Source organism: Haemaphysalis longicornis, unplaced genomic scaffold, assembly GCF_048455015.1.
Source record: "Haemaphysalis longicornis isolate Haplotype H1 unplaced genomic scaffold, Haemaphysalis longicornis Haplotype H1 scaffold_6, whole genome shotgun sequence".
Taxonomy (NCBI): domain Eukaryota; kingdom Metazoa; phylum Arthropoda; class Arachnida; order Ixodida; family Ixodidae; genus Haemaphysalis; species Haemaphysalis longicornis.
Genome location: NW_027526407.1, coordinates 34,416,137 through 34,538,032, shown reverse-complemented (window position 1 = coordinate 34,538,032; position 121,896 = coordinate 34,416,137). Strand labels below are relative to the sequence as shown.

At 44.9% G+C, this 121,896-nt stretch overlaps 1 protein-coding gene across 2 annotated transcripts; it reads right to left on the bottom strand.

Moving 5' to 3' along the window:
* Window positions 1-222: 222 nt before the first annotated feature.
* On the bottom strand, window positions 223-94,870 carry LOC144141484 (uncharacterized). 2 transcript variants are annotated; one of them, XM_077673039.1, is made up of 12 exons: window positions 94,756-94,870; window positions 88,637-88,954; window positions 77,561-77,677; window positions 70,689-70,889; window positions 66,534-66,605; window positions 52,916-53,092; window positions 48,222-48,401; window positions 45,982-46,089; window positions 42,879-42,920; window positions 38,221-38,337; window positions 10,465-10,608; window positions 223-379 (listed from the first exon to the last, which is right to left on the bottom strand). In XM_077673039.1, the coding sequence occupies exons 1-12, from the start codon at window positions 94,811-94,813 to the stop codon at window positions 357-359; spliced, it is 1,557 nt and encodes a 518-aa protein (XP_077529165.1). In that variant the 5' UTR covers window positions 94,814-94,870; the 3' UTR covers window positions 223-356. The 2 variants fall into 2 exon arrangements, with proteins under 2 accessions (XP_077529165.1, XP_077529166.1); XM_077673040.1 differs by lacking the exon at window positions 52,916-53,092.
* Between the last annotated feature and the right edge of the window lie 27,026 nt (window positions 94,871-121,896).

Genomic DNA, 121,896 nt, shown 5'->3' with positions numbered 1-121,896 from the left:
ATCTTAGCCAAACTTATAAACGCGGACTGTCATTTTTCTTAGACAGTAAGCTTGTTTCAGGAAACACAGCTTGTTCATGCATTAGTTCAGACCAAATGTTTCAGTTGGGTTAAAAGGCCAAAAAATTCAAAGTACTTGATTTGAATTTTTATTTTGTCGTAGTGAAAATAAATTTGGTGTTGCACTGCAGGGCCTCTGTGACATTTAGTCAAATTACAGACGTTCGTGTTCTACAGGTTTATTAGAAACAGCGCTTCGCATTTGTAAAAGCAGTAAAATGCACTTTACTTTGCTCTAGCATTCGATACTTCCTGGAATGTGTGTAGCACCGGCTCCCAGCAGCTTCCAAGTACTCCTTAGTCGAGGTGTTCGAAGTTCACTGCGCAAAAGAATGACAAGGAAATGATTAGGCATTAGGAAACATTGAGTTTCCAACAATGAAACAGCGTGAATACTTGAACACACTCGTTGAGACCTGATCATCGTCATCATCATCTTCTTCTTTTTTACCAGCCTATCTACGACCAGTGCAGGGCAAAGGCCTCTCCCATTATTTTCCAATTACCCCAGTCGTGTGCTACCTGCGACCAATTTATCGCTGCAAACTTCTAGTTCCCATTTGACCATCTAACTTTCTGCCGCCCCCAGCAACGCTTGCCTTCTCTAGGGATCCACTCTTAGCGGGGATGCACTCGAGGGATCCACTCTTACCCTTAGTGACGAACGGTTATCTTGTCGCCGCATTACGTCCCTTGCCAACGTCCACTTCCTCCTCTTAATTTCTACTAATATGTCCTTAACACGCGTTTGTAACCTGACCCACTACGCTCTCTTTTTGTCCCTCAATGTTGCACATATCGTCTTCCATTCCAATTTAGGTTGAACCCTCTTAGTGAGCTCCAGGAGGGCAGCATGAAAGGTAGACTACGGGCTCAAAACGAATTTCCACCACTTGAGAGAGAACGGTTCGGACGACCGTTTATTCAGGCGCTCGGGCGAAGGAAAAGCCCCACGCGGTGATGTTATGTTCAGGCGATGATGATGACAGGAGCCAAGAGCTAGTACTGATGATAATGTACAGGTGATGAGGACGTTCTTCTATAAGGTTCACAACACTGGCAGCGTGGTCAGAAAGGCTTACAATATGGCGAGCTCGATTAATCGAATCGTCAAATATTTTATGGGACATTTTTGATTAATTAGAGAGGTCTAGGGCTCCTCAGCATTTTGTCCGCACTCGTGCCGCTCAGAGCATATCTTCCGGTACCGGTGTGCTTGGGAGTATGGTATACGTGTTTTACAATGGCACGGATGCCTGCTGTAGAAGTGAAGATATTCTCGACGGTGAGTGGGCCTTTTGTAGAATCTTGTTGAGACGTTATCTTGGTCAAACGAGCATGAAATCCAAGAAAATGATGGCTTTCGTTTAAATCTGGTAGGTCAGTTTAATTGACGGATGCAGAGCGTTGATTTCTGAGATAATTTCCCGGAGGCTTGCCTAATCATTATTCAAAATGAAGAAGATATCACCGAGATCCGTTTATAAATGATCGGTTTTGAGCAGCATTTTTCAATTAACTGCGTTTTAATGACCCCATAAAGATATTGGCTTATGTAGATGGCAAGTTAATCCCCATGGCTGTGCCGTTGATCGGTAAATGGTGGGTATCGTCGAAATCAAAGTGATCGTACTCAAGGGCGAGGTGGAGGAGGGTTTCCAATGTGCCAGGGGTTACGTACAAGCAGTAAACCGTCACCGTAGCATGAGAGTGCGGTAAGACTGGCAACAGAATTAGGATGGTTAGTATAAAGGAATGTGACGTCCCTGGTGACAAGAGAACTACCGGTTAGGACCTCGAGAAGTGAAACCTGGCGGATAAACTGTCCGGTATCCTTAATCTAAGAGGGATAAGTCTGGGGGATGTTTTTATTTAGGTGGTCAAAAAAATAGATATTTTTTTCTGTGGTTGTTTCATTGGTGCATATTTGAGGGTGACTGCGATTGTTTTCTTTGTGAATTTAGGTAGGAAATAAATATGTTCTCTCAGATTTTCGGGATAGCATCGCTTCATACATTGAAATGTTAAGTTTCCCCTTTCGCAGAAAGGACTTTTGTGTATCCACAGTTTCAGTGCGATATGACAATGTTGGGTCGTTTGTGAGCTTGCGGTAGAATGTCTCGATAGCAAGCGGTCGCTGTCCCTCACTTACCCAATCCTGTTAATATTCACTGCAGCCCCGCCTTTTTTGCAGGTTTTATTACTATGGCAGTAGCCGCACTCAACTCTTCAGTGCTTCGAGCTTGTCCGTCAGGAAGCTGCAGAGGATGGGCAACCGTTCCTCGTAATCAATGATTATGTTTTTTTGCGCGGCCGCAATGTATATTTCCAAGTGCTTATAACGTTGCTCATTCGGTGTCCACATTTTTCCTGAAGGTGCAAGAAGTAATTTTTTGCTTTCAGTGGGACGCCCGTGAAAATATTCCCCTAGGCTCACGTTTCTGTCAAGTTGTTGAGGTCCTGATATAGTTGGAATTCACTGATGTTTCCCGAGAACAGACAGAAGTATAGGCCATTTGACAGTTGCTTGACTTCTAGGGAAGAGAGCCCTGTACTTGAGAAGTTCACAATGCTAGAACCACAGTGTTTCCGCTCAGGCGGAGAGGGCTGTTTATTAGGGGCATTCACTACTGAAGGCTGTTTTTTGAAACATATACAGTCTCCAGTGCACCCCGACCTTCCACCTCGGCAACCGCTGTAGCAGCTTCGGCGTTCCTGCGAATTGAAATTTGCTTCGTACGCCTTTGATTGCATTTTGCATTTCCATAATTTCCCGTCTTTTATTTTGGAATCTTGCTACTTCAGATCATTCCAGATTACAAAGAACTGCCTGTAGCTCAGCTGATCTGAGCTCCTACAGCTTAAGACTACAGCGCTCCGCGAAGTGAACCTGCCACATATTCGACGTAATTGTTCGGTGAACTGTGATGATTTAGTAAAGTCCTCCCAATGATTCAAATACCACGTCTGAGCAGCTTGAGTTAGACAGAAATTGACATTGAGGAGCTCGAGCTAATAGTCCCAGCGATTGAATAAGCACATCCGGTTATAATCTTCAAGCCAACCCTCGATGTCATCTCCACGAAGTCCTGCCAACATCCGGGGGTCTCGCTGCTGGCTGGTGATCATTCACGCTGGGGTGACCGGGCTGGCAGGTACTGACCGGTCTGGCACATACCCGCCGTTTCTTATTCGAGAATGGTTTTGGAACAATATTATATCCGGCTGCAGCGCGGATTGCCCGACACGCTGCTGCGACATGCAGTAAGACATAAACATATTCATGAATCAATGATTGCTGCCAGTGGGAGCACAGGGCTGCACGACAAGACAAAAATATGTGCCTGTACTACTTTGAAACATGTGTGCGTGTGCTTGAACCTACAATTTTACACGCTGTACGTGTCACAGTGACACTGAAAAACTGGCACACTGACAGTAACATATTGCCTCTTCGTTACACACTGCGTAGTAAATACCCTGTGTCGGTATTTCACTTTATAAGCGATATAGTACGCTGCTTGCGCATGAAACGCCATGATTGGGGCAGCCAGAGAGTCTAATCAAAACATTATAACGCCTTTTATCAGTCTGCTCATTTCGTTTGCACTTAAAGAGTTCACTTTGAACAGTACTACCCAATTTTTAAAGGTACTTCTATACGTTTTATTTCAGTTATAGGAGGTGACAGCAGATATACACTTCAACCTTTGGCCTCGCTCTTAATACGCCGGGGTTGTAGTTATATATAAACCGAGGGTTGCAAATAAAATTCATTGCTTGAACAGGTACTACCGTTTCCCTCGCTAGATACGTTTGCGGCTGTTCTACCTCGCCACTGAAGGAGAACTTTCCCACGCAAAGCTCGGGTGCGGCGAACGCCCCGCTTGAATAGAGTAACCGTGACTGTATTTTGCATTAGGCTCATGCTGTTTGCATCCACTTTGATACGCGGCAAACGTGCGTTCTTTGTTTGTATGCAACTGAACCCCATTTTTATCAAATATAAAGAGCACGCATTCTCACAAAGAATTAAAGCCGCTCCACACAATGTGAAGGCTGTCGGAAGTGGAGAGCAGTGATTCAGCATAATGGGATGTACCGCCGTTATCCGCTTACTGCTGCCACCCCATGCAATTCAAATTTCCAGCCTTCGCAGTGCTCACGTGCCCCCTGCCTGAAACTGCGGCAACGGGAGTTCTGTTCTCTTTGTGCTTTTCTTCGCGCACGTTCCGGCGTTGCACTGCCACATTTTGCGTTTACTATCGTTCAAACCAACCCAACTTGCGTCCTTAACTAAAGGAACGCGGCCGCTACCGGTTAATTACGTATATTTTTCCTCAAATGTACCTATTGTTTTCTATGCGCTAGACAACGGAAGATGTACGACAAGCGCCAGCGTTTCAAGAGTTTCGAACGCTTAATACTATATAAGCCTCTTGGCTGTCTAAGCCTCTGGGGTACGCCGCGAACAGCGTTACTTGGATTAGATTTAATGGAATTGGCTACACTGGCCCAGGTTGACCAGCTTCGCGTAGCTCTTGGAGAGCCGTGCTGCGCAAGCGCGAGGATAGAATTGGATTGGATTGGATTGGCTTTGCTTCGATTCGATTGGTGTTTAATTGGATTGTATTGAACACGATTGGATTGGATTTGGATTGGACGATAAGCAGCAGTAGTCATGATTATCAGCTAATCCTAGACAACAAGGAAAGCTAAGAATATCCAGCTGTACCTTAGCTTACGCTACGTATATCCTGGCATAACCAGTTGATTTTCGAAGCCTCTGGGTTACGCCGCGGAGAAGGGACCGTGACAGGCTACACCGTAACGCTGCAGCGATATGCTTGGTCCTAGCGAGCGAGCTATACTCAGGGACAACTTAAGAACGGCACCGGAAGTTGCCGCTGTGCCTTATCACCGTAGCCGGATGTTTCTCCGCGCAACGCAAGTAGGGCGTTACTGGGATTATTTTGAACATGACGTGAGCCATTCCAGTGCTTTTTGGACTTAATATGCTTATAAACGACTCCAGTGACGTCAAACAAACTGCGTGAGACAAGGCAGACGATATCAGGGATTCATAGCAAACCCCTTTCAAAACGCGCGCGCACTGACGTCACGGGTCCGGCGCTTTGGCGTTGTGATACACTACATGAGGTGGTGCCGTTCTTGAGTTGTAACCGACTATAGGACGATAACGCGAGCGCCTAATGTGCTCTGCACTTAAAAAACAAACTTAAAGCCGTTCCATTCAATGTGAAAGCTGTCGGAAGTGCAGGGCAATGACTTGCCATAATGGGCCCTACCACTGTTTTGCGCTTACTGCTGCCACCCCATGCAATTCAAATTTCCCGCCCTCGCAGTGCTCGCGCGCCCCCTGCTTCTAATTGCGCAAGCGGGTGTTCTGTTCCCTTTGTGTTTTTGTCCCCGCACGCCCTGGCGTTGCACTGCCACATTTTTCGCTTCCTATCGTAACAACCAACCTAATGGATGTCCTTAACTAAAAAAACGCGGGCGCTGCCGGTTAATTACGTATATTTATTCCCAAATGTACCTATAGTTTTTTTTGCTCTAAACAACGGGAAGATATATGACAACCGGCAGCGTTTCACGAGTTCCTGACGCCTATGACTATATAAACAGCTTGGATTTCGAAGCCCATGGGACACGCCGCGAACCGCAGCGTTTCCCCGGGGCACCGCCTGGGTGCCCTATGTAATTGGTTCGAGCGAGCAAGCTAGGACGACAAGGCGAGCGCCTAAACTGCTGTGCACTTAATACACGCGGGTGGTTCTACTGCAACTCTAATTGTATATAGACAGAGTTCGTGAAGAGTTTTCCTTTCTCGAAATAAATATATTGCGGAGATCTATACTGTGCAAATAAAGTATAAGGATTCATTTATTTTTTTGCACTATTATGGAGGCCACGGAGAGCCCAATTAGGGGTGGTTCATTAATATAACATTGTGGTGAAGCCTTTGTAAAAAAAAGAATAAAGGAAAAGTGGACCGGAGTGATAATACGGCCATGAACAACCGAACAAAAAATAAAAGAAGGCAGGCATATCGATCCATATCTGAAAATTTATACTAATAAGTGATCGATTCGTCACAAAATATGAAATGTAAGTTTGAATCCTTTCGCACTACCCTTCCGTAACGTTCTGGATAACTGAATAACAGTTATATTTGTTTTCTATTTTTCAGTGCGGGGATGGACGCGTGCGTTGTGTCCCGCGCAAGTAAAAGAAACCTAGCTTACCTCCGCGATAGGGTGACCCCTTTCAGGCCATATATCGCTTTATCGCTTTGCTGTTTCGATAGTTTGACAAGATAAATCAGCTCGCGAGGCGCCTTTTTTGTAAAGTTAGAGCCAAAAGCCTATGTGTAAACAAACAGTCCTCGTAAATTTGAGAACCTTCACGTCATAGCGGACCCTTTAGGCGGAGATGGTCGACCTTCTACATATTCGTCAGAAAATCTGGCATGTAAGTTGTAATCCTTTCACCGTCCTCTTTCCTCAGCTTCCACAGAACCTTTCTACCAAATTTTAACAGTCTAGCACCAATTGTTTTCTTTAACGTTTTTATGCGTGGAGTCACACTCAAGTAAAACAAGCCAATCTAACGTCTGTGACAGGGTGACCCCTTAAAGGCCATACTCGCGTTATCGCGTTATGTTCCGTTAGCTTGGCAAGTTCAATCAGCTGGCTGGGCGAATTTTGGTAAAGTTAGAGGCAAAAGCCAAAATGTAAACAAACAGCCACCGTATCTTCGAAAACCTTCCCGTCATGGTGGGCGCGTTTAGACGGAGCTGAGCGAGTTTTTACATTTTCACGCGAGGAAGGACTTATTACAACTTCGATGGCTTTTTAGCCAGCTGAGCCTGAAGCTCGCTTTTTTTCGGAGCTATACATCTGGGCACTCCAGTGGTTTATCTTTCAAGCGACCAGACGTCAGTGAATCCCATCAGTAAGCCAGTGTGGTAGCTCATTTCTTCAGAACCACGCGTAACAAATTCAAAACCGACAAACACTGCCTAAATACTACTACGGGCACGGGCGGCAATGTCGTCCGCGAAAGACTTCTCTCGCTTCCTCGTTTCTTTTCGTCAGGCTCGGTGTGCCAAACACATGGAGATATAAAGTGCTCCCTGCTACGTAAGTAACCATCATCCCGGATACCTTAGGGGCCATACTAGTTAGGTTCGAACATGCTAGGCAGGTTCATTAGGCCTTCAACAACACTCCGTCACCAGACAAGGATCTGGCGACCCTGGTGTAGTCATTGGCCGCCCCTTCCCTTGACTAACCAACTCAGCTCTCGGGAACAGTCCTCAGCAGCACTATAGCTCTCCACTATAACTCTCCACTACTGCACTAAAGCTGTCCACGGCGGCAGTCCGAACAGCAGAGGGCGCTAAGAATCTCTGGGTTCGGGCAGGCAATCTTTGGAAACCGACCCTAGCAACGTTCAACACACGCACTTTGGCTAGTGAGGGAAGATTAACTTTACTACTAGAGGAGCCCTCGGACATTAAGTGAGATATTGAAGGATTAAGAGAAATTCTAAGGACAGAGAAGGCTTTATTGAGCCCACTAGCGGGCATATTCTACGCCACAGTGAACCCAAACAGAAAAACGAACTTGGGGTGGGACGTTCAATACACAGAGAAGTAGCAAGAAATACGGTGCAGTTTCTCAGCATTAGCGAGAGAGTCGCGGCAGTTGTGAACAAGCTAAATAGGCGATAAAAGAATAAGTAAAGGCCTGTGCACCCAACAGCCAGCTATGCTGATTAAGCTGCAAATAGCTTGTACGACCACGTTGAATCAGCAATGAAGAAGACCGCGATGCATTTTACGATGGTGATGAGAGACTATCGCACAGGTCGGTAAAAAGCAAATGGAGAAAGGTCAGTGGGAAACTTTGGACAACACAACCACAACAGTCAAGGAGATACACTGGTGGGACTTCCAGAGGGAAGTAACCTGAGGTTCATGAACACATCTTTTACGAAGGAAAGCATAGGAAATTGACGTGTAAATGTCCCGATGGTACAAGAACAAATGCAATTGACTTCTTTTTAACGGACACCCCAGGTATTGCGCAAAACGAAGACGCACTAAGTAAGAATCTGACCAGCAATCATAGGTTGGTTAATTCAAGCCAAGTATGAATTTCAAAAGAGAAGGGAGGAAACTCGTTAAAACACAGAAAATCAGTGTGGAGTCAGTCAGAGGCAGACAGCAGAAGTTTAAAATAACTTCAACAAAAATGCTCGCTTCTGAACGGGAAGAACGGTGTAAGTGTAGACAGGGTAAATTAGAGCCTAACATTGGCACTCAATGGATGAGCAGCAGCTGTGGGAGAAGCAACAACTGGGGAACCAACTTGAAAACTAAGTGATTGATATATTTATTGTAGGGTTTAACGCGCCGACGCAACGCAGGTGATGAGGGGCGCTGTAGTGAGGGCTCCGGATTAATTTTGACCACCTGGGGATCTTTAACGTGCTCCGAAATCTCGTACACACTGGCGTTTTCGCTTTTCGCCGCCATCAGAAGAGCGGCCACCGCGGCCGGGAATCGAACCCGCGAACTAGTGCTCAGTAGCACAACGCCTTAGCCACTGAGCCACCGCGGCGGGTGGAAAACGAAGAAAACAGAGGAACTAATTGCCAAGCGTAAGAACATGAAAGTGTAAAGTACGGGCGATCAGATTGAATTAGCCGGGATTTCGAAACTGATTAACACAAGTGGAACAAACTATATTCATGCATATATCATGGCAGTAATGCGGAAAATCTGCTAATACGGGGAAGCTTGCAAGCTAGCCTTCGGCAACGACATGATGTAGGCACGCTGAGGCGAGGAGAGTAACATTACGCTCAAATTGGACGAGACCGTCAAGTTAGCAGAACCATTCTACATCAGGCTGTATGTCAGCTACGATAGTCCAGGGGAAACTACTGAATGTTATAACTGAAATTCTATGCTCCACTAGTAACTAAAGAAGAACTTTGCAAGCTCTCAAAGGCCTGTAAATAAAAAAAAACTGCAGGTTACGGCGGCACAACAGTGGATGTTTTGAAGGAGGGAGCAAATATTGTACTCAAAAACCTTGCTCTAGTAGTTTCAGAATAATTGAAGTGAAAAAACTACCCATATAGTGGAAAAACGCGAACAATATACTGATCCTTAAGACGGGGGATCCCAAGCACCTCAAAAGTTAGAGAACCATCAGCCTACTCTCATTTGCTTACAAGCTGATTACCAAAGTTATAGTTAGCTGCATAGATGACAGCCTGGGTTCCCAACAACCCAGAGGGCAGGCTGTGTTTAGGAAAGCTCACTCAACCATGGATCACTTCCATGTCGTCACTCAAGTGATAAAAAATCCGCCGAATACACTAAACCCTTTTATTTGTCAATTGAGACTATGAGAAAGCGTTTGATTCCGCGCTAACCGCAGCCGTGGTAGAAGCACTAAAAGACCAGGGAATAGAGGAAACCTACACAATACATAAATAATATACAGGAATGCACCGGGCAGGATAACCCTCCACAAGCATAGCGATAACTTCCCGATGCAAAATTGAGTTAGGGAGATATCATTTATCCAAACCTATTCACGGCATGTGTGGAAAAGGTATTTCAAAAGTTTGACTGGGATGACCTAGTATTAACGATTTAACGGATAGCACTTCAGCCACTTGAGGTTTGCGGACGACATGGAACGGACAACATTACTAATAACACTCAGGAGCAGGCAACGAGCTACGTAGATCAGAGAAAAAACTCGATTATGTGATATCCTAGTTCAAATAAAGAAAAAGAAATAGACCTTGGCTGGCCTTGTAGTGAGACAAACCGTCAACCAGCGGACAATTGCATTAACAAAGTGGATACAAAAAGAGAAGTCTAGAAGAAGGCCAACAACACCTCAGAAGGATGAAATACGGAACTTCGGGGGTAAACTGTGGACTCTAGCGGGGCAGCGCAGGAGGTGTTCGTGGTCAATGGGACACTGGTTTGTCGGGCACTTGAACTGAGTAGGCTCCTGCTGCTGCTGCTGCTGATAATGATGATGATGATGATGATGATGAAAATGAAGGTTTCTAAGGAAGCTCGTGAAGTTTCTTTGAAACCTTTTGGTTTTGTGCTACCATATGACAGCCTCGTGCAATCTTTTTTTAACTAAAAATACTATATATATCTATCATCACTTTTAAATGTAACTTCTCGAACGCAGTATTTTCCCCATTTCGTCGAGAGTAGCACGCTTCATGTCTAGGCCCCGAAACTAGCACCTTTCGTCTAATGACATGGAAAGTTTGGAAAAACATTCTTTGTCTTGTTTCCAGAACGATGTGCTTTAAAAAACATGGAAGAGATACAAACTTGGAATGCTGTCCAAAACTTCCGCAGGGACCTTCGATTCCGCGATTGATCGCCGCCTTCGACCGGTATTACTGGCGCATGGTGGTTTACCGGCTGGTCCAGCTGCTCCTGCTGCTCCTGTGGCTCCGGAGGGTCTGGCTGTTGCTGCATTCACGTACATAAACTCGTAAATATATGAATACCTGTGAAACAGGTAATGTAAAAAATGTAGCATTTATGTGGCCTTTTTATGCCTTTTACAACCGCTAATTATAAGGACGCTTACTTCAACGTGCCATAAAATTGTGTCTTCTCTTGTGCTTTTAAAAACTTTAATACCTGTACCTGTCGGTAACTTCACGGCTTTTGGATCTTGGGACAGCAAGCATACAAGCTTTCCTTTGCCCCAGCCTACTGCCTAATAATTTCCGTGCCATACACCAACAACCAATTTCTAGATTACAAATAGTCGTAACAATAGCTTCTTTGCCACATTTTTCCAGTAATTTACGTAGAATATTAACAATGGTAAACTAGAACCAGAAATACCGCAGATATAATGAAAATTCAGTAGTTTAATTATTCTATCTGAGGAGAAATAGTATTCTGACAATTAGGAAATGACTGTTCCACTTGAAAGTGAAAGCGGAATAGATAAATAACGACTTACAGTGTTCTATTTTGTTCAAAATAAAACATGTATTGCTCAGCTTGCCTATAACTAATACATAGGGAAGGATCATATATTTGGTGGGGCACGCAAATGCTACAGCGCTGTTATTCGGAGCCTTAGATTGAGGGTAGAAAAAGATTGGGTTTTTTTTATTTACCACGGGCATTACGAGAGTGAAGTAACACATCAGTTAGGCATTTTCTTGCGTAAATATTTCAGAAGCAACTCCATTATTATTTTTTCATGTCAGGTCACATACATTCAAGGTTTTGTTAGGTGCGAATTGCAAGGGCTTTGAAATACTCCGTAACAGGAACAGACTCTATACAAGTTTCTGACATAAGTATTCGATATATATATATATATATATATATATATATATATATATATATATATATATATATATATAAATATATATATATATATATATATATATATATATATATATATATATATATATATATATATATATATATATATATATATATATATATATATATATATATATATATATATATATATATATATATATATATATATATATATATATATATATATATATATATAGTAAAAAATGGGTATAGCTTCTAACAAAACTGTTTATTGGTCGACGTTTCGATCGGATGCCGATCTTTCTCAAGACAACATAAACAAAATCTTGAAAAAGCACTTCAACATGCTACAACAGAGTGAACGGCTTTCGAAAATCTTCCCCACCCCTCCTCGAGTCGTATACAGGCGCCCCAAAAATATTTCAGATTACCTTGTACACGCCAAACCTGAGAGGGCACCCAAGGGTGGGTGTCGACCATGCGGAAAGGCACGGTGCCGCGTATGTAAACACATGCAGACAACCACGGTGGCAGAAAGCACCAACTCCCATTTCAAGCATCTAATTCACGCGACACTCGACTGCGACTCTTCTAATGTGGTGTACCTTCTTGAGTACGGTGTTTGTGGCATCCAATACATTGGCCAGACGAACACGGCATTCCGCATGCGCTTCAACAACCATCACGCACATGTTCGTTCACTCCCTGATCTACCATTATCACGACATATTAACTTCGAAAACCACCCGTTCGACTCCATCAAAGTCACGCTTTTACAGAGTGGATTTTCTACTACAAGAGAACGCGAACAACGTGAATCTTACATTATTTACAAATTCAATACAGTAAAGGCAGGAATGAATGTTAGCCCGGGCATTATGTCGTCTAAACATGCTGTTGATAATCTCGCTGCAGAATAATCCCCTATTTAAATTGTACGTCTTGGTGTTGTTTAAACAAGTAATCAAGCTATTCTTCCCTTCCTGGGGTTTCCGCACAGGCGGCATATGCCACAAACAACATCGAGGCGCCCGCCGCCGTTTACTCCAGCAAAGGACCCGCGCGACTCCCGCGTGCGGGTAGAGGATTTGTTAAGCGCCCTTCCCCGGGTTCAATGTCAGGGACGACCCCTTCGACTGCCCGGACAGAGTGGAAGAATAGACCTAAGTGTGATGAATGCCGCTCGCCCGTCCTGCCGGTCGGCGGAACCTTGCATGTTTTGAGCCACAGTGCGGAGATCGTACCTACACTCTTAACGAGCCGTCCTATCTGTTTGTAGCGTTGGTGTCACTGAAACATGTGTGCGGCTGCGACCGCTTCCTGTCAACTCTTCCCCTAATGTCAGTGACCATTGGAATTATGTGCCCCCCAGTGATGGTGTGGGAACGCCCCTGTTACTGCTTTGCGCTTTCGCTTCTTGAGCAGAGCGGCCCCCCTCTGAAGCGGGCGCTTCCTGTCACTCTTTCTACAAGCTGACGAACGATGGAGGACAGCGTTTTGAAAAAGTTGTGTACTCCTCTCTCTTTTCTGCATGTTGAGGTTTGTTTTGGTTTTGTGTTTTCTTTCGTTTGTTTTTTTTTCTTCCTCTCTCTCTTTTTTGCAAACCTTCACCTCACCTCGCCGGGAGTGTGTGTTTGTTGCTGCTTTTCTCCCCAAATCCCCCTTCTCTCTTTTGTCGGCGTCGTTGGACGACGAGCGTATAAATACGTGCACAGAAATACGAAATGTTGTCTTGAGAAAGATCGGCATCCTATCGAAACGTCGACCAAGAAACAGTATTCTTAGACGCTATACCCATTTTTTACTATTCTACGGCAACCAAAGACAGCCCTTCTCCTCTATATATATATATATATATATATATATATATATATATATATATATATATATATATATATATATATATATATATATATATATATATATAAAAAATAAGGGTTGGCAGTCAAGAAAACCTCGGAAAGCAAAGGGGAGGTTGTGGTGGGTGATAGAAACAGATGAAGAAATATTTGAGTAAGAAAGAAATTGGTGAAAAAATGCCCGGCGGGTGGAATCCGAACCCACGACCTCCAGAATACCGGTCTGGTGCGATATATATATATATATATATATATATATATATATATATATATATATATATATATATATATATATATATATATATCATCATCACCAGCCTATCTACGCCCACTGCAGGGCAAAGGCCTCTCCCATTATTCTCCAATTGCCTCGGTCCTGTGCCAGCTGTGACCAATTTATCCCCGCAAACGTCTTGATCTCATCTGCCCATCTAACGTTCTGCCGCCCCCTGCAACGCTTGCCTTCTCTAGGGATCCACTCTGTTACCCTTAAAGGAGCCATGAAGAGAAAACAAAAGTTTGTGTTATTCGAAAGATTAGGTGTTTCATAGTACCCCAAGCGCTTTCCCGGAAGCAAATGATGCTTTATTCACTGAGAAATAAGGCAATTTAAGCCAAAATTTTAAATCTCCCGCTAAAATTGCACATTTCGTCACGTGAACAATGGCGTCACATGAGCCGGTCCATGAAACAGATACTTAGTATGTCGACTCCATATAGCACCCACACGCGGGAGTCGACCGAGACGGCGGCCATTTTAAAAATACTAGTAAAACCTAGTGCACCCGCAGCCCTAGTCATGGAATCGCCTGATCCGAAGAACAAAACTCTCGCCGAGGAGCTCGGGCTTGCATTTAACAACCTCACACCACTTGAACGCTCAATGCTTCCAAGTGCACGAGCGGCAAGAGTTGTGGGATACGCGGTGGGCGGGAAAGCGACCATTCCGCGATAGCCACAACAGACGAACGCCCAGCCGTCGGCACCGCTGCCTCGTCAGCCCCGTCGCGACGGACGAATACAGACTGGTACGTATGTGCCGTATTTTCAATTTCTAGCAGTATCGCTTATGCCAGTTGGCCGGTGTCGTGTATGGAAAGCCGTTCGCTCGAGCTCTCTGCTCCGACCAGAAAGATTCGAGCGTCAATGCGCGGTGTGTACGGCAATTTTTTTCCCCAAGGTCAGAGCGCTTTGACGAAGTCGGCGACGAGCGCCAGCATGTCCGGGTCCCTGCCGTAATCACTTCCTCGGAGATAAAGCGAGAACACTCGTACTTCCTTTAGCTCTCTTTCTCCTCCGTTTGCAAAGTTCACAAAACGAAGCCACTTGCTTCGCCGAGGTTCGTCGTTAGGCAGCACATGAAAGGAGATCTCACCGGCGGGGATGTCGCACTCCCTCGACGATTGGCCCGTACTACATGGGCATTTGAAAACAAAGCAACGAAATTTCATTGTAAAGTACTCGAACAAACTGAAGTTTTCAGTGGTTGTAAACTGTAAACGAGCTCGTAACGATAGCAGCAAGCCAACACAACCTCCATACCGAAACCTGTGCGACGAGTGGCACTATCTCGTTGCTGCTCTGTGTTCCTTACTCCCCTTGTTTCTATTTTTACCTTTGCTGGTTGGCGATATGACGGCCAATCTCCTGTGAACTGTGAAGAGATTACGATACCAAGCAACATCGCGGCTGTGCGTGCTGGGATGGTTCGTTGGCCCCGAAGAGCCTTGAACCCGAAAATTCGTCTGCGCGACGGTGGCAACGGCGGGATGTCGAGCTCGGCCAACGGTAGTTTCGTACGCATTGGCATACACGCTTGCGTGTTCGTTCGGAACTTCAACCGTTACTCCACCGTTCTTTGTCATAAAAAGAATGTGCAGTATGTTTCACGGGCATTTAGCTCGCTATGCAAACTGTAAGCCCTGCCTAACATGAGTTTGCTTTTGCCGGCCTCCGCCAATCGCAGAGCATTCTCAAGTGATATCATAGGTTCTGTTGCGGAAAATGAGCTGGTGGGTCGCATGGTCATTTCCTTTTTTCCTAATTATGTAGCTTATTTGAGCGAAGTTTGCGTTATGAGTGGTGTCGTTATGGTTCAAACGAGCCAATCTTTCGGATGAACCAAACTTGTGTTTTCTCTTCATGGCTTCTTTAATGACCAGCGGTTATTTTGCCTTCGCATTACATGCCCTGCCCACGTCCATTTCTTCTTCTTAATTTCTACTAATATATCTTTAACACCCGTTTGCTCCCTAACCCACTCCGCTCTCTCCTTGTCCCTTAATGTTACACCTATCATTTTCCGCTCCATTGCCCGCTGAGTAGTTCTCAATTTAAGTTGAACCCTATTAGTGAGCCTCCAAGTTTCTGCCCCGTAGGTGAGTACCAGTAAGATGCAGCTGTCATACACTTTCTTCTTCAGCGACAATGGTAGGCTGCTATTCATTATCTGAGAATGTCTGCCATATGCACCCCACCCCATTCTGATCCTTCTAATTATCTCTGCCTCATGGTTGGGATTTGGGGTCACAACTTGGCCTAAGTAGATATATTCGCTTACCACTTCCACTGCCTCGCCACCTATCTCAAACCGCTGTGCTGTCCCGAGGTTATTGATCATTACTTTAGTTTTCTGCATATTAATTTTCAGGCCCACGGTTCTACTCTGTTCGCCCAGTGCGGAAAGCATGCTTTGCAATTCGTCCCCCGAGTTACTTAGCAAGGCAACGTCATCAGCAAATCTGAGGTTACTGAGGTATTCTCCATTAACCCTTACTCCCACCTGTTCCCAATCCAACGTTCTGAATACTTCTTGTAAATATGCTGTGAATAGCATTGGAGAGATTGTGTCTCCTTGTCTGACACCCTTCCTTATAGGTATTTTACTGCTCTCCCTATGGAGGATGATCGTAGCTGTAGACCCATTGTAGATATCCTCTAGTATTCTTACATAATGCTCATATACCCCCTGGTTCCGTAGTGCCTGAATGACTGCTAGGGTTTCGACCGAGTCAAATGCTTTCTCATAATCCATGAAGGCTATATATAGGGGTTCAGTATACTCAGCGCACTTCTCTATCACCTGATTGATCGTGTGAATATGGTTCATTGTTGAATAACCTTTACGAAACCCTGCTTGTTCTTTAGGTTGACTGAAATCTAAGGTTGCAGAAATTCGGTTAGCGATTACCTTGGTAAATACCTTGTATACGACTGACAGTAAGCTGATCGGCCTGTAATTTTTCAAGTCCTTCATGTCACCTTTCTTATGGATTAGGATGATGTTCGCGTTCTTCCAAGATTCCGGTACCATTGCGTTCATTAGGCATTGCGTATACAGGTTTGCCAGTTTTTCAAGGACAATTTCTCCGCCATCCTTCAAGAGGTCTGCTGTTATCTGATCCTCACCAGGTGCTTTGCCCCTTTCATTTCTTTCAAAGCCTTCCTTATATATATATATATATATATATAGAGAGAGAGAGAGAGAGAGAGAGAGAGATCATGAGGTTCGATGGGCCAGTATAAAAATAGTGAAAGAAGTCGACTGACACGTTTCCCGTTTTTGTTGCCAACAGTTTCGGAGTTAGAAACTCCTTCTTCAGGGCTGTATTTTAATTTCTCACATTGCGCCTTTTTAAAAAAACTTCTGTAAGGGAGGGTTACTTCCCTCATCCCTGCAGGAGAGGTCGCGGGTGAGGGGTGTTTCAAACAGTTTGAGCAAGTGAGGCATTCCGATTGGCTAGAAAGGTGGAAGGTGAGGGAAGGGGAAAGAACACGGACGAAAAGGCAGCACGAAAACACGTAACAAGAGGCACACAAGCAAACACAAGATCAAAAACAAGAGTGAGTCCTGCGAGCTCCGCAAATGGTGTAACAGTAGTCAGCAGGAAGAGAAAAGGAGCAAATTAAAAAAAAAGAAAAGAAAAAAAGGTGGGCGATGAAGGGAGACGGACAAAAGATGGCGGCACAGGCATAGATCTTCGATTCGGTCAAACTGCGAGGTCGCATGCATGCACGGCCCGCCAAGTCAACACATGGTCCCCGCGCCATACTCGGAATTTCCTGTCCCATTTTCGGTTTTGTTTTGGCAACTCCCTCGGTTTTGGCAACTCCCTCACGACCACCGTCTACAAAAAACCCACGAATCGCGAACAGTACCTGCATTTTGACAGCAACCACCCACGACATTGTAAAGTTGGAATACCATACTCGCAGGCATACAGATACCGCCGAATCTGTTCTGATGTCCAAGAATTTGACAGAAACTCGCAAAATCTAAAGAACATCCTTCGGAATCAGAATTACCCAGAAAATATAATTGATGACGCAATCAACCGGGCCCGCCAAACAGACCGCCAGTCAGCATTGTCAAAAGCCAATTCACAAAAAAAGGAAACACCCCAGACCAACCTGATATTAACATACGGTGCGAACATGCCACGAGTAAACAACATACTGAGCAAGCATTTCAACATGATCAGACAGAGTGAGCACCTGTCAGCTATCTTCCCCGAACCACCCCGTGTAGTGTATCGTAAAGACAAGAACTTAAGAGATGTGCTTGTTAAAGGGACACTGAAGTGATTTGTAAACATTGCGGGATTACTAGCGCAAATTGTAGTTCTGAGTCTGTAGGCATTGTTTCGACAACTCTGGCCGCGTTTACGCGAATTTATTTAGTAGAAAAATCAATTCGAAAATGCTGTACTCCTCTCTTTACGCTCGCCCATTTTCTGTGGCGTTTTCGTGTGACGTCAGCAGGAGATGAGCTGGAAAATGGCTGCGCTACTGCACGGTTCACCGACCAGCCGACCTACCGATCGAGTCAGTCGGCCCAGCGTTTCGTCCGCCGGCCGCCGACGGGTCGTCGCTATTCGCTCGCTCAATTGAAACTAAATTACAACACCTTTGTTAATGAAAGAATGTGCCTTTCCTTACTTTGTTAGTTTGTACACTGTGTCAAACTCGGAGTCCGGGTCGCTCCACACAAGCGCTGCACAAGTGCACATGCGACGCTTCGCTGACTTTACGCTAGTAGGAAAATCTAAGGCCAATTGAAGGCGGGAGAAGAGTCAGCGAAGTCAATATAGGTACTAAGAAAATAATATCACCTGAAACTTTTACCGTACAGCGCAAAACTAGGGAGCAGGACGCACTTTTTGCGCCTGGTAAACAAGCACAACGGTCAGCAGCACGACCGCACATCTGCGAACGCTTTTCCGCCAAAGAAATGCAATTGCTAGACGTGAGATATTGTGGAAGTATGGGGGACACTTACTGCAGGAGTGATATACAACAAATAGTCACATAAAGTACTTAAAATGCTTAAAATAAATAAAAGTGTAAACTGGTCATACATTATAAACCTTATATATCCAAACCAGCCAGCGCCGGCTCGTGGCCTAGCGGTCTGAGGCGCTGGAATTAGTTTTGAAAGTCGGAAGTTCGAATCCCCGAGGGCACATGTATTTTTTTTTGTAAGTTGATTTTTTCGTATGCGGCCGATCTTTTCTGAACTGAGTTACAATTTTTGGGCCGTAACGTTCACTGCTCCACGAGCGAGATCGCAGAACGCGCGCATACTGACAATGACGCGCTAGCGAGTTCTCGTTGGCGTGCTGTTGCCACAAGCACCGACTGCTTGCGGGCAGTGGGCCCAGGCCTGAATCAGCACACCCTTGGCCTGGTGCGAACTAGCTTTTTACGAACAGACATGAGTGAGGCAAGCTACGATTATGCGGGAAAAGCGCATGGCATTTGAGAGTCTGCGGTGACGCGGAGGGCGTTCATCCACTGCGTAGGCCTCGCCTAGTGATTTATACGACTCCAAGCCGCCCTGGGAGGTTTATCTTAGACATTTGACAGCCGACAACATGGCAAAAGCGCGGTACGGCGATAATTGAGAAATCGAGAATACCCATCCAACCACGCCATCAGATGTCAAGCATGTTGTTTTACAGAACCGAAACCGAAACCGAAACTTTTGATTGCTAACCTTGGGCATCGTCCAATCAGGGTGCCCCCCTCCTGACGTCACAGCCTTTAGTTGGTGCGGCAGCCGCAAACCGCGCATAGCAGTTTTTCTTCTTTTGCGCTTTGTAAATTAATTACCGATTTGTCAACCAGATAAACGATGAGTAGTGTGTTAATTTGAGCCAGTCTACACAGTGCAAGCAAAAACGGGAGCTTGACAAATTCACTTCAGTGTCCCTTTAAGGCTAAAATTGGGATCCCGAAACAACACTCAGGCTGCCGCCCATGCGGGAAAACGCGCAGCAATATCTGTCCCCTCATCACCCCAACCGACACGGCAAAATCTAACTTTTCCAAATTTTCCTTCCGAATAAAAGAAAGCCTCAACTGTGATTCAAGTAACGTCGTATACAGCCTGCACTGCGAAATGTGTGGCAAGGACTATATTGGCCAGACCGAGAATGCATTCCGACTCAGATTCAACAACCACAAATCCCACGTCACCTCACAGCCGGATCTTCCATTTTCCAAACATATGCGCCTGCCGGACCATTCCATTGAGCATATCAGAATCACTCTCCTGCAGTCCGGCTTCCGCTCTTCCCTCGAACGCGAGCAGAGGGAGTCCTACTTTATACATAAATTCCAGGCATTCACCCATGGCATCAATGACGACCCGGGCCGCCTCTCATTCTTAAGACAAAAAGCTGCGCCTTAGACGGAAATATCGGGACCTTGCGGGCATTGGAGGGGGTGAGCGCGGAACCGGGACCATACATACAACTTAAAAAGAAAGCAAGAAGGAAAAAAGGAAACCCCGAATTGGGACCAAGTCAAGCAAAACAAACCCTCTCGCCCCCCCCCCCCCTTCCCCGCCCGTTCGGCAACCACCACCGTCTCATCAGTGACCTTGAACAGCTGTGAGCGCGCCTCGCGGGCCCGCCGACGCACGGCGGCCTGAATTATGACCGCCGCACCACTGATAGACAAACAGCCGAAGAATGCGCCGCAAACAAAACCAAATCCCAGTGTTACTTGTTCCGCGGCTCGCTGGCCGCGTAGCAAGGCTTTGCCGCACCACTCGGTTTCGTCGAAGTGGCGCCAAGACCAGAGCTGCTGTAGGTTTAACCAGTAATAAAACAAAACCGAAAATGGGACAGGAAATTCCGAGTATGGCGCGGGGACCATGTGTTGACTCGGCGGGCCGTGCATGCATGCGACCTCGCAGTTTGACCGAATCGAAGATCTATGCCTGTGCCGCCATCTTATGTCCATCTCCCTTCATCCCCCCCCCCTTTTTTTCTTTTCTTTTTTTTTAATTTGCTCCTTTTCTCTTCCTGCTGACTACTGTTACACCATTTGCGGAGCTCGCAGGACTCACTCTTGTTTTTGATCTTGTGTTTGCTTGTGTGCCTCTTGTTACGTGTTTTCGTGCTGCCTTTCCGTCCGTGTTCTTTCCCCTTCCCTCACCTTCCACCTTTCTAGCCAATCGGAATGCCTCACTTGCTCAAACTGTTTGAAACACCCCTCACCCGCGACCTCTCCTGCAGGGATGAGGGAAGTAACCCTCCCTCACAGAAGTTTTTGTATAAAGGCGCAATGTGAGAAATTAAAATACAGCCCTGAAGAAGGAGTTTTTAACTCCGAAACTGTTGGCAACAAAAACGGGAAAAGTGTCAGTCGACGTCTTTCACTATATATATATATATATATATATATATATATATATATATATATATATATATACATATATATATATATATATATATATATATATATATGATTCGGAAATGGGGGCTCGTTAACAAATACAGAAAGAAATGCCGGCAGTCTACAATGCCAAAGGAGGCATAGGGGAATGTTTAGACTATGTTTTAAACCGTTAGTGATATTATATAGTTTTTTTATTAATTTACTTAGAAAGAAAGAAAAACACGCGCCTAGAGTGGGGACCGAACCCCACTTTCTTTCTTTCTACGTAAAAAATAAAAATATATATATAATATCACTAACGGTCAAAAAAATAGTCTAACCATTCCCCTATGCCTCCTTTCGCGTTGTAGACGGCCGGCATTTCTTTCTGTATATAAATATATATATATATATATATATATATATATTTATATATATATATATATATATAGAATAAATTAAGAGTCGGATACACAGCAAGAACAATAACAAAGAACGTTTACTTACGTGGCGGCAACGGGACGTGCCTTCATCAGTGTACAGTTACATGATTTTGCTACATGATTACAGGACACCAAAATCATGTAACTGTACCCTGGTGAGGGCAAGTCCCTTTGCCGCTGCGTAAGTAAACGTTCTTTGTTATTGTACTTACTGGGTATCCGACTCTTTACTTACTCTATTTTTGTGCCCTTTGTGAGATTTATCTTTCTCTAGACTTTATATATATATATATATATATATATATATATATATATATATATATATATATATATATATCACATCCTATATATATATATATATATATATATACATATATATATATATGTATATATATAGATATATATATATATATATATATATATATATTAATATTAGGGCGGAATTTTGGAAATAAAGTCTCCGAAGAGCGTATTTCTACTTTGTGCGTATTCCCGCAGCAACTAAGTACTCTACTTCTCGACTATATATATATATATATATATATATATATATATATATATATATATATATATATATATATATATATATATATATATATATATATATATATTGTAAAGGGGAATAGCAGTCACAATGGTAGTTGATCGTGGGGGTTTATTTGAGGCGTAGCGTAAGGCAACGGGCCGAGCGTAGGTCCAGCCGGTATCAGCTCGTGAGCGTGAACGTCCGAGTCGGGCCTTCGTCGTCTTCATGATAATCCTCAGGGCATACCCGATCGGGCAAATGGCGCTTCGGCATCTAATATTGTTGTGCAGCGTTAACTCTTCTCGTTACAATTGCCCCCGGTGCAAAAGGAGCCATCCTGGCTACTCAAGGGCCCGACAAAACTAGAGGGTCGTAGTATGGCTTTAACCGATCCACGTGAACAATTTCGCGCCCTCGGCAGCGATTATCTGTAGTTTGTGCAACTGGTTCCACAAGGTAATTGACGGGCGAAGTCCGCTCAATGACTCTGTACGGGCCATGGTACTTTGTGGTCTGTTTTGGGGAGAGACCGGGTGTTGAGCAGGGCACCCAAAGCCACACAAGGGAGCCGGGATCAAAACTGCGATCTTTGACGCATTCGTCGTGACGATGCTTTTGGCGCTGCTGATCGGTCGATGTAAACGAACGGGCCAGTCGACGGCATTCCTCGGCGCGACGAGCAAGGTCTGAAATCGGCGTAAATTCTGTTGCGTCGGGCTTGTAGGGGAGTATCGTGTCGATTGTGCAGGACGGCTCTCGCCCATACAACAAGAAAAACGGCGAGAATCCCGTGGTCGTCTGCGTTGCCGTATTGTAAGCAAATGTTACAAACGGGAGTGCGAGGTCCCACTTCGATTGGTTGGCAGACACGTACATTGAGAGCATGTCACCAAGGGTGCGATTGAAGCGTTCCGTGATCCCGTTCGTTTGTGGATGGTATGATGTGGTAGTCCGATGAACGACGTGGCACTCAGAGAGCAGTGCTTCAATAACCTCAGACAAGAAAACCCGCCCTCGGTCACTGAGAAGCTCCTGAGGTGCCCCGTGTCGAAGAACAAAGCGGCGAAGCAGGAAAGACGCTACGTCGCGAGCCGTGGCGGCCGGAAGAGCATCTGTTTCGGCGTACCGAGTAAGGTGATCCACGGCGACAATGATCCATCGGTTTCCGGCTGCAGTAGACGGAAGTGGGCCATACAGGTCGATGCCCACACGTTCGAATGGCTTTGCTGGGCATGGTAGTGGCTGCAAAGGACCGGCGAGGCGGGGCGGCGGCGATTTTCGGCGTTGACATTCAGGGCAAGAGCGCACGTACTTGCGCACGAAGGTATACATGCCACGCCAGTAGTATCGCAAGCGAAGACGCTCATAGGTCTTTAGTACGCCAGCATGACCGCAACTTGGATCAGCGTGAAATGAGGTGCATATGTCGCTGCGCAAATGACGGGGTATCACCAGCAGCCACTTTCGGCCGTCGGAGCAGTAGTTGCGGCGGTAGAGTAGCTCGTCACGGAGGGCAAAGTGAGAAACCTGCCGGCGTAGGGCCCGAGATCCCCCGGCAGGCGATGTACCGGAGAGCATCTCAATAAGAGAAGCAATCCACGGGTCCTTGCGTTGCTCGGTTGACATGTTGCTGACTGCAAGAGGCGACAGACGTAAGTCACTGCCACTTGAGGCCAGGCAGGAAACTTCAGCAGGCACTGGTGAGCGTGAAAGAGCATCAGCGTCAGAGTGCTTGCGACCTGAACGGTAAATGACCCGGATGTCGTATTCTTGCAGTCGAAGAGCCCACCGACCAAGACGACCCGATGGATCCTTGAGGGATGAGAGCCAACAGAGTGCATGATGATCGGTGACGACATCGAATGGGCGACCATATAAGTACGGGCGGAACTTGCCCAGTGCCCAAATTATCGCCAAGCACTCCTTCTCTGTTACAATATATATATATATATATATATATAGATTGCGAGAAGGGCTGTCTTTGGTTGCCGTAGCAAATAGTAAAAAATGAGTATAGCTTCTAACAAAACTGTTTATTGGTCGACGTTTCGATCGGATGCCGTCTTGAGAAAGATCGGCATCCGATCGAAACGTCGACCAATAAACAGTTTTGGTAGAAGCTATACTCATTTTTTACTATATATATATATATATATATATATATTGAAGAGGTGTTCATTGGCAGGGAATGATAGCGTTCCAGGTGACGGTATTCATGTAGGCACTGAGAGGACTAGCCGGAGCGATGATTACGATGCAGCGAGCTATCAGAGATCGTGGCGCGTTCTCCACGGGGCCGGTGCTATCTCCTCGTCGTCTTCACAGTCCCCATTCACTACATACCCATTATTGCCCATGGACACCGTATCAGAGCATACTGTTGGGTATGAGGATCCCACCGCTGCCACCACTGTTGGGTATGAGGATCCCACCGCTGCCACCACTGTTGGGAATGACGATCCCACCGCTGCCGTCAGGTTGGGAATGACCATCCCAGGGCGGTCGCCAAGGTTGTGACTCCCATCCAGCTCGTCACCGATGTTGGGACTGGGCCCTCTCACCGCAGCCTCCAACTGTTGCGACTGGCCATCCGAGCGCAGTCAGAGGTGCAGCGACGTTGCCTTGCTCCGTCCGCTATCGACGCGGCGCAGAGCAGAGCGAAGAAGTTCTCGAGCCGACGAAAACTTAAAGTAACATTTATATACAGTATGTACAGGGTAAGCAAACGTTACATGACTCGCACAAAGGCGACAGCACCCTTTTCACTCGGTGCTTCCGAAGAGACTGGTGCCGGAGAGAAGCCGCCGAGGAATGCCGACGATGAGAGCCTCCGGGCTTCTTTTATAGCCCGGGAAGTTCGTTGTGGCCCCAAGAAGTTCCAAAAGCTCCAATCAGGGCTCTCGCTGCCTGAAGTTTGAATTCCGACGAATGGTAGCGAAGCGGTGAGTCAGCTGCGCAGCCACTGGGGAAAGGGAGGGCGATGCGCCCGCCGTCTCCGTGACCTCGCCTCCGGGCGTAGCGACATGCCCTTGTTTGGTCGTTCTCCGATGCGGGATTCGGCCGTGCCGCAGCGTTCTGGGATGCGGGATTCGGCCGCGCCGCAGCGTTCCGAGATGCAGGATTCGGCCGCGCCGCAGCGTCGAAAGGGAGATGCGTGACTCAGCCTCGCTGTCGGCGCGTCGCCTCGTGCAACGCCTTTGTGCCAGGCGCTCTGGCACAACAGCACCCCCGCCGCCAGACAATGCGCCGTGAAGACGAGCTGCCTCCACGTGGCTCGGATGCTGGGCGCGCTCGTTCGCCAGGCTCATCCAGGGACACCTCCAGTGCCCCAGGAAAAGGCCGGCTCCACCAAGTTCCTCTCCTTGAACAGGTACCGCCTGCCAGGTCCGGATCACAGGTACCTCGCCGTGCTGCCCAGGTGTCTCGACCAGCTTCGTCCGACTCTTCCGGTCTGTCCTCAGCACCGGTTGCTCGTCGTTCTGGAGCTTGCAAAGAACCGACCGACAACAGGCAACACCCAGCGCAAGCAAGCACCCTCTGTTCTCTGTCAGAACACCAGACTCTAAAACGTGACAAACTCTCCTAGCTAAGTGTCTATCCCAAATTTGGACCGTCTACACCAAGAGGCCCATGCGGGACGTAAAACTCTTAAAAGAAGAACTCACACTAAGTGTCAAACGTAACACACGAACTTAAAGGATAACTAAGGTTGATTACTTGAAATCACGCGGTGCGGAAATAATCAACTGAGGCAGCAAATGAGGGCAATAATTTTGCTCCCATCTACCTGCTACGCTAAAATCTGCTCACGAAGAGGCGAAATTAAACGAAAGACACGGGGAGGACGAAGGCGGCCCTACTTAGAACGGCCGGCCTAGTGCGTCTGCGTTACCGGCTACAGAGCACGCAAACTTCTGCACTGCCCACACGACGCAGCCACATTCCTTTCCAGAAATAATGTAAGCCTCTTCCTTGCAAGTTAGCTTGCGGCTGAAGTACAAACTGGTCGTTCCCAGCCGTTCGCATACTCTTGGCATAGACAAACTGGTCGTTCCCAGCCGTTCGCATCCTCTTGGCATAGTACAGCTTCCATGCCACGATTGCTCGATCGCACTGAATAACGAACCTTTCGAAAAGTCGGGGACCGTTAGAATTGGCTCCTCGCTCAAGGCTCGTCTCAGCGCTTATAACGCGTCCTCCTACTTTGTGCCCCATTTCACCTTTACTGGCTCCGTCGTTCTGAGAGCGTCAGTAACGGACTAGCCTGTGTGGAGTAATCTCTCACATACGCTTAGCCATATCCAGTAAAACCCGAAAAAGTCCTTATCTCAGACTTAATCGTTGGTCGGGGATAGCTTACGACTGCGGCTACTTCGACGACTGACGGTCCTCATCGGCCGCGCTACCACAACCTGCCTTTGTTACGTCACGTCGGCGCAACTTATGCGACACTCGACTGTTTGTCTGATAGGCCTGCTTCTTTGCGTCTGCTCAGCACAACTCGAAAGTTCTCTACTTGCTCCTAGCCGTGAGCTAGAAAAGCTGGCGACATCGTCGAGATAAGTAGGCGTACTCTGACAGGCCACGAAACACCGATCCATTAGTTTCGACTCAAAAGGCCACACGGCGCGCGTTTGATACCGAAGCTCAACTTGATGGGACGGACTGGACGAACGGGGATACAAAGAACGCAGCGTTACAACTAGCTCTTCCCCACAGGCTAGTTTCGTTATTCGAAACGCGTTCTCTTTCCCCGGTCATATACAAGCCTCGCAAAGCTGACGCCCGTAATCTCGCGCGGAGCTGACTTTAAGGCCAACACAGCGGCAGGCACGCATGCCTCCCAATCGCGTTTCCGCTCAAAGCAGAAAGCTCTGAACGTTCGCTTTCGCTCTGGGGACCTTTGCTCCACTAGGTTGGAATGCGGGTGAAAGTGCCGCCCCTTGCTTTCAAGCAAGTCATCATCACGAACTGGGGACAACGGCGAGTTCGCCTCGCAACGCGCGGCCACCTGGGTTAACCCGCCGATGGGGGTGGCGCAACCCGCTTCGGCCGACGGCGGCTCCACTAAGCTACTGCCAGAGCTTTCGGTCCGCTCGCCGCTCGGCCTTCGTTGCTCGCTCGTCTCTCGTGTCCCGTTCGCAGGCTTTGCCACAACATCGCCCGAGTCAGAGCTCGCACCCGAAGGAACACCTGGTTCCGGGGGCTCTAGCGGCTTCGTCTGGCTAGCCTCACCGTCAAAACTCTCACGCGAAACCTCGCTATCTCGCGCACTGTGCGCGATCCTGTTGGAAGCCGTCTCTGAGGCCTCCTCTGATTCTGAGCGTTCTGCCGAGATCGTTGAATCCGAGACCGACACATGAACGCGATCAGCGGACCCGCACGGCCCTCTATCGGACGTCTCAGCAAGTGCGTTATCTACTTCAGGTACGCCATTGCTCTCCGAGACGGCGGTATCATCATCATCATCATCACCAGCCTACCTACGCCCACTGCAGGGCAAAGGCCTCTCCCATTATTCTCCAATTACCTCGGTCCTGGGCCAACTGTGACCAATTCATCCCCGCAAACTTCTTGATCTCATCTGCCCATCTAACTTTCTGCCGCCCCCTGCAACGCTTGCCTTCTCTAGGGATCCACTCTGTTACCCTTAATGACCAGCGGTTATCTTGCCTTCGCATTACATGCCCTGCCCACGTCCATTTCTTCTTCTTAATTTCTACTAATATGTCTTTAACACCAGTTTGCTCCCTGATCCACTCCGCTCTCTTCTTGTCCCTTAATGTTACAACTATCATTTTCCGCTCCATTGCCCGCTGAGTCGTTCTCAATTTAAGTTGAACCCTCTTAGTGAGCCTCCAAGTTTCTGCCCCGTAGGTGAGTACCGGTAAGATGCAGCTGTCATACACTTTCTTCTTAAGCGACAATGGAAGGCTGCTATTCATTATCTGAGAATGTCTGCCATATGCACCACACCCCATTCTGATCCTTCTAATTATCCCTGCCTTATGGTTGGGATCTGGGGTCACAACTTGGCCTAAGTATATATATTCGCTTACCACTTCCACTGCCTCGCCATCTATCTCAAACTGCTGTGCTGTCCCGAGGTTATTGATCATTACTTTAATTTTCCGCATATTAATTTTCAGGCCCACGGTACTACTCTGTTCGCCCAGTGCGGAAAGCATGCTTTGCAATTCGTCCCCCAAGTTACTTAGCAAGGCAACGTCATCAGCAAATCTGAGGTTACTGAGGTATTCTCCATTAACCCTTACTCCCACCTGTTCCCAATCCAACGTTCTGAATACTTCTTGTAAGCATGCTGTGAATAATATTGGAGAGATTGTGTCTCCTTGTCTGACACCCTTCCTCATAGGTATTTTACTGCTCTCCCTATGGAGGATGATGGTAGCTGTAGACCCATTATAGATATTCTCTAGTATTCTTACATAATGCTCATCTACCCCCTGGTTCCGTAATGCCCGAATGACTGCTAGGGTTTCGACCGAGTCAAATGCTTTCTCATAATCTATGAAGGCTATATATAGGGGTTCAGTATACTCAGCGCACTTCTCTATCACCTGATTGATCGTGTGATAATGGTCCATTGTTGAATAACCTTTACGGAACCCTGCTTGTTCTTTAGGTTGACTGAAATCTAAGGTTGCAGAGATTCGGTTAGCGATTATCTTGGTAAATACCTTGTAGACGACTGACAGTAAGCTGATCGGCCTGTAATTTTTCAAGTCCTTCATGTCGCCTTTCTTATGGATTAGGATGATGTTAGCGTTCTTCCAAGATTCCAGTACCATTGCGGTCATTAGGCATTGCGTATACAGTTTTGCCAGTTTTTCAAGTACAATTTTTCCGCCATCCTTCAAGAGGTCTGCTGTTATCTGATCCTCATCAGGTGCTTTGCCACCTTTTATTTCTTTCAAAGCCTTCCTTACTTCTTCGGTCGTTACAGGTGGGATGTCTATCTCCTCTGAACTACTGTCTCGTTCGGCATTATCCTGTATGTCCCGGCTACTGTACAGATCCCTATAGAACTCCTCGGCCACTGTGACTATTTTATCCCTATTTATGATGACATTGCCTTGCTTGTCCTTAAGTGCATACATCTGATTTTTCCCCGCGCCAAGACGTCTCTTCACTGCTTTCAGGCTACCTCCGTTCTTTACAGCGTATTCGATCCTCTCCATATTATACTTCCGTATGTCAGCTGTCTTACGGTTATTGATTAATTTCGAGAGCTCTGCTAGTTCTATTCTGTCAGCTGCGGTAGAGATTCTCATGGTTTGCCGTTTCCTGTTTAGATCTTTCGTCTCCTGAGAAAGTTTACCAGTATCCTGTCTAGCCTTATTGCCCCCGACTTCTACTGCACACTCCGTGAGAATGCGTGTAAGGTTGTCGCTGGCTTCCTGTGTCGTAAGCTCGGCTTCCTCGTTAAGGGCGGAATATCGGTTCTGCAGCGCGATCCTGAATTCTTCTACTTTACGTCTTACTGTTAGCTCATTTATCGGCTTCTTACGTACTAGCTTGTTGCGGTCCCTCCTCAAATCTAGCCTAATTCGAGATCTTACTATACGGTGGTCACTACACCTTACCCTTCCGAGCACTTCCACATCCTGCACGACGCCAGGGTTATCGCATAATATGAAGTCTATTTCATTTTTGTGCTCCCCATTCGGGCTCCTCCAGGTCCACTTCCGACTCTCCCGTTTACAGAAGAAGGTATTCATTATGCGTAGGTTATTCCGTTCTGCAAACTCAACTAGTAGGTCCCCCCTGCTATTTCTACAGCCCAGACCATAGTTCCCAACTGCCTTGTCTCCAGCCTGATTCTTGCCTACTTTAGCATTGAAGTCCCCCATAACTACGGTATACTGCGTTTTTACTTTATCCATTGCCGATTCCACATCTTCATAGAAGCGTTCCACTACTTGGTCGTCGTGGCTGGCTGTGGGCGCGTAGCCCTGCACCACCTTGAGCTTGTACCTCTTATTGAGCCTAATTACAAGACCTGCTGCCCTTGTACCGCTGACTGTACAGAGACTTTACCGCTGACGGCGGTACAGTCTCTGTCAACTTCATTCACTACGAGCTCACCGGATTTCTCTGTCGGCCCTGTCGGCAGCGCTTCGACCTTGAGCTCGTTTTCGCGTAACAGCGGATAGGAAACCGGGGACAACGTACTCTTCGTGTCGCCCGGCTCCGTTTCTCCATCGAAGGGTTTCACGGAACGCGCCTCAGCCGCTTGCGGTTCGACTAACCTACCGCGAGAGTTTTCGTTCGGCTCGCAGTTCGAGCTACGTTGCTCGGCGTCCTTTCGCGTCTAGCTCGCTGGGGAAGAGTCAGGTTTGTGCGAGACCTTCCCCGCTTGCGAACTGGTAAGTGCCTTGCACTGGCCACTGCTCGCGGACTCTGCGCGCTCTTTATTTCGAAGCGGCCTCTCTGCCTCCTCGCCGTTCCCGCTCTCTTGGCTCGCTTCTCTGGCCAAGAACACGAGTGCGGTTGCTTCGCGTTTGGCCTTGGACGCTCCGTCTTCCTGCCCTGACCTGTCCACAACGAACGGCGGCCGTTGGTCCTGACTTCTCGGACCGCTCGCTTGAACCGTTGGACAAGTCACGCTAGGCGCCGGCGAACCCTGCCGGAGCTGCGACTCTAGCCTCATCAACTCGAGCCACTCGAGCTGCCTTTCGGCTTCCCGTTTCTGCCTTTCGGCTTCCCATTTCTGCCATTCGGCTTCTTCGCGTTCCGGCGCTCTTTCTCTTCGGCCTCCTCGCGCTCGCGGCGCTCTTTCTCTTCGGGTTCCTCGCGCTCCCGGCGCTGTTTGGCTTCCTCGCGCTCCCGGCGCTCTTTAGCCTCCTCGCGCTCACGGCGCTCTTTCTTTTCGGCTTCCTCGCGCTCACGGCGCTTTTTGATACCATCCCTGGCCTCATTAACTTCCTCAGCCGTTACGTTCTCCTTCCGCATGATCTCAAGGATCGCATGCTTCCGTTTCGCACGGCCTAAGTCAAGGCCCAGCTCCTCGCAAATTTCAATGAGTTCCTTCACTTTAAGGTCCTCCATCGTTTGCACTGGCCTCTTGCTGCTTACCCCTGCTAGAATTCCCTTGCCGTACCTATACTACCGAACTACTAGCAAGGCACGCGCAAGTAATTCTCTACGCTCCTTTGTTTACCTCTCGGCACTAGCTCTGGTTTCAACACACTTTCTATATGCTTGAAACACTCAAAGCTATACACAGTGCTTCACACAGCCCTTCTCTACACTACCATAACCTGTGCTAGAGAAGTCTGGTGAACTGAGAGAAAACGTTGAGCGCTTACCGCACTAGGTAGTAGCCGTTGCCAGTCGATCCCGCAGCTGCCATCCACTGTTGGGTATGAGGATCCCACCGCTGCCACCACTGTTGGGAATGACGATCCCACCGCTGCCGCCAGGTTGGGAATGACCATCCCAGGGCGGTCGCCAAGGTTGTGACTCCCATCCAGCTCGTCACCGATGTTGGGAATCAGCCATCCCGACGCTGTCACCGCTGTTGGGACTGGGCCCTCTCACCGCAGCCTCCAACTGTTGCGACTGGCCATCCGAGCGCAGTCAGAGGTGCAGCGACGTTGCCTTGCTCCGTCCGCTATCGACGCGGCGCAGAGCAGAGCGAAGAAGTTCTCGAGCCGACGAAAACTTAAAGTAACATTTATATACAGTATGTACAGGGTAAGCAAACGTTACATGACTCGCACAAAGGCGACAGCACCCTTTTCACTCGGTGCTTCCGAAGAGACTTATGCCGGAGAGAAGCCGCCGAGGAATGCCGACGATGAGAGCCTCCGGGCTTCTTTTATAGCCAGGGAAGTTCGTTGTGGCCCCAAGAAGTTCGAAAAGCTCCAATCAGGGCTCTCGCTGCCTGAAGTTTGAATTCCGACGAATGGTAGCGAAGCGGTGAGTCAGCTGCGCAGCCAATGGGGAAAGGGAGGGCGATGCGCCCGCCGTCTCCGTGACCTCGCCTCCGGGCGTAGCGACATGCCCTTGTTTGGTCGTTCTCCGATGCGGGATTCGGCCGCGCCGCAGCGTTCTGGGATGCGGGATTCGGCCGCGCCGCAGCGTCGAAAGGGAGAGGCGTGACTCAGCCTCGCTGTCGGCGCGTCGCCTCGTGCAACGCCTTTGGGCCAGGCGCTCTGGCACAACAATACCCACACGGGGCATAGTGCGTCCTCCGCAGTGTCTGATAGCATACTCTAAATGGGCAAATCTTTTGCCGTACATTTACCCCCCGCGGACAAAAGGAGCCATCCTGGTGACCTAAGGGCAAGATAAAACCATCGGTTCGTGGTAAGCCTTGAGATGGTCAACGTGCACAGTTTCGGGAACGCGACAATGAAGGTCCGGAGACAACGTGAGCGGCTCAACTACGTCGTTCACTGGGGATGCGCGCTAGATTAAACGGTAAGGGCCATGACATATTGACAGTAGCTTCTGAGCAAGACCAGGAACAGCCGAGGGTATCCACAGCCACACAAGTGAACAGGCAGCGAGCTCAGGGGGCGGTGTTCTACCGTCGTGACACTGCTTCTGGCGAGATTGCTCCTCGGAAGTAAAGGCCCTGGCGAGCTAGCGACACTCTTCGGCGTGCCGAGATGCCTGGGACACGGGGGTACATTCAGATGCATCTGGTCGGTACGGCAGGATGGTGTCGAACGGACATGACGGCTCGCGGCCGTAGAGGAGAAAGAAAGGCGAAAACCCCATATTTGCTTGAGTGGCGGTGTTGTACGCACAAGTTACGTACGGAAGAACTTGGTCCCAGTCGGTGTGGTCTGCCGAAACATAAGTTGTTAACATATCGCCCAGTGTCCGATTAACTCTTTCCGTGAGCCCATTGGTCTGTGGATGGTAAGAAGTGGTGGTGCGGTGGATAACGTTGCACTTTGCGAGGAGGGCTTCAATTACTTCAGATAGAAACACACGGCCTCTGTTGCTGAGCAACTCTCTAGGGGCACCGTGACGAAGAATGAACCGGCGTAGGAGAAATGAGGCGACCTCACGGGCGTTAGCGGCTGGTAGTGCTGTGGTTTCAACGTACCTCGTTACGTGGTCTACTGCGACGACGGCCCAGTGGTTTCGAAAACCGTGTAGGGGAGCGGCCCATGCAAAGCGATTCCTACGCGGTTGAAAGGTCGTACTGGACACGGCAGGGGCTGCAACGGAGCCGGCGGTTTGTTTGGTGGGGACTTATGGCATTGACATTTTTCGCAGGAACGGACGAACTTGGTGACAAAAGTGTACATTCCACGCCAGTAATACCGCATGCGGAGACGTTGGTATGTCTTCAGTACACCAGCATGACCACACTGCGCATCGGCGTGAAAACATGCTCAAATGTCTGAACGGAGATGGCAGGGAATAACGAGGAGCCACTTCCAGGCGTCTGCGTTATAATTTGCTATCTTCTTTGAAGGATCCGTCTGGTAGCCTTGGAAGGTGGGCCCTTCGCTTACAAGAGTACGATATTCGAGTGCTCTATCGTACTGGCCGCAAACACACCGACGCCGAGGCGCTCTCACGCTCTCCTGTGACCGCCGACAGTGCGTTTTTGTCGTCCATAGACGGAATTCTGTCCTCTCTGTCACTTGACGACATGCCTCGCGAGCAGCGCAAGGATCCCTGGATAACTTCTCTTTTGGACTTTCTGACAAAGCCTGCTTCGTCAAACCCCCCTCGAGCTGTGCGGCGACAGGCCACTCACTCGCTATTCGTGACGAGCTTCTGTACCATCGAAATTCAAGGCTACCAAACAACTGGAAGGAACAGCCTTGCTCTGTTTTCAACCAATACCACGAAAAACCACAAATAATTTGACGTTTTGATGTTTGTGGGTTCAGAAGGGCTGCTGGGGCTATTTATTTACATTCAGTGGTGGTGAGGTGAAATTATAGCTCCCTTTTTTATGAAGTGATCCCATTTTTGTTTACGTCCGCAGTGTGTTTGCGAAGGCATTGACATTGTATTTCCTATTCCTACGTGAGCCAACAATACCTATTGCCATTAGTATCTCGTAACAACTTCTAAGAAGGAAAGGTAAAAGTGAGGAGTGTATATGTTAATCTAAAATTTATGCTGATGCAATGACGGAAGCCATACAGTCAAAATACGTGCCTACAAAAGGGTGAAGTTAGGCATGTCACCACATTTCTGAGGCGCATCCCTCTCGCATTGATGACGTTGTCATAAGATAAGAGAGAAAAAAGTAAGGGATGACCTAAAAACTCTGTTATAGTAGCAGTAGAGCAGAAATTAAAGCTGCTGGAAAAATGTCTAAAAATAATAAGGGCCATATTTACGACAGCACTTGGATTACGAATGAGGACAAGCAGCCCTCCCGGGCAGCTCACTCTGCTCTCTAGGTGGTGAGGGAATATAGCCGCGCTTAAAATACTTTTAGCCTAACGCTAAAAACGATTCGGGTGTTGTAAAGAAATTGCAACGAGAGTTGAGTTCACGAATCTATGTAGCGGTGACACATTAGTAGACTTTATTACATCACGATCCGTGATACAGCCGCTACTCATCGTGTTGCTCAAAAACACGAATATATGCAATCGCTCCTAGTCAGTCGCGTAATTAACACTCTAGAAACCTACCACCAGGGGAATGCAATAACGGCTACAAAAATAATAATTACAAAATGTGATATTTTTGCAACAATTTGAAACAAGAGTTCAGACAAAAAATTGCAGATGACATATAAATGCTCCGACTGTGACAGGATAAATACACCCACCAAAAGTCTCATGCAAACAAGTCGTAGTTTCAGTGTGAAAATACTATCTTGTTTCACCGCCGAGGGTATTGAGGAAACATAAGAAGCTTGCTACTACCTAAATGATGTCAACTATTGTGACAGTGTGTCACTAATTACCAACATACACGCAGACGAACCCAGAAGGGTGTATATTTAATTGAATATAAATTTACTTCGCCAGACGCGACAAACATACCTTCGAAGCTTTGGCCGGATGCCGGCCTTTATTTAGAATTAAGGTGGGCAAGCCATATAAGACAAATGCTGCACAATATATAAATATATATATATATATATAAGGTTAGTAGAGACAGAGACAAACCAGAAAGACGTAGAAAATAAAAATAAGTTTACTGACGTTTCAGGGAGAGGACTCCCTTTCTTCAGAGTACAAAATAAGTTCGTTTCAGAGCTATATATATACAGAAAATGTAGCAAGCGCGAGGGCATGGTAAGAGGAGGGAGAGTTTGTACAAATGGATCATGGTTGGTGGGTAGCAAAAGAATGAAGAGAGAGCGGGAAAATTAATTACAAAAAGTATAATAAGAACACACAGACACGCGGTACGAGCTTGGAAAAAAAGAGAGAGAGAGAAGAACCAAACACAGAGAAAAAATAATAAATAATTAAAAAATAAACAATAATAAATAACAAGGTAATTTTCCTCCCCCATGGCAACGGGGGTGAAGAGGGGTCAAAACAAGATATGCCCATGCCCGTGTTTGACATGGGCAAAACGATTAGTGACGCGGAACGAAGACGTTCCAAAGAAGCTATTGCACACATAGGGCCAACATCTGCACACATAGGGCCAACATCTGGGCAGGTGTTGGCCCTATGTGTGCAATAGCTTCTTTGGAACGTCTTCGTTCCGCGCGACTAATCGTTTTGCCCATGTCAAACACGGGCATGGGCATATCTTGTTTTGACCCCTCTTCACCCCCGTTGCCATGGGGGAGGAAAATTACCGTGTTATTTATTATTGTTTATTTTTTAATTATTTATTATTTTTTCTCTGTGTTTGGTTCTTCTCTCTCTCTTTTTTTCCAAGTTCGTACCGCGTGTCTGTGTGTTCTTATTATCCTTTTTGTAATTAATTTTCCCGCTCTCTCTTCATTCTTTTGCTACCCACCAACCATGATCCATTTGTACAAACTCTCCCTCCTCTTACCATGCCCTCGCGCTTGCTACATTTTCTGTATATATATAGCTCTGAAACGAACTTATTTTGTACTCTGAAGAAAGGGAGTCCTCTCCCTGAAACGTCAGTAAACTTATTTTTATTTTCTACGTCTTTCTGGTTTGTCTCTGTCTCTACTAACCTTATTTTTTCGCGCTCTGTGTGAGTTTTTATCTTTTCAGTCTATATATATATATATATATATATATATATATATATACAGAAAGATAGGTCAGCAGTCTACAACGCCAAAGGAGGCATAGGGGTATGGTTAGGCTCTTTTCTTTTTCACTACGGTTAATTAAGTAAACATTTTTTTTAATTATACAGAAGAAAGAAAGAAAGAAAAACATTCGACATGTAATCGAAAGGCGTGGGTTCGGTCCCCACTCTGGGCGCGTGTTTTTCTTTCTTTTTTCTGTATAATTAAAAAAAATGTTTACTTAATTAACCGTAATGAAAAAGAAAAGAGGGTAACCATACCCCTATGCCTCCTTTGGCGTTGTAGACTGCTGACCTATCTTTCTGTATTTCCTCAACGAGCCCCTCATTTCCTTACTATATTATTCTGCGAAAGCCTAGCGAGGGTCTCGGTTCTGGCAGCCTTGATGCCTAGGTAGCATAAGAGGCCTTCCCGCCAGTAACCCGCTCATGACAGGCTGTAGACGTTCGAGTCACGCCCCGGGGGTTAAAAAGAAGGTCCCCTTCTCCCCGTGTAGTCAGAGTGGCGCTGGCTACCACCCTCAAGCGTCAGATACACTTCTAGTAAATATAAATAGCCCAGAAAGTGAAGGAGAACACAGTCGCCCAGATAGCCGAATTGGTAAGGCATTCGACATGTAATCGAAAGGCGTGGGTTCGGTCCCCACTCTGGGCGCGTGTTTTTCTTTCTTTCTTTCTTCTGTATAATTAAAAAAAATGTTTACTTAATTAACCGTAGTGAAAATGAAAAGAGCCTAACCATACCCCTATGCCTCCTTTGGCGTTGTAGACAGCTGACCTATCTTTCTGTATTTCCTCAACGAGCCCCTCATTTCCTTTCTATATTATTCTGCGAAAGCCTAGCGAGGGTCTCGGTTCTGGCAGCCTTGATGCCTAGGTAGCAAGAGAGGGCTTCCCGCCAGTAACCCGCTCATGACAGGCTGTAGACGTTCGAGTCACGCCCCGGGGGTTAAAAAGAAGGTCCCCTTCTCCCCGTGTAGTCAGAGTGGCGCTGGCTACCACCCTCAAGCGTCAGATACACTTCTAGTAAATATAAATAGCCCAGAAAGTGAAGGAGAACACAGTCGCCCAGATAGCCGAATTGGTAAGGCATTCGACATGTAATCGAAAGGCGTGGGTTCGGTCCCCACTCTGGGCGCGTGTTTTTTCTCTTTCTTTCTTCTGTATAATTAAAAAAAAATGTTTACTTAATTAACCGTAGTGAAAAAGAAAAGAGCCTAACCATACCCCTATGCCTCCTTTGGCGTTGTAGACTGCTGACCTATCTTTCTGTATTTCCTCAACGAGCCCCTCATTTCCTTACTATATATATATATATATATATATATATATATATATATATATATATATATATATATATATATACAAATATATATAAAAAGAGTGAGATGAGGCGCCTTTGTACAGTACGCAGTAAAGAGTCAACCATCAAAATGAGCCACTAAAATCGCTTCAGAACTGAGTTATTCTTGTCATTTTATTCCATAAGAAAGTGAAAGGTTTTAGTATATTCATCATAAAGGAAAAGTGCGAAAAATAAAAATATAGGAACATCAACAGTGATAACATAACAACGGTAGTATCCAGGGCATGTTGGTACTCCATAGAAAAATATAATTCCGCAAAAAAAGAGATACACTGACGAAGTAAAGAACGGACGCACATGGCGCAAACTTCGAACTCACCAATAACAATATTATTGGCGATAAATATGCAATGCTAAATACAGGAACGCTTTGTTATTGTGTCCTTGGCGACGTTACTAATATCACAAAAGCCACCCTTTTGCACTTGATAATACCGCAATAGACAGTTTTACTTCAGTTCCTAGTAAATGCAGCACTCGAGATTTCTTCGAGTACTGAAAAGTATGGCAAGTAACACATCGCCCGTCGCAGTGGTATTTTTGTTCGCAAGTTTATTATTCCCACTTTATGTGCCCTTCGAATTAACCTGAATAAAGTTATTCAACTTAAGATATAGGAATACTTGTAGAAAGAACAATTAGAAAGTGTGTATCCCATGCAGAAACAAGGGCATATATTGTTATTCAAGCGACGTGGTAACTTACCTCGCAGTCTGGCTTGCTTTCGTTGATTTACTGCACTAATTATACCCGCAGCGAGAGCACCGAAGGCCAACGCACTACTAGCGACTCCAAGCCCGATTGCTGCGGCATCCTCTGGGCCTAGGCGAACGTGGACAAACAAACAATTGAAATTTCGCTACATCCAAAACGTTTTCTATTATAAACTTGTACTGGACTGACTTACATTTCAGCATGCCTGATTAGGAATATTTTTATAGTTCCCGTCAAATTAGGAGTGAAGATTTCGTGCCTGCTATTTTCAACGTAACAACAGTACACGCACTGACGTTACCACGAATCTAGTAAGAAGTCACGACGTGCATTACTGAAAATTCTGACTATCATGCAAAGCAAAAGACAGTGACATCTTTTCGTATACAATTCTTTGATTCTATTAATTTGTAATAATTTAAACTGCAGTGAAGTTGCATTTGATTAGTCGCTTTCGAACGTATAAGTAGAGTTGATTGTGGCGGCTTCACTTTACCATCTAATACTCGCAATATGAGTCTGACTATCCAACATGTGTCATTACACTCCTTAAAAAAGAGTTCTTTTAAATATTTCGGCAATATATAAAATATTTAACGAGACATTTTGAGTTAAGGTTAAGAATCCAGGAGTTGCGCTTCGGGCAATTTTATGGTTTATTTAGAAGGGGATATACTACCACGCGAATTCGATGATTCGACAGCACTCATGCGGTGCAGCCCCCCATCGAAACTGAGACCATTTTGTAAAGGTTTACACGGCTCATTCTTCCCAATGTTCCACGCGTTACGTTGATAAATGCTAAAAGCAAAATAAACCTTGCTAATCATGCGAATACTTGCGTGCTCCAAAATTATTAGTACTCAAGGAGCCTTATCTGTGTTTCCTTGCGTCGTGGTCTTTCAGTACTTTTAGTACCTCTGCGGTGCATAACGCATCCGAAGAAAATTCAGGCATCTCCACAAAGTGAATCATGACGAGTGGGCCAAGCACTGGGGATTGTTCTTACCGTAAATCACCCGTGAGAGTCCTTACTGCTGCTAAAACGATTTCCATTCAATCCAATCCAATGCAATCTAATGCTCCTCACGCATGCGCAGCACGTTTCTCCAAGATCTCGCCCTCTTTCTCTCTAAGCTTTTGTGAACCTTTTATTTTGTTCTTGTTAACCTTTTGGAACATTTTGTTCCCAGATATTTCGATTTACATGGTGCTGTGCCGTGAGCATGGACGCCGGAAGCCGGACAAGCTTAAGCCTCAAGATGCTTTGCCCCTAAAAACGCTTATCGAGAATTCTAAAATACAGTGTAAAGGCGCGTCTATTGTGCCCAAATACTTTAACGCTGTCTGTTTTATGCCATTACTGGGACGCACCGTTGAGTCTCTTGTTTTGGATGGCAGAAATTACAATTCGCCTTACCAGGTTAACCCTTCCTTTGGTAAGCATTTCGTTTATGGAAAAGAGTACGCTGATAAGTCTGCGAACCTGAAGCACCCTCAGCCTCTTGTTTAGACGTAACATTCTTTTGCATTTCTTCTAGTCTAGCTACACTTTTATTGCACAGCGGCAGCCGGATAATATATCATTAGCATTGTTGATATTATATTTCCTCTTTGTTTTAGTAGGTTATGCACCTTGCCCACTTTTCACATATTATGTGACTATTCCAGTCCGTCTTAATTTACTGTTGAGAACTCGCGAACCTCGCTAGACTTTTCCGTAATATACTTAGTCTAACAATGTGCGCATAAGAATTTTGGGAGTCTTTACGGTACGTTACATCCAAAATACCTTGGAAATGCAAAATTGTCGCATATGAGCGCCTACATCATTCTGTCAGAACAATTTTATTCTTTACGGTCCATGAATTTTATTGACCCATTTAATATTTACTTCGTCTTTCCTGTATTGTTTACGCAAGCGACAGCAACATAGATTCGGTTAATTTATATCGATAGTTCAAATCAATTCATGTTGCTCCTGGTATGTGGCACTTTCATTTTCCTGTGTTTCTTTACATGTCCTTCTGTTTACGGCAATATTTTATTACTTTCCATTCTTCGAGTTATTACTCTCACCGCCGTGACTAAGTTTTTTATTATGGCAGATATTTTAAGGCGTGGTGATTCTGCTCTATATGGAAATCTCATACGTTGCCTAAATATTTGTCGCCATTCTGTGAAGCCGCTGTTGCCTTCGCCTCGCTTTCAAACAATATAGGGAAAAAATTGCATTATAATAAATTGAAACCGCTTGAGTCAAACTTATATTGTTCTGTCATTTCATGCTCATTTAGATATCTTTCGTTTTCGGAAGAACAAAGTAATTATCCTAATGGTGTTCCGCAAATACATCAAGACCACCAAAATAGGTCTTTAGGCTGCCTATTCATGTTTTTCACCACAGCTTTAGCTGCCTGGTTTTCATACGTGTTTACGTTAAGCTATTTTATCACTATCGCACCGAGCGCAGTGTTTACTCTGCACGTTGCCGACCTTATATACATGTGGAAACTAGGGACAGTATCGACCTGGTATCCATCAGGTGGTGGAAATGCGTATGCTGCTTTTACTTAGAATTCGTTTTTACGTCTAACCAAATCGCCATGACCATCTCGATAACGCTGAAGGACTAAACTATCAATACGAGGGTCAGTGATACTACCCGAAGCCAAGTTATTTCTCGGTGCTCCAGGTAGCACGATTTACGTCTACAATTTAACACTTCAGACGTTGTTTTTTTACTTCGCTACGGCGATAACATCCTTTTTATTATTGGGGACCTCTACCATCTGGTATGGCTTGAATGTGTGTATCGTCAAAAATTGTGAAACATTTGTCCACTAAGGTAACGACATGACCAAACCAAATTAAGTATGACAATGCAGTGCAGTATGGCAAACACTAGTAATAAATTACTGCACTTTAATGCCTCATACCTATTTTGGACATCCCTGTTCTTGTCAGCGTGTCATGTATGAGGACATTCCGGTCCCGTAAGCGTTGCAAAAACCACTCATATATTTCTCGAAGCCGCCGCTATTTAGACGTCTTGATTTGGTGCTACAATTACTTAGTCTTATTGTGGGAAACTGTTGAACTTTCTTTGTGATTACATAATTTTGTCTGTCCACCACAGAGTACCAACACACCCCCTGTCATTACGAAGTTTTTTTAGCACTTCCTAGCGTAAAGCATTTCAGGAACGGTAGCTGCAACCTCCCTGTTAGCACAAGTGTCAATGTGTAACCTTTGAATCAGTTCTTTGGTAGCATACCATGGAATGCAGTTCCAATCCAAATTAAGGGGACAAGGTACTTTGTACTTAGGTTTACTTTGTTTTGCTTGTAAAGTCGAAAAGGGAAGACTTCGTTTGCTAGGTGTTTATAGAGTTTATATTCAGTTTTATTGCGATGCGTTGGATTCAGATGCACAACAATGACTGATTATTGAACCGGAAGCGGGCCGCAAAGACTGTCCGTATATTTCTGCGATGTTTCTTTTGGCATGTTTAATAAATTGAGTTTCTAATGGTGATATCTCTTCTTGGACAAGAGACTTTTAATGGAAGCCACGGCTGCGTGCAACATAATATTTCCATGGTAAAGCTATCTACCTTGCGCACACACCAGGGGTCGGTTTTACCTTACAACGATTGCACGCACAAGCTAGTCAGTGTAAATAAGGGAACACGTCATTCTGTGAACTTTTAGAGGAATGCGAAGCATGTACCAGCGGTTGCACACTGATCGCTGGAGGCTTACTAATTTCAGTATATTATTATCGTATACAACAAACAACTAATTTACAAGTATATTTACAAACAACAATACTTACAGATTTTGTTCCATTTCCGTCCCATGATGTGTACACTCATTTTTAAATAAAAGTGTTTTCTTCCCCAGTTGTGAATCCCCTCATACTGTGCATCACTGCGTCGTAATGGGCTGATACCATTGTGGGTTTAACACAGCCTTAGCATTTACGTTCTTACTTTCGTACTTACGATTGTAGGTCCGCGTCATCACCGATGACCGCCTGACTCAACTAATCCCAGTTACAGTGGCACATTTTTGTGAACCTGGCTACAGTCAATAATATTAGTGTAGTGACTTCAGTTTTTGTACATCCATGAAAATTTTACCGCTGTGATAACACCCTGACTTAATCTATTTCGTGTCATTCTGGCCAAAACAAGGCAATTGACAACTTGGCTGGAATGGTCAAAAATGTCTTTCGGTATTACCAAAAAACTATTCAAAAATACATAAAGTATGGCTGCACCCACAACTCCACTAGAAAACCTTAGGTATAGCATTTTTCTAAACGAGAACAAGCATTTAAGAAAAGTAATAAATAATGAAGGGTCCAAAATGGCCAAGCTGTGTTTGCCTTCTCGTAGCATAACGATAGCGCGAGTGTGGCCACCTGTCGCATTTCTTTAAACTCTAGAAAAATGGACATAAATGGCGTGTGGGTCATGACACGGCTGAAAAATTAGCATTATCACAAAAAGAAAGTCCACTTCATTTCTTTGTTTCCATATGTTCCATTTAAAGAGATTAAGTTCCCGAGTGCTAAGCTATGCCGTTGGCAAATAGGGCGCTCAGGAAAAAACAAAAATGACAGATACAAAAAAGAATACCCACTAAGTTTTTTTGGATGTCTGCCAGGTCGGGTGCCCGGGTGCCCTGCAAAGACAAGAGCCATAAAGAAAAATTTTGGAACCTCCGCAGCAAAGCCACAGCACTTTTTTTCAGCTGTAGAGTTACGGCAAAAATAGCTGCCGCAAAAGAATTCGCACGGCCAATTTCGCCCTCGTGCGAAATTCGCAGAGACCGTTTATCTTCCTTCCAGGGGAGGCCTTACTCCGCTTCTGTTAAGTTACAGTGGTAGCAAGTGTTATATTCCCACTCCTCAGAAATCAGGTACAACATAAATGGTAGTTTCGCTCCAAAGTGGACCAACACAGGCAAAAAGCTTGCAGTAGGCTTGGGCCTATCTTATAAAAAAACTGTATGCTGAAGTAGTCATTTGCCGGTAAATCAAAATAATGTAGCAGGCTGAAGATCAGCACTTCGGCGTATGGGTTTCTACAGGGGATTTTAAAATACAGTTTTTCTGTAATGCGACAAAGCTGTTGAAAAAATTTATGACCCCAAGTTTCCCCACCCAGAACCAGATATGGAAGCTGTATGTGTGTTTTGACATAAAGAACGCACCGATCGCTTGCTATTGTAATTTGTTTCGGAGGGTGTTTGTTTGCATGATGTTATAAGGAAGCATTGTTATAGAGGCAATGTTCGGCCTGGTAGAGAGAGTACAATTAGGAAGGGGTGGTAAATCCCGATGTAAGTTTTATTAGACACAAAGAAAAGGAAGAAAATAATTTAATTCCGTTTGTTAGTAATGTTTACGAAATCACTGACTGAGCTACACTCCGAGCATAAGAAGCACGTACGAGGGAGCAAAACAATATTTTTGTTTTTTACACTCAGAATATTAGGAAAGAAATCTACCCATTCAGGCTTCCAACGCTATGCATCCTGAAAGCTTAGCGGTGAAAATTTGTGAGAAACTTAAATCAATGGCTTACATGTAGTAAAGGTAAAAAAATACAGAAGCTATGCTGTTTTCATTACCGCCTAAAATATTTGTTGTAGATAAACAAAATCACTTAATAATACTCGGATGCAAACTCACGAAGTGCGCATTTCATTATAGGTAATGAGTAAAGCACCAACAGGCTTATGAGTTATGATAAAAATTTGTGCTCGCCCAAAGCGCCCGGCTATTTATGGTGCAAAGGTTTTTTCTTGAAAAATTATACTGGCGTCTGCAGGACGTGATAATAATAATGTGCGATTGCTTGCTGTGTTCATCGTGAAATTGCGTCCACTGTTAACCTTATCAAGCAGTGGTAGAGGCTAAAAAGGAGGGCACGCAGTTGGGCCCCCAAAGAAAGAGGAAGCGGTGTGTCATTGAAATAAAAATGTACCCCTTGTAGCGTAAAAACCAGAGCGAAAGATAGACTGTACTCCTAAAGAACTAAAAAACTAAAACGAAGAAACATGGCTCAATAGTTTCAGGAATGGCGCCACAAAAACCACAAGTCTGAATTTAATCACCACCAGCCAAAGGCGCTGAACTGGCTGAAGCACACAGGTCAAATTACAGTACTTTGTGCCACAGTCATAATATTTATGATTGGTATGTGATTATGTTTAGCTCCGGGATGACATTTAACCACAACATCAACCAGGAACACAACTGTCGTCGTACCAGGTTTAACTGTGTTTCGCTTAAGCTCTTTGCATATTCGCCTCCAGATTAGTAACCTAAGAACAAAAATTCGCATTTAACGGCCAGAGAGAAGACCACAGGAATACAAAACTCTTTCAAACCGAGTTTTTACATACCAAATTACAAGCACCGGATTCAACCTTACAGCCGCGTAGATAGCGCCGAAACATTTATGGTCACAGCTCCCATTCAATTAGGAGAAAAATGAATTTCTCTATGCTAGATATTCTTTCCGGGAAAAATACGCGTATACCCATTCGAAGGGTAAGCTAAAATGAAAAATAAAGACCTAGTTTGAAAAGTTATCCATGCCAGATCTGAGACCTACATATCACCCCTCCAACACTGCACAATCCGAAACACTTCTGGACCCAAAGTTCTGCTCAGATACTCTTCATACAACTGCGGGTTCAAAAGTTGTGGGGTGATTTCCACGCTCTGGAATTGACCCTGAATGAACTGCAACTAATTTTAAAGGTGCGGTCCGCCAACCTCCGCCGTCGTGTTCATGCCTCAAATTCTCTGCTTTGCTTTATTGCCTTTGCCAATTATCCGAAAGTCGCTGAGGGTCCACCACTCATTTTATATCTTCTTTGGCTTGCTCCTCTGTGAAGTGTTCGTTGGAAAGGTTTCTGCTGCTAAATATCAAGCGTTGCCTCATACCCTCCGAACGTAAGGGGCGAAACTGCGCCTCAAGGCACCTGTTTTTTATCAACGGCTGTCCGCCGATATTTGTTTCAAAGTGGAATAGCAAACTCGGCGCACCAAACACGTATAATTTATGGAAAATATTACAGGGGCCTTGTGCAAAAACTGAGATTTTTTCCGGCTAAGAAAAGGCGGTTAGATCACGTGTCTAATTTGTCACAATGTACGGTACAGTGATCACACATAGGTAACTATCTAAGGAGAAGTGATGTACACTTGTCCGCAAACACTCTAAGGAATTTATAAGGAAAGTTCAAAAATAAAGACAGTGATTTGGTGAGCACGTATTCTTAAGCGCAAATTTGTTTCTATGGAAGTCTACATTTTGAGCCCAGAAGGTTTGCGTAATTACACAAATGTTCGCGCCCGAATTATTGAAAGACAAAGTTTTAATTAAACTTACTGTGTCTCTGTTATTTTACACTACTGAGCACGTACGTTTATTGTGTGACTGCTTACGATCCGAGCAGGTGCGCTTGCGGTTTCTTCGCAGTCACTCTAGCGGATCTCCAGTGCCTTCTCTTGCCTGTTGGGCATATCTAATAAAGCAGCACACGTGGCATTCTGCACAGGAGCTATACCCACTAATGGCACATGGTGGACGATGATGTAGTGTTTGAAGACGTGGCCCAAATTGCCCGATGTAACATTATAGAAGTTTTGGATGGCAGCACAAATAGGGCCTTGTTGCATCCCTGGAAACTCATTGTGATTTCTACAATTGAACAATAGCTGACTCACTTGAAGCGAGGCCTGTTCCCGCACCTTCTCCTCCAGGTCCAGCTGCTGAGCCTGTTGCTCCAGAGCCGTTGCTGCCTGTTTGGGTGGGACTTCCGCCCATGGATAAGCCTGAGTAAATTAAGCATTTAAACTTTATGGCAGCTAAATCATGCTGGCAAATACGCAGAAGCAAAAAATAAGGTTAATATGTTTGATCAATGCAGGCCCATCCACCTTGCATTCACCGGAATTCATACTTGGGCCAAAGGTTCAGAGTTAGCAAAGGCACGCCCAGTATAAAAATCCCCGGATACAATATTCTTGGGGAAATTTCTGGTTTGGTAGTGTCTCGCAGTGCGGAAAACTATTTGGGCATGTGAGTATGGGGTTCACTTCTATTTACAAACACACGACAAAGCTTTGGCAATATGAGTACGCAAAGAAGACATTAGCGTTATTGTCGAAACTGGGGTTATCGCAGGTTTTACAATTTCTCGTAATGCTGAAGAAAAGTGACTGAAACAACATTTGATTATGCGGCTTACACGGAAAGTGCAATTTATTGTACTGAAATCGCTTGAAACCACTTTTGTCAATGGATGTGGTGTGACGAATTTGACGGGTGGCTTGATTGTGGCCTAGTTGATTGTGGCCTAGCTTGATCGTGGCCTAGTTTCGGCCTAGAAAGCAGCTTTGATTGTTGTACAAGCTGAAGTGGAAGTGCTGGGACAGTGCATATTGGTTATCTTCAGCTGTGCCTTACGTTCTTAGTTTACCAGGGTGAGTTATGCACAAAGTTGTGGCGAAGTCATCGAGGTACACATCTAGGATTCGATGTTATCAATCATGTGCAGCTATTCTTGATGTGGTTTTTAGAATAAATTACGTGCTACTTCTTTCTGCAGTAACAGGGAAGGCGAACGCTCCTTGCGCACCCAGTTACGCTGTCTGTATGATCTGAACCTATCTACATTTAGTTGCTTCGTTGGATTCATAGTAAAGAAGCACAGCGCTGAACTGTGCCCGCCAAAGCAGTCAAGCCGGGCGATTTTGGTTGTACTGGCGCGCACGCACTCAGCTTCGCGCCAGTACAACCAAAATCGCCTAGCTTGACTGACTTAACGTCGCAAACGCTGATGTGAGTAGACCAGCTGCCTGGCATTTCCTAATCGCAAGGCTAAGCTTCATAGAATTTTGGAGAGCCAGAAGATCGAATCGTGTTCGCGCGCGAACTCTAGCTGGCGCTCCCTACGGGAGGCTTCTTTCTCCTGTGAGCGTGAGACTTCACCCAGTTTCCTAGCACTAGGGAAACGAGTTCCCAGCGCACTAGTCAATAAAAGCGCACTCGTCTGAACCATGTCTTGTACGCGCGCCCTTCGAATGGCGGACTCCACTCCTACTCTACTTGACTCCACCCACCTACTCTCGGCGCTTGCTCTGATACGCGCATTGTTTCCGCCCACTTGCGGTACATGTGCTTGGATCTTGCTCTCGTTCTCAATAGTCTACGCCCTCTGCACATCCCTGGAACCGCTTTACCACGCGTCATCGCATGAAAGCCTGTACCATAAACAGCTTTGCCAGGGAAAGAACAACCTTGAGTGAATTCTCCCTTCCCTGCAGGGTTTCAAGGGCTATGTGGAAAGGTCTCGTGGTGAAAAAGACGTAGAATAAATTGTGCTGTTAATAAACAGGCAAGCACTGTCAATAAGATTTTTGTCAGGTTTCCCGCCCTCACGCTGCGGCCGAGTTTTCTGAGAGAAAACATATTTAGTCGAAATCCCGAACGCTTCGGATGGCCTAGTGCTATTGGTGGGCGCTTATAAATAAATAAATAAACAAATAAATACATAAATAAATTATATAACTAAATAAATAAATAAATAAATAATCAGTCGAACGCAAAAACTGATGAAGATTACTGTGCGTGCTGAGATTTTGTGTATCTGTTTCAGTGATAAACAGGCCCAAATTATATTAGTATTTTTCTGTCCGATCGATGAAAGGGTATTGGAACATTCGTGCCACACTCCGGTTCTTGTGTCTGGTTAAAGCAAATTTAAACTGACACAAGAGCTTAACTTAAACTGACATCGTCCCTTACCTCAGCTTGACTACTACAGATAGTTTTACAGAAAAATAACGCCATTTATGCTCCATATGCTCTCTAACAATTTATGCCAAAATTCACAGACCTATGTTCTCGTTCAAACAAATTCACAATGCAGCAGTTAATGCTCCAGAGTTTGATCAGTGCGTACCTGGTCCTGCGGCACCACCAGGCGATGGGAAGCCCGAACTTCCTGGCCCAGCTTGGCTTTCGAAAGGAGGTACAGCGCCACTCCCACTAGATTGGCTTGGAAAGGGTTCGGCTCCTACAGCATTTCCCCCTATGCCTGCGGTGCTTGGTGGCCCATTGGTTGCCGAAGGCGGACGGAGTCCTTCGACATGAAAAGCGATAAAATTCGATAAAGTGTTAAAAGGTATTTGCCCCGTTATTCACAAATGTTAACATAACTTTGCAAAAGGATTCCAAATTTCCTAGTTGTCAAAACGTTGTTTCCGGGATAAGCGCTGTTTTTCGAGAGAGAGCGCAAAAAAGGGACACAGTTAGCATAGCTTTACCACGTTGAAGATTTCGCTGTCGAAATTACCAGTTCCATAATCCCTAGATGGCGTGCCTTGTAACCACAGGTGCCGAATCAGTAAGTTCTGTGTTACTAGCACTCTTAAAACCGATCATCCTCATGTACAAGACCGAAAAAAGAACAGTTTGCTTCCTCTCGTGTTAGCAAGAGCTGGTCGGTTTCGCCGCTTGAGAAACCTGTTGTACCCCTTCCTTCACGTGACGAATTAACGACATTCCAAGAAATAATTTCTCATTATAAGCTCGGTCGCAAGATCTATCCAGCGGCGGATAAACAGCTCAGCAAAAAAGAGGAAGTTATGTGGAGGAAATTGGAAACCGGGGTGTTTCCGAACCCTCAACTATACAGCAAATGGCATCCGGAAGTCTTTAATTCTAAGTGCACTCACTGCAATAGCATTGCGGACCTAGCCCACATGGTCTGGACATGCCCTTTCTATAACGACCCGAACAGAAATGTGGAATCCTGGGAGATCGTATTACTCAAACATAAAGCAGAAGAGCAACGCAAAGTCATCGGTCTGGCCCTGACCGCCGCCGAATCCCAAGGGATTCCGGCCGACTGTTAGGGGGTGAACGGGGGCTAATGCCCTCTCCCTCGTCATTTTAGACGGGTGCAAATAAAAGTTAATTCTCTCTCTCTCTCTCTCTGCCAGAATTATCCAAATGTGTGCAACATGAGATATCCAAATGTGTGCAATGCGCCAGAAATATGCAAGTGCTTGAAATATCAAAATTTCTCGAAACAGCCAAAATAAATTTGTGACGGCAATAAAAAGTCAGAAATCCTGAATAGTTGAGCGAAAATACGTTGCTTTGCAGTACAGCTCCTATTTCTGCTCGGCTGCGGCATGAGGACCGTGACCAACACTGGTACTCTGAATGATTCCTTCACTAGATCCTCTATTGGAGAATATCCTTGAAAGAGATTTCCCCACGCATAAGCGTTGCGGAATCCTCCCCTCAGCTGAGTGGAGGGAGCTAATGGAGTGGCGGAGGGACTCAGAATATGGCCCGAATAAATTTACATAGTAACCACCTTTTGATATCGTACGGCAATAGAAATTTTACCACTACCGCCCCGCCACCCCGGTTGTTGGGTGCAGAAACGAAGAAGTTGAAGTGAGGAGGTGAGAGCTGGGTGAAGACGAAGATGTTCACTGAACGCTGGTACCAATGGTATGCTAACTCATTGTGGGCAGAGGTTCGCCCTATAAATACTATATGCAATACTGTACCGACCCCGAACTTTTATTTTCAACGTTACGATCCCAAAACGCAACATCCATAGCAAAACTTTCAGTAGATACAGAATTACGGCAATACTGAATTCATACGGAGTATTCATTACCGAGGCGTAACGAATGCAGATATTTTTCCAAAAACAAAAGAAACGAATTATCAGTCAGAATTAAAACGTTTGACAACTTTTTGTGTTACTGCCTTAATTAAACGCGATACACGGCACCATATATTTTGGTATACTCAGTAATTACGGAAATCTCATACGAACCACGATTATGCGTTCCTCGCTGTCAAAGAGATGAAACCGAAAACCGAGTCGAAACACTTAAGCGTAATACTGAGCCATATTATCATGTGTTGCTTGCATATATTCCTCGTTTTATTAGGGCGTTGTGTCAGCAAAAACAAATTTCGTATTCTCATAATTACGTATGTACGGAACGTTTCAGGAGGGACGCACAGCTAGTGGGTTATTTTCCCCGACTCTCCTCCTTTACAAATCCGATGTGGATTGTACAACTCGGCGAAGTAAGCTACACTCTATGCCTGCCCTCGGCCTAAATGATGTTTTGCATTCCAACTGCCTGAGGCTTACTCTCTGAACCTAATGCCACCATTTGTGCGCAAACGACTCACATCGTGCCCGTGTTTTGCGAGTTTTTTGGGGTACTGGTCTCTGTGAAGAGCCATACGACCCGCTCTGCAATTTCTACAGTATTTTTACCTCTATCGGCTATAGAACCGAAACAAGAAGGTATTTCCATGTGAGTGAAGCGTTGTTCAAATAGACCTCCGAAGTCTTGGAGGGTTCGTACCCGATTCACTAGACTCATTACTTACCTTCGTATACCAAAAAGTGACCTCTACCAATTCCCTGAAGACACTTTTGGCATTTAAATCCGCCAAAAAACTAATCTTTGGGTTCACCTGCTCTGAAGCAGTGAGAGACAGCATATAATGTTGGCCTGTTATCCCATTATTTTGAGTACTGTAGCTACGAGAGCATGTTGGATTTCCGGTTCACTCTTAAAAGTTTTCTTCAAAGTATATTTTTTTTTCATCTTAATCTGAGGTGAAAGTTGCGATCAGTTGGGGTTTGTTGATTTGATTTCTTTCTGATTTATATCGTGAACCTTGTTGTTGGTAATGAAGCTTGGACGGTGAGTTTTGAAGACTGGACGACCGGCGCCTTATATCGCATCGGCAAGGGCACATCAGTGCATACACGTAAAGTCATTGTAGATGCTCAACGAACAATGTAATCTTTGCAAGCAGCAAATACTTCATTGTTCGGTGTGTGCGTTGAGTTTAGTCAATTGTCCCGCACAGACAAAGCTATTTCATTAGTGGAATACTGATTGTAGCGGAGATTATCACCGTAGAAAAGGAGCTTTAAGGTATCTCCTGCACAATCAATTCCCCGGTGAAGGGGATAAACTGTAAATATATGGCAGAGGTGTTGAAACGTACAGTCGCTAGAGCTCAGGTGGATCACATGATCAAACTAAGCGGCTTTCTTATGATTTTAAAAATAACGCAGCAGTTTATAAGTTGATAGCAACAATCGGTCCGTTTCCCCCAAGCAGTTACAGTCATCCGAAGCCTTGACGTCTACTGAGGATGCCCAGTATCTTGAGCGCTCGGCTAGAGGACTTGCGGTTCGGTTTTCTTCTCCTTGTAATGCCGCCTTAGAAGTCCTCCGGAAGCGGGTGATTTTGTGCGGGACTCATCCTTGGATCTGACGGAGGTCAGGTCTGTCCCATGATCAACGGGCCGAGACATGATGGCGTGGTTCTTGGTGCTATTAAATTTTTGAAAACCACTTCTATTGAATGAATGTATTGAATGTAATAAACTGCTTCTATTAAATGTAATTAATTCATTTCTGAAGTCTTGATGGATTCCGCCAATCTGAAAAGTGCCTAAAATATTTCTGCTGCAAACAAGCCAGTTGAGCATTTCGATTTAAACTACCCAGGGCGATCGCTATGACTTCTAACACAATCAAATTAATGGAGCGGATGGTTTTTAACGGCTCGCCTCTTTGATGCACGACAGGCAAGTACCTAGTCCTTCTCAGATTAGTTTCAGGCGGGGACGTTCTAGAATGCTCATGTAGACATGGAATCGAGTATTCGCTCAGCTAAAAAAAATTCGTGCGAAGGAAAGCTTGACATCAACCACAATGCAGCCGGACGGCTATAGAGAAAAGCTATACAGCTTCCTTAGAAAAACTTTCCTTCGCGGAGAATTACTCCAACTTGGTGATTTTTCCTAAATCTGGTCTGTTAGAGAAAAAATAGTGTCGGCATTAGTGACCTTAAAGGCAGCTAAAAAGCTTGTGACAATGTCGATTATAGGATCTCGCTAATGGGAATCGGAGATTTTGAAAGCGAAATTGAGGAGAACGTGGCCATTACGGCCAGGCTGGCGTGACGTTCCAGCGGCCAGCAGACCCAGCCGGCGGGCGAGCGGTAGCACGGGGCCGGCCGACCGGGGCAAACCTGAGCGAAACGCCTCGCCCTGGCCATAGTCCTTGGAGGAACGCGCCCAGCGAAGATCGACAGGTTCTCCTGGCCCGCCGTAGGAAACAACGCAGGGCAGGCCGCCTATGTCCATTTCGCTTCATGACCGTTTGCGCCATCAGATGGCATGTGCACCGTCGCTTGTAACGGAGCTATTTTGCACACTTGTTACTATTTAACCAAAAAAGGCATTTTACGGGGCTACCAGTCATGTCACAGTTGGTTTGGTGGTACGTACTGTTCGTTCAAACTAAACTGGGCACAGGTGAAATTTAAGTGCAGTTGGCCTTTTTTTATTGGTACTGTATGATCAGAATTTTCGGTTATTTACGTCTTCTTGTGCCATGAAAATAGAAATTTAGGTTGAATTCACCTATTTTTTTCTATTGAACGACTCCCTCAGCTTTATGATCAAAACAACAAAATTTATATACGAAATTCTCCGTGACTACACACCTCCCCATTCCCGAATCTGTGTGCGCTTTTTAACTGATTCACAATGCAACAATTCATTCTTCAATATGTCATAAATGAGTACCTTGTCCTCGGAAACCACCAGGAAAGCCGGAGAGCGGACTGCCTGCCCCATTTTCACCACCAAAATTTGCAGGTCCATTGCCCATAGATTGTTCCGGAAAAAGTCCGCCTGCTTCACTGGGTCCCCCTATTCTCCCGGGACTGGGTGGCCCATTGCCTATCGTTGATGGCCCGAAACCTGTGACGCGGAAAAACCAAGAATATTAGAGAAGTTGTTCAGGAATAAATTCACCTCTATATTCGCAGACATTGCTACAGCTTTGCAGAGAATACAAAATCTACATCGGGGCACTTAAGTCTCCTGACGTGCTTTGACGGCAAAAGCATGGGCGGTACTTAACAACACCTTCTTTACTGTTACCTCAGATTCGATTACCGTAAAATCCCGAGAGATAGCCCACCTAAGATCGAGAGCAAATTGAGTGAAAATATGACGTGGGCTAACTTTTGGTGTGCAGAAAAAAAGATGAGAAATGTATCGCAGCCAAAGAGCGAACACGCGTTTATTAGCACTGTATTCATTCGTCGTCAAAACCGTCGAACGAGCCGTCGCTCTCACTGTCAAACAAAAGGTCGACCACCTCCTCACGCACGGAGTTGGACGTGGTTGGCAGGCAGCAGAAGGAGGGATCGCCGAAACGAGCCGCTCATGAAGCTCTGAGTCTTCTTATCCATCGAGGGCTGTTGATATACCGCACCTTTTCAGGTTCCTGTGACCTGTGACCTGTTATTTCACCCTACCCACGCTAGCTAACCTCGTTTCCCCGGGCGTCATCACCGGCTGGGATGATGCTATTGTCAGGGGTGGGTTATCTTTCGGTGTTTTTGAAAAAATTAGAAAATTGTGCCAAAGATAGGGGTGGGTTATCTTTCGGGGGTGGGGCATCTCTCGGGATATTACGGTATGATACTTCGCTTACGTTGTTTGGTGTTTTGGCGGTAATCATTTCGACCAGCTTCTTTTGGGCTACCTCGTGTGCGCGTCTCTATCTTCAGTGTCATTTCTTCGTCATAAAAAGGCGATTTATGTAAGCAAGCAGCTAACAGTGTCGTGAGCTGCTAGTGTGCGCCCCTTTAACTCACGCGCCATGACCTTCAGTTTCACGCGTTGCGCACTAATCTACAACTTTACGTATCCAGTTCATATTGTTGGGAATTTTCTGAAGTGGGTGCATTATCCCCTCAAAGCTCACGGTTCCTCGACAATACACAGAGCGGGTATATGCCATGGAGAAATGAACACCACATCTTGTTCATTCGCTGGCAAGGGGCAGAAATACCTTGACCCGATTTCTGCAGTTTCGGTGTCAAGTTGGACCACCCGATTGCATCTTTGTGTCAACTATTCTTTTGAGCCCAGGTTTCGGTGTGGAACATGTCATAGGCATGTACAGCCACCTACTTTAACCAAATCTTCTGATCGTTAAGCGGAGGAGCTTCTATATGGCGTTTATAGTACTTTGAAGAAACCAATTGACTGCTTGTTTCAATGAACTGTTTTGTGTCTGTTTCTTAGATTCTTAGTTCCTTTCCTTTATGCTGCTTCCCAAACAGCTGCCGCATATTCTGTGATTGCCGTTGATAGGTTGTCATTTAGCAGTCTGCAATATCTTCAATCTCCTTGTATACAAGCGGATATTGTTTTGAAGGTTTATTTCAAAAAATTCCGTCCTGGCTTTGACTGAATTCATGCGAGGTTTCTTACTTTTCCCGAGCTTCCTCCTCTCTCTTTTGGGATTCAGCCTTACCTTGCATCTAACCATCCCATGGTGGCTGCTGCAAATCGTACTTATCCCGTCTACGTCTTTCACGATACAAGGGTAGTCACTTAAAATGAAGCAAATTTCGTTTTTGTTGCACCATCTCGACTTTCGCATGCCCATTTTCTATTCTTTGTTTTGAAGAAGAATGTGTTCATCAACCGCAGGTGTTTTCTCTCGCAAATCCCACAAGTGTATCCTCTTGAGTGTTGCGATTGTCGATTCCACGATTGCAAATTCTCAAAATAAACTTTCTCCCATTGGCTTCTTACCGACTTTTGTGTTATTCCCTCATTGCAATCCTGAACTGTGCTGTTTTCTTCATTTGTAATTCCGCACACTCAGCTTCATCATTGTAGCTAGTTGTTGGTGGGTTGCCCAGTACTATCTTTAACTTGTATCGCTTTTATATCTATATATATATATATATATATATATATATATATATATATATAGCGAATCAGAAAATGGGAATAGCGGGGCTCCGTGAAATAGGACAGAAAATAAGGGTTGGCAGTCAATAAAACCTCGGAAAGCAAAGGGGAGGTTGTGGTGGGTCATAGAAAGAGATGTAGAATTTTATGAGTCGAAAAGAAAGTGGTGAAAAAATGCCCGCCGGGTGGGATCCGAACCCACGACCTCCAGAATACCGGTCTGGTGCGACAACCACTACGCTACCGGCGGGGCTGTTTCCCCAGCACCCGGCGGGCATTTTTTCACCATTTTCTTTTCGACTAAAAAAATTCTTCATCTCCTTCTATGACCCACCACAACCTCCACTTTGCTTTCCGAGGTTTTCTTACTCTGCCAACCCTTATTTTCTGTCCTATTTCACGGAGTCCCTCATTTCCCATTTTCGGATTCGCTACATGCTCAGCGAGGGCCTCTGTTCTGGCAGTCTTGGTGCCAAAGGAAGCTTAAGAGGGTTCAACGCTGGTCGACCACTCTCGACATGTCGTAGACACTCGATTCACGGCCCGGGGGTTGAAAAGAAGGTCCCCTTCACCCCGAGTAGTCCGAGTGGCGCTGGCTACCACCCCCAAGTGCAGGAAACAAAAATACCTTAACATAAATACCCGAGAAAGTGCTGGGGAAACAGCCCCGCCGGTAGCGTAGTGGTTATCGCACCAGACCGGTATTCTGGAGGTCGTCGGTTCGGATCCCACCTGGCGGGCATTTTTTCACCACTTTCTTTTCGACTCAAAAAATTCTACATCTCTTTCTATGACCCACCACAACCTCCCCTTTGCTTTCCGAGGTTTTCTTGACTGCCAACCCTTATGTATATATATATATATGTATATATATAGCGCATCAGAATAGGAAATGAGGCGCTCGTTGAAAATAAGACAGAAATAAGTGTTGGCAGTCAAGAAAACCTCGGAAAGCAAAGGGGAGGTTGTGGTGGGTCATAGAAAGAGATGAAGAATTTTTTGAGTCGAAAAGAAAGTGGTGAAAAAATGCCCGCCGGGTGGGATTCGAACCGACGACATCCGGAATACGGGTCTGGTGCGATAACCACTACGCTACAGGTGGGGGTATTTTTCCCCTTCACTTTCTGGGGTATTTATGTCAATGTAATTTTTTCTTCCTGTGCTTGGGGGTGGTAGCCAGCGCCACTCCGACTTCTCGGGGTGAAGGGGACCTTCTTTTCAACCCCCGGGCCGTGACTCGAGTGTCTACGACATGTCGAGAGTGGTCGACCAGCGTTGAACCCTCTTAACCTTCCTTTGGCACCAAGACTGCCAGAACAGAGGCCCTCGCTAAGCATGTAGCGAATCATAAAATGGGAAATGAGGGTCTCCGTGAAATAAGACAGAAAATAATGGTTGGCAGTCAAGAAAACCTCGGAAAGCGAGGGGGAGGTTGTGGTGGGTCATAGAAAGAGATGAAGAATTTTTCGAGTCGAAAAGAAAGTGGTGAAAAAATGCCCGCCGGGTGGGATCCGAACCGACGACCTCCAGAATACCGGTCTGGTGCGACAACCACTACGCTACCGGCGGGGCTGTTTCCCCAGCACCCGGCGGGCATTTTTTCACCATTTTCTTTTCGACTCAAAAAATTCTTCATCTCCTTCTATGACCCACCACAACCTCCCCTTTGCTTTCCGAGGTTTTCTTGACTGCCAACCCTTATTTTCTGTCCTATTTCACGGAGCCCCTCATTTCCCATTTTCGGATTCGCTACATGCTCAGCGAGGGCCTCTGTTCTGGCAGTCTTGGTGCCAAAGGAAGCTTAAGAGGGTTCAACGCTGGTCGACCACTCTCGACATGTCGTAGACACTCGAGTCACGGCCCGGGGGTTGAAAAGAAGGTCCCCTTCACCCCGAGTAGTCCGAGTGGCGCTGGCTACCACCCCCAAGTGCAGGAAACAAAAATACCTTAACATAAATACCCCAGAAAGTGCTGGGGAAACAGCCCCGCCGGTAGCGTAGTGGTTATCGCACCAGACCGGTATTCTGGAGGTCGCAGGTTTGGATCCCACCCGGCGGGCATTTTTTCACCACTTTCTTTTCGACTCAAAAAATTCTACATCTCTTTCTATGACCCACCACAACCTCCCCTTTGCTTTCCGAGGTTTTCTTGACTGCCAACCCTTATATTTATATACATATATATATACAGAAAGAAATGCCGGCAGTCTACAACGCCAAAGTCTACAACGCCAACGCCTATGCCTTCTTTGGCGTTGTAGACTGCCGGCATTTCTTTCTGTATTTCCTAACGAGCCCCTCATTTCCAAACATATATATATATATATATATATATATATATATATATATATATATATATATATATATATATATATATATATATATTTAGCGCATCAGAATAGGAAATGAGGCGCTCGTTGAAAATAAGACAGAAATAAGTGTTGGCAGTCAAGAAAACCTCGGAAAGCATAGGGGAGGTTTTGGTGGGTCATAGAAAGAGATGAAGAATTTTTTGAGTCGAAAAGAAAGTGGTGAAAAAATACCCGCCAGGTGGGATCCGAACCGACGACCTCTGGAATACCGGTCTGGAGCGATAACCACTACGCTACAGGCGGGGGTATTTTTCCCCTTCACTTTCTGGGGTATTTATGTCAATGTAATTTTTTCTTCCTGTGCTTGGGGGTGGTAGCCAGCGCCACTCCGACTTCTCGGGATGAAGGGGACCTTCTTTTTAACCCCCGGGCCGTGACTCGAGTGTCCACGACATGTCGAGAGTGGTCGACCAGCGTTGAACCCTCTTAAGCTCCCTTTGGCACCAAGACTGCCAGAACAGAGGCCCTCGCTAAGCATGTAGCGAATCATAAAATGGGAAATGAGGGTGTCCGTGAAATAAGACAGAAAATAAGGGTTGGCAGTCAAGAAAACCTCGGAAAGCGAAGGGGAGGTTGTGGTGGGTCATAGAAAGAGATGAAAAAATTTTTGAGTCGAAAAGAAAGTGGTGAAAAAATGCCCGCCGGGTGGAATCCGAACCGACGATCTCCAGAATACCGGTCTGGTGCGACAACCACTACGCTACCGGCGGGGCTGTTTCCCCAGCACTTTCTCGGGTATTTATGTTAAGGTATTTTTCTGTCCTGCACTTGGGGGTGGTAGCTAGTGCCACTCGGACTACTCGGGGTGAATGGGACCTTCTGTTTAACCCCCGGGCCGTGACTCGAGTGTCTACGACATGTCGAGAGTGGTCGACGAGCGTTGAACCCTCTTAAGCTCCCTATGGCACCAAGACTGCCTGAACAGATGCCCTCGCTATGCATGTAGCGAATCAGAATAGGAATTGAGGGGCTCGTTGAAAATAAGACAGAAATAAGTGTTGGCAGTCAAGAAAACCTCGGAAAACAAAGAAACTTTCATTGACGTTAGGGCCAGATGCCGAATATGTCAGAATCAGATCGGTTTGTGACCTCGAAGTGGAGGTTTTATTCCCATAATAAGGCTAGAACGCTCCTGTCCTGATGTATTCCTGATTGAATCTTCAATGAGTGGTAGTGGGCATTTTTGTCGTGCGAGGTCAATGCTGAGCTGATCACAATTAGAAGCGAAGTCATTTTGGTTAGAGCAAATTCTGCGGAAGCGTAGGGCTTGGCTGTATGAAATCGCCGTTTTGCAGTGTCTCACATGGCTGCTGTGAAAGTTCAAGTATTGGTGTCGGTCGGTGGGTTTTCTGTACACGGAAGTATCCAGTCTGTGTCCGTTAGTTGGTATCTGCACGTCAAGGAAATTTATTGTAGAAGTTGAATACTCATGAGAGAATGAGATATCACTGTGAGCACTGTTGAAATCGGATATGAATTGATTCAGGGCTTCCTCACCATGAGACCAAACCAAGAAAATGTCGTCGATGTACCGCTTGTAAAACAGCGGTTTTAAAGTCAAGTTCTCCAAGAACTGTGTCTCAAGTGTTCTCATGAATATGTTTGCATAATTTGGGCCTATTTTTGTCCCCATAGATGTGCCACTTATTTGGACGTAGTGCTGGTTATTGAATTCAAAATTGTTTAATTCAAGTATTAAAGTTAATAGTTTGGCCAAAGTGTGTCTGTCAATAGGTTTGTACCCTTGTGAATTTTCGTAGGCTCTTATGACGGATTCTATTCCACCGGCGTGAGGTATGTTTGTATACAAAGCGGCTACATCTAATGTTACAAGGAAGGAGTCATCCGGTATCGTGAGGTCTTTTATTTCACTTAGAAAATGAGTAGTATCCTTTATGTACGAATCGAATGTGGGCGGAATTTCCCTTATAATGTTGTCGACATAGCTAGAAATGTTCTCGGTCACGGTTCCTATGCCAGAGACTATGGGCCTGCCCGGATTGTTGAATTTGTGAATTTTGGTTAGGAGGTAAAAACGTCCTGGCGTGCAGTGAAATGGAATAAGAGGTCGCGCAGTTTTTTTGTCTATCAGTTTTTCATCCCTAAGTTCAATTATGGTACTGCGGACTCGTTCGTCGGATCGGCCGCAAGGGGCTGGTAGAAAGACATGTCACCTAATTGCCTTTGCGCTTCAGTGTTATAATCCATTTGGTTCATGACAACAATAACTCCTCCCTTGTCAGCGGGCTTTATAATGATGTCAGAGCGGGTGCTAAGGATTTCTAGTGCCCTCTGTTCCTTTCCTGTGAGATTCGGTCGGTAGGAAGTGCGCTTTCTATATTCCGCTATGACATCTTTTTGAACCGCCTTGATGTACGTATCCATATACTTGTCACGTTGTGGTGGTGGCGTCCATTGGCTAACTGATGGAAGGCTGTTATCATCTCTGGCGACATCATGATAGTACTCTTTTAACCGGAGTGAGCGTGAGAAATTTTCAAGATCCTTGTACAGTTGCAGCTCAATATTTTCCACTGGAGGGACAAAAGGATAGCCCCTGAGACAATGCGCTGAATTCATCCTTTGAAAGAGTAACGGTGGAAAGGTTGACTACATTATCAGGAGTGTCGGGCTCGGGTACATCATTATGGGAAGATGATGTGCTAGGTTCGGATAGGGATAAATCAACACCGTCGCGGAGCATTTTTTTTGCCTTGAGAGCGGAAAAATGGCTTGTTTTGTTCAGTTTCAACATTTCTAGTTCGGTCTTTTCTTGCGTAGTCAAATGAATTTTTTTAAGTAGAGAGGTTTCTTCCTTTTTTAAGGCATCGAGGCAACACTGGTCATGTTCGATTACAATGCTCAAAAGATCCATCGATGCCTTATGTAGTATGCTCCGCCAGTTTGCCTCGTGAGTAGGCGAGAGGTCAGAGGTAGCTGATTTGAGGTTAATTATCAAGCCTTTTGGGGCAATGCCTGATTTCCTGTATACAATTAAGCTGCTAACGTGATGTTCATATCGAATTCTTTTTCACAACTTTTCTTAGCTTTAATAATTCTCTACAAAATGGATGGACACCGGGTTCACCTGGGGGCTCTTCAGGAAGTCAATCTCGGCGCGTTCCCCGGACGACATCGGAATATCGAGGCCTTGTTGAGGGGGCCTCGGAGGACAGCGCAGCGGCTGTAGGTGGAGGCGGAGGTGGAGGTGGGGCCTGTCGTTGCACTTGTTGGGATGGGGCACTGGCACACTATATGTATATATATATATATATATATATATATATATATATATATATATATATATATATATATATATATATATATATATATATATATATATATATATATATATATATATATATATATGTATATATATATATATATATATATATATATATATGTATATCTATATATATATATAGTAAAAAATGGGTATAGCTTCTAACAAAACTGTTTATTGGTCGACGTTTCGATCGGATGCCGATCTTTCTCAAGACAACACTTCGTATTTCTGTGCACGTATTTATAAGCTCGTCGTCCAACGACGCCGAAAAAAGAGAGAGGGGGGATTTGGGGAGAGAGGTAGCAACAAACACGCTCTCGGCGAGGTGAGGTGAAGGTTTGCAAAAAAGAGAGAGAGAAAAAAAAAAGACAAGAAAGAAAACGCAAAACACAAACAAACCTAAACATGCAGAAAAGAGAGAGGAGTACACAACTCTTTCAAAAAACATGTCCTCCATCGTTCGTCAGCTTGTAGAACGAGTGACAGGTAGCGCCCGTTTCAGAGGGGGGCCGTTCTGCTTAAGAAACGAAAGCGCAAAGCAGTAACAGGGACGCTCTCACACCATCACTGGGAGGCACAGAATTCTAATGGTCACTGACCTTACGGGAAGAGTTTACAGGAAGCGGTCGCAGCCGCACACATATCTCAGTGACGCCGAAATCAGAGCGGGAAAAACACTTGGACTCGTACATTGAGGCCGTTCAAAGAGACGTCCTGCGGGCTTATAACGCTCGCAAACCAGGGGCCCAGAACCTTTCTAAAGAGGAGCGCGAGGCACTTAAGGCACTGGGTGATCGAACAGACATTGTCATAAAACCGGCCGATAAAGGTGGAGGTATTGTAATACTTAGTAAACCAGACTACATTCAAGAAGGCCACCGTCAGTTAAATAACGAATTTTTCTACCAAAAACTTGACGCGGATCCAACTGTTGAACATCAGGAAATAATAACAACAACACTAAATAATCTTGTCAAAATTGGGGAAATAGAGCCACGCCTCTGTAAAGCACTTACAGCAGCACACGCAACGCCAGGAAGGTTTTACATGCTGCCTAAAGTTCATAAAGAAGGGAACCCTGGTAGGCCAATAATTTCGGGAAGAGGCACTCTCACCGAACCAATATCAAGCTACATAGACTCCCTGATTAAGCAAATACCCGCTACCCATTCGTCGTATCTTCGTGATACTAACCACTTCCTACGGGAAATCGACAACATAAAAATTCCTGATGGCGCCTTCCTTGTAACTCTAGATGTAACTTCTCTGTACACAAATATACCTCACCGAGATGGGATTGAAGCCCTGGTTGAATCCTATAGCATACATCGGGACCATGAGTCGCCAAGCCCACAAGTCATTGAAACTTTGACCAAGCTAGTGCTGGAATTAAATAGCCTTGAATTCCACAATCAGTATTACCTACAAATAAACGGCACTGCGATGGGTACTCGAATGGCACCCAACTACGCTAATATATTCATGAACGATCTAGAAACAAAATTTATATCAACCCGTGAAATTAAGCCATTCTTTTACAAACGCTTTCTGGACGATGTATTCCTTATTTGGACCGGTACGGAGGATGACTTAATCGACTTCATCGAGTGTTTCAACAAGGCCCATCCAAGCATCGCATTCACTTATACCTATTCAACCACGGAAATCAATTTCCTTGACGTGCATATAAATACAGACAAAGGAGAACTGATCACTACCGTGTACAAAAAACCTACCGATAGGCAGCAGTATCTGCACTTCGACAGTTGTCATCCGCGCCACTGCAAAACGAGTATCCCATACTCGCAGGCCCACCGATTTAGGAGAATTTGTTCCCGCACCGAGGACTTCGAGGCAAACGCAGAAAACTTGCGCAATGTACTCGCGAAGCAACAATACCCACCACCCATAGTCAACGACGCTATTTGCAAAGCGGTCAACCTTGATCGCCAAGAGTTGCTGCACCATGAAAAGGAACTAAACCAGAAGGGGAGAGGCAACCTAGTTTTGACGTTCGGGGGCAACTCCCCAAACATAAACAAAATCTTGAAAAAGCACTTCAACATGCTACAACAGAGTGAACGGCTTTCGAAAATCTTCCCCACCCCTCCTGGGGTCGTATACAGGCGCCCCAAAAATATTAAAGATTACCTTGTACACGCCAAAACCGAGAGGGCACCCAAGGGTGGGTGTCGACCATGCGGAAAGGCACGGTGCCGCGTATGTAAACACATGCAGACAACCACGGTGGCAGAAAGCACCAACTCAAATTTCAAGCATCTAATTCACGCGACAGTCGACTGCGACTCTTCTAATGTGGTGTACCTTCTGGAGTGCGGTGTTTGTGGCATCCAATACATTGGCCAGACGGACACGGCATTCCGCATGCGCTTCAACAACCATCGCGCACATGTTCGTTCACTCCCGGATCTACCCTTATCACGACATATTAACTCCGAAAACCACCCGTTCGACTCCATCAGGGTCACACTTTTACAAAGTGGATTTTCTACTACAAGAGAACGCGAACAACGTGAATCTTACATTATTTACAAATTCAACACCGTAAAGGCAGGAATGAATGTTAGCCCGGGCATTATGTCGTCTATACATGCTGTCGATAATCTGGCTGCAGAATAATCCCCTATCTAAATTGTAAGTTTCTGTGTTGTTTAAACAAGTAATCAAGCTATTCTTATTTTATTTATTCCCTTCCTGGGGTGTCCTCACAGGCGGCATATGCCACAAACAACATCGAGGCGCCCGCCGCCGTTTACTCCAACAAAGGACCCGCGCGACTCCCGCGTGCGGTTAGGGGATTAGTTAAGCCCCTTCTCCCTGGTTCATGGTCAGGGACGACCCTGTCGGCTGCCCGGGCAGGGCAGAAGAATAGAGCTAAGAATGATGAATGGTGCTCGCCCGTCCTGCCGGTAGGCAGAATCGTGCATGCTTTGAGCCACAGTGCGGAGATCGTACCTACACTCTTAACGAGCCTGCCTGTTTGTTTTGTGGGGTTGGCGTCACTGAGATATGTGTGCGGCTGCGACCGCTTCCTGTAAACTCTTCCCGTAAGGTCAGTGACCATTAGAATTCTGTGCCTCCCAGTGATGGTGTGAGAGCGTCCCTGTTACTGCTTTGCGCTTTCGTTTCTTAAGCAGAACGGCCCCCCTCTGAAACGGGCGCTACCTATCACTCGTTCTACAAGCTGACGAACAATGGAGGACATGTTTTTTGAAAGAGTTGTGTACTCCTCTCTCTTTTCTGCATGTTTAGGTTTGTTTGTGTTTTGCGTTTTCTTTCTTGTCTTTTTTTTTCTCTCTCTCTTTTTTGCAAACCTTCACCTCACCTCGCCGAGAGCGTGTTTGTTGCTACCTCTCTCCCCGAATCCCCCCTCTCTCTTTTTTCGGCGTCGTTGGACGACGAGCTTATAAATACGTGCACAGAAATACGAAATGTTGTCTTGAGAAAGATCGGCATCCGATCGAAACGTCGACCAATAAACAGTTTTGTTAGAAGCTATACCCATTTTTTACTATTTGCTACGGCAACCAAAGACAGCCCTTCTCGCAATCATATATATATATATATATATATATATATATATATATATATATATATATATATATATACATATGTCTTCGTTTGCCGTCCAAGGCAGGTCTTGTGTGTAAAATCCAAAAAATTTAGACTCGAGGAGTAATGACCAAGCGGTTGCAAATTGCAGATTTTTTTAAAATTCCACTCCACCCGAGCGGGCCTGCGTTCAACACCGGGTTCAGAGCGGAGCAGTGTGCTTCCAGAATCTTTTTGGAAATATTGAAAACAGAAACTGCTTAAATATCAGGAAAACAAGTCGTGTTTCATTACGTAGGCGAAGCTAACACTGAGTGCCAGAAACTACACACATACAACCACTAGCTTAATATTTATTCTTTCCAACGATAATTCCAAGTTTCGAAGGCCAGAATTTGGACTGACACATACGAAGCGAAAATGCACTGCAGCGATTGAATGTGAGGTGCACGCCTGGGCGGTCACCGAATGCACCATGTGGGACTATATAATACATAATCTGCACATCAAACTTCGGTCACGGCTCCTTGGGTTCGAGAGATGAAACAAAGGTCAATGACGAAGTTAAAAAAATTGTGAAAAACTCCCGAAATATCGTATTTTTACTTTCTGACTTGGTTTGTTACCCGTGGTTTTGTTTTAGGTTTGGCTATTTGACCAGAGGGCACAACGTGCAACCACCTACTTCAGCTACTTTGATGCAGCAGTCACATTTGCGAATTGAAGAGAGTTCATGACGACGGCAAATAATACATTGGTAGAAGGCTTATTGAGCGAGAAATGTCGCCTTTTTATTAGTACCATCACCGGGTCGCAGTCTCACAAACGCGGCACACAAGCGAGTGCTTATTGGCTTAAGTGCGTTCCATAGCATAATGTTCCAGAAATGAACCGCAAAAAAGGACGGTACGGTGACTACGCAATCCATGGGCATGCGCATCGCCACACAAGGAAACGGAGAGGATAGCGGCAGCCTCAGACCCCGACCACAAATATGCTCACTTCAACTGTGATTAATGTTTCCCTCTCTCTCTCTCTCTCTCTCTCTCTCTCTCTCTCTCTCTCTCTCTCTCTCTCTCTCTCGGCAGCTGTTGTGCTGCGGTTCTGCTCTTGCCGAGCCTCGCATTACGTACACTTTAGGTCGTCTCGCACTGCGGCCAAACTGTCGCCAGCAAGCCATGGAGCTCGGATGTGCACTGAGCAGCGTTCAATTTTACGATATTTAAGGCAGATTTACAATGAATTTGGCCGATCGATTTTGGTAAAAAAAACTCAAAAAACGAAACCGCTGCTCGACGTTTATACATTATGCACTGTGTAAATCCTTAAACAATGACAAGTGAATTTACATGTACTAATACCGCAAATTCAAGCGGAATACTTTTTTATAGCGTAGTACCCTTCTTTTGCCACCGTTTTTTTTTTGTTTGGGATAGTATTTCATTTACCATTTTATTGTAATAGCAGATTAATATTTTTTATTCATTTGTATGGTTCTCTTGTTGCGTCTCACTGCGGCCACCATCATCCCCCGCAATCACTCGCTCTCTGAGTACGGTTATCTCTGCCCGGCCTGAAGAAGTCTGCCACCCACAAGGCTGCCCTTTCCAGCTCCACCTGAGGAATCCTCTTACTTCCTTTATTTTCAACAGCCAGTTGTAATCGTTTAAACTAGTGTGTCTATCCCTCGAGTGAACCACGAAAAGAACCGCAGACAGACACCGCCAAAAACGAAAAATCCCCGGGTTTACACAGCTGCGTGCAGGGCATACACCTCAACTTGCAACATGCCTTTTAAATTAAATATTTCTTATTTGTCGAACGCCGTATATCGCGTTGTGCACTCGTTTCGAAATATTTTTTCCGCAATTCCTTAACAAAGGAATGTGCATCGCGGCCGCATTTATATTATAAAGTTGTAATGGCGCCGTCAGTTAGAAGGGATTTCTTGCACAATGCACATAAAAATTTCAACGCTTTTTAAAACTACGGTGAAATAACTTTACATAGCACTGTCGTACGGGTATATGGCTTCAGCGGCACATTTCTTCCCAAGTGACTGCGTAAAACAATAACTATGCACATCCTCCAGGCTTCCACTATACCTGGGCCAGACCCACGCAGCCCAGTGTCACTGGTGCCAAAACCAAAAAGATCTTGCGCCAAACCGTTGAAACTATTTAAGGCGTTCTTACCAGAGGTAGATGGGTTTTCACCCTGCAAGCCTGGAAGTCCATTAGGGCCACGAGTTCCACCGAGTCGCCCATCTGCACCAAGTGGCACCCCGCGGACACATGAAACGTTACGCATTGCCAGAGAAAGTATGCTCTTGTACACTAAATTTCCAACAACAGCTACAAACGTTATAACAAAGCGTAACCGTACAAGCAAATATAAATGACGCTCACACACCTTTATCACCATTAATAAAACACGATGGCAACGTTACCGCCAAATCTCTCTACATAACGTAACATAATGTGTCCTTTATTACGAACTGGGAGGGTATGTGGATTTTCACCAGTATGGTCATTTTTCGAAGTACGCACTTAGTCGTACTTTTACAGACATAAAGTGTAGAACACCGCGATGGAGACAAGACACCCTACTTACGTAGTCGATGTGAACACTGGCAGTGTGACAAACGAAAATAAAGTCTACATTTTAACCAAGTTAGCTTTTTTCTTGTGTGATTCGATAAAATAACAAAACTTGCTTTGAAAATCCGGAATTCTACATACGAAAAAGTAATCGAGCTGACATTGTACATTACTGACTATTAGGAGGGCCGCCTGAAAAGAAGTGGTAAGTGCTTCAGATTTCAAGTGCAATAAGTTGTATATTTGCGTCTACAACATTTTCCACTAACATTAAAAAAAGGCTTTTCTTCGACAGCCGCCTCCTAAAGGGATTGTTTGAGACTATTCAGATGATCTAAGCTCTCGAGTGTCCGCAATGAGAAAATGAGCTTACCTATCACTCTTTCAAATTTCGAATTGTTACACGTCAACTTGTTGTTCTGAGGTGTAATAATTTTCCAATAACACCAATGTTTCTTCCTGCATCTGTTATACTGTAACGTCAAGAATTATCGTGCTGCCTCGTAATATACATTTTGTTTGTTGTGCCCATGAAAACAAACCAAACGTACCCAGTATGATTGCGATAATTAACCTTTATGATGATCGCATGAAGTTTGGGTAGTGGGTAATAATTTGTGTTTTACCTAACGAGCTTCAATTTTCTGGGTGAATTATGACGCTGCTTCGTTCTTCAAACGCAAGACTTTGTAGCAAAATCGATCGATCGATCGATTGATTGATTGATTGATTGATTGATTGATTGATTGATTGATTGATTGATCGATTGATTGATTGATTGATTGATTGATTGATTGATTGATTGATTGATTGATTGATTGATTGATTGATTGATTGATTGATTGATTGATTGATTGTAGCGTTTAACGCGCCGATGCAACGCAGGCGATTCGGCGCGCCGTAGTGGAGGGCTCCGGATTAATTTTTGCCACCTGGGGAGCTTTAACGAACGCCGAAATCTCGTATACACGGGTGTTTTTGCTTTTCGCCTCCATCAGAAAAGCGGCCACCACGGCCGGGAATCGAACCCGCCACCTCGTGCACAGCAGCACAACGCCTTGCCCACTGAGCCACCGCGGAGGGTTGGTGGATATATAAAAGAGGCTTGGCAGGATTATATAAATACTTTATTGCGAGTGGGTATTTTAATATTCCTGAGCTGGTTTCAGCAGCTAGACCAATATTTCGTTTTTGGAATGCAGACATCTTTGAAAAATGTTGACTTTTAATTAAAAGGTGACCGCTCATCTTCTTGATTTGTTGAAAGTGTCGTCAACAGACGATGGTTGTCTGCCACCCTTGACACGTAAGTTCCACCCATTCCGCTATTTCTCTTCCCTCTCTCGCCTCCCGTAATGGATAATGTTTTGTATTTTTAAAACACCCCTTTTTCTATCCTTCTGATTGCTCGTACTCCATCTTAAGGACAACGTTTATCTTTTCCGGTAGTTTTCTTTTTTGTTCTTGCTTGAACAGCCCGAGAGCGAGCCCTGTTTTTTCTGGGCTCGCTGTTATCTTGTACGAAGTAGCCTAATTTTAACCCAGGGCTTAGGAGTGCAGTATTTAAGCGCCGGCTTTTGTGATCTCGCAACGTCGCTCGGCGCCGTCCTCGTTGCTATCGAGAAAACTAAGAGGCCACCGAAGATAGAGTGCGTAGAACAGCGGAGAATGAAGATATGGCGAATATGTGAGGGAGAGGGTGGTACGCCGAGGTCGCTCAAGACATGCCCGTTCGAGCCAAGCCCGTAAACCCCCGCTCTTGCAGTTTCACTATAGTGAACTAGAATAATTCTAGTGCACTATAGTTTCACGTCGTCCCTCGGCGTCGAACTCGTTGTAACCGAAAGAACACAGAGGCCACCGGAGATAGAGCGAGCAGGAAAGCGGTGGATAAAAGTTTGGTAGAATCGTGAGGGGGAGGGCGGTACCCTCAGGGCGCGCGGGGGATGCTGTTCGGGGGGGGGGGGGGGGGGTAGGAAGGAGAGGGAGTGCTACGAGATAACGGAAGAGTATACGCGCGACGTCCTGCATTCGCCCATGACCAGAAAACTTCCTGCAACAATGCAGGTATAAGCATTCTACGGGAAGAATGCAGCTCCCACTGCACTCAAATTTCCCATTCGGTAGAATCGTAATTGTCAGACATTTTTTGCTCTTTCTTCCTTGAAAACCAAAGAAAAATGTATTTCTAACTAAGCGAACGTTAGTGCGCTTGATTACGTACTTACATCTTGCACCAAATGTTTTTAAATCACGTTCCTGCTGTATAGGGGGTACATGTTCGATTTACTGGGCAGATCAAGTACTTTTGAAAGTTTCTGCCTCCACAGACTGCTTTTTGGCGAAGTTATTGAGCTTTTGGCCGTAAGATTATTTGAATGTAGACAGATAGGCAGAAATTTGTGCGATTAAGTATCCCAGGAAACCCTATCGTGATTAAAAGTGTTTAGTGGCCTATTAAGTGATAAACCGGGTCAGCTGACATGCGCAAACGCGACACAGCGTCGAAAAACTTGGCACGAAGCAAATTACTATTGCCCTCGGTGCGAACTATACCACATTATGCTGAAATGAAACACCTCTAAGGGAAGTCATCTCCGACACGGAACGATTTGGTGGTCGCACGGTCAGACACAAAAAAAGAAGGAAAGGGCAGGGCAGAGACAGCAGCGCAGCTGTTTCCGCCATATTCCTCTGACCAAACGCCACACTACCCCTGTTCTATTCTTCTGATACTGTCGCGCGACAGTCACCACGATGCCTTGGTATTCTGCGCGGCGCAGGAAGCTTTGTGAAGTCCAATGAGGCGCTCAGTGGATTTAAATGACTGTAGTTCTCATCAATTTGTAATTTATCAGGCCTTACGCGGCCTGCTATTTCCTTGATTGTGCGGCTATCGTAATGAACAATCTTTAGAGACAGAAGGTGAAGTGAATTGTGTACGTAGTCTGAACTGTTTTAATTGCTCAACGATGGTAACTTACCTAAGGCGCGTATAGGTATCATTTTTGCGGCTATATATCGTTTGTGTTCGTTTCGCAATTTTCTCTTTTGCTGCCCTTTATCTTTTATACTTTTGTGATTTATTTTGTGTCAGTTTGTTCTTTTTATGGTTTTCTAGTGTGTGGAGTTATGAATGTGTTATTTCCGCTCCTGATTTTTAAAATAATTTCCTGTATAGTCAACTGTCATCCGATTGCACTACAGTGGCCCCTGTCAAGTGTAGCAGCGCCAGCTGCTCACAATGCGGCCGTTTTCGCTTTTCTTCGAAGCACCCACTCACATCCTTAATTTAAAAACGCCGGCTGTAACGTTAGAACTAATGGTTCTATCCTCTCGAATTAGACACGAAAAGAACCGCAACAGAAACTACCGAAAACGAACAATGGCGCAGTTGAAACAACGTGAGCGCACCAATCGCGCTCATTTTTAACGCGGTGTTTTTAATTGTTTCTACATTGTGAAGGAAAATAATCGCGGTGTGCATTGCTTATAAAGTATTTATTTCCGTAATAGATTATGACGCGTATCTGGTGTGGCTGCTCCTTTCTTCGAAACCCGCTGTAATCTGATAGCCGCTTAGGAGGGATTTGGCGCACAATTGACGTGAAAGGCTAAAAGCTGCGTCAGAGATGGCAAAATCCACTCTGCACTTCACTGTAAAGCCACCACACAATCTGGATGTCAGCTTTTGCTTAAGGTAACTACCTCACGGCAAGACCATACACACCATCCAAGTTTTCAATGTACCTGTGCCGGTGCGACTCTGCCCAGGAATACTGCCGCCGGATCCAAAACCAGATTCCGGAATGTTGCCCGAAGCACCAAAGCCGTTTCCAATTCCTCCAGGCGTTGGGGAAGGGAGTCCGAGGGTACCCGGCGAGCCTGGAAGTCCACCAACGCCTCCTCTTCCACCAGTTCCTGAGGCTCCACTAAATGGCCCATTTCCACCTATCAACCACAAGGTGTACACAGTGAAACCTTTTTTACTACCCGAGTAGAAAAAGCTCTTGCAGCATTACGGCTTCGCAGCAACAGTGGTAGACTTCTGAACAAACGGGTAATTTTAAGGGTTAATGTAAACAAAATTGACACATCTTAATTAAGGACGTTCGATGAAATAGGTCAATATTAAGATGAAATCTCTTGTCTGCCTTAGCACAATCAGTACTATAGTACGAATCTTCGAGCATAGCTACAATTTTAGTACTGTGGTCATTCTGCAGACAATGGGGTCAGTCAGACTTTTATTGGGATAAAAGCACGGAAAACCGTGTTGGAGCCATGACACAGCATTTGTTAATAGATATGAGCGGTGATAGTAAGCTGCATTTAGATGCAAGGCCACGGTGTTCAAGGCCTAAATTTCCCAAAATACTTTGAACATTGCTTGTTCAAACCACAGGTGGTTGACCCACCATATTATTGTTGTTAACTGATTAGGCCTGGGTGAGAATCTTTGCACTATTATTTTATGTTATAATGTCCGCGTGGTACGCAAGCGCCATGTACGTTTATCCGTGAATGAAGAACTGGCCAGTGTTGCATGATTTTTATTTGGCAGCGCTAGATATTTATCTGGCGGGCTATTGGATGTAGGGTCGTGACGTTACGCCACCATGGCGGTCGCCCATAGATGAACTAGGGACTGGGCATTTTGTTTTTCTCGGTTACCGATACATCCACAACTGTGTATATTTCTGGTTTAACAGTCGCTAGTTTGCTTCGATAAAACTGCATATACGAAGGTACAGAATTATGCCTCCTCCGATCATTGAAAACATTGGATGACGTTAGTATACTTCATAACACGAACTTTCAGCGGAGCGCGGAACGCAGTCTTCTCGCCTACAGCGCATAGCTGCTGCATCTTAGGAAGTGTTGGGGTCATCAACGAGCGGACAACGGCGCGCGTTATATTCTGCTGTTATGCCGTTGCACGACCCCGCCTGGGAGAATGTCTCTCCTGTCCACGGTATACCCGCGTTCTCCTCACACTTTCGACACACTTTCCTCTTCCGCTTTCCCGCTCGTTCTAGAAAACCACCGGGAAGGATATCAAGCGTGGGCTCCCCCTCCGCATAGTGCCTTGGGCTCACACTTTTGACACACCTTTGTTCTGCTTACTTCTCGTTCTATCTTCGGTTGCCCTCTTCACTCTCTCGATTACAGTGAGGCCGACGCCAAATGAGGACGAGGACTCACAGGAGCGCGGGTTTCATATCGAGGCTCAGAATATTGGTAAGCGCAATTGTGTATAAAATTAGGATATTTTACCTCCAGAACTGGCTGAAAAGGGAAGTTGAGCAACACTAATTGTTTGTTACTTTGCCTCCGTGTGAACGGGGCCTGCTCTCGACCATCAATGCTAGGTAGCACATTTATTTGTATTATTCTTTTGAAAACCTAAAACATACGTGCTCAGAAACAGTGCCAGCTTCACTCCCCTCTGCCCTCTGATTTCGGCAAGTCGAAATGCCCAAGCCTGTGCAATAAGCTTGCGATATAAATTTTATGACCAGAAATACGACCGCGAGAGCTGCAACATGCCCTTATAGCGAATATGTGTTCGCAATACCCAGAACGTTCGGGCCAGGTGTCAGATCATAACTTTAGCGGTATAGTGCATGATATAACACTCGTATGTCAGGCATGGGCATACAACTAAGTCACACATAGTAAGTTTAAATGCAAAGCAAGGACCAAGTAATACGATGTCGCTGGCGGAAAACAAAAACGCCCGTGTGTACGAGATTTCGGCGCACTTAAAGATCCCCAGGTGGTCAAAATTAATCCGGAGCCCTGCACTACGGCGCGCCTCATCGCCTGCGAAGCGTCGGCGTATTAAACCGTACAATCAAATCACAATCAAAATACGTTGACACTTCATAGCTTTGCTTATACCATCACCTAGCTGGGGGGAAAGAATTTGTTTGGTTTGTCTGGACTCATTTGAAACGCTAAAAATGTTTCCGCGGTCACAAAATCTTGTTTTGGTTGATCTGCCTGGTTGTTATAACAAAAGCTCCAAGGTGTGGTGATTCCTTGAAAAAATGTAGCCGTCTCAATTTTACTAGCCTATATGCAGGAACGGAGTGTCTCAAGTAGGATGCATTATTTTATTTTCTATATCAAATGCCACGGCCAGATATGAACATAAATATTACTTGACCTCATCGAAAAAATCCCTTTCAGGATTTATGGGACCAATATGGTAGAATGTGCTTTGGGTTACGCGCTACACACAATTATAGGGGACACCAGGACAAAGTAGGGAGCATGGCCGTAAACTATCAAAGGTTTTGTTACACATACAATATTTTTCAAAGGGGAATTAAGAAGCTTGCTATTTGCTCAGTATCAAGGGAAATACATGAGACCGCAGCTTTTCTCTTTACTGATAGGGACCCCCACCGACGGGCTTTGTGACAGCCGGTATATGAAGAACCGTATTTGAATAATTAAAAGAAACGATCTCAGCAACATCACCTCTAATACGATCGATCCTCTTCTAGTATTCATCAAAATATAGGTTACAGAGTGCCTAAAATAGAGTTGACATCTGCCGAAGTTGAATGATACAAGGCAAGTCACAGGTTGTCTTTGAAAGTAGGACGATTTTGGGATGTCTGAAACATCAATTTGATAAATTGGAACATTTTATGGGTTACTTGCTCTTGACAGTAATAATTATTTTTGGCATGTACGCTCATATAGACATACAGAGCACATTTATTGATACTGGCGCCGTTAGAGATATGTTAAATTTCAGCTGGGGCTCTGCATTGCACTTTGCGAAAAGCAGCAAAGCTTTCGGACTCCAAGATATATGTACACTGAAAAGTGAACGTTTGACCACGGGGGGGGGGGGGGGGGGGGGGGGGTCGAATTTGCTGCTCCAGCTCACGTGCACGCTTACAAGTGTACAAAACAAAACAATTATGGTGCGTTTAACCTTGGTCACCGCAGTGGAACTTACAGCAGAATGTATCCTAGAGGAAGGATTGAGTTATGTGTTCCTTTTTACACTGATGAAGCATCGTTGCGCAGAAACGGTTCTCCGATGTTTTAAGGCACTCTGCATCCACTTATCCTTGAAACAATCATTAAGGACTTGAAGAGTATATGTGCAACACTGTCGCCCTCCTGAAAGCTTCCGTACATACGGAGTCATGGGAGTACGGATACTTTCCTAGAATGACACAAAGCCGCCACAAAGCTAGGAATATTTTTTCAGAAATACATGAAAATAAAATACTGCATACTTTTCGAAAAATTTGACAGCGATTTTATGTCATTAAGTTCACTAGAGCCGCCAAATCATTGTCCGTATGAATTCTGTATATACGGAGTATATGGAAAACATACGGAGCGTGATTTTGCTTAGTATTGAAGATAAAAAGACGAAAACTGCCAAACCTTCTTATTGTGCGAACTCGTATGAATCCCTTCTTTGTAAAAATAACAACTACTTCAGTTAATTGGTGGGGCGCTATACTCAGTATGAACTCCGTATTCCCATAATGCCGTATATAGGGAACGTTTCAGTGGGGCGGGGCTATGATTTCTTAATGCTACCTCTTCCTGGGCTGCTTAACTACGTTTTTCTATTATCTCCCGGTTTCTTGTAATCCTATTTACCGTGCTTTTCTTTCTAATCCCAAGCAGAAATGTCTCAAATTTTCTATTACCGTCCCATCTCTTTTTTTGCTGGTCACCACGATCTCCCACCATCACCACATTGCATAACAATTATCTTTACAGGATAAAGCACGCTCAGGCGCTATCACGGCAGATTTTTTCTCCTTTCTTTTTGACTTGTGAGCAGAAACCTCTTGACAGGGATTAGTTTGGTAATGTAGAAACGATGAAATTGCGAAAACTGAATGTATTCTGGCTCCGAAAGTGAGCGCCTAATTCTACTCATATGTATGAAACATTTACCAAATTTATAACTTCCCATAAAAGACCTGCCAACAAACTACCGCAAAACCACAGCCTTCTCTTGAGAAACACTAACTGGTGGCAGGCACTGAACCTCTCTAAAAAGAATTCACAAAAGATCCCCTATTTATATATACAGAGAGAAATGTTTATTGAAACGGGAGGGCCTTCGAAAGAGACATTATTATCCACCATGCAACTTCCATCTCGGGAGACACTACAGGGGACAAACTTCAAGTATGGATGCATATAGAAGTTTTCCGAAACGCCGTGACAAAATTCTCTTACGCTTTTAGCAGGTGATCCCAGCGGAAAGTTCTAGGCAGTACACGGGCAAGATTGACTCGGCATTGCATCGTAATTATCCATAGTTGGCAAGTGCACTCATCCCGCTAGTGTGGGTTTTTAATGTTTTCAAGGACTGTACCAGACACTGCACAATCATTTTACGTGCCGCTAAAACTGCCTGTCGTAGCGCAGTTCCGAATGCTTGCGTTACCTAAATGAGTAATCGGTAGTTTCGGCGGCCCGATAATATAAGAGGAATTCTTGCACCTTTATTATCTACAATTTTTTGCGGAAAACTGGCTGATAATAGGAAGACGGTCATGAACTGGTTAATACCCACTAGGTACCAAGGTTGTGCACTACGTTGCCTAACTATTTTCACTCTAAAGCACAGATGACTTCTGTAACAATTTAGCAATACCTCATTATTTTTATACAAAACATTTTCCACACCAATAACATCGTGAAATTCGAATGCTCTGCCGCTCCTAGAGAAGGAACCATGACTCTGAGCTCGAAGACTCTAACATGGTTGTGAGTAAATCAGGCGCTGATTAAGAAAGTTTAACTTTCTGTTGTAGGTTGCACCCTCTTCCCGAAATCTATAGTATTAGGATTGAGAAAAACTTTATTTGTGCCTGCAAGACGACGGTTTTTGAGCGCCAGACACGCGCGCGGCATCGTACTTGGGTTTGCCGTTACTAGGCGCTGCGCCAATGCTTCACGTTGCCGGGTCGCCTCGGTAGTGGTTCTCGCTATTTTTTTTTTGCGGACATGAAAGGCTTTTGCAGGAACATATTGTAAAATTTCAGCGCTTAAAATTTAGGTGTCAAGTGTAAAGCGCATTGCAAGTGGCTGTATGCTCGGTCTTAGGGGAACTGACCTTCATGTTATCCCACAGCGTTTTTCCGTGTAGACAAATGTGTACACAGATATTAAAAACAGTCATTCTAGGCCATCTCAGTGCTAAAAGTGCCGCCTGGTGTCATAGGCTGGAAAATGACAGTCGTGACAACACGCTAGCAGGTATGGTCTAAAAAACGCCTGCGCGGGTTTGAAAGTATGCCGTAATTTTTTCCGCGTTGCATTTATATCCTACACTCCAGATAATTTTCAGTAGCTCAAGAATTCGGTGGCAGTTGTTTGTAAGATTAGTGAAAGTAGTAGATTCATTATAGAAGAGTATTGGGAGGTGTAAAAGTAAATATAATGAAGATGTTATTCAGATCGATGGGAAATATTTAGAAGAAGTAGTTAACGACTTATACGTGTGCTACACGGGTGTTTTAAAGGCCTTCCTATGGATTTCGAACCAATTATTTATCTAGTGCCCCGTTGTAAAATACAACATGAGAAGTTTTAAGCGAATGTTCCACTTTTAGTCGAAAGATGCCAGGCTGCACAGCCACTGTTAACCTCCGTTACGTCGCAACCCCGTAGTTCAGACAAGAAGGGTGCATTTAAACCATCGAATTTTCCAACCATCAGGACATTTGTCCTTTCCTGTCCTGCGTTCATAACATAACACTATTTTAGAGTGCCTAGTTTGGCTTAGTTTTTTCACGAATAGTTTAAATTAACACAAATATGTTCTATTTCAGGTTTTATTAAAGTATATGGTAATGTTCTCCCATAAAATCAAATCTATTTAAAAATGGCGTTATTTTATTACAGGAGGTGTGAATATAAAAGCAATGTCTTCACAGTAATATAACCTCTGTGGCCATCTTTTTGGGGTACTTTTGGAATAAATATTATTATTAAAGTTTAGTTCAAGGCGGTGGCTGCGAATATGATTTCTTTATTTTTGCGGGATGTAGCGCCGGAATATCGGAGAGCCATAGAGGTAAATTGAGCTAGACAGGTAATGTCTTCAAGCATTGCACTCCCTGGGGGTAATCTTTGTCTGTGGACGTTGAGTTTTCTTCTTGTTTTAATAAAATCCCTAAGAAGACAAAGTCAACTTTAATATCCCCGTCTGAGTGCGGTGCAATATATTAATTAAAATATTTAAATACTGTGATATGCGAGGAAGTATTTTGTATTGATTTTGGGTTAATTTTGAGTACTACCTGAACAAGCGATCTGCGGCATTTTCGCGCCGAATCCAATCAAAACTTTATTTTCATCAAAATTTTCTTTGCCCACAATGCGCATGAGACACTCATGGTAGAGGAACAACTGCATATACTCAAATAATTGTCATGACCACACATGACTGCAGTGCCACATGTTTTCTAGCCAAATGTGTTAATCTTCTTTGAGGCGCATCATTAGATTTTATTGTACGTTAAGGAGAGCCCCAAGGGTGAGCACCACTGCAATTTTTATTACGCTCCTGCGCGGGGAAGCACTTCCACGACTGCCACCATTTGTACCCGGAATCTCACCTGAAGGGCCTGTACCGAATCCAAAGCCTCCACCAGAACCAGCATTAGGGCCTTGGCTACCCAGGAAGCTGCCAGTATCAGGAGAGCCAGGTCTTCTACCTAATCCTGCAGCTGCTCCTGCGAACAGTCAGAACCCAACGGCAAGTAGGTAAAAGTTAAACAGTTAAGCAGTTTTGGAGCACAAGGGTCTTTCCTAGTGAATAATTGCAACAAAAACTACGACAGTCTGCTGAAATGTTAATTTTAAGAAGAAATAAATAAGGAGCTCATTTAGTTGAGCTTCTTTTTTAAGTCAAATAACACTGGCGACCTGGGCTCTTTGCCGAGTTTTAGTATGTTGGCTTAATGAACGAAGGTTTTATTCATATTACGTGAGTAAAAACATATCAATATTAACCCTGGTTTGTTTTGTTTTTATTTATTTATTTAATTTATTTATAGGTACCCTCAGGGCCGAAGCTATATAGAGGGGAGGGGTTTTTAAGATTCATGGGCAAGTACAGCTTGCATGCATGTCAAGCAATCATACAAAAGGAGGATTTTCACGAGAACACATCATAAAAAAGTTCACAAGTTCTGTGCACAAAGGGTCAATAACTACACAGAGAAGCCAAAATTGCTTTTACGCGAATGGTCAAGGCAACACAAGAGGAAATTAGTATTCATTCATAGTTATTCTAGTGGTTTAGATTACTAATAAGTGATCGGAAAGCATCATTGTTTATGATAGTGGCTGTTGCTTCCCGAATGCCGTTCCAATCATGAGATGTTCGAGGAATGAATGAACATGCGTACGAACGCTTGTGACTCACAGGTATGGCAACTTTGTCGACATGATCCCAACGTGATGATATGTAGTTTGAGGAAGAAATTAGGCTGTTACCAGTGTTGTACGGAACGCTGTTCCAAGGATCCGCGTTCCTGGAAATAGTTCCTTTAGGAGGAACGGAGGAACGTCATTGTTTAATTAAGGGTCGGTGGAACTGTAACGGTAACTCGTTAGGGTTATGGAGGAACGGCAGGAACGGCGTTCCTTCTGCAAATGTTACACTGCTAGGATTTGGCCGTTTTTGATGCCAAAGCTCGAGTGCAAAAATGCACAAGTCGCTACTGTGTTTGTCTTCCTATTTACCGGATTTGTACGCGCGAGGAGGGGGGCGTTTTTGTCGGGGGAGTTGAGGTCGCTGTAAGGTCATTCGAAGGGTCACCGGCTATCAATAGAGCTGAGCTCGCCGCAGTGTGTCGGGATGATGTAATGCTAGAAGTTACAGGTACGCACGCAGTTTGTCACGGTGCGGTCTGTCGTCGATCTGGCGGAAATGGATTGACGGGAGTGCCAGGTCCTTTTGTATTGAACGCGTCGTTTTGACAAAGGATAGGAATTTCGTCATTCTTGGGCACAGTTTCGTCTCGTGCCGTATCGACACTACCTGAGAGAGGCCGCCCAAACGTGTACGGTCAGCGTTCAGAGTTGCTTTAGTTGCTCCGTTTCAACCCGTGCTTTGATTTTTTATAGTGTAAATGTTTTTCACGCATGTGATTAGGCTTCGCGTTATTTCCTGTGCTTTTCCCTTATGCGCATTTCTAACAACAGCAACTGATTTGTGCATCGCGTCCACATATTTGGCTGTTTTTGCTTGTTTTCCAATTTACTACCGTTATTGTGTCGGTATACTTTGTAATTCTTGCGTGCAGATTTCATGTGTGACTACGTGGCTGACTTAATTTGTTGTCTTGTTATCATTTTCCGACTTAAACTTGTATTGCGAACCTCGTAGGCATTACTTGTTCTGCCATGTTTTGTTACTCGCAAATTTGGGGTTTTATCCGCGGAGCTTCACTTTTGTAACCCACTTACTAGATTCCCTGCAAAGGGCCTGTAAGGCATTTTAAATAAACTGTAATATTAATAACCATTCATTAGACGCCTATGTATTGTTCCTTTCGACACAGTTTCTTATGCAAGAAATTTTATTATGTTTCTGGAAGGGAGGAACTTTATTTCCACATCTGAAGCGCGAAAACCTTACTCTGCAGTCGTAAGACCAAAGTGGAAAGTGTCATATGTGTTGCACCCATAATAGACGAGCACCAAAATCGCAGTTAGACATGTTTGGAGTTTGTCCGGTGCACCCTAAAAAAATTCGTCGAGGAGCGTTTCTTTGGATTCTTTTTATCTCCAGATAATCTGCTATCGGCGGTGTTAGTATTCGTATAATATACGTAGTTCGGTGTGAGTTTTAAATTTATCCCTTTATTTCGCGTCAGGATTATCCGACACACTATTTTAATTTAGGAAATGAAATGTTGCGCTAATGTAACGACACGTTCCTATGTTCGAAGTGGAACTGGAACGCGCTCCTTTTGCAATAAAGAAACTTCTAACAGGAACTCGTTTCAAAATTGGGAAGGAACGAGGAACGAGCTTTCGTTACTTTTTTAGAGGAACGTATACAATAGTGATTGCTGCCTAATGTGGGAATATACGATATTTTTTCGAATAAGCTAAGTCGTTTTATTTTGCGACGGGTAACGAAATCGGGTAGATTGAGGTTAGCTGTTATGGAAGATATAGTGGCGCTACGATGAAAGTTGGAGATAATAAACCGAGTAGAGTTGTTCTGAACCATTTCAAGCCTATTGATTAAGTATGCTTGGTCTGGGTCCCATATCACGGCTCCGTATTCAAGTTTGGTTCTAGGTAGTCTTTTATAAAGAAGTAACTTCAAGGCGGAAGGGGCCAGAGCACAGTTTCGCCTAATATGTCCTAAGGTCCGGTTAGCGTTATAATAATGTGGTCAATGTGGACATTCCAGGTTAAATGGCCGGATATGAGGACACCAAGGTATCAATAATTGTTTACTTCTGGCAATTTTAGGCCTTGAATGAAGTAAAAATGCATTGTTATCCTCATTGCCTTACATTTGGCGATATTTGGCCGACACGCGAAATAACGCTTACTGACCATAATGGAGAGGAAGTTAGCGACGCTGATTGGGCCGACGTATTTAACATCGCGTTCTGCTCTGCGTTCACTAAAGAAGCAGATTCGCCACTTCCCTCGCCACCTACTCCGAAATTACCGCTAATAGTTCCAGTGGAATTTACTGTTGCTGGCACTTCGTCCCTTATCGACAGACTTAAACTTTCATCATCAGCTGGCGTAGACAACATTAACTCCAAACTGTTAAAAAACACTAAACAAATTATTGCAGTGTATTTTTCGATGCTGTTCTCATTGTCGCTTGAAACAGGAATGTTACCAGACGACTGGAAAGTGAAAAAGGTCATTCCGGTCCACAAATCAGGTAACAAACAGTCACCCCTAAATTACCGTCCCATTTCACTAACCAGCGTCTCATGCAAAATCATGGAACACGTAATATACACTCACATAATGCACTTCCTGCACGCTAACAATTTCTTTCATTCTGCCCTACATGGCTTTCGTAAATCTTTATCTTGTAAAACACAACTAGCGATATTTACTCATGATTTGCATGCTAATCTTGACCGTAACCTCCAGACTGATGCAATCTTTCTAGACTTCGCTAAAGCTTTTGACAAAGTACCACACAAACGCCTCTTACTAAACTTGCCCAGTTGAATCTGCACCCCGAAATTCTAGCATGGATTTCAGAATTTGTTGCTAACCGTTCCCAGTTTGTCGATATTAAAAATAACCATTCGAGCTCCCTCTCGGTAACATCGGGCGTCCCCCAAGGGTCTGTCCTCGGACCCCTTCGGTTTCTAATATATATTAACGATCTACCCATGCATGTATCTTCTCACATCCGCATGTTTGCCGACGATTGTGTTCTATACCGCAAAATTACTAACCCTTCTGATCAAACTGCGCTTCAAAATGACCTTAACCGTGTACAGCAATGGTGCGACCTGTGGTTAATGGAGCTTAATCCCACTAAATGCAAACTCGTTTCTTTTCAACGCCAGCGTAATCGCTTATTTTTCTTACGTAATAGATAACTCGAATCTTGAACAAGTTCAATCCTATAAATACCTAGGCGTCACCTTAACCAGTGATCTTTCATAGCGCACGCATATCACGAACGTCATGTCATCAGCAAACCGACCTTTGGGTTTCTTAAAGCGCCATTTGCGACATGCCCCACTGGACGTCAAACTTCTCGCCTATAAATCTTTAATCCGAACTAAACTAGAATATGCGGCTCCCATATGGAGTCCGCACCAGGTATACTTGATCAATGAATTAGAATCGGTGCAAAACCGCGCCACTAGGTTCATTCATTCCTCATATTCATATGACATAAGCTTATCATCCCTTAAACGCGAAACTGGTCTTTCAAATCTTTCAGTGCGCCGCCGCATCACCAGCCTTTGTTTGCTACACAAGTTTTTCTACAGCCCTCTTAATCAAGCACCCTACATCGTACCACCAACGCGCATATCTCACCGCACTGCCCACCCGTATCAAATTGCCCGTCCACATGCTCGCACTACTACTTTTTCTGCCTCTTTTTCCCCCGTGTAGCAGTGGACTGGAATGGCCTTCCCTGTGACGTTCCGGCCATCACGTGTTCATCAACATTTAAAGAGAAGGTCACCACGCACATTTCCATTTGACGACCTGTGTACATTTATCTGTAACCCACCCCTTATGTAATGCCCCCTACATGGGGGTCTTTAAGGTATTAAAGTGATGTGATGTGATGTGATTTAAGTTCATAAGCCAATTTTCGCACGAAATGGAAATGTTTTCGAGGTCTGATTGTCGTGCATGCTTGTCATTGTTATTGGTAATTTCTCTAAAAAGAACGCACTAATCAGCGTAAAAGTGGATGTTAGATTTAATGCAGTTGGGCATATCCTTAACATATATAAGGAACATTAACGGGCCAATAAGGGAGCCTTGGAAAACCCCAGAAGTGACTGTAATTGAGGGTTAGTCATAGTTGTTAACGGTAAGAAACTGCTGTCGATTAAGTGAGAAACATTCAGTCCATTTGAGAAGGTGGTGATTTATATTTAAGCAACTGAGTTTATGGAGTAGTAATTTATGACATACTTTTTCGAGCGCCTTTGAAAAGTCCAAAAATATGCAATCTACAGTGGAACGGTTATAAAACATAGCGTGTATATTGTGTGCAAAAGATACAAGCTGCGTTTCACAGGAGTAGTCCTCACGAAATCCTTGTTGCGCTTCAGTAAAAAACGAGTTTGATTAACCACATTAACGAGGTTAGATAATCCGACATGATCAAAAATTTTACACGGGATGCTTCTGAGGGATATCGGTCCGTAATTACGAGGAGACTATTTGTTGCCAGATTTAAATAATGGCACAACCTTCCCAACTATCCAATCATCGCGCAAAAATTCCTGAATGCGAAGATTGTTGAAATTTTTTTTTAAGTATTATTGATGAGCAGGTGAAGTACTTTTCACAAATTTCGCGTTAGTTTCATCGACACGAGAAGCAGAATACGTATTTAAAAAGCCTGTAATTTTCTCAACGCCAAATGAATCAACTGTCATGGAAAGCATGTCCGGGTATTGAGAAGCTTTAAACACTGGAATACTGGAAGAATCGGAACATGAAAAATTCAACGCGAACGATATGTTTAACACAATAGTACAGTCACTATCTGCAATTGCTTCGGCATTTGCGTAGTGAAGAGAAGTTTTGCCCTCATTTCAAGTTGGATAAAAAGCGCCGGAAATATATACACGACGAAACCGATACACCATAAACAGTGCTCCTAAAAAATTGTACGTAGACTGCTTAGAGTACTAGCAGACCGGAAACTCCATGTACTACATGCAAGGGCTTATGCAGTTTCCGACGAAAAAACAATTATCTTGTCCGCAACAACTCTGCCTCGGGCCTCTGGTAATTATTTCTTTTTGTACTACTGCAAATACCATTCCTGAACTATGGTGATCATTTGTTGCGCGTGCCAACTCTGTTTCTCGGCGGTAAATGAGGGAATCCGAGCACCTGAATAATGAAGCCCTTGCATTTATTTTAGAAATAAACTCTCTCATCAAGCCGCCATTGCATTCAGTGAAATTGCCCAACAAAATAATTTTACAATCTTCGGGGAAATGCCATTGCAGAAACAAATGACTTACACATGAAGGCTTTATATTTACACTACCATTTCTAGTTTGATAGCATATCGAAGCATTCTGCTTTCATTTGCAGACAGAACGACCGTAGCGCTATTACTTCCTGATTCCTTGTCATTAGGTGACCCTCATGTTTATCTGAGAAGTGACTGGCATAAGCATTATTTGGCGATTCTTCGCATGGATTTTTTTCGTATGCGGACCGCGACTGGGGCAAGTGTCTTAATAAACCACGTCAGTTTTACAGTTATGGACTGCATTCTAGCCACTTTTGGTTTTACATGGTTAATATTTCACCTAGAATCATTGAATATTTTTGACCTATAGTTAGTTAAAATAGCTCCTTAAAATTTTGCAAAACGCCATAAAATTATAACTCCATAGCTTTATTAGAAAGGTAGTTGTTTTTTACGGAATGGTGTTTGTTCTGGCCTCAAGACCTCTCGTTGCATTACAAGTACACATGTGTACGTTTTTACTGTTGCTGCCGCGAAAAGCTTCCACGCATACCCGCACACACGAAGACTGCAAAAAAATCAAAGCCGCTCTCCTAACACAAATATAGTTAAAACGCGAAGCTTTCACTTATACAACCTGCGTGAAAGTCCAAAATTCAAACTGTTTCAACCGTGTCGGAATCGCTCAATCAATCAGAGATCGGCTTCATAACGGTAAGGACCCACTTTTGATATGACTCCGGGAAGCATTTTTTTAGGTGCTTCATGTGCCTTCGCCTATCATCATCACTTTGTGAAAACCAGTGTTTAAAGTCGCCTTTACTGCAGTGATTTTGGTACAGTATGAGAGGGATGCTTGGTGTCCTCCAAAATGGATGTCATCAGTGGGGCCAACTATAGACGGCACCAGTGGGGCATTGATAGACGTAGCCAATAGTGAAATGACATTTAAAGACAAAAAGAAACGTGATTTTAAAATGGCAGTATTTTGCCATGGTCTATTATTTCGTGAAACTTTCCTCCAATATTTTTGACAACTTCACTAGATCTGGAAAAATCTCCCTACGTTACCCTGTACCGGCTCTCAGAAACCCATATGGATCCCCTGTGCCGACGCTCTCGAAGAAGCACCATAAAATCTACAGCCCCCACTTGAAGGTGACCTATGAGAAAGAAAATTCTACGGCGCCGAATATTACCAGTGGGGAGTTATAGTCAATTTGTAATTAGGCCTTACACTGTAGTTTCCACTTCCACCTACTTCTCTAGCTCCTCAAACCAGCTGTCCTAATCCAACAGCCTGTAGAACCAGGCAAATGGCTAGCCCATGCCATAGTAAGCAGGCTCTTGTTACCTAAATATCCAGCAAAAGCATCGAGGAATTTCTTCGTAAACTTCCCGTATTGCGTACCGTTGGTTTGCTAGTAGCCTGTGGTATTCAGTGCTCGACGAAAATTTAGGCGGCCATTTTTCTCTGCGAAATACCACTACCTCTATTTATTTTTCAGTAGGTGGCTGTTTACATGGTGTTAGAGATCTTCGCGTTTGAAAAGTAATTATTGTTATAACTGAGTCCAGGGCTCTAAGTTGAACTGCTGAATGTAGAACCGAAGGTTGAATGAGAATCATCCCACGAGGTCAGAGTGTACGAACCAGGCTCCTGATGCCAGCATATACGACTACCAGGTGTTTTGCTTTTGGATTTCATTGGCGTGGTCCATGGGCTAACAGATGGTCAGGATGTTTCAGTATTGTGAAGAGGCGAGCCCGTCCGCATAACTTAATCGCAATGCCTTTCCTTAGAGCTGCCGAAGAAGTGCAGTGAAGCTGCAATTTAAGAAGAAACGGGCAAGATGAACGTAACTATATTTGATTGATTGGTTGATTGATTGTAGGGTTAAACGCACTGACGCAACGCAGGCGATGAGGCGCGCCGTAGTGTATGGCTCCGGATTAATTTTGACCTCCTGGGGATCTTTATCCTGCGCCGAAATCTCGTACACACGGGCGTCTTTCCTTTTCGCTTCCATCAGAAAGGCGGTCGCCGCGGCCGGAAAGGCAACCCGCGTCCTGGTGCTCAGTAGCACACCGCCTTAGCCACTGAGCCACCGAGGCGGGTCTCACTAGAATCGCCTTTGCAACTCAATCTGAGTATCGTTCTGTCGCGAAACACAATCAGTCGTTGCAGATGTGCGCATCACAAAAATGTGCTTCCAAGGCATCTACAAAATGCTCGTGTTCGTATACAATAGCATCTGGTCAATGAGAAATCAACTTACAAAATTTCTCTCGCTATGTCATACCGTATGGTCTCCTCAGTATTGTTCTGTGTTACTACAGTTCTATGCAGATCAATAACAGAATTATTCTTCCCTAGACTCTAGACTTCCCGCGTCCAAGTGAACGTATTGCTGTTTCCTCATTTCATGTGCAGCTTTCCCGCTCATGGCAGTCCTTTCAACAGCGATTACTCCGTAGTTCTTCATGGAAATGTAAAGTTATTTTGCGCAGCTAACATGGGGGGAGAAAACTTGCTTTGTGCGCAGTTTCAAGTCTAGCACATTGAGCGACTAGGTTCCTGAGCCATGTAAACTGTCTCATAGAAATGCATGAGGAGTAAGATTTTACATAGAATTACCCACAAAATATTCAGAATCCTGGAATGTTCTTTAAAGTATTTTGATGTTCACGTTGACGCCTTGCATTGTGACAAATATCACTTTCGTGAAGTGGTTTTGCTAGGTTCCTGAGAGGCCGGAATTTTCAGCGAGGAAGCTGGGTATGTGTTACGATTTGAGGTTTTGCGTTGACGGTGGTTCGTTGGTGTCAGTTTCTTACTTTAGGCGTCATATTAAAGCAAAGTGCTGAGAAATAAGCAAGACATTCAATGCACTATATGAGATTTCCTGAATAAAATAATTCATCCTATTCTTAAAAGAAGAGTTTACGATGGTTTAGTCACATGCTATCAGGGCTGTCGACCATGCAAAACCAGTAGTTTAAAATCCGATCTCTCTGATAAAAAATCTGGAAAGCGCGCCAAACCCCATATGCAATCTAGCGAAACTGAAAAACTTGAAAGTTACGAACTTTGAGAGCCGCAGGGCAGCGAAAATTCCTTAAAAGGCGAGCATTCTTTCCCGTGTAGGACAACGGGAAGATTTCGTTTCTGTTGATTAATCTTTTCCATACCTCCCTGAACAACCTTCATTAGGTTGGTTGCTATTCAGCGTAATGAGCCAGCCTTGATTTTCCAAACGCAAAGCATTCCAGGTAAGCACATTGGAGACAAACATCTTTTAGTTTATTCTATATGAAAACTCACAATACGACGCAAACGAAAATATTCCTATATTGTTCGGCAAAACTTCTGTTAACATTGCTTCACAAATCGTCGAAGACTAACACAAATGACACACCACATTGTTCTCATTACCTCATCATTCCAGGCAATGGGCTTATGGCTTACTAAGAACTGGCGTAACGGTTCCCGGGCAAAATTACTACCAAGGAGGTATGAACAACGCGATTTGATATGCAGATTACATATGGTGGATGGCCGCTTCACTAACACCCGATTGCCCTCCAGGCGTCTCTCGAGATCCGCTGGAGTAAGATTTCTCAGCCTATTCCCAGCATAAATTAACCCGTATGGGCACATCGGTCCGGGTCCTGTTGTGCTGGTCTGTCAACAGTTCGACGCTCTAGTATAAACAGTGACAGCCGGTTGTCGTGCGGTTTTTGGTTCAGAGCCCCAAATTGCAAAAAGCGATTAATCAACAACGGTTGCCCTATTGTTGCTTAGAACATCTCGAAAGGACTGTGTATGAACCCTATATTTTACTTCCAATGCAGTGTAAAACACTGCGTTCTGCTTACTTACATTCTTTTGATTCCCACCTGGTTACCGGTGGGCCCTTGGTGATATTTCAAGCACCGGTATTAGCAGATCACTCTATCTGCTACTAGCTGTAGTACCTGGCGGTATCCGGGTAGACCAGTAACCAAAATGGTATAACACACATTGAAGTATTCGTTACATGACCTAATTGCTTCACTATAGAGTTGTGCCAGCGTAGGAATTTACTAGTGCGGCCAATACATGGTCCTGTCTTGGAGCTGGAACTCTTGGTTTATTGGAACTCTCCAGGAAAATTTTTTCCGGAGTTGATGCGCTCCAATGACTACATACCCATGGGACGTGCCATTTCAGTAGATGCTATGGATAACTATCAGTCACATTTGATAGCAAATAATAAGGGATCCTGTGGGAGGCGTGTGGTTATGAATTACACCGCGCGCTGTCCGAACAGATGGTTCTGGAGCTATGACAACGTGCGGAAATAGAAATAAACCACTACTGTATTTATTGTGTGCGTTAAGGAGCGGAGGGTAAGATATGTAGTAGTTGTTTCAACAGTATACCAAGTGGCAAAATACAACCATTGGTGTTTTGTTTTATGCGAGCATATGCTGGGAGCGGGCTGAGCGGGTCAAAGAGGGATGGTGCCGTAAAGTTGATTTGAAATGCCAGTATGAGCAGAAGCTGAATTTTTGGGTTTCATACGGCGTGTGGGTACGCTTAAAATATTTCGCTATAGGACACCCAAGATCAATAACTGCCATCTCTCAAAATCTCCCATTCGCACCACAGGCGCTCATTATCCACATAAATCCGCGCTAAAATCATGCCGAAAATTCGTTCTGTCCTTGCCTATCTTCAGGAAAAACTCCTCTCCCTGTGTTCCTTTCTATATAGGAGTCAACAGTTGCGCAGTTACAAAGAGGTGACCTACTAATTAACTGAGGAAGAGAAAGGTAACTTACTCAGCCAAAAACACTTCATTTTCGCTTAATTCGAATGGTGGAATTTCTCACACACGGTAAACACTCAAACGAATGCGTCCCTGGATATGATAGCCATGCAAACTGACGATGTCTGCACCACATCACTCCGTGGACAAATACCAACGTGGCCTTTGTGCGCACCGCGAAATATTAATACTACCTGCTCCCAGGCCGAGGTCTCTGCCGCTGCCCAAGCTGCCATCGCCAGAACCACTTCCTGTAAGGCTGTCACCAAGTCCGCCAGGAAATCCCGTTGGACGCCCAGCACCACCGCCTGACCCGAAGCTTGCTCCAGGAGTGGCGCCAAAACCTCCACTCGACCTGTCCCTTTGGTTTTCACCGAAGATCCCGGGAGAGTCGTCACCAAAACCTTCGCCAAGGCGTCCAGCAAGTCTTCCGGGCCTGCCTTGTGTTAGGCCTGGGCCCCTTAAAGCCCTTTGTTGCAATTGGTCGGGCATTTGCAGCGAGCGGCTGGCTGCTAAAAATGTGCAAAAAAAGAACAAAAATACGTCAGTTTCTGCAGTAGTGCAATCACAGGTGTAAAAAAAGAAATTCACATTACCTACATAAAAACAGAAATACAGACGCTGCAGATATGCTTCTTAAATAACGTTGTTGGTGCAAACAGGATTCGTTCATTCGTTCAAAGATAGCCAAATACACAAGCTTGAATGCTAGTCATCTAACTTTTTTTCTTGCATGTTAGTTACAATTTATGCAGTATAAAATGTGCAACAGGCATAAATCATTTACAAATATATAAAGGCGTTTAAATCATGGTGTAGTTAGAATTTTTATGATGGTGACCTGGGCGCTGTTTTATAAGGCCCTCAATCAGCCTGCTCCCGAGTTTCCAGCTTATTGGCTTAAGAAAGTAGTGATAGTGGGACATCCAATGCAGTTCAAATGAAACCGGTGCAATCGGGCGAAGCACTGCTGTATTTTGGGCACCCCTTTGGGGCATCGTACGCGGCGAAAGTACGGCTTGTGCCAGCTGTAGGATGCACTGGTATTTTAAATCAAGCTGCACTATTCACTCCCTAGAACAAAATAGATAATCCCAATTCTTCATTCAAGACTCCAACGTGGGCGCAGGCTAGGGCCAGTCGTTTTTCTCGCTGTTCTCTTTTTCCAGTGAATTATGCTTGCCACGTGGCTAGAGGGTAGCCCCCGTGCCGTTCTGTTCTAGAACCAACCAATTGACCGATATAGTTCGCTGCAACGAAGGGAACGCACCCTGATCCCAGATGTCGAATATAGTGTTTCTTTACACCAAGCGTGAATGGCCACAGCGGGCGTTTAGCCGAAACAGTCCCAAATCAGTTAGTAAAGAGCGTGTTTGAGAGTGAAAGAGTGCGTTTTAGATGTTGGAGTCGTGTCATCTGTTATCTAACGTGCTGTCACTTTACGAAGAAAGCATTGTCGTCTTGGCAGTTCCTTTCGGCAAAGCATTAGGTGCACTCTACCCCAGAACGGACACTCCTGTGACCATGGCAGCATTTTGTCACTGTGCCTTGGGGACTTAGCTTTTGTTTCGTGCTGAGTGCTTGTTACTGCTAATGACATCGAATGAAAACGACCACGTGCCTACGACGCAAGCCCCTTGACAAGGTCGACACCATGGGTGGGTGTGACTTCGGCAGCTACTCCGCGCCTACGAAGGGGCTGGGTGCGTTTGATTTACACGAGTATTCGGAGGAAACCCGTAAATGGACTCCCGCGACCGTTCTGGACTCGTAACGATCTTGGTGGCCGCTCCTGCGGGATGGTTGATTGCTTACGGTCCCTGTACCAGGCATATTTCAACCCCGACAGATCTCGTTGTTAAATAGAGGAGAAAAATGCAGCTTGTTTTGGTCTCCCGGACAGTACTGTGCATTGGCTGTGCAGTCATCTGGTGACTGCAGATACCAGTTTGCGAAGACTCGGACGCGGATTTCGCTCTATGACCGCCTAGGAGCCAGTGGTGTGCGTTGCAGTTTTACGCGGCCTGCTCCTTCCACGGAAGCATTGGTATGGACCGCATCATCGACCCCATCAGCCCACCGTCTGCCAGGATGTGCACAATGATGTGCAACGTGTTTCCAAATATCGCTTTTCCTTTAAGTGGTTCGCCGGACATGGCTTCAGCATGTTCTACCACACGTCTATACGTCTTCAGCCGGAGCATGCGCTTCAGTTATCGCGTGCTCGCAAACTCATTTGAAATAGGTGTTGTTGCATGACCATGCGTTTTATTCATCGTCAGCGCTATTTCGCGCAAGGAATTGCGTGGTGCAACCTTCTTGTGATAACAATACGGCAGAATGGCTTTCATATATACACGTATATATGTATACGCGGTGTCTCAGCTATCATGCACCAAAATTTTAAAAAAGACAATGGCGTTACTCGAACAAAACGCAGTGCTTAATGTTTCCAGCGCAGTCGAGTAGTGGCCAGTGTTTTTGGTTTGTAATATATACTTATTTCATTGTAATTGACTTTCTAACTCGAGAAGTACTGTCCTAATCATTACAGTGTCAATGAGGCACGTGTATATACCTACGAGTGTCATTTAACTGCGGTATGTTTGGCGCAGAAATAATTGCGTACGGATAAGGAAACCCCGCGAAATATGAAAAATACCAAGTGGTGGCGCTTCCAACTGCTTAAAAAACCAGCGCCCTCATATAAGATTATTGAAAGCAACAGGTTTGCCCTTCACACGCCTGAAGATACAGCGCATCACCCTGACAATAGCATTATGGAAGGACCAGCAACAGCAGGTTTCGCGGGGTGCCTGTGCCAGGTACGACACAAGCTCTATCCCCATTTCGGTCTTCCTTTTCTTTATTTCATTCTAGCTTGCTCAGAGGCAGCCTGTTCAAGGGCAGTTCTTTATCACGTGGATGGGAGTGCCGTGACGTGGTATTTTTCATAGTTCGCTGGTTTTTTTATTAGTCAATATAAATGAGAGCGCAACTACTTCGTCTCTCAAAATGCCACAGTTAGATGCCTCAGGTTTGTTCCTACAAGTATCTCATTGGCAGTTTATACATCACGACAGTACTTCCCGAGTTAGATAATAATACAATAAATTATTGACTCTCCTTAACGAAAGTGCTACGTTCCGCTCCTCCGTATTACTACAGATATTATGCACTAGGGTTACTTCAAGTAACGCTTTGCTCTTTTTTTTAAATATTAGTGTATGATAGTTGGGACACCTGTATTACAATCAACGGCATGTACCTATTATCACAGAATATCTCTGGGCATTCAACGGGTTTCTTTTTCAGCGTTTTAGTCGTCTATTAAGAAGCAGAAAATGCATAGCGAGTGAGGGGGGAGTTGAAGCCTAAGTAGCAAAGTGGCGCCAGAGGTTGGGTACGCAATAGCGGAAAGTGGGCGAAGGAAGAGAGGGGAGTGAGGGGATCGGACTCAATAAAAAACGAGTGCAAAGAGCTTCGTCGAAAAACAATGGTGATGAGCAAAAGGAAATAAGCAAACAAATGTGAAAAGCTGTCGATGTTGCTATTCCTTTTTTCGTAGCACATGCCCATTTGGCTGCTTGGGGAATTTGCCCACAATCGCGAGCTTTGAGCAGCTAACTGGCCCAGTTAGCGAAATTCACAAGACAGCGAATCGGAACAGTGGCAGTTGTATGACAGTGCATACCACGTGACACCTGAACGTGATGGCACATGAGTAGGACTAGCACGCCAGCCGCACAGAACCCCCATTATAGCGATGCCGTTGCATGCGCCAGTCATCGTGCTCACGTACGTTACGAATAAAGGAAAGAGGAGTAACTGGCCCTTTGCTCTTTCTAGTTTATAATAATGACCTACCTAACGTGCTAACATCCATAGTAGAGCTCTTTGTCGAGGACTGCAAAATATATATCACATTTCAAAAGGCGCTGATCCCCACGCTCTTCAGACTGATCTTGACACAATAAACGCACGATATTTTGATTGCCTAATGAGTCTTAACCTGTCTCAAACAAAGTGCAAGACATTCACCCGTTCATCATTTATAATTTCAACTACATATTTTCTAAACAACACTACAGTGGAACAAGTTACTACTTACAAGTACCTTGAAGTGCATTTTCAATGAAATTTTACATGGCATATCTATGAAAATCAGACTCTCGCATCTGGCAATCGTACATGAGGCGCAATAACATATGGCCGAACGCAGGCACCATCACACATTAGAAAACTAGCCTGCCTCATTCTCATCTACCCTAAAATTGAATATGTATCCGCAATCTCGCATCCATGTCAAGAATACATTATACGCTATATTGAATCCCTGCTATACCGCACTGTTCGTTTTATTTTTTCTTATTTTTCAAAATAACCAATCGTCACTGCCCGAAAAATTCGGGCCGAGTTGGTTTCATTATCGCTTCGCAGCCAACATACTCGCCTAACACCTCTCCATAAATTGTATTACCATGAGCACCTTCGCGACGATGACTTTCCTTCACCCGCTCTTACATTTCCACGGAGCGATCAGGCTTGCAATCTTAAGTGTATCACTTGCCATTTATTTGTGTTCGCACAGCCATTCAATCCACGCACAATATTAGAATGAAAAAACCTGCCACAGCATATTGCCACTGAACATAACAAAATTTCAAGACTTGTTATGGAATGAAGCAACCTAATTGTAGTTTTGCTTGCTTACATATGCTTTTCTTTTTCTTTCTTCGCAGTTACGTGATTTGTAGTTATGTGTTTTGTAGTTATGTGTTTGAGAAGTTCTTATTGCTTGTGTTTTTCTACATTTATAATTTGTGATTTTGTTGGCACCCATTCATGTTGTGTCTCTTCGATGTATGCGAATGCTCCTTCTATGCATTACCCTCCTGCGGAGGGCCTTTAGGGTATGTGAATAAATATACAGGCTATAACCTGCCAATCCATCAATTGATTCTATACTCGTCCTAGCTCATTTTCGAGGAATTATCTCTTTTCCATACTTTTTTATTTAGAAAATGAACCATATATTTAGGATGACTTCCGCCAGGGGAAAACTATTTGGCAAATAGCCGAACAAGTTCAAAGCGGATACCACCAACTGCGACAATATTTCAAAAATTGCTTTAAAATTACAGTAGCGCAGACGAAATTGCGTATATCTAATTTCCTGGTTGTGCGGGGTAAGGTGAAAAGTTAGGGAGGGGCGGCCTTCTTTTACTTGCTCTCAAGTTATTTTATGTGAAGTTAGCACAAACAGCAAATGCTTATTGGATCGCGATTTCTTTGCACATATTTTCTATGAGGAGCACGATTGTACGAAAACTTTGAAAACAATCATAGTTACCATAACGAGTCTACCGAACAAGAACGAGTGATGTAGCGAATTCATCAGGCTACTTTCTGTCGTCAGTGGTGCAACAAAATAGCGATGATTTTTAAGTGCGAATGCACTTCTTAAGCGAGCCTGAATCGTCCGCCGCCGTAGTCCGCATAGCAACAGCTGCGGGTGCGCGCGCTCCTCGTCTTCCCTAGCAACGGGGGGAGATGGGCGCGCGCTGCCTGGCCGCTGACATGGCACATACCCACGTGGGGGATTGGCCAGGAATCGGGCGTGAGAAGGGCTAATGCACCCGCTTAAAGGAGTACTGACACGAAATTTCAAAGCTGAGATCCGCTCTAGCAATCAAGTACAACGACAACACAAATAGGTGTCTGTGAATAAAGGCATCTTTCTTTCTTTGTAGTTGTGTGTGTGTGTGTGATCTCTCTTTCGCGAACATTACCGAACCGCGCAAATTCAACTCGTGCATTCGCACTTTCACATTCTTCCCCTCGGGGAAATGCGGGGAATTTTTTTCGTTTTCCCTCATAATTTTCTTTTTATGAGGTAATTGTATCTCTATTTTTTTCAAAAATATTACATCAACTGGAAAAATTTCAGAAGCAACTAAAGCATACTTTGTGGTACTTGGCGATGTGGTGTTTGCGATGTTTTGGCGTAGGGATTTTGAAGTCGAACCTTTGAAATTTGTTTGCAATAGATAGACGGCATATAATTGGCAGGAACCATTCGTTCTTAGCATTTGCCAAAGCCGAATGCAAGTTTCTAAGCTTACGTTTATTCCTACTTTTGATGTGAAACTAGGCTCTCACTAGTGGACGGTGGAAAGCGTTATCTTCTCATTCATTTTAAGAAAATATTTACGAAGCGGCAAAAATTCAGGAGTATCCTCTCAAAGTTTTTAATAACTGCCTCTCCCCATAAACAAGTATAAAATCAATCATTAGTATGCCAGATACTCACCATTTCCAAAGACTACGAAGGCCACTAGGGCTCGGAAGAGGTTCAGATGTTTTTTCATTCCCTCGAACTCCTTGCTTTTGCAAAATGAAATGACAGTCTCAACGTCTCCTTGAGCAGCGAAGGGACTGCTTTTTGTACAAAAAACGTCTGGAGGGCCACATCTGTAGAGAAACGATCAGGAGATGCTCACAGAACAATGCCCGAAAAGACGAACGAAGGTAACATGATGTCAAATCCGCTATTGTCTTGTTCTAGCTCCAGGCAACCAGTTAACAGAGTGGGACAAAATTGGAAGGAGGCTGTTTTGCATTCCCCTTCTTTTGTAATGTTGTAACGTCATTGCACTTTTGTTCAACTTGCTCCCAAATCTCTTCACCCTGAAGGTGCTATTCACACACAGCTTTTTACGTCCTAAGGATAATAATAAGGTAGTAAATATCAATCTTTGCTTGTTTACAGTAACAAAACTTTATGTGAGTACATCATAACTGTGAGCCCAATATACAGGTGCTGTTTCACACCGTCAAGGACGGCAATTGACTTAAACTACTTCTTTAGAGCCGCCCCTAAAACTTCTGTTAATGCACAATTTTGTCTCTCGTGGGGTGAAAAAACGTAACTCAATGGTAAAAAGGATCTCCTAAAATCGATTTACACCGGAATGGTTTTAGCACATGGCTGTGGTAGCCTTGGCAGTCATTTTAGCATAAGCGGTGTTCCCGGTAGTCCACTTCTCTTGACCGACTCCAGACACTCCACTTACTGCAGAGGTATGAAAAAGGTCCGCTTCACTTCCTGTTCGGAGCCACAGTAGCTACCGACAACAAGCGTAGAATCAATTTACAGTGCCATAAATACCATATAAAGTAGCAGTAAACACAGCCTCTCAAGTAGCTAAACTGTTAACATCAGATTCGCAATGGAAAGGTGGTGTACCCATTTCCGCTACATTCTTCCGAGTATAAAAAAAAGGGTTACCGTCAATCGAAATACAATCAATCTTCTTCTAATATGACTTCCTTAGCGCGCTGAACTGCTGGTTTTCTTGTTGTATTCTTTCAATGAGCTCCTCCTACTTCGGTTATGCAACCTGGAAATGTAAAGTAGTGTTTGTGCTTATACTGCACTCACGAAGACCACTACTCACGCATAAACGTATCCGAAAACGAAAATGGTGCCAATAGCTGTTAAGCCCACCTGTCATGGTTAACTGAGGAAGCAGGCCTTTTGAAGGGATGCGCGGCTGGCCTAACTATATAAAAAGCTGTGCCGGTATGTACTTTCCTTTGGACCGTATAAAAAGCGCCAATGATAGTAACTACCTAATAACTTGTTTAACAGAATCGAGTACGTAAGCGCGCAAGGAACAGTACAGAGGTGGTTGTTTACAGTCTTTTTAATTCTCGAAACATTACGTTTTTTTTAGAGGGACCTTTATAGGGAAGAGAGCTGAATACTTGCAACGCAAACAGTTCCAGATAACATTGCTCAACTGCAGGAGCGCAGTTGCTGTCTGTATTAGTCAGACAATGTACTTCAAAAGAGGTTCGCTGGATCGCTTTGTTTCGGCACAACTATTTTTGTCATCGATAATGTCGAATAGATAAGTATTTCAAGTTAGTCATTTTTTCTTATGAATCCATCAGCGTCAAGCATTCCCTCGCCGGGAGGTTATGCGGCAACAAGTAAGGCGAACTTTTGGAGCGCCCCACCAGTATCCGTCCCCGCAAATTAAGCAACAAGATCCATACAGGAATTCTCCGAATTGTAAGCCATTATGTAGGCGTCCGTACGTCACTTCTCTGCTTCACTAACCTTTCGTCTTGTCAGTAGCTTTGAAAGAACACGTCAACCAAGATATTTTTTCTGTGTTTTTGATTTTTGTGTGATTTCATGAGGGTGCTGGAGCAAATAGACGGGATTTGGTGGGTCTAATTTGAATTTTGTATCAAGTTAAATTTAGGAATTTTAGTTATTTGGGTGAGGGGGCTACAATATACTTTGAGTTTGGTTAATTTTTTCGCGCTTTTTCCTAATGTTTTGTAATTTATTTTTTGCTTTCAGTAAGGGCGTGACGACGAGGTGTGTAAACTTCCGCGCTTTAAAAACCTACTTCTCTCTTTTACTTGTTACTCTATTTACGGCTACAAGCCAATCGTTTACTTATGGAGTTAGTTATTTCTGTTTATTTATTTCTACTTTTGCCGGCTGTTATGTTTATTTATTTATATTTATTTATTCATTTATACACATAACTATATATACATCGCCCACAAGGGCATTAGTGTAGCGGGGAGGGGCAAGCAAATAGGAATGCAAATACAAATACAGTTGTCAAACCGAGAGTTTGCGATTTTTTAACAGTGATTTGGAATAAAAAGGTGTGACTACAGATGTGACGTAAACATACAGTATGTCAACAAAAAAGAAGTAACACAGAGAGAAGAAAAGAAAAGGCATATACAGAAAGCAAACACCATAGCATATTTGACGAGTTTCAGTACACAGAACGGTGTGCTATTGCTTCAAAAAAAAGGTTTGCAAACATATGATAAAACATGACGAGGGTGAGCAAACAATTTCCTCCGGAGAACTATTCCAAGCGTGTATCGTTCTAGGAAAGGACGCATGTTTAAGAACGCTATTCCTACAGTTGTATTCGCGAATTTTTAAGCGATGATCGGTACGAGGGGATATATATGTTGGTTTTTTTAAGTACGCTTCTTTGTTGATGCTAGTTCTTGAGTTGAATATATTGAAAAAAGCGAGTCTTAGGTATTTAAGTCTTACTGCGAGTAGAGGCCATCCTCATTTTTTACAAATGCCTGCTGATCTTTTAGTAAAATCATAGTCGCCTGTCACGAAGCGCGCGTCACGTGACTGTATATTTGTTCAAGTGCATCAATATTTGCCTTTATTGAGGGGTCCCAAACACTGCAACCATATTCTAAAATTATACGCACATTTGATACGTACAACGCCTCCTTGACCTTGAGTGGAGCTTGTCTGAAATTACGTCTTAAAAAATTGAGCACGTGGCTAGCCACGGTTGTCAAATTATGAATGTGGTAATTCCAAGATAGGTTGCCGGAGAAAGAAATTCCAAGAAACTTGTACTCAGCGGCTGCAGGCAAACATGCTCCACTACATGAAGTAGTCAACGAGTAGTGGCGGTGTTTTGTAAACCTTACTAGATTACATTTGGACAGATTGAGAGTCATCCCCCCGGATTGAAACCAAGAAAAAACAGAGTTAAGATCATGTTGCAAGAACTCAGTGTCGGCTACGGTAGTGATGTCACGATAAATGTAACAGTCGTCAGCGTATAGTCTAGTATGACTCTAAGTGCAATCAACAAGATCATTATAAATATTAAGGAAAGTAGTGGGCCCAAAACGGATCCCTGTGGGACGCCAGATACCTCAGAAATACTCGACGAACTCACACCTTCAAGCACAACGCACTGTTTTCTATCGGAAAGATAGGCATCCAGACACTTCAGAAGTTCACTCGGTATGTTAAGTACAGTGCGCAGTAACACAAAATGTGGTACGGATTCGAACGCTTTGCGGAAATCGAGAAAGATATAGTCAACCTCGGTGGCTGTGTTTACAGAAGTTGCAGGTCATGCCCAAATTCTATAGGCTGCGTGTCGCACGACAAGCCCACCCTATAGCCATGTTGCATCGGGGAAAAAAATTATTGCTTTGTAGGTGAGTCATTAGGTTTGTATATATAATATGTTCCAATATTTTACAGCAAACGCTTGTGAGGGAAATAGGCCTGTAGTCGGCAAACTTGGTGTTGTCACCAGTTTTAAATATTGGCTTTCCATTTCCATTTCTTCAGTCAGTTCGCAGAGCACCCAGTCGAAGTGATGATTAAAACATGAGGGTTAAAAAGGGGGCTATAGACACTGCACAGCGCTTCAGAACAAAGTTAGATATGCCATCAGGGCCTCTAGTCAAATTTCTCTAGAAGAGACACGATGCCGGCTTCAGATATTACTATATCCTGCATTTCCGTAAAACCATTAAAACTTAGCGGTATAGCATTCAAGCAAGTTTTATGAGTGAACATGGACTGAAGGTACATATAAAGCTTTCAGCTTTACCCGTTGTATTATCGGCATAGATAATACCTTCCATGTCTTCAGGAATAGTAGCCTTGGAGTTATTTTTACTTTTAAGATATTTCCACATCAATTTAGGGTTGGTTTTCAGTTTTTCGCCGAGTGAGCATAAATAAGTATCTTGCACCTTGCGCATTTCTTTCGTCACTACTTTGCTCAACTCTTTAATATTGGAGCGAAGCTCAGGCTGAGGGAAGTTGCAATGCTTTCTGAACAGCCTATTTGTTGTTTATCATAGATCGAAGTTCCCTGCTGAGCTTGCCATTGCGACGCTTATTGCGACGCTGAGATAATGCGTGACGTGGTGAGCGTTTGTGTTAAAGACAGGATCTTAGTTTTGAATAAATTCCATTGTTCATTCATGTACAGAGATAAGCTATGCATTTGAAATTCAGCACGAATTCATCAGGGGCTCATGCCAGCGAGCTGTAGTTCCCTCTTTCAGATAAGAAAACACTTTTTGTGGTTCCGTAGGCCGATGGTACTTTGTGGTACAAGTTAGATTAGCGATACCATTCTCATGATCGCTAATACCGGGTATTGTGAATACAGGTGATACAAGATCAGGGTCGTGCAAAATAATAAATCGAGTAAGGTAGCATTGCTACCACCGATTCGAGTGGGTGTTTCTACAAATTTTAGCAACGAGTGCACATTGATCATTTCGTGAAAAGCAGAATACACGAGATGCTTTGCGCAGCACGGGCCTGGTGGAATGAACTTTATGTTGGGAAAATAAAATCACCTCCGAGAATAACATAGCTTGTTTGTAAGCAAAACAGCGTGTTGCTCAGCTGAAACAGGGGTTGAGGGGTTCCTAAGCCACGTGGTCTGTAAAAAGAACCTATGGCAACTGAGGCACACTTTTTCAACGATATTTTGCACCAGACAATTTCACATGATTCGGTCTCGATGCTTATAGGCTGGCTTACTATTCTGTCATGAACGAAGATGAACACGCCACCACCATGAGAATTGGGATCTCTCCTGTGAACCACATAATTAGATGGGAATACTTCGCCTTCCTTAACGGTGTTGTCGAGCCGTGATTCCGTTCCAATAACTATATGCGGCTTCACAAGTTTCATTAGTGAACTGAATTAGGTAGTTTTATTCTTGAGGCTGCGGCAATTTACGCCGATACACACACGGTCATGGCTTCCTGATGGCCCTCTTCTAGCGGAATCAGTGTTGCGTCGTGGCTACCAATTAGACGAGGTCACAGCATCAGTTTCGCTGTTTTAAAGGAAAGTTTCTTTACATATTTTCAGTTTATAAACCGTAGCTTGTAATCCCCTCCTCGTTCTCGAGCAAAGTGAAGCAACTGATGCAAAGTGAAGTGAAGCAAAGTTAAGCAACTGATCCCGGCAAGGGTTCTTATCGCAACAGGATCATTGTATTGAATATGAATGCCCAAAGTGTTGTCAATAAATCCGAATCCCTGGAAATTGCATTACTTGCGCACAACCCCGATGTAGCAGTAATAACTGAGACTTGGTTAACCAGCGATATCACTGACGACTGCGTCTTTCCTTTATTGTTTTCGGTCTTCAGACGTGACCGTGGGTCACGAGGGGGGGGGGGGGGTGGCTGTTCGGTTAAAGAAAAATGTGAAAGCTGTGGTTTTAAATCAAATAGATGACCACAAAAGCCTGCTTCTCAATATAACTTTTTCTAGTTTCACTTTTGTCCTATGCGCGCTGTACAGGCCTCCCAGTTCTGATTCTTCTTATTTGCGAAAGCTTCAAGATCATTTGTTTCGTTTCCGCAAAACCAGGCTTATGCTTGATGGCGATATTAATCTACCAAGTATTGATTGGCCTACTGGATGTGTCGGTGCCTCAGAACACTCTGATATTCTATCCGACATTATGCTAACTCACAATTTAAACCAGGTTGTTCTTGAGCACACCAGAATTTGCGGTACAGCTAGGTCCGTACTCGATCTTGTGTTTTTTATCGCCGTTTTTCTGACTATTCATTACATGTCAGCGACGGGATTTCTGATCACAAGGTTGTAGTTACCAATGTCTTTCTAGAACTTAAAACAAGTTTGGCGGGAGTTAAGCATACATACGTCAAAGACTACTCCAGGGCGAGGGATGAGTCTGTTTTGGATTACCTTGACATCGCTTACGAAAACTTTCAAGGTAATGATGTGCGGCATTTATGGGAAATGTTTAAAGAGCATTGCAAATTTTGTCTAAAGTCTTTTATACCTGATAAGAAAAAACGAACCAAAAGGGTCAATTCATGGGTTAACCGGGATATTATTCACTTAAAACGGCGAATTAAACGTATAAAGAAGACTCGCAGTCCTGATTGTGATGTCTTAAATAGGTTAGTCTCCGAACTTTCGAGCAGCGTAAAATCTGCAAGGAAGTGGTATTTTTGCGAGAGTCTGCATGAGTTCATTTTAAACGATCCAGGAAAGTTTTGGAATCACATCCATAGTGCACGTAAATCGGTTGATGAATTATTGGTTGATGGCAAGATTGAAACATCTCGTCACTACATTGCTAATGCTTTCAATTCCTTTTTTCATTCTGTGTTTTCAAACGATCAAGGTGACGAATTTTATATGGAGGCTCATTCGGAACAGATCGAGCTGGTTTCTTTTGAAGGAGTTTTTGAAATGTTTCTGCGATTAGACCCTAAGTGCACTACTGGCCCGGATGAAATCCCGAACGCCTTTCTGCGTCGCTATGCAGAATGTTTATCTCGGTTTTTTACAGTAATTTTTCGTGAATCTATTCAGACGTCCGTGCTGCCCTATGACTGGCTTATGGCTAAGCTAGTTCCAGATTTTAAAAATGGTGACCGCTTGCATGTTGACAATTATCGACCAATTTCCTTAACGTGCTGTTGTTGCAAGATCATAGAACGTATTGTAGCTAACCATATCCTTAATGTACTGGAAAAAAATAAACTGTTAAGGGGTTTATTGGTGCTCAGGAACACCGAGGAAGCAGTCAGTAGACAAGGGGTGATGCCGAGACAGCTGAACCTCTTCTTCACAAGCTCCTTGTGATGATGATAGATGAGGTGTGCCAAAAGCACGGCAGTGATGATGATCCACGATAATGCACGACAATGGCGCTGTCAGGGAATGTCCCGTCGTCTTCGCTACAATTTCCCCCCGTGGAAGAAGACGCCATCCTGGCGGCGAATTACGGAACAGACGAAACCAGAGGCTCGTGATAGGGTTTAAAGCGCTGCACGTGGACAGTCCCACGCCCACGGCGGCGGAGGTCCGTAGAGAGGGCCATAGGCTGAACGATGTAGTTGACGGGTGACGTACGCTCGAAGATGCGGTAGGGGCCATGATACTTGGCGAGAAACTTCGTAGACAATCCCGGGGTGGTCGAGGGAATCCATAGCCAAACCAATGACCCCGGCGAATAAGTCGGTGCCACAGCTGTGTCGTCGTGGCGAGATTTTTGCCGCCACTGGTCTTCAGCTGTGAAGGTTTTCGCAAGTTGTCGGCACTCTTCCGCGTGTTTGGCGGCTTCTGATGCTGGGGTGCACTCCGAGACATCCGGACGATAAGGAAGCACGGTGTCGAGAGTGCACGATGGTTCTCGTCCGTAGAGTAGGTAGAAAGGGGACAAGCCGGTTGTAGCCTGTATGGCCGTATTGTATGCGTACGTCACATAGGGGAGCACAAGGTCCCAGTCATCGTGGTCGGAGGAGACGTACATGGACAGCATGTCACCAAGAGTTCGATTAAAACGCTCAGTGAGGCAATTAGTCTGCGGGTGGTACGCAGTTGTGGTGCGGTGGATAATACGGCACTCAGTGAGGAGCTTCGCGACAACATCGGATAAGAAGACGCGTCCTCGGTCACTTAGGAGTTCTCGAGGCGCTCCGTGACGCAATATGAAGCGGCGTAATAGAAAGGAGGCGACGTCTCGTGCTGTGGCGGTAGGCAGTGCAGCGGTTTCAGCGTAGCGCGTGAGATGGTCGACCGCAACAATGACCCATCGATTCCCGGCGGCTGTGTAGGGCAAAGGCCCGTACAGGTCAATGCCTACACGGTCAAATGGTTTCGCCGGGCAAGGAAGGGGCTGCAGCGGAACAATAGAACGTGACGGCGGTGACTTGCGGCGTTGGCAGGTAGCACATGATCGGATGTACTTGCGCACAAAGTTATACATGCCTCGCTAATGATAGCGCAGGCGGATACGCTGGTATGTTTTGAGCACCCCTGCATGGCCACAGGTGGGATCGGCATGAAGAGTGTCACAAATGTCGATGCGCAGATGACGAGGAATGACAAGCAGCCACTTCCGTCCTTCGTTGTCGTAGTTGCGGCGACACAGCAACTCGTCGCGAATCGTGAAGTGCGAAGCTTGCCTGCGCAGAGCCCGAGATTCGTGAGTGGGTGACGTGCCAGAAAGCAAAGAGATGAGGGAAACAACCCAGGGGTCTTTTCGCTGCTCTGTTCGGATGTCGGAGAAAGAAAGTGGTGACATGTCAGCATGGTCAGCCCGGAGGCACGCGGAGTCGTGGGACACTGACATTGGAGAACGGGAGAGCGCATCCGCATCGGAGTGTTTGCGGCCGGATCGATATACAACCCTTATGTCGTACTCCTGGAGCCGCAGAGCCCACCGTGCGAGCCGCCCTGACGGATCTTTCAGTGTGGACAGCCAACAAAGTGCGTGGTGGTCTGTGAGCACGTCGAAAGGGCGACCGTACAAATAGGGCCGGAACTTGTCCAGCGCCCAAACAATGGCCAAGCACTCCTCCGTCACGGAATAGTTGGATTCGGCTCGGGTAAGGGTGCGGATGGCGTAGGCAACGACGTATTCATCAAAGCCTGACTTTCGCTGGGCCAGTACAGCGCCAAGGCCGACCCCGCTGGCATCAGTGTGGACCTCCGTAGGCGCGTCAGGGTCAAAATGTCGGAGAATAGGAGGTGACGTAAGAAGTCGCCTTAACGTCACGAATGCCTTTTCACATTCAGGGGTCCACGCAGAGAGATCGGTGGAAGCATTATTGAGTAGCTGCGTCAATGGCGCAACAACGGTGGCAAAGTTGCGGACGAATCGTCGAAAGTAGGAGCAAGGGCCTAGGAAGCTTCGCAGTGCCTTCATAGAGGTCGGCTTGGGGAACTCAGCAACAGCCTTGAGCTTAGACGCGTCGGGTAGAACACCGTCCTTCGAGACAACGTGACCCAGTATGGTTAACTGCCGTGCAGCAAAGTGGCATTTCTTTAGGTTTAGTTGTAGCTTTGCGCCGGAAAGAGGATCAGAACTTGCTCCGGGCGCCGTAAATGGGTGTCGAAATCTGGGGAAAATACCCAGCACCTCCACCAAATGTTACGTGGCGGCAGATTACATGAACCATGAGGCGATGAAATGATGTATTTAAAAGACTATTTACAGGCAGCCATAACCAGCACAGCTTGGCTACGCCGCGCACACAGCTCTTCGTCGTCATCATCCTTGGTGGCGGGCCATGGCGCCACGGGGATTGTCCGCCACGTCCCGTGATATCACCCCGCCGGTCGAGGACGACCTTCCCGGTCGACGCCGACACAAGTTGGCGACTGAATGCGGATGAGTGTGCGATGAGAAATGCACATGAATTGCTTGCCGCCACGGATGACGATGATGGTGTTGATGACGCCTGGCCCAGCAACAGCAACGGCTTCAGCCGCGACGAAGCGCCAAAGGTCCTGAGGCCACGTCGGACGGAAGGGCGGGGGGATCCATCTTCGGCTTGTCTGGGCACTGCTGATCTCGGCTGGTCGTCACTTGGGTCTTTCGGGCTGGGGATACGAGGCGGGGGACATCGTCGTTTGGTGGTCTCGATCGGCTGGGCTGGGGCTGCCCGGCGCGGCTTCGTTATCCCTGGAGGCAACGTCCATGCCGATGCGGTGCGATGCTAGGACCAGGATGGGGATGAAGAACCCGCACTCTCCACCAAACTGTTAAGGGGTTTATTGGTGCTCAGGAACACCGAGGAAGCAGTCAGTAGACAAGGGTTGATGCCGAGCAAGCTGAACCTCTTCTTCACAAGCTCCTTCTGATGATGATAGATAAGGTGTGCCAAAAGCACGGCAGTGATGATGATCCACGATAATGCACGACAATGGCGCTGTCAGGGAATGTCCCGTCGTCTTCGCTACAAAAATATTGATTTCCTTCCAACATGGTTTTAGAAAGGGATTTTCTACCGTTACGCAGTTGGTCATCGCCGTTCATAGTTTTAGTTCAATCTTAGATCACTCTGGGCAAATTGATGTTTTGTTTTTAGACTTAAGCAAGGCATTCGACAGGGTTCCTCACGGTAGCCTTCTTTTAAAACTTAAACAAGCAGGAATTCCTTCTACACTCGTGAATTGGGTTAATTCATATTTGAAAGATCGAACGCAATTTGTAGACATCGATGGTACTCGTTCCTCTTCTCTAACAGTGATATCGGGTGTCCCCCAGGGAAGTGTGCTGGGGCCCCTGCTTTTATTGTTGTATGTTAATGATTTAGTTTCTGTGGTTGGTGATACTGTGAATATTGGAATGTTCGCGGATGATATCATGATTTATACTGAAGTGCAGTCTGCTTCCGACCAACATCGGCTAGATAGGGCTTTATGTGACATATCATCTTTGTGCGACAAATGGGGCATGAAAGTTAGCACTACAAAAACAGTTTTTTTACATATAACCAGAAAAGGGAACCCCCTAATTTTTAGGTACAAAATTAAAAACACCTTAATCGAGGAGGTTAGTAATTTTAAATACCTAGGTGTCCTATTGAACTCCAGATTAGATTGGAACGACCACGTTCGGCATGTAACTTCTTCAGCGCTAAAAAAACTTGATCTTTTACGGCATAAACTTTGAGGTACACCTAGTAACGTTAAGCTTTTAGCGTGCAATTCCATAATCAGCCTAAGCCGGAGTATGCAGCGGTTTTTTGGGACCCGTACACGAACAAAAATATTAACGAATTGGAGAATGTTCAGAGGAGGGCTGTTCGTTTTATTTATAATGAATATAAAATAAGTGATTCTCCATCAGGTATCATGGCACTCAATAAAATCCAACCACTACACATTAGACGCCAAATTGCCCGCTTAGCTTTTCTGGAATACCTAATTAAGTGTAACACGGGATTATCACCCGCTCCATTCCTTAGCCCGTTAGCCATAAGGAAAACACGACACACATAGCCATAGTTTATCCCCATTCTTTGCCCGAACAAATACCGTTAAGTTTTCATATTTTCCACGCACGGTAGGTGACTGGAATAAATTGCTAGAAAGAATTTTTAGTGGAAATTTTACGAAAGCCCTACACCATCATTTAAGCAACTTTTAATTATTGACGTTCGGGTTTTTAGCGACGCTTCACAAAGTTGTACGTGATTACCACATTTTCTAGTTTTATTTGGATTGGAAACCCTGTTGTGTTTGTTTTCACCGTGGCCTCTTTATTTCGTGGTCTCCAAGTGATTTCTGAGTTGATGTTATCCCATTGTTTTTATTGCATTGTATTGCATTCTATGTGGATGTACATTCTTTTTGTTCTGCCCGTCCTGCTTGGACCATTTACTTGGTCTGCAGTATTGTGTAAATAAATAAATAAACTTTTGTCTTTCAAGCTTAGTCTTAGACGAAAAGTCCTCGCTTATCGCAAACTTTGTTGCCTTTAGTTTAGCAGCCACTGTAAGCACCCGTTGTTTGTCTTTGAAAGAAGGAAACTTCACAATTAAGGGACTCTCTTTTGTGGTCTTGAACTGACCTAATCTTTGAGCAATTTCAATGGCGGCAGAATCAAGGGAAACACTTAGTCGCTCTGAGCAGAACGCAATAATACCGGCCTCTGCTTCGTTCCAGGTTTCCTTTACATCATCCTGCACGCCATAAAAAATTAAGTTATTTCGTCTTAGCCTTGTTTTTATCATCATGGCTACTTTCTAGTCTAGAACACGCAGAAGTAAGGCTGTCATTCTGGGAAACAAGTCGTGCTACGTCAACCTTCACCGATAAGACAGAAGCCACGTTATTTTCAACATCCATGATCTTCTCGGTTGGTGCTTATAACTTGTTTTCCAGAGCCTGGTGCTTTGGTCGAATGGAACAAATTTCTTCGAGTATATCGGACTGCCTTTCTTGCATTGATGGTATTGTCATGATCACATTGAACATCTGACCTAGTTGTTCTTCTGTCAGGGGGTCTGGATTTAGTTCTATATCACCGGGCAACAGCAATTGTATACGTAAATCATGTGCGCGAGACAAGCAGTTCACGACAAGCCCAAGAAAACCCCGAACAGCAACAATCAAACCAGAGTTGGGATCCGGCATCGACTTTTTGAACGGTCTGCCGTTCACAGAAAGTTAATTATAACCAACCTGAACAAAAAGCAGCAGTGAGCAATCCGCGTCTATGTCGGCGCCAGATCCCAAAGTGAGTAGCGGCAGCAGTTACTTATGTAGTTCTACCTCGTCCTGTAGTTCCCAGGTTGCCAGCCAGAGTAACAGCGGTCGATAGGAGCGAGCAGCGCCGTCACAGGATGCGTTGGGTCGTTGTAGAAAAGTCCTTGATAAGCTGCACAGATACCACCCGGGGGCGTAGTCCGATGAAAAATCGCACCCACTGTCGGTCCAGATTCACAGAAAGTCGGCACCATCAGCGCATCCTGAACAAAAAGCAGCAGTGAGCAATTGACGTCTATGTCGGTGCCAAATCCCAAAGTGAGTAGCGTCAGCAGTTGCTTATGTATAGTTCTACGTCGTCGTGTAGTGTCCCAGGTTGCCAGCCAGAGTAACAGCGGCCGATAGGAGCGAGCAGCGCCGTCGCAGGATGCGTTGGGTAGTTGTAGAAAAGACCTTGATAAGCGGGATAGACACCATCCGGGGGCGTAGTCCGATCGAAAATCGGACACACTCTCGGTACAGATTCACAGAAAGTCGTCACCATCTGCGAATCCTGAACAAAAAACAGCAGTGAGCAATTGGCGTCCATGTCGGCGCCAGATCCCCAGATAACCAGATAATCAGCCAAATAACCATTACTTGAATTCACCTTGAAAATTGGATTATACAGGTCCGAGACTTCGTGCTCAAACAAGGCGTACTGGTTTATTCTGTTTACGGGCATTGTGCTTTTACCACGATATAAAACACAATAAACGCAGATTTTTCAATGTTTAAAATGAAAAATAAATAAATGTACACACGTCCTTTGAAGAAAAAACAGATGCCCTATTCACATGGCCCAAGGCCTGGCAAGAATCGCAAATGGGATAGAAAGTAAGGAGTCGGGAGAACAAGAGAAGAAAGGCAGCTAAAAGCCGCCATCCATGCCGGCTTCTCTGCTAAAAATAAGCAGATTGTCCAGCAGGTACTCTTTTCTGAGACAGAGCGCCGAGTGTATTGAGAGACTTCATAGTCGGCCGGCCGTAGCGGCCCAAGTGTCCTTATTTAGCGTTATCTCTGACCACAAGGACCCCGAACATTCTTTCAGGAGGTGTCGCGCAGTGCACAAGACCTCGGTGCGGCATTTCTCGCAGTTAGGAAGGCTGTACGGGCTTCCCCTCCAGACAAAATGTTGAGCTGTACTAAGCGTAACGGTCGTACCCGTTCCTATGTGCCTTAGCCCCGCTGTTGCCAAGTGGCGAAATCCAGAGGTTAACGTGTGGGGAATATTTGTCACTGCGATTTGAAGAATGCCCTTCCATTGTGCTATTTCTTAAACTTGTGGTATTAGTGTCAATGCCGTTATCAGCCTGCCTTTCACCTAGCACAAGAACAGTCGCAGCTCGGTGCTGGATTTTTAATACGAATATTTTCACTTATTGCATACATATACCTGGGGCCTATACGCACCTCTACTCCCACCTCTACTGCGCGCATGGCGCCACAGTTCTAGTGGTGTCTGGGCACTAAAGAACAGTACGCACTCATCATGATGCAAATAGCCCTAAACCGACAAAAGACGGAGAAGAAGGCCCAGAGCAGGTGAGCGCAAGGGCAGAAAATCACACTATACATACCTTCAAGATAAAATCATAATAAATAGGACGACAAATGTTGTAATGACGAAAACTCTTAAAAAATATAAAGTATAAATAAATATAATCGAAATCGCACAAATATTCTTACACCTCAAAAAATTAAACAAACCTATAAAATCGGCTTATTCAGCTTATTTCATGGATAAAAACAGCAACGAAGAAACATACGACTTTCATAATAAAAACCGCTTTGGAGAGGCGCCTTATCAACATGCAACACACATTATATTCGCTTACTGCTACTCACTATATGGCGACTACCCGATACTGGGGTTTGGACCCTATTCTTACAGTTGATAACTAGACCTTGCGTGGTTCAGTTCCATGCACGCAAAGTCAATTCAGTCTCACGCATTTGGGTCTCAGGCAGGTTAAGTAGGTCGCACTGTACATATATTTTGGTGTGACCATCAGTGCTTTCGCGCAATAAAATCAACTTGTTCAGCAATAATGTTGTAAGGAGGGTAGTTTAACTGTGTCTCTAATTACAGTGGCGACGTGGTCAGTCCGGCTAGCGTTAGGGAGGTAGTGGACTGAAAGAAGAGAAGGACGAAGGCCTTTTCGCCAGTGCTTTTGCCCCAGCTTTGTCGCCATTCTTGACTCTCCGTGTGCTTAGTAATTGAAAGTTTTCTCTAGTTTTATCGACACGCTAATATATTAAACTATTGCAACGAAACCACCCGAGGATATACAACTGGTATTGAATGTTACTGGCTTTTAAACTTTTTGCCGGATGTCCACTTATTTTCATGTTTGATAGAGGCATCTGAAGATATCTTTATGCCACAGAAATGTCAACCGGGATGTTAAAACAGATCGCCAGCGGCGTGATTGTTGAGGTTGAAGTTTAAATTCTTTATTCCAGTCAAGTACAATGGCTGAGGAGGCGGGAAAAAAGCCGCTGTACTGGCGGCTTGACGGAGCTCCCACCCCCAACGACACAATCAGTAGGGAAGACGCAGGGGAAAAAATACAAAATACAAAATGCAAGAAGCAAGCATATATATATATATATATATATATATATATATATATATATATATATATATATATATATATATATATATACACATATACCCTACTGAAACGTTCCGTATATACGGAATTATGGGAATACGGAGTTCATACGGATTATGGCGCCTCCCAAGCACTCGAGGGTAGGTGTTATTATGAAAAACGGGGCAATCACATTATTTTGCGCAGTAAAAATGTGTGGCACAGGTTCCGTGTTTTTATCTTCAATATTAACCAAAATGACGCGCCGTCTGTTTTCCGTATACTCCGTATATACGGATTTCATACGGAGAATGATTTGGCGGTTGTAGTACAGTTACAGACATAAAATCGGTGTCACATTTTTGGATAAATATGCACTATTATGTTCACCTGTGTTTTTCAAAAATATTCCGTGTTTTGTGGCGGTTTTATGTCATTAGAGGGAAATACTCCGTATTTCCATATTTCCATATATACGGAACCTTTCAAGAGGGTATATATATATATATATATCAAGCAATGGTTCAAGAATGCTTCTCTGAGGAACGCCGTGTTTTAAAGTAGAATAACCCGATTGATGATTGCCAGTAGGCACATACTGGAGGCGATTATTTAAATAGCTGCTAATTAGTTCAAGGGGTTAATTTCTAATATCATATACAGACAGTTTCTGAAAGAGAGTGGAATGATTAACCCTGTCAAGAGATTTCGAGAAGTCAACAAATATACCAAGCGTAACATTTTACGTTCTATATTACTGATAATTATTCCCTTTTGACGAAGTAATGCCAAATCGGTGGAGGCTCAAGGCCTGAAACCAAATTGCTTAGACGTTAGTACATTGTATTTATCGAAGAAACTGGAAAGGCGCCAGAATGGTGTTTAACCATACCAATGATGCGACATATAGCCCGGCTGTAATGAGGCATTATGCATCCGAGAACGCGTTCTGGATTGGCTGCAACCATCGGTATGTGCAGTTCTGGTGTACCAAGGGGAAACAGCGATAACTGAACTTTAAGATTTTTTATGCTTCAAGGTGTAAAGTCGCCACCATCACCCGCCGGTGGCGTACCAGACGTTCGAAATGACCTGACATTTTGGTATGCTACCCTTATGTACTAGGAAAATAAGCTATACTAGGAGATAACACGTTGCCTTGACCACTTGACTTGATGGCACCGAAAAACCACATTTTCAGTGAAGCCGGGGATATATCAACTTATTTCGAGAAGTCACACACACACACGCACGCACACACAGACAAATGAACGTCCACACATGCACATATACAAGCTTACACACACAAATGCACACGTTTACACACAAGCGCACGCAGGCGCACACAAACAGACGCACACGCACAGACACAGACACACATGGCTGCGCGCACGCGCTCATGCATGTACACGTACGCGCACGCGCACGCATATGCGAGTGCAAACGCGCACGCACGCGCTCAAGCAGTACCCCACACATACGCACACACCCACATGCACACCCGCACGCACACCGACAGAGAAACGCACGCACGCCCGCACGCACGCACGCACACACACACACTCACACGCACATGCGCCCGCGTACACTTTCCCACACGCACATACACAAACCCTTATGCACAAGCGCATTCACACGAACAGAATGCACGTATGCACACACAGAACCGAACACCCACACGCACACACGCACACGCACACGCGCGCACACACACAGCCACACGCACGCCCACACAAACCCACGCGCACACACACGCACACGCACACACACACACTCACGCACACGCACATGAACACGCACGCACACGCAAACGCAAACGCGAATGCACAGGCACACGCACACACGCACACGCACGCACGCACGCGCATGCACACAAACATACACAGACAGGCAGACAGACAGACAGACAGACAGACAGACAGACAGACAGACAGAGCCCGCTGCGGACACACTTACGTGTACGTGTACCTGTTCGTATAAATCAATAATATACGTATATATAACATACCTGAGTGGCTGTCGGTTCATGTAGTGTTAACAATAAAAAAAACCTGCCCGCATCTTCCCACGGGGGGGACTCGAGTAAATGCGTCGCAGAGTGGTGGGGGTATCGCGTGAATGTTGCGTAATTGGGTATGGTTTGGGAATGCTTAATTGTTATTTCGTCTTTATTATTCTTATTTATTGAATGAAGGAGAAGCGAAGGCAAGGAGTGTAAAGTTAAGGTCTGTCTTTAGTGCTTGGTGCCGTCAAGCAAAGCCTCAAGTCAAGCGAAAGCCAAGCAAAGACGCCCTTGACTGAATTCCGAACGCGCGCTCCGCCGCTTATATACACACTGCCCGCGTTCGAGGGAGAGGAGTACGGGGGAGAGACGCGCATGCGCACACTTCCGTACACAAGCGCGAACTTTCCACGCACCCACCACGCCGTTCTCACGTGTACACGCCCTGCCGCCGTTACTGTTGAGCGCGACGCAGCGCACGGGTAGCTACGACGCATGCGCGCACAGACGCGCTCCCCCCGCACCGCGGCAGCTGTTGTTGAGAGCGATGGAGCGCACGGGGTACACGCGCTCCTCCCGCACCGCCGCACCTGTTGTTGAGAGCGAGGAGGGTACGGGGGAGAGACGCGCACCTGCGCCTCAACGCGACGCGCATGCGCAGTGAGCGTGTGGACGGCGCCGACAACCTCGACGAGTGACATCGCGAGCCTAAGAAATGTTCCGCATTTAAAATTGTAGTGTCTAGGGAAACACAAGTTTTGGGAATATTTCTTCTTTATTTCTTCGTTGTGCACGACGTGGGCTTTTAAAAATGAAATTCCGACATAACCAAAAAAGAAATGCCACAACTTTCTTTTAAATCCAAATTACGACGTATACTCCATCTATTGAGTCTGCACAATCGCTGACAGCGATGTTTTGACGGTATTTTTAGGGTATGCGATAAAGCAGGGATTTCCTGTTGAATTTGAAGTAGAATATTTGTATTTATTCTAGATGTTGTAACTCGGCACCCACTCCTGGTACCGATGAGCTGAAAAATCAATCAACCATACCCCGTGTAGAATATGTCGGGAAACACGTCCATTGGGCATTAGGAATTTTATACAACGAGCCGGCTGCTTACGTATATTCATGGGCGTAAAATTAACCATTTCTCTTCGGTCCAAATTTCTACTGAGTGAAATTTCAACTGAGAATTTTTATTGGGGATTCTTGAGGCTTTCTTCTGAAATGCACTATTCCTCTTGAACCGTTGATGGAAAAAATGCGTGTTTGAATTCCGAACCCCAGTGTTGTTCTTGTTTTATTGATAAAGTTCAATCAAAAGCGCTCATTCAAAATGGTCTTTTCGATTGATAAGCGGAAATAAATTGTCATGAAGGCGTGTTGATAACCGGTAATATTTAAATGTGTCAGGTATATAATTGAATACCCTTTAGAGGGTGGGACACTGTCATTTCCTTTTATGCCTAACATAACAATTTTCTAGGATTAGAGGTAACAGCATTAAGTTCAATTTCTTGAAGTTATCACTCAACCAATTTGTCCGGATGTCAGAAAAAGCAGTCACTGCAAGGGATATGTGTACACTCAAAATTTGAATGCGTCTACTGTGCACACTGTATATGTTTTCGTTAAAGTGGGCAGATGTTATAAATAAAAATTATCATTTAAAACAGAATAAGTGTGAACACAATATTTTCGCAATATTGCTTTCCAAACAAGCCTATACGCCCTCAATATTAAAACGGGTAGGTGATATCATGGCCTTTTATTACGTAGCAGTATGCGTCCTTTAGCGTACTTCGACTGAAGCCTTCACGTTTTAGTTCATATTGAAATTTCCTTTCTCGCGTTTGCTAACTTTATTCGGAAATTACACGTAATAGAAATCATTTTGGGCAAGACGTTTTCCTTGGTCAAGCGGGATAAAATAATTAAAATGGTAGAAACCCCTCCTTTTCAGAGTTGCCAGGATTCTCCTGCGGTATATTTTAGTATACATTGTACGAGTACAGTAATAAACTAGAAATTTATAGACACAAATTGAGTAAAGTTTGAGTACATAGAAATCTATTTTTACTACTCCTTCATAAGTGGTATTTGAAAGAACGACTCGGAAAGACTGTACTGTTTTATAAGAAACTATCGAGTAAATAATATTCGCGGTATTTCTCACACAGTAAAAACACATTCGGTGCTCCTCCCCTTTGTTCACCAACGAAAGAAATGGAACATTTTGGCTAAAACAACTCATAAATCCCGAAAGACTGCGTGTAGTTCATTTTCCTATCGTGAGCGTGAGAGCGACTGTTCGAACAAAATTATCGTAATAGCTCCTCTTCAACGCATAAACCAAACACAGTTACTAATTTTTTGTATGAAATACCTCAATAACATATTGCCCAGTTGTGGTACAGCTGAGCGGCAAGGTGGGAAATAATTGGTTTTAACAGGGTTTTGTCTTTCCTTAGTTGTGTATAACGTGTATCTTCATACTGCGTGCCAACATATGAACTTTATGTTGTAAGTCAGCGCCAGGATTGTGGCCTTCTTTAACTTGTGTTTTCGTCTTTTTTAGGTGATTCCAGTGAGGTTTTAAAGGACCTAGACGTCAGCGATACTTCGACTAGACCTCACACAGCCTTAAGCAGCTTGCGTGGTTAAGTCTCACGCGAAAACAAATGCTGTGGTTTAGTTTTGGTTAACCCTAGTTACTAGCGAAAGCTTCACTTCCGTGGCTAGGCCCATTGTCCAGGTGTGGTGAAGGTGTGGTTTCACACTGATATACCGACATGTTTGCAAAGAATACAGTACTTATTTATCATCATTTTTCACCTGAGGATGTTGTTTAAGCATCGCCGCTGTGTGAGTGACCACTGCTGGATGTTCGTCTTCCATTGCACATGGCTCTGCTCCGCGCGTGGCTTCCTGGCCTTCCGTTGTGGTACGCGGTGGTGGTGATTTATTAAGAAAGAAGGGAAGAGAAAAGAACTGGGGATATTGCTGAACCCATCGGGGAATTCACCCTCCTGCAGCCCAGTTCAGGGAAGGCAAGTGGGGGCTTGAAAGGATAGGAAGACCAAGAGAGGTAAAAAGGAGGTTATTTGGGGACAGTCAAAGTCGCGTTCATCTCGTCCAAAGCTCGAAGGCTACAAACGCTGCACTAGTCCTGTGCTTATAGCTGCGTCTGTGGCCTTCTCGCCTTCCTCCACCAGGTTACGACATGGCTTCAGTGCACGTCTCCGTTCCCTCCTTGTCTATCTATCTCTCCCCGCCGTCGGGCCACTGCTGCGTGACGGGCGCTCCGCCAGGTGGTGACAAGGGTCCCGCACCCGTATCCGTTCAATCCTCGCCTATTTAAAAAGGTTGATAGCAGAATAGTTGGAAATACATATTCTTGGACGTAACCAGCGCTAATGTAAACAAAGACAACGGAATTGTGACACAAGTTCTATCAACGTTCGTTCGAGAGAGCACGAATTTACACCCACCGCTGGGCTCAGTGGCTAAGGCGTTGAGCTGCTAGCCCGAGTACGCCGGCTTTATTATCGTTCGCGGCGGCAACTTTTCCCATGGAGGCGCAAAGCAAAAACGCCCTTGTGTACGAGATTTCGGCGCACGTTAAAGATCCCCAGGTGCTCAAAATTATTCCGATGCACCCGACTACGGCGCGCCTGATCGCCTGCGCTGCATCTGCGCGTTAAACCCTACAATCAATAAATCAAGCATGAATTGTCATTAGACCGACCCGTCATCCCGTCCTTCTTCACATTGTACTAAGTGCAGCAGATGTAAAGCTAATCCGCCAGCAACTGACATTTTTAGGCACGTTGAGCAAACGGCCACAAAATCATGGAAGCGTGCCACATAGCAGAAAGGGGAGACAAGTGCGCTAGCCAAGCAAGCATCTCTCATCATCCCAGAGAGATTGCATATCTGCGTGGGCCTTAACTGTAGCCAGTGTCTATCTAGTTCCCTTATCACCGTGGCTTTTGTAAACCTGTATTGGTCATGCGGAACGTTTTTATTGTTTTGTGTTATGTGTTTTTATTCAGGCTTCTTGATATCAAACTTCAATTTTAGCCCTGCGGCTGGCCTTGTGTTCCGCTTACTTTGTCTTTGTTTATGTTTGCGCTGGTTTCATCCAAGAATAGGCCTACCTCTCCCCGGCCGACTATCTCTTCTGGCAATCGGGCCGCTGCGAGGAAAGATAGTCGGCCGCTGCGGAAGGGGGTCTGGTTTGACCTCTGGATCTCAAGGTCAAAACTGGTCACCCCCCAAACAGCGCCCCATGTAGGGTAGTGCAGCTTTCGCTAGAAAAGTGTGTTGTTTGGAGGCGCACAGGTGTATGCCATAAGACCTAGGAGCCGACCCTCTACACTCTACACTCTACACTCGACCCTCTACTACCTCGGGTAGTCTCCGCCGTGCGACCAGGTTTGCCCTTGAGTGGTACAGGTCAAACCACACCCCATTCCGCAAGCGCCCAGCACGGATCTCAGGCCAGATAACGGTGAGATATAGGCGGCAGGGGAGAGATAGATGAGGAGCTAAAGAGACGTGCGCGGGACCAGTGCGCACGACATGGTGGACGAAGGTGAGGAGGCCGCCACTGCAGTGATAAGGGCGCGCCACGAAGCATGGCCACGAGGCCAAGTGCGCCGCAGAACCGTGTGCAATAGGGGAAGGCGATCGTCTAGCTGTGGTCCCTCGTTCGGCGCGAGGCTTAAACAATGCCGTGAAGCAAAAAAGAGGAAACAGCTACTGTTGCAGATAGCTTCGCTACCATGAAGTTATACGCGTTAATGCGACCTTCCTTAATTTTTGCTCGTCAGCATTAAAACGTTCAAGACTATTTATTGCTACGAACCAACCTCTCGTAGGAAGTTTTTATTTGTACATACAAGCCAGTGCTCTTGGGTATTGATGCGAGGAATCAGTAGGGCCTGCTTGGATTTTGTCCGGAGACATGACGAGAAGATCCCATGGGCCATGCAGCCAAAAACAAGAGCGGCATTTTAAAAGTATTTGGCTGCAGAGGCACACTTTTATTGGTATTTTACCCTTCACTTTGAGTGCAAACAGTATAAATCAGCAGTGAAGAATTTTTAAGGCTGAGTGGTGGCTGTACTGCGAAGTTTCCTGAATTACATTTGTTATAGTATTCTCTATAGGCACCGCCCACTGCCCAGAGGGCGACATTGAGCCAGTGACACCCAGCGCCGCGTTCGTCAGAAACATGCAACACTGGATCGGCCACAACGCGCCAGCGCATTCTGCGCTCCTTTCTCGTCGCACCCGGTGAATCATAAGACTAGCCCATTTCACGTTTAAAATAAATTGCGCTCTTCTACATTAATTATGCCCCACAGTGCAAGAGAACGAATACAGGTTGTCTCGGTTGAACTCACGCACGGGATGGGAGGTCGAAAGAAACTGACGGGACGCCCAGAAGGGAAACGCATGCGCGGGATAGCTCTCGCGTCTTCTGACTAGCGCACAACTTTCTCATGATTTGCGCGTTTTGGTCGAAAATAAAAAAGTACTTTGTTGTTTTAAAGTCCCCTAAGGAGGATCTTTCGTTTGCAAATACGATATGAGACCTTGCGCGACATTTCGGCGTGAACGCCAATCCATGTGAGTACACTTGTCGATATATTTTGTTTAGCTTAGAGCTACTGACGGAGCAACGCGGGCGTTACATTTGATTTGAATATCGTACTTGGCATATGCAACAGTATGATATTCCCGCTTGACGTAGTGACGTTAATGAATGGAACGTGCCATAGAATATAACGTCTCGAGAGCTGAAAATCTATTGCTGATTTTGTATTCATGACTATGATTACATCTACGTAAATATTACAAGGGCGTCTATCAGTCACACCGTGTCATCTTCTTGTCATGCCTCTTCGTTCGCTTCCGCCGGAGCACCGCCGGGTCGACTTCACCCTCCCCGGCCTTGCGGATAACGACAAATACATAGCTTTGTGTCTATGTTGGCCCCTGCACCAATAAACTTTAAGGGTTTCTTTGTGCAACTCAGCGCGTCAGCTGCATATATATACGCTGCGAAATAAAGAAACTATTGGCGAGAAGGCTATCGCAGAACTTTCATTTGTATGAGGACGTAGAGTAGGTAGGAAGCCACATGAAATAATAGATGTACCATAGAGTAAAATCTCTAGGTGATAAACTGTCCTGTGATAACTGCGTTTGAGCTTCCTCGTTGCGAAAAAATAAACTGCGAACTTAGGCATATTTACAGCCTGCTAACCACCCTCATATCAACATGCTCGTATTTCACAACAGTACGTAACCCCGCTCACTAACTCTCTTTTTAAATGCAGTAACCAATGCAGTGATTATGTCTTTGTACACGCAACAAAAAAAGAGAGAAGAATCTCCGTGGAAATGGAAAGACTTCAAAGCAACCTTGACAACGTGGAGGCCAACGGCTCGGCAGGAAGGCGCTATTATTCTATCAGCGCCGTCTTGTTTGCAGGCTTCTGCCTTCCAAAACGTTTCCTTTTGCCATCGTTGCAGTATTTTGTAGGTATGCGTGCTAAAAAAGGTATGCTGTACGCCATTGCGAAGTTCCGCTCGAGGGCGATGAAGGCGCTCGGCGCGTGCTCACAAAAGCAGGGTTGAGTGCGTCTGCCGTGGCTGGCGCTGCGGCGGCTCCGTTAACTCGGCTGTCTGGTGCCTATAGAAGTCCATAGGGTTAGATTATTTTCAAAGAGCAGCGCAACCTAAAGTATCATTTGCTGCTGGGGCGTCCCCTCATGTTTTTGCGTGACACTGTACGTAGTGCTTTTCATGCACTGTATACAGTCAAAACCTAAATTTTCACAAAGTAAGGACTAATATCCTCTTTCTAGTTAGCGAAGAGCCTGATATGTGGATCAACATCACGTCTCACCTCTAACCCGGCTTACTTGCCATTGTGGCGTCTTATTCGAACATCATCAAATCGGCTGGAGGGCTTTAAGACTGACAACACGTTTAAACCAGGACCAACTATAAAGTTGGTCGTGGTTTAAACGTGCCTTTGTGTACGTAATACCAGGACATTTCACCCAAAAAAACTCGTCATAGGTCATGCTTTATACCTTTTAATTTAAAAATGCACAAACGCTTACACTTAAAACGAGTTAATTTGTTTACATTCTTTGGATATTTGTATAATTTCGTGTAGTATTCTCAACAGTGTAATTAAATCAGAAATTTTACGAACTCTTGTTTTGTGCAGTTTGTATAAATCAGTGATTAGCTAGAAAATGTTTGGCTGGAACCGCAAAGTAAATTTTATATTTTTAAAGTGGCACTCTTGTGGCCCAATCAGACTAGAATAGGTGCCCAAAAAGGCAGAGTTAGCTTACAATATCTAAAATAAATAATAGTAGCCTTTTATTGATAATGCCTAATCGCTATCGGTTCGGTCTTATGACAAACTATGTATCAGAAAAGCACGGAGAAGTGCGCTGGAGCGTGTTGTTTAAATGAAGTGTTTTTATACAAAGGGCTATATATATATAAACACTTTAGACGTTTCTCTCCGAATACCAAAATAACGCAATAAGGGTAAAAGTACCAGCGGATATTGCCTAGTTGTCCTTCGAGTGGACCGGGATCAGATGCCTAGGTGCAGGAAGGTCTCTGGTGGCGACGAATAATTTTCCATTGGTATACATCTGCCAGTTTTTTCCCGCTACACATCAGGCAAGCAGCGTAATGACCAACCATTGTATTTTGCAGTGCAAGGTTATAACTCCTCTCATATTTTTAAAAGTCACGTATACATACATCTGATTATGGTATAGCAATGCGAACAAATGGGCAGAGCTATTTTAGTAGCGTTATTGGAATGCTCCGAAGATTTTAACTTAGCATACACAGTAAACCTTGCAAAACCCCTTTTGGCAAGAAAGGGTGTAGCATAAGTGGAAAAAGGGTGTTCCGAGAATATCACCCCCTTTTTAGATGCAGAGCATCTTATAGCGGCGGCCTGTCACGCGTCGTCGGCGTGCGCCGTCCGTCCGCACCCGCCAGCTGTGCGATAACGCGGCTCGTACCCTCCTCTTCCCTTCTCCTCTCCGCGCCGTCTGTGCACCGACGCGCTTCTCCCTCCGTGTCTTCACCCCACCAGCTGTGTGATAGCGCGCATGCGCGCCTCTCTCTCCTCCTCCTCTCCACGGCAGCTGCTACCGCGCGCTCGTACGCTCCTCTCCCCTCCTCCTCTCCACGCTGTCTGTGCGCTACGCGCTTTCCCTCCGCGTCTCATCCGCAAGCTGTGCGATAAGCGCGCATGCGCGACTCTCTCTCATCCTCCTCTCCACAGCAGTTGCTTTATATACCCCGTGCGTGCGCCGCTGGATCAGTTGCTTCCTCGGTTGATTTGCGCAGCGCCGTCTCGATGTGCTGAATGGACGCCAACTAATCTGCCAACGAAGTGTCTGGCGCACCTTCAAACAGCGCCAGTCAGTCCGTTATGCTCTGCATCCTCACAATCCCCCTCGGGGAGGTGCGGGTATTTTTTCTTGCATCTCTACACACGTCTTCTAGCTGCACACCCTTCTTGTTTGAAAAAAAGATGGTGTTCATCAACTTGAACACCGTTGGTTTTTCTTAAGTCGTTGAAAGGGTGTGAAACAAGTGTTCAGCTGTTCATTGAATAAGGCCTTGTATGCAGGTATGAATGCACTGTAAAGAACAAGACATCTCTTACCCTCAAAAAATGTTCAAAAGCAAGAAAAAGTTCGTCTTCAATCATCCCTGGTTTTCATTTACGTGCTCCTCATGACCCAAGTTTAGCTTTGGCACGTGAAACATCGATTTGAGCCTTTAAAAGTGCATGAAGAGAAAACACAAGTTTGGTTCATTCAAAAGATTGCCTCGTTAGAATCATGCTAACACCACTTTTAAAGTAAACTTCGCTCAAATAAGCTGCAACATTAGGAAAAAATTCCCGCGCCTTCCCGCGAGGAGAACACGAGTAAATGCAGAGCATTGGGGCCTCAGTACTGGTTGAAGGCAGTGTCTTCCATCGCTTCTTCCGTGATGCTGGAGTAGTAGACACGAGTAAACATGGGAGCGAGCGTCAACCAAGGAAAGGAGCAACGCAGTGACTGAAGCAGGAGCGACCGCTTGCCGCTTTATAGTTGCAGCGCGCGCAGTAGAAGGAGAGCAGTACGGGGGGGTAGAGCGCGCATGCGCAAGCAGCGCGCGCCCTTCAAAGCCCCACCGCGCTGCTATCACGCACCTGTAACGCCGAGACCGCGACGGAGCGAACGGGCTGACTACGACGCATGCGCGCGCCAGCTGCTGTTGAGAGAGAGGCGGGAAGGAGGAGAGGCGCACCTGCTGCGGACGCGGAGCTGTTGACGCCGTCCGACGCAGGAAGAGGCGAGGCTAAGAAATGCTCTGCATTTAAAAGGTAATGGCCATGCGACCAACTAGGTCATTTGCCGCAACAGAACCTATGATATCATACCAGGCAATTCTGCCATTAGCGGAGGACGGCAGCCGCAAATAATAATCATCGTTTATTATCAAGGAGTACGTACAGAACAAAATGGGGTCGCCAAAGCCTACAGGTGGGCTTGTGCGGCGTCGCCCGGCCGCAACGGCCTTCACTTCTGCAAAAAACACTCTTTGACAGTGGTAACTGAATAGGAAGGTAAAAAAAAGGCAATCAAACAAAAGAGAAAAGATAAAAAGAAAAAAAAAGAGAAAGGAAAAAAAAGAGAGAAGACGGAAAATTAAAGCTAGGAAAGAAAAAAGGAAAGCAAACAACAACCGACAAACCCAAGAGACAAAGACAAACATACAAACAGAGATACAATAAATCAACATGGGTTTCAGCTACATGGATGGCAATTTCCTCATCACAAGAAAACAATTAGAGAACAAAGAAATAGCTAACAATCATCACGTATACATGCATACTTCAGCATATTTCCAATGCCAGCGTAGC

What these genes read in the sequence shown, in the direction of transcription:
- LOC144141484 (XM_077673039.1), bottom strand. Translation starts at nt 94,813, where the DNA reads ATGAAAAAACATCTGAACCTCTTCCGAGCCCTAGTGGCCTTCGTAGTC. An exon ending in TGAAAACCCATCTACCTCTG is followed by an intron (nt 53,093 to 66,533) that starts GTAAGAACGCCT and finishes TCCGCGTCACAG; the next exon opens with GTTTCGGGCCATCAACGATA. An exon ending in TGGTGGTGCCGCAGGACCAG is followed by an intron (nt 46,090 to 48,221) that starts GTACGCACTGAT and finishes TAATTTACTCAG; the next exon opens with GCTTATCCATGGGCGGAAGT.